General features: G+C 34.8%; 1 protein-coding gene across 4 annotated transcripts; it reads left to right on the forward strand.

Annotated features, from left to right (window-relative positions):
- Positions 1 to 20,728: 20,728 nt before the first annotated feature.
- On the forward strand, positions 20,729 to 76,463 carry LOC149541837 (uncharacterized). Of its 4 annotated transcripts, none has more exons than XR_016355376.1 (8): positions 20,729 to 21,031; positions 25,071 to 25,310; positions 42,242 to 42,424; positions 42,576 to 42,725; positions 42,894 to 42,935; positions 43,106 to 43,183; positions 75,433 to 75,498; positions 75,616 to 76,463. XR_016355376.1 is itself a non-coding variant. In XM_089796910.1 (8 exons), the coding sequence occupies exons 1-8, from the start codon at positions 20,756 to 20,758 to the stop codon at positions 75,729 to 75,731; spliced, it is 1,158 nt and encodes a 385-aa protein (XP_089653036.1). In that variant the 5' UTR covers positions 20,734 to 20,755; the 3' UTR covers positions 75,732 to 76,463. The 4 variants fall into 4 exon arrangements, 3 of the variants coding, with proteins under 3 accessions (XP_089653038.1, XP_089653036.1, XP_089653037.1); XM_089796910.1 differs by having other exon boundaries at positions 20,734 to 21,031; positions 42,894 to 42,942; XM_089796912.1 differs by lacking the exon at positions 75,433 to 75,498 and having other exon boundaries at positions 20,732 to 21,031; positions 75,616 to 75,752.
- Positions 76,464 to 144,179: the final 67,716 nt, after the last annotated feature.

Genomic DNA, 144,179 nt, shown 5'->3' on the forward strand with positions numbered 1-144,179 from the left:
TGTTCTTATGAATCTCTAGGTGACATCATACCTATTCCTACATTCTAAAACTAGTTCTGGGCAAAGAACTAAGTCCAAGAAAGTATCAGCTTGTAGCAATCCGCTATTGACTATTTTTCTCAATGATAGAACCAAGATTGAAGGATTTGAGAAATATGTAATACAAATCCACAAAGCCCTCACATACCTGCATGTAAAAACCTATCATGGAGAAGAAAAAGAGAAGAGGAGGCGGGGGTTTGCTCTTAAAATATGCAAATTGTATTCTCATAAATGAAAAAGATAATGATAATTACAAATGATCTATCTTTATAGAAGGAGATCGAAACCCGAAAAGGGTAGCCTAAAAGGTAAATGCTATTTAATAATTACTAATTAATTATTAAATAAGAATGCAAAAGGTGCAAGTGAAATCTTAAGAAGCGAGTAAAGTGAATTTAATAAATGAAATTAAATTAACACTTTACTCTGACACCCGCTCAAGATGAGAAACAATACATCTACAAACAATGCAGAAAGAGCAAGGAAACTATAATGCAATGCTAAAAGTAAACTCAGGTCCCAAAAACAAGGCCTGATGAGGTATCCAATCATAATCACATCTTTATGAAACAGAGAAAACCCAATGGGAAAAACTCTACTCCAAAAAGAGATTTTAAAAAAAATGCATGAATGAAACATCTCAAGAGAATCTCTCAAGACCATAAGTACAATGAACGCCTCCAAGATAGAAGCTTGAGACTCCATAGGCCCCTCAGAAATGCATAAGTCCTATCTTGATGAACATACCAATGTGGCTCCAATCTGAAGGAAACAAAGACAGTGGACAAGGATGATAAAATCCATGTATGTAAGCGGCAATTAGAAGTTATAGCTAATGCTCAAAGGAGAAAGCATGAGAATCCTAAAATAGAATCTCCAATGGAGGTGAAATAACAAGTATGTCAAATCTGTCTTCTAAGAGGAGACGTGTGTCCTTTGATATATCCTCAACAAGTGTAGTAGGTGGCTCGATGACTAGAGCTGCAATAGTAGGCAATGTTGAAGAGTAATCATGTGCAAGAGATGGAATCTTAATAGGAGGTGGAGGTGTAGAAGTAACTACACTGGTCTTAGGAACAACACATAAGTTCAAGTGACTTGACTTCACCTCAGTAAACTCTCATGAAAAAAGAGAGCGAGTCTTCAATAATGGAGATGGTGGACCAAAATGTGAGGAGTATAGGTGGGAAGCATGATCAATAGTCCTTGTAGCAATAATATTTCTTGTCTCGCTATCTCTGATGTGTATTAAATCTTGTGCAAACTCAATTGTCTTCCCTATCCCACCGTGTGTAATCTAATAAATAGAGAGAAGGTTAGAGGACAAAGATGGGACATAAAGTACATCATGAAATGTACCATCATCAATGTCAATAGAACCTTTCCCAAATACAATCATAACAATGTTCTTCCCCATAAAAATGTGTGGAGTAGGAGAAGCCTCAAAAGAAGAGAACAAATCCTAAGAAGATGTCATATAGTGTGAAGCACCTGAATCTAGTAACCATCTAGAAGAATGAGGAATAGTACTCGCACATAGTGCATGACCCATATCTTTACCATCTAACTGAAATGATGATGACAAAGAAGGTCTAAGAGAAGTAGAAGGAATATAAATGTTGCTCTTCTGAAGGAGAGTTGTCAAATCTAAAACCTATTTGGCATAGCCATCTAACTTCTTCTCATAGCAATGTGACTCATCATGAGTAGGCTTATTACAATAAGCACATTTCGGTCTTTTTGGCTTTGATTTACCCCCTTTAGGAGGAGGTGGCCCTGATGAATTGTGAGTGTTAGAATCAATTCAAGACTCTATAGAATGAGATTTATGAGTCTTCTCCTTCATCCTTGAAGATGTCTAAGCTACCAATGCATGAGTCTATGAGCCTATGAGAGAATCCAACTTAGAGAGCTTAGCTTGCTCTCGAGTCAAACAATCACAAAAAACCTCAAAGGATGGCATAGTAAATCTATTACCCAAAGCATATTTGGTGGAATAGAAGGTAGAGGCAAAAATCTAAAGGTTCCACAAAGCTTAGAAAGAATCAGGTAGATACACTTAGCATCAATCTTTTTCATTCTACAACCCTACAACAAGGATCTCTATTGATTGAAATTCATCAAGAAGTCCTCAATGGAAGGAAAGGAATCTAGTACAAGAGAGGTAAGCTTTGCCTCTATCTAAAGTGCCCTGAACTCATTCACAGTACCAAACGAGCCACGAAGCTTGGTCCATATTGCTAAAGAAGTATTGCATCTGTCTAGATGAAACTATAGACTATCTAATATATGCTTGCCTTGTCCATTTTGTTTCGATGTTGCATGATCTCATAAGGCCTCTGAAAAATAGGTTTCACAACATCTAAACATGATGACAAACCTTTTGACCAGAGAAGCCAAGTCATTGAGATCTTCCAAGTGTGGTAATTGTGAGGGGTTAGAAGTTCTAGACAAGAAGAGGTCTCGACCATTGTTTTAGAAGGGATTTTTGATGTTTTCTGATATGTTGATACAATAACAAAAAGTAATATAAAAGCACCCCCCACAATGTAAATAATTGAACCCCAGCTTACAAAAAGAATGCGTAAATTAGAGAAGAGCAACAAAGCTTAAGATATGAATCACAAATACCTGGTACAAAATACTAGTGAAGTGACAAAGATTTGGAAAGTTCTCAAGAAGAGCTTTCCAATGCTTTTTTTGGAATGGAAAATAGAGCTACAATGAAGAATTTATTCCCTCTAGAAGATAAAAGTCATCAATAGACTTCAAGTGCCAGAACAGGTACCAAACTACAAAAAAATCCCAAAAATACCTGAACCATCATCTCCATCTTGGAACTAGCTCTTCGATGCTTCTATCAAATCAAAAAAAGACCCCCGTGTGCTCAAGACATTGCAAGAAAATTGACAAGACCCTCATAAATGCAAAAATATAATTTAAAAAAAAAACTAAATAAATAAATAAATCCACCAAAGTCACGATGGAGCGGAGGTGGTGGGCTGAAGCGACACTTTGCTCAGTTGTGGGTGGCAGTGGTAGAAAGAGGTAGCACAGTGGTTGCACTAAGCAGCGCAAAAGTGAAGTAGGATGGTGTCTCCACTAGCAGAGGAGGCCAACTAACAGTTGGTAGTTGTCGGAGCTGCAGTAGTTTGCGGGACCGCTAATAGTTTCAGTGATCGGTAGTCAAATTTTTAAATCATAGTAGCCCAAAAATTGAATTTTTGCATTTTTAATTTTTTTTGCCTCCAAAATCAATGTTGTTCAAAATTGACAAACTTTTTATGAAAATGGGGGTTTTGACGCTTCTAATCCAACAGTGAGGTCTGTTTGGCCTCAAAGTGCTCTGAATTTCAGAGACTCCCTTATTTTCACAAGAAATACCTAAAAAACTCTTGGTCTATTCTGTCAAACCCTCGTTCTCCTTTTTCTCCAAATACCAAACAAGCTACAATAGATCTGGCTCTAATACCATGAAGGATTTGAGTAATACGTAATACAAATTCACAAAGCTCTCGAATACTTGCATGTAAAAACCTATCACAGAGAAGAAAAGGACAAGAAGAGGCAAGGGTTTTCTCTAATAAATATGCAAATTGTAATTTAAAAAATGAAAAAGATAATGATAATTACAAACAATCTATCCTTATAGAAGGAGATTGAAACCCAAAAAGGGTAACCTAAAAGGTAAATGCCATTTAATAATTACTAATTAATTATTAAATAAGAATGTAAAAGGCGCATAGAGTGAAATCTTAAGAAGGGAGTAAAGTTAATTTAATATATGAAATTAAATTAATGCTTTAGTCTAACAAGGATTGGGTTTGGAGAACCTAACCAACAATTTATTCACATCTTCATCGACAAGGAAGGTATCTTTTAGTGTGGGCAAGAAATAGGCACGGGAAGAGACAAACTTTTTCTTTGGTAGCTTTGGGCGAGAGCTAGCCATGAAAACAAAACTCAAAAATCCTTTTCAAAAATAGTTAAGAACAACTCGAAATGGAGGTGGTTAATAGAGTTACTCACTTAAGTGAAACAAATAGTGGTAACCATTGAGAAGGATAAAATAAACTCACCATGTAGGAGAAACAACAATGTACTTCCATGATCAATCCAGTTGCAAACTGCCTATGACTCCATACAAGGGTGAGTTTTTACCTAATTGCTAATTTCATAATGAAAAGGAAAACAACTTGGAAAAGCCTTTAAACAGATACTCACATCATAACTTAACAAGGAAAGTATCGATTTGACAAGAATACTAAATTCATTGATTAGAGTATTTGCCTTTTCACGTAACAAATCTTTCTACCATACTTTCACACCAATCAAAAATTGCAAGGTGTCACTTCAACCTTTTTAGAAGGATCCCGACGCACTTTCGTACTGCCACTTGCTAGTCCTCTTGAATGCTTTGGGCTTGTGAATCGAACCTTGAACTACTTAGAAGTTTAGGTTCAAGTTTAAAGCCACGAATATATAGAAATTTAGGCGTATGAAACCATCATAAACTTCATCAAAAGGGGAAAAGAGTGATAAAAAATGAAGTTTGAAAAGAATGGCAATTCGAAGTTAGGTTTCAAAACGCACCTAAAATTCAATGAACTTTATGTTAACACTGAGTTTGACTACCGCTTAGACAAGTTGGTTGAACTTTGAACTTTGAACTTAATTAGTTCAAGGTTCAAGTTCAAGGTTATGAAAAAGGTTTACATTGTAGGCCCGATGAACAAGAACTAGTGAATTTGAACATTGAACTCGAATGAGTTCAAGATTCAAAGTCCAAAGCCTAGACCGAGTAGGAAGTCATTGAAAAATAATATATGGGGCTTTTACATTGGTAACAACACCAAAGAGATATTTCTTGATTCTTTTGTTGTTGATAACCTAGATGAAAAAGGCCCCTGTTATTGATCAATTGGTAAAGATTGTTGAGAAGGTTATTGGTCCTAACATTGATACTTAAGAAAAACTGATGCAATGGTCAGAGAGGAAATTTGAGAATAAGGTAATGGAGAAAGTTTCAACATACATTGCATTAAAATAAGTTGAACTATCTAATCTTGTAAATAATTTTGAAAAGATAGTTTAAAATGTAAATACATTGTTTATGAAGCTATGTCATGTCACATCATTTACAAATGAAATAAGAGATCAAATGGACAAGATTGATGCTTATTTGTAGCTGAATGGGAACACACTGATCTTGGATGCAAGTTCAAGTTTAGTAATATTTTACGTTTAAGATTTTTGCAAGGTAAACAATCTGAGTCAATTGAGAGTGTAAAATAAGGGCAGAGATTACAACAATTGAAGCTTTGTTGACACCTCATTTGGAGGTAATACAAAGACATTTGCAAACTTCCATGGATCTAATTTAGAGTAATTTGAGTTTATCTATTGCAGATAATATGGTGGACTTAGCTGCCAGATTAGAGATTTAATGCCAAGTTCTTGAAACAGTCAAGACAATCAGGATACTACATTGTATATTGTAATGAAATGACATCACTTGTTTTTGGCTAATTTTGGTATAGTTCCCAATCCCCATCTTAATGTTACTATGAAGCAACTGTGATAAAAACAATGGGGAATATTGTACAGCGATCACAAGGGAAAAAAATTGTATACAAAGGAACATAGCAATATATATAGTTACTAAGCAAAGGTATGAAGTGCACCCACAAGGGGATTTACAGTTTTGAAGTTTTGTTACATATGCATTGTTGATAATGATAAGTGTTTTTGCCACTAATGCCAAAGGGGGAGATTGTTAACCCTGAAGATAAATTTTCTATTAGTGCAAAATACTTAGTCATTTACGAGGAAATTTTAGTTGATCTTATTGCGACCAAGCCACCATACAGGTTGAGCTATTAAGTAAAGAAGTAAATAAGTTCAATATGTGTTGAGGCAATTATAGTTATCGACTGCACATAAGCATTGCCAAACATTTTAGTGGTTGTCAAGTGATTTAGGAGGCAATATGTGTTGAGCAATTCAAAGGGTAAAGTGTTGGCGAGTCAAGTTTGTGCCAAGGTACAACATGAAAGAAGAAGCATTGTCGAGTGCCATAAGCTATATGTGTTGAGTAACACAATTTTTGTTTTTGAGTTTGGAATGACACAAAGTCATATGTAAACCATTTTTATGAGCTACAAACATGTTTCTAAGTTTGAGATGTAAATCAAGGATGCAATTATGCCTATAATTATGGATCATTAATCCCTATGTTATGTGATCAACCAATCAGAAAATGAAATGTCTAAGCAACCAAAAGGATGAATCTGGATCATTTCTTGAGATATAGAAGCTTCATTAGATGACTATAAAAGATGGATTTAAGACCTAATTTGAAGTTTTCAAAGTTGTTAGCCAAAGGATTGCAAAGTTGAAGGTGAATCAAAGGTCAAAGGCCCAAAGCATTTGAGTAGTGCAGAGATAAGATATAGCATATTTGTCATAGTGAGGTGATTACATATTGAAAATAAAATATTTATCATCAAGAACCAAGTGCAAACTGAAGGATCATGATACTGATTATATTCTAACCAGTGTATCAAGTTAATCTCTTAATAGAATGGTCCTAATAGGCATATTCTAAATCTCCTAACAGAGTGCTCACTTTATTGTGATGTAAAAATTATATAGTCAAGGTAGACTTAATAGTCTTGTAAGCTCTTAACATGACAAACCCCTCATAGGGTAAATCATCACAAGTGATCAAATTTTTAGCCCTAACATTAACACTTTATTGCTACAGTAGTGAAGATTTTATGGGTGTCATCCCCACTGCAATTTTACCTTCACCTTGGAGGGTTTTTCTGTTACCAAATATTGTGTCATGTGTTGATCAGTTTCTTAAATGTGTTATTGATGTTATTAGATGTTAGATCTGGCACTACATATTGTTACATGATGATGAATGATTAAGGTTAAGGTTGAGATGTGTGGTTCTTGATCTCTAAGCCTATGTTGTTGATTAGTGTCCAAACACTTAGTCATTTGCAAGTTATTTACTAGGCAAAGATTACAAGGTCATTACCACGATCCTCTAGTAAAGGTTGAGCACACAACTCTTATACCAAGCAAGATAGTGATTGTCGAGCATTCAGTAAAGACCAAGCAGATATGCAAGCTGAGCAAAATTATGAGCCAAGAAATATAGTGAAGGTTGCACATATTGAAATGTTATCAAGAGTTGAGCAAACAATTATATAGAAACTAAGTAACAACATGAAGGTTTATGCATGACCAAGCATTAGAGCATCCAAGTGCCCAGTAATTTAGTTTTGATATACGAGTTTTTAGTGACACAAACTCGTGTGCAAACTATTTTGGCCAATATTTTTATGACATTTAATATCTATAGAGGCAACGAAGATGTCAAATTCGTGTCATTACATAGGATAATGATTCCTAGGCATGCAATTAAACCAATCAGAAAAAGGGATGTAAATGGAAAAATATGATGGAGTTTAAGCCATTGATCAAGATCTAGAAACTTCACATGACGTCTATTTAAGGAGGATTCTAACCCTAGAATCGGTGTTAAGGATTGTAAGCATGTTGAAATGCATAAGAATGTATGTGCATGAATAGAACTAAAGGTGAAGTTCAAGAGTAGATCAAGTAAAGAGAAATCAGAGCAGTGAAGGACTGAACATAGATATTAGACTAGGAGAACTAGATTAGAGATAAAGGAAAGAGGAGACCCAAGATCAACTTGTAGAGCATACTGAGGTTCAAGTACTAAATCAATTATTTTGTAATTGAGACAAGGTAAATTTCTTAACATAGTGGTCCTAACATGCCTATTTAAATCTCCTAACAGAGTCCTTACTTTATTGTGAGTGTAAAATCTATTAACAAGGTGAGACGTAATAGTCTCTTAAGCTTTTAATAGGGTGGACCCCACGTAGGTTAGATCGTATATTATGAGCAAACATTGTAACCTTAACTTATTAACTGTATTGTTACAACAATGACAATTTATGGGTTTCATGCCCACCCTAGTTTTACCTTCATCTTGGAGTGTTTCTAGGTAACCAAATCATTGTGTTATGTGTTGAACTTTTATAGATGTGATGTATGTCATTTATGTTTTAGCATTACAATTTTATTGGTAAATTTGTGAGATGAATTAGGTATGAATTAATGGATTTGATATTGATGTCAAAAACTTAAGATCCTTATTCACCCCACCTCTCATTATCTTGTTTCTCATATACTTATTCCAACAAAAGCAAGTTTGAATGTTAAAGTGGTAAAAAAAATTAGAGATCATGATTCACTCCCCCCCCCCCCCCCCTTCCCACTGTCAGCATCTTACTTTCCCCATTCAAATTCCAATAAGAAAATCCCAATGGAGAAATGTATGAAAGTGGAACAAACATTATTTCACATATTAGAAAGAATGGTTCATGGATTGTAGACAGTGGATGCTCACATCATATGACTAGTGACCTAAGTAAGTTTTATAAATTTGAAGAAATTGATGATGGTAAAACTGTTAAGTTAGGTAATGGCATTCCATTTCCAATGAAAGGTGAATGATGACTAATGTTAAATGATAAGATCATATGTGATGATGCATACTAGGTACAAGGACTAAAGTATAATCTTTTGAGTGTTGCTCAGTTGAATAATTTAGGTCACAAGCTGGAATTTCATAACAAAAAAGTGAAGATCTATGATGATGAAGGAAATCTAATTGGAACTAGGATACAAACAAGAGGTAAATTATTCTATCTTGACCCTATTGTTAAGACATGTTTATTTGCAAAATTTGATAATGTGGCATAAAAGGTTGTGTCATGCAAACTTTGAGAACATGGTGAAGGTTAGTATGAAGAAAAGAGTTAAAGGCTTACCGAATTTGCAAAAACCTCAGAATGCTATGTGTAAACAATGTCAGCTTGGTAAGATGACAAAATCTAGTTTTTCAAGCAAAGTAAACACTTCAAATGATATCCTAGAACTAGTGCGTACTGATATATCTGAACTAATAGGTGTGGATAGTTATTATGGTGAAAAATACTTCATATTGTTTGTTGATGACTATTCTAGAACGATGATTTTTATGTTCATGAAGGTGAAATCACATGATTTTGATATGTTCAAATGGTATAAAGGTAGACTTGATAAAGAAATTAGCAAATCTTTGAAATATTTAAGATCTAATAAAGGTGGTGAGTTTATGTCTATTGAATTCACTAACTTTTGTGTCGCAAATGGTATTAAGAGACAATTATCTACATCGAGGACATCACAACAGAATGGAATTGTTGAGAGAAGAAATAGATATTTTGTGGATTGTGCAAGAATGTTGATGATTGAAAAAGAGGTTTCTCATATATTCTAGAGAGAAGCAATTATGATTTTTGTTTATACTCTCAACCAAGTTCAATTGAAGAGAGGAATAAAAAAGACACCCTATGAACTCTAGTATGGTTGTACATCGAATGTAAGCTATTTCAAAATCTTTGGACGTAGGTGTTATATTCAAAAGGATGCAAGGAATGGTAAATTTCATTTTAAAGGAGATGAAGGTATATTCCTCAGTTATTTACCAAAAGTAAAATCTTATAAATACTTGAACAAAGTTGCTAACAAGATGATTGAAAGTGCAAATATAAGGACTAATGAGTTTGCAAATAAGAACAATGTGGATGACAATAAGAAACTTGAAGATTACAACAAGTTTGTGTATGTGTATGAAGAGGTAGTAGACACACTACCCAAGTTACAACAAAGATCCATCAAGTACCATATAGTATCACCCAAGTTATAGAATGCTTTGCCCGTACACCAGACTGTACAACCTGAGCATGAAGTTGAACCTCTACAACGTAGAGAAATTATTGAAAATCAAAGAACTAAACCCTGTATTGGCCAGATATGTGAGAAAGAATCATTCCCTCAAACAAATTATTGGTGAAAAAATTGTCAAAGTACAAACAAGAAGTAAGTTAAGAGACAATGCTTATTTGATTGTTGATTTTGAACCAAACAATAGAGGTTGCATTGGAAAACAATGAATGGATAAATGCTATGAATGAAGAGATTGATCAGATAAAGAAGGAAAATACACAGACATTAGTACTGAAACCTACAAAAAAAAAGTGATTGGAACCAAATGGATTTTCAGGAACAAGTTGAATGTAAATGGAGAAGTGGTAAGAAACAAGGCAAGATTAGTTGTAAATGTTACACACAAGAAGAAGTAATAGATTTTAGGGAGACTTTTGTGTCTATGGCTAGATTGGAAGGTGTAAGAACATTGATAGCCTATGCTACCTACAAGAAGTTCAAATTTTATCAGTTGGATATCAAATATGCATTTATGAATGAAATACTTGAAGAGGAAATCTATATTGAACAAGTTAAAGGAATCATTGAACTTGATCAGAGGAGCATGCTTTGTAAGTTGAATGAGGCATTGTATGCACTAAAACAAGCATCAAGAGCATGATATGAAAGGTTACATTCTTATTTAATTAAGATTGGATTTTTTAGAATGAGTGATAATAGAAATCTATGTTTGAAATGTGAATCTAATGATATGGAGTTGATTGCTAAAATATTTGTTGATGATATTATATTTGGAGGAAATGACATGCTATGTAAGACATTTGTTGATCAAATGAGTACAAAATCTGAGATGTCAATGTTTGGTGGGATCAATTTTTTCATTGGATTACAAGTTCATTAAATAAGGAAAGTTATATATGTCAATCTAAATATGTGAAAGAAATCTTGAAGACTTTTGGGATGGATGAGTCTAAGCTAATCGGTGCACTTGTGGTGACTGGAGCGAAACTAGCAAAGGAAGAAACTAATGGAGAGGTAAATAAAACACAAAACATATACATTATTGGAAAATGATAGTATGTTGTCCATTGTCCATAGTAGATCAAATATTGCACATGTTGTTGGTATAGTTGCATGGTTTTCCTCCAATCCAAAGGAAAAACACAACTATTGTGAAAAGGATATTAAGATATCTAAAAGGAACTAAAGATTATGACCTATGGTACAAACAAGATGATGAATTTTATCTTAAATTCTATACAGATGTTGATTGGGCTAGTAATGTTCATGATAGAAAAAATACAAGTAGTGAAACTTTCTTTCTAGGAGAAAGGTCGATGACATGGGTAAGCAAGAAGCAGAGTTGTATTTCCCAATCTATGGCTAAAGCTAAGTATATTGTTGTTGTAATCAATTATTCAAATATTTTATGGATTAAGAAACAATTGGAAGGTATGCAAGAAGAGATAACCAAGCATGTTACTATTTATTGTGATAACACTAGTGCAATAAATATTTCAAAGAATTTGGTGATGCATGCAAAAAACAAAACACATATCAATAAAGTATCATTACTCGAGGGAGAAAGTACCAGAGAAACAAGTGAGACTTGAATATGCGAAGTCAAAAGAGAATTTATAGACATATTTACTAAGTCATTTCCTAATGATTCTTTTGAGTATCTAGGAGGTAAACTAGGGGGTCCTGCCCCTATCCAAAATTCATTAGGTGAAGATACATGCTGAATCAATTCATGGATGAACAAAATTATCTTTATCAATTTGATGCAAGAATTTACACTTTGGCAACATTTATGAAGTTGTGAAGAATACTACGATGAAACTGATGTATACTATACATGCAAGATATGCGAGTAACTACAAGGTTTTGTAAGTTTTTGATGCAGGAGCATCTTGGGTTGCAATGCTATCCTACATGTTTTCTTGTTCCTATTGGCACTAAGCTCTTAGTTATTGTTGGGTTCGTGGTCGATGCCGAGTTTGTGGTTGATGTCAAGTTTGTGTATGTGTCAAGCATTATTGAGTGCCAACTTTGCCTTGGTCCTTCTTTAATCAAGTTGTTTGTGTCTAGTACTAGTTTAAGCTGACTTTGCACATTTATATTTAATATTTGTTGTGAGCTGACTTGTGGCTTGGTTATGTATTTAATGTAAGGGTTTATTTAGTTGGTAATTTGTAACAGGTTGACTTGTGGCTGTATAAGTATTTAAAGGGGTCTTGGGTAGAGTCTTAGGATTATTCGACCAGGAATAGTAAGAAGCAGGTTAGAATATGAGCATCAACATTAAAGAGCAAAGATTGAATTGTATTGTTGGTTGTAATTCGAAGGGCCTCACATCCGAGACGTATGTTGACAATCCAATGATTGAATACAATGTTTTGCTCTTTTATCTCCTTTGGCTATTGTTCTTTGTGTTGTGTTTTTGTTGTGTTTACTCTTGTAGGTGGGTTTGGTAGCTGGGTGTGCCTTTGGCCCTAGTATCTATCAACCTCCCTACATCAGTTTCATATTGGAGCTTATAATGACCTTTGGAATTTCTGTCAAGGGGAAGAGAATTAGGATAATATAAGTAGTACACTACAAGAGAAGTATATCATGGGAGAAGTGAACTAAAGAAAAAGAAGTATACCTAAAGGAGGAGAGAATCAATAAAGGAAAAGTGAACAAAATGAGATATCCTAAGGGGGAGAAATATTGATGATGATTATTTTTGTTGAAGATACATACTGAGTTACAAAGAACCTGATGAAGTCAGAGAGATGCAAAGTTGTATTATTGTCAATGCATACATTTGATTATCTTATGTAATGTTTTGTGATGTAAAATCATATGTTACGTGTTGCCATTAATGCTAAAGGGGGAGATTATTAGCCCCAACTGATAATGTAATTGATGATGTTATAAATGTATATAATAGAGTCATGTCAGTTATTATGTTAGAATTGATGTTAAAGTTTTAGTTGGCCAGACATTATGCTAACTCAATAGAGTGTTATATCAAGTTGATCGATGAAGAGGATTTGAAGAAAGTATGTTATCCATTGGGCACTTGAATGAGTTGGACAGTGATAATGTAATGTTGGTTTGATTGTTTTACAATCATCAAATATTGTAATGTATTGAGCTACACAAGCTAAACTAAATGTCAAGGTTAAAGAAAGAAGTATTTGTTGAGTGACTACAATGTTCACTGAACAATTGACAAAGTAAAGCGAATGTTCAATATCGACTAAGTAAATTCAGTACCAACTAAATGTTATATTACTCAAGTGAAATGTTATGTTCACTGAGTAATAGTAAGAAGAACAAATTTGAAAATAAATAATTTGATGCTGACGTTTGATGAAATTCAAGAATGTTCGAGATGTTCAAAGGCATAAGTCAAAGTTTGTTACAATATCAACAACTAGGAAAATGCAAGGAGTATATGATGATGGAGATTATTGAATGATAAGGATGGACACAATGTTTTGTGAAAGTTCTATTTTCTAAGTGGTTACATTCAATGAATCTAAGATCGATGATTATCATTGAGTGACAATAATTGGAAGAATCTGGAGGTACATAGATGACTATTTCAGGAGTAGCTAGACAATTTTTTTGGTTGTTGATATCATTGATGTTGCTAATTGTGTTGTTGGTGAGGTTTTTGATTGAATGCTAAGGACAGAGATAAAAGTGTGAAGTTGTTGAAGTTGAAAGTAGAGCCATGTGAACCAAGTAGAGTTGATGGAAAGAGGAAGAGAGGAGTGAACCAACCAAGTAAAGAGATCAGAGGATAGGGATTAGAAAGAGACTGAGCATAAAGGAGATTTAGACAAGCAAGGTAGTGCTATACCTAACATATCATTTATACTATTACTCTATAATCATTGTAGAAGAAAAATATATTAACTGAGTGGACTTAAGAAGTCTATGAGTTCCCATATGGTAACATCGATTATTAGTGTTTATAAGTCCTTTAGAGCAAGCCACTATTTAGATAGGATCAAGGAGTGATAAAGTCTAGATGATATTTTGGTGTAAATCATTTAAAAATGTCACATTAACAAGCTTTATGTAAACCTTTAACAAGGTTGGCTCCTAATAGAGCTCACTTCAAAAGAGTGAAAATTTTGGGTTGCCGATCCCAGGGGGTTGTTCCCTTTATTGGGTTTCCATGTTTAAAATCTTGGTGTCAAATGTGTGAATGTCATTATGTCACAAGTTGATATACTTGTTATTTTTATTTTATTGTAACTTTGTAACAACTAAGTTAATGTTTAGTAATAACTAAGTTTTATTACTGTCAGTCAATTATAAATGAACAATGAATGAACAATTTGGAGTAAAGTGATCGAGTGTATTAATTGAGAAGTTGAATGAGTACATTGAGTGGATGCTTACGATGCTTATAAGTTTGTGTGGTATTGAAATTCTTTGAAGGAGCTGTAGGATAAGTAGACATAACTGATTCACACCTCTCTTATAATCTAACAAAGTCAACAAAAAATGAATCATCAAAATCTAACGTATGGTTAGGATATAGGGGTGCATAAATTTAGCTATATCAAAATTCAACCATGGAATACAAAATAAACATACCTCTTACCATTTCTTTCTAGTTATTGGAGTTAAAAACTACATGTTTCTCTTGCCTTAATTTTTAATTTATGATGATGATTTTTATTTATTTTAAATTTAGGATAGTTGAAATAACATTTTAAATGTTTAAGATTAATGTTCACTATATTTAAAAATATCTTAATCTTCCTTCACATGCAATAGTGATGTAGAGGAGTAATAGTCATATAGTTAGTCAAATTTGTTTGTGTGGCCAATTATTTCATTGTGTTTTTTCCTTGGTAACCAAATTATTCTATTCTTTAGTCATTTATAGATGTGTTGCAAAAAATGACTATAATCAGGCATTTGTTACTTGTCATGATTGAAAGTTTTATCACCTCATGGTTTATTTGGCAAATTTCTTCTAGTGTCAACAATGCGACAAAAAATACATTCCTAGCTTAATGTACTACTCATATGGTCACTTCTCTATAGAAAAGTGGTCATATTTGTTGTCCTACATTTTGTCACCATAAAATGTTGGTAACAGCACAAAACTTTTCCAAGCTAGTTTCGTGTTTTTGTAAGCTTGAATTTGATATGCAATTGCTTAATGTTGATTGATTGATCCATTTCAATTCGAATATCAAGTTGTTTTACTAAAGGCCTTCGTCAAGTCATTTTCGTTTTGCTTTCTGTCGAGCCTTTGCTTGATTTTTGAAGCCTTCACAGTCCATTCTTTGCTTTTGAGTTTGTGTTTGCTTGTTTTTTGTCCTTTGAATTTGCTCATGTTATGCCTTTCGATTTTCCCTTCGATTCGGTCTAACCTAGAGGTCAATTGAAGTTGTCAATCAAGAGATATGGTCATTTTAGTGCCTCAAAAGTGGACATTTTAGGTGCAATAGCACGAATTAAAAAAATGATGTTATATTTTCATTTTGACATTCACTTTTTGAAAAAATAACATTTTATTCACTTTTTGTTATATTTTGAAGTTACTTTTCATTTAAATTTATAATTTTAAAGTGATTATAGTGCACTTTGTGTTATAATTTTAAGTTGAGTTACTTTTTAATTTTTCACTTAAAGTGACTATAGAACTATATAGTTATTTTTTTAATTTTTGATTTTTAAATCAAATACTTATATAAATGTCACTTTAACTTAATGTTTATGACTTATATTGATTAATATAATGCATAAATGTTATTTTTGACCCATGTTGTTGACATTTTTATAAAAATAAGTGAAATGTATAACTTAAAAGTCTAAAAGTGGACATTTTATGTGCATATGCATGTAAAAAACCATAAAAAGTGGAAACTTTTCATGCTAATGCATATGAAAACTCATTTTGAGGACCTTTTTCAAGTCATTACATCAAAAGCTTGTAAAAGTGGACATTTTTGATGCAATGACATGAAAAGTTGAGTTTTCATGCTTGTGCATGAAAAATGTGAGATATGATTATAAAATATGTAAGTGACTCCAAAAAATGAGATTTTGGAGACTTGCACATTTTAAAATATGTAATGGGCTTCAAAAAGTGAGATTATATCTCAAGACATGTTTTAAAATATGCATTGGACTCAAAAAGGTCCTCTTTTGCCTTCCAACATGTTTTAAAATATGTAATGAACATAAAAATGTCCTATTATGTGAAGAAAACGTATTCTTGCTCCAAAAACTTCCTATTTTGATCATAAATTTTGATTTTCTCTATGGATTTGAATGAAATCAGTTGCATTCATCATGTTTTGAAGAGGTGATCATTTTGCCCTCATCAAAAATCAAGTTATTGCACCCAAAAACGTGTTTGAAACTCCCAAGCTAGGGCACGTTTTTTGCATAAAACTCCATAAATTTGCCAAGTTTGATCACGTTTTTGCATGAGATCAAGTCGTTTTTACCTCATTAGGTGATTACATTGGTTGAGGATCATTATTTTGGTGTCAAATCATCAAAACGTTTTACTTTGAAGATCACATTTTTTGCTTGTTTTGGCAAAAATGGCTCAAGAACATGCAATCTTTAAAATGTTGCAAGGAGGAGCTAATCTAGGGCACATTTTGGCATTTTGCTAAATAATCTACTTGTTTGCTACCCTTCATCATTCAGATTTTGGAGATTTGAAAAGTTCTCATCATTTTTTGAAGAAAAATTCAAACAAAGAGCATCTTTTCCTTCATTTTTTGCACATATTCATCATGTAAGTGGACCTCTTCTTTCTTACATTTTAATTCATGCTTATCCTTGCTAATTTTATGCATGAAATCGTTGAATGGATGCCATTTGTGAAAATCTTTTCCTTAGAATATGCATTTTTCCTTTAAATATGAATTTCTTTTTCATTTTGATGTCTTTGGTTCTTCCCCAAGTTCCAAATTCGAATTTCATCTTTGGAGTGCGTTACATCTTGGCATGTTTTGAGTTGTTTTCAAAGGTATGTTTTTCTTTTGTTTTGGTTTTGTGTGCTTGTTGCCAGTTTTTCTCCATTTTGGAGAAGTTGTAAGTTTTTTCCCAAAAACTTTTTTTTTCCTTCATTACATGCAATTTTTCCTTCATTACATGCAAAAGCGTCATCATTTTTCACATTCCATTTCCATGTCATTACACCTCACATCTCATTCGACAAATGTGATTACATGTTTTTCACCATCATTCGCCATTCACACATGCATGTAGTCCCATTTTCCACTTCCATTTTCATCCATTTCATTTTTCACTTTCATTCACGCAACATGATTACACGAAATGTCTTATGTGTAATTGCATGTAAAAGGTCCAATTTTGACTAAAAGTCACTTTTTGTAAAGTCAAAAAGATGTCATTTTCTCCTCTCCATATGCATTCACACCTCCATGAGCAAATACATGTTTTCATATCTTTCTATGCTTTCCATCTTAGCCTTCATCCGCATATGCATTTAAAGTGTATCTTTCACTCACACTTGCATCTCATTTCACTCTCCACCTTCTGTTACATGTTGCATTTACATGTAATCCATTTTTCGCATAGTGACATCTTGAAAGCCCAAGTCACTTTTTGAAAATCATCAATTTTCATTTACACGCATTCCCATGCGCCAAACACTTTACTTCAAAAAATGAAAAAGAAAAAAAAAAGGGAGTTAAAGGTGTTGATGGAAAGTTGTTTCGAGTGTACATCCGAACATTGTGAAAAAAGTTTTCAAAGTGTCAAAGGCTCCAGTTTGTGCTGATCTACAAAGGAGAATTCACAACAACTTGAGCGAGAAAAGATGGATCACATCAAGTTTTCACATGATAATGGACAATTCATCAAAGAGAGCTAGAGGTTATGAAAAGACACAACACTATGGTTATCAATGTGAATGCAACAGTACAAGGTACAGGAACTCCCAATCCTGTTATCATCTAGGATTGCATCGTCAAGTACAAGGCCTTTCAAAATTGTTCTTTTCTCTTCTGTTTTCTTTCTTCTTCTTTCATGTTTGTAGTTGGAGAAGATGCATTACATGAAAAAGTGTAATTACATGTAATGCGAGTTACATGTATGTAAAAGATGTAATGCGAGTTGCATGTGTAGTTGCATGTAACCCTTTATTTTCTGTAGTTAGATTAGGTCAAAGTTGGTTGAGTTGCTCCCACTTTTTCCTCCCCCTTTTTCTCAACTTCTTTGCCTATATAAAGGAGTGTCCCCTCATTGTAAAAATCATCTTTTGTTGTATGCAAGAAAGCTCTGCCACATTTGTGCAAGCATAACTTTGATTGTGTAGTATGAATTTGGGAGAAAAGTGAATAAAAGAAGCAATTGGATTCAAAGCTTTGACTAGAAGCAATTGTGATAGAACAAATTACAAGCTTTGAGTATAATTTGTACCTATTGTCTTGATTCATGTTATTATTGTGTGTTCAATAAAAGAGCATAGAGAGTTAAGAAACAATTGAAGCCCGAGCTTTGACTAGGAACAATTGTGAAAATCCATAGCTAGAAGCTTTGTCTGTGGCTTGTATTTTCATCTTAATTCGCAAAATAGTTAGATTGTTCTTACTTTTAGGAGTCTTTGTGCCTTAATTGTAAAACTTTTACCATATGGAAGTACAACACAACTTAGAGCCAAACTGGTACATTTTGGCTAGCCTTTGAGTTAGTTAAAATTTATCGGTATCACTGTTTCCAGCTCGTGATAGAAGTGTAATTAGAGATTCACCTTGCCCATTATTCACCTTATGAATAAGTGGATCCTTTTTTGAAAGTTAAAAAGAAAGGATAATAGTAACACCCTCTTTATAAATCTCTCAATTTCTTGCTTATCTTGAGTTGATCCAAGGAACAATAAGAAGGGGGAGCCTTCCCTTTAAGGTAGGAGAGACTCTGTCTCACATGCTGTGGCTGGTCATCCTATTTTGTGACTGAATTTTTACCCAAAACTGTCAGTTGCAAAATATCCACCCAACAATATCAATAACCCTTCCATTTTTAGTGTTGTTACAATTAATCCTCTTCTCGGTGAACTCTTTGGGAGCATGGTTGAACACATAATCAATAACCAGGCAGAAATATAAAGGTAAAAGGATAAAAAGGCAAAAGGGAAAACTGGTTCCAAACCAAAACATTTTGCCATTGATCATTTTATCACTCTTAGATACCTTATTGAAAAGATATAAGACTCCTAAGGGAAGAAGTCGTTTATTAATTTGTATACTACAAAAAAGCTTTTGACACTGTTTGTAGGCAAAAACTATGGAATATAATGAAAGATCTTACGATTCCAAATGAATATAGAGTGTTTGTCCATAAGCTTTATGAACATATTATAGGTAAAATTAAAAAAATAAAAGACGTTATATTTGAGTGCTTTTGCAGTGACATTGGTGTCACACAAGGATATCTTTTGTCTCTCACCTCATTTGGTTTGTATATTGATAAATTAGAAGAATAATTAAACAATAATAAGAGAGAGGGTATTCAATTAGTGAAATATGTAGTGAGGTTGTCTCTATATGAAAATGATCTTATTATAATTATAAATTTTATCCTAAGTTTGCAAGAACATTTGAAGGCTTTGGAGCTCTTTTTCCAAAAGGCTTGGAAGTAAGTGAACATTGCGAAAACCAAGGTCGTGATCTCATGCCTGAATAAGTAAAATAAACAAAGTAGATTTGTCTTCAAGGGACGTTCTTTGGAGATGGTGGATGAATACAAGTATCCTAGAGTTGATTTTCACATTAGGCTCAACTAGGAGACATGTAGGACAAAAAGGAATCAAAGGAAAGACAACCTTATTAACTTCTTTATAATAGGTGTATGAACATGGAGTTTTGGGATTGGAAAACCAAGCAGTCTCTATTTCGTTTGTTGGTTGTGCTAGTTGTCCTTTGTGGATGTAAAGTTTGGCGGAGTAACATATCAAACCACAAGAGGAAAAAATTAGAAGGAATTCAACAACACTTAATCTCTAGCAATCTCAAAGTCAAGTCAAGGACACCATATCAAATCCTTTTAGATGAGGTTGGTATGTTCCCCATGGAAACATCAGTAATAATTTGTGTGCTAAGTAACTTAAAAAAAGTTGAAAGTATGGATAAACATCAATGGCCTAAAATTGTTGTCGAAGAGGAAATAAATTATAAGAAGAAGACTTGGAGGAAACAAAAACAAAAGTGGATAGACAAGTGAGGAATTAAGTGACACAAATGTCCCAATAGGAAGATTGAAATAAAATAGATAGTGCTAGAAAAAGTTTAGACCTATAATACAGACAAAACTAAATGGTACGAAACAAAACACATTTTGTCAAAGAATTTACCCCAGATAGAAGTACAATAAAAAATTTATTTTAAGGTTGCAATAAAGGGAAAAGCTAAAATTTCAACAGTGCAACCAAAGAGCGAAGCATATTACCTTAGATGTGAAACAACTTGATAAACTTACTCGAAAGAAAAATAAGGGGCATAACTTGAATCTTTTGTAGAAATGACATGTTGGATTTGCGTGACACATCATCATAAGGTCTACAACATAAGAGGCCATCCATAAGTATTTTGAAGACACTTTGAAGATGGACAATATAAACAAACTCTTTCAACGTATGAAGCTTCACAAAATTGTAAATTTCTTAATCAAGATTTATAATAGAAGCAAATTGTACTTTCTTAGACCATTTGATCTTATGAATATCAATAAAACTCCTTTATTCATCCTTGAAGCCCACACATATAATATAAGTATTCAAATTTTACAAATTTTATCCTCAAGTCTTAGTAATTTAGATAATGAATAATTTTAATATTTTGAATTTGTTAGGTTTCAAAATTTTAATCGGCTTTTAACATGAAATGGTGGGAAAATGGAGGCAAAAGCACATCACAGTGCAAAAGTTTATTGCCGAAAGAAAACAAAGGGAGCCCAACTGAGCTGTTTTACAGAAGAATACACTTCTGCAGATTCATCAATGAAGAAAAAGAAGAGAGGCCCGTCTTCTTTTTCTTCTTCCTCATCAGAGGATTCCGATTATGATTTCAATGAGGAAGACTTTAACTGTACGCCTTCGCCTCCAATAAAAAAATCTCAGCCCAAGAGAGGAAATCCTGCACAAAACAGGAAAAAACTTGCGCTTCCCAAGGTATGCATATTCTTGTCACTACAACATCGCTGCGTAGCTCTTTAATCCGTACAGAGAGGAAATCAAATTTCTATTATCTCATTAGATGGCCATAGAGAGTATAAGTGGTGGGTTAAATGTTTCTATTTTAGGTCTTGTGCCACGAATTTTTACTCATTCGTTATACTGTCTAACCGAAATGTCAATGGACAGGCCGGGATTTTTGTCGTCTTAGCTACCCCATTATCCGTATAGCAAGTACCCTCAATTTTGTCCGAGCTAAACACTATTTGTACTGGCACCCAGTTATGGGTTTTACATTTAGCCCCTTCTTTTAACCCTTTTTGCCCTTTTACTGTTCAAAACAAATGTTTGCAACCACCCGATCACGTATGCAGAAGTTATCTCTCAATGTAAGCACATCTTTCACATCGTTGGATTTAAGATCTTTTACAGACATATTAAACATTCATTACACTGTGAAATGGTATCTTTACAAATCATATTATGTGTACCCGTGAAATCCTAAATCGTTAAATACTAACATTTATTTGCATTGGCATCTCATTATGTAAATAGCCATTAGCTTCACTTCTCGCCATTTTTTCGCCATTGCTGGAGTGAAAATCATGTATCGACATACTTAGAAAATTATCTGCACCCGACCATACATTCGGTAACCATCCTCAGTGTTTATATGTTTAATGATTGAGAAGAATGATCGGACATATACAAATTATCTCCAAATTAACCACTGTTTTGGGATTGTCTGATCAATTTATTTCTAGACATACTAATTATTTATCTCTACATGGACCCAATTACGTTCTCTGCCATTAGCTTCAATTTTGTTTTAATAAATCTTCTCATTGCGAGAGTTGAAAATTCTCTCTCTGATCACACTAGAAACTTATCTGTACATGCACCTAATATGTACTTGCACAACCTTAGTTTTTACCCCTAAAATAGATGCACGACCAAATAGAAATTGTCCCCAAAGTTAACCCCCCTTATTTTAGTTTGTTTGACCTAAACATTTGTTTAGACATACTAAATGTTTATGCGCAAACATCAAATTATATAAATCGTCGATAGTGTCAATTTTGTTTCCCCTGTTTTTTCTTCCCAACGTCTAAGCTTAGAATTTATAGTGCCATACTCAAAATTTGTGTGCATATAAACCCAATTATGTATTTAACAAGCACCTCCAAAATATTACCCTTTTTAATTGTCCGAACCAAAAAATTATCAACTAATTATCTTTATAACATTTGGTGCAGGAGCACAAAGTCTATGAAATAAGTCATTTGAATCATATGTAAGGCTATGTGAAGCCATTTGCACAACATTTTCAATGTTGTCTAATTAAACTCCTACTTTGTCAATAGGGTCAAATTATGAATGAATGCCTAATAAAGGCTAAAAGTGATGTAAAATGTCTATTAAAGTCCATTTAAGGGTGATTCAAGTATCCATGCAAAGATTTATTAAGTTTGGAGTTAAAATTGCAAAGTTGTGACATTGACATAAAAATGTTGTAATGCAAAAAGGTATAAAATGCATAAAATATTGTAAAAGATGCAAGTTTGTTGTAAAGGGGAGGATTATTGGTCTAAAAGGTGATTGGGAAGTTACAAACCACCACAAACACTATAAAATCATTGTATTGGTCGTTCCAAACATGAATGGAAATAGGAAGACCATTATGAATCAATTGGTGTCTTCAAAACATGCTGTTTTTGATTGGTGTTGACTATTTTAATGTTGTTTCCAGGTCTTATATGGACCTGTACGGCCTGAAAATATTGTAAAAAGTGTATTTTGTTTTAAGTAGGATGAATAAGCTTCCTTTTGGTTTTGGTTTGGAGTGATTATGTGGAGAAGTGAATAAGTTATGGAGGTTTTGGCACAAGTTGTTGTTTGCGGATCTGAGATTCCATGACTACAATTGGATTGAAGCATCTGGTACAGATACATTTGGAAGAATCAAGACCTCTAATTATGTTCATTGGAAAGATATGTGAATTAATGTTCATGTACTTTTGGTTTGAGTCACTTTCATTCAGTTTTGTGAAAGTTATGGATAGTTTAGTGAAAAGTGGTTTGTGAATACTTCCAATGGAATTGCAGAAAAGATTTATGCTTGCATAATGATTTATGCATTGGAAGAATTAATGACTTACAAATTATAAAACTAGACTCACAAATGGTTTATTTAAAATTGGTTTGGGGTCATTTGGACTTATCTTGAGAAAGATATTAGATGCCCTAGGCAGGGTTACAGGTTTTGTTTCTAGTTTATGACAGTGAAAATGGGTTTGGTGCAGAGACCATAACTTGTAAATGATTAATTGGATTTGGCTCAGCTTTGGATATGGTTTTAATATGCCTAGTTTGGAACAATTCCTCCAAAGGTTTGTGGCAAGAAAATCTCAAGAACAAAAGTTATGAATGATATAATCAGGAATAGAAGTCAGACTATGTGAATGATGAAGTATTGATAAACATGTTTTGTTTTACCTCATAAGATGCCTCTAATTAATGAATTTTTTTAATGGATGTTGAAGGGATCAGCATGGATCTTATTTATTGATTGGTTTGTATGATGCCCTGAATCAACATTACCCTCAATTTTGTCACTTTATTTCAGCTAAAATTTGTCTAAACATAGTAGATATTTTTCTGCACATGCACCCAATTATGTATTTAGCAACTATCTCAAACTTCACCCAGTTCTTATATTATCCAGATTCCAAATTGAGAATTTATCTGCACAGGCGCTGAATGATGCAAATAGCAATTTCCTCCAAATTAAAAGAATTTCAAATTTTTTTCGGTTCAAGTTATATCTACATATGTCAAATATATGTCATCATAGCCACCCCTCAAATTTGCTCCTTTTTTGTATTGTCTAAACTTAGAATTTATCTGCAGAGGCACACAGTCATGTATACAAAGATCATTCCCAAACCTTACCTCTTTTTAGATTGTCTGATGATCTGATCTAAATACTGTCTAGATATTCCAAATCCTTATCAACAGATACCCGAGCATTAAAAAATTTGGCATCCATTTATGTAAAGAGAGATTATTCAGAAATTTTACTCAATATTTTCTGTACACACTGTATTTATCTGCAGAACAACTAGATTAATGATAAAAGTTCATCTCCAGTTTCATTTTTTCTCTCTCATTGCTTAGGTCAAATCTTATTTGTATGTGCTACACTACTTCTGGACAGGTAAGCAGGCTTGTAAATAGAAAACACTTCCAAATTTTACACCTTTTTGAATTATATGAGATTAACTTTGCCTACACGTACTCGTGGATATGACAATTATTTTCAAGTTTAACCACTTTCTTTTCATTGTTTGGGTTGAGTACTTTTCACGCATGCTAGAACTCTAACTGCAGAAACAACCCTTTGTATACATATAAATCATATCCAGCCTTTATCTTTCTTTAAATTTCTATATTGTTTGAGTTAAAATATTATGTAGAGATAATAAATATTATTTGCATATGTATACAAGAATTATCCACAAATTCTTTTCAATTTCAATTTTTTTTTTTGGCTTGAAAAACTTACCTTGTGGAGTGTCTGGATTATTCCTTTGAACAAAGTCATCTAGAACTTGCATGGAGCTTCATCTGTTGGGATATGCTCAAATCAGTGTTTTGGCTTTCATATCTTATATAAATTTCAACACATTATGTAATATCATCTCCCTGAAGATTTAAACCTCGTACTCCATTATGCAAGTCTCAGCACTTTACCATTTAAGATCATCTATTTCATATCAGTTACCTATTATCTCATATTCCATAATCTAATAAAGTAGTTAGACTTTCTAAAGTTGTATCTGCAAAGGCACCCATTGTGCGTATAACAATTATCCCCCACGGTTTTATCCATTTTTCCATACTGTATAAGCTGAAGTTTTATCTATAAATACAAAAGTTAATATACACAGGCACACATGTATATATGTAGCAATCAGCTCATAGTTTTATCCATGCTATGCGGTGGACTAAAATTTATTTAAATTTATCCGTACAGGCACCTAGATCAGCTCGTAAGAGTAAAACTTCAGATACAGAGAAAATTGCTGTAAACAGATGTGAGATTGATGTCTTTGATTCAGAGGAAGACGCTTCTCCCCGCAATAGTAAAAATGGCAAAAATGACCAAGGCTTTGAAATGCTGGTTGAAGCAGCTGCATTACACAAAGATGGAGGGTATGCAAATGCATTACCCAGTTCAAAATCAGATAGAAATGTTTGCAGTGGTGCAAATAAGGTGAGCTTGTTAGTTGTTAGGATTGCATCGAAGGAATAATGATGTAAATTTAAGCTGGGAAAGTTTGTCAGAATGAGCTGTTTGATAGTTGATCTCATGCATGCAATATTGTTTTATAGCATCTATATATAGTGAGATTCCACAAACAAATTTTAAAATCCCTTCTTAATTTTATGCCGGTGAGTTTGATTGGTGAAATCTAATTCATTCCCAAGTTTGAGGTCAGATTTGAGAAGTTATCCAACAATAGATATACATGGGTCCTGATGAGCTGCAGATTACACCTAATCCAAAGAGGAGTCACCCCCATCACAATGTGCTTACTAGGCAGGTAGGTTTGAGTTGATCAGTTAGCTGTTGCTTTAAATAACTTGTTATTAGGTTATGATCCTGCAGATAGTTTTAAATGTTGAGACTCAGTAAAACTCAACAAAACCAGGCAACAAATGCTAAGAACTCTGCAAAATTCAGTGTTGGGCGGGTTTCCAGCATGAATTCTCACTTAGTATTGCTACAAGTTCCTGCCTAGAACTAATCAAAACTCATTTGAATGTAAATGAATGAGTTGCTGCCCACTCCATCACATGAGAGCTTGCAATTTCTGTGAATTTTCAGCGAGTTTTGAAACACTGGTCCTACATCCCCATCAGGATTTTTTGTCCTATCCAATCAGGCATTGGCTCAAAAAGAGACATTAATTATTATTAGGAGATGATGTTCACTTGAACTCTCGAGTCATGAATATTTTTTTAGCATCTCGTGTAAAAAATTATGGGTTCTTAAGATGGAGGAAAATATTCGATGAATATAAATTTCTCTTAAAACTTGAGCTTTCAATGTTTTAAGGCATTGAAACATAAGAACACTAAAATGTGATTAGTTGTGTAATTAGCACCCAATGCTTGGGCTGTGCCAGATCAAACTGGCATGTTTTTGACCCAGTCCAGCTTGGTGACACCCAGGTTTTTTGAAAAGAAAAATGCAAGATATTGAATTCAACAGCCCACATTTTTTTGATGTTAAAAAATGTCATATTTTATGATTAAGTATTTAGGGTTTGAGGGGTGACCCCACGTTGCAGTGGTAAGTTGCGAGCCTCTCTTTTGGGAGGTCTTAGGTTCAAATCTGCATCAAAACAATTATAATTTTTTTAAATTAGGGTTTGACTTTCTTTTTGCCATGTGAATGTTGTGTTAATGTAACTACTAACTACTAAGAATTGAACTCATTGTGTTATCGGTAGTGATTTCCCATTTCAACCCTAGAAGGAGCACGTTTAGCTCTTAGACATGTACCTATATTGCCTTGATCATGGAAGCTTATTAATTTTCCTTAATGTTTTCTATAGTTTACTTTTCAATTTGTGAAAAAACATCGAGTAAATATAAGTTTTGCTTATAAACTGATCTTTCATCATGGGGACAACATATTTTATTCACATATTGAATTCATTTCATTGAAATTTGAGACCCATGAAGGATTACTATTTTTCAGTAAAATGACCAGGTTTCTATTATGGGGTTCTCAGCCTTAAAGCTATAACAGAAGCATGCAATTTAAACATAAGCAAAATCTTGCAGAAACTGCCCTCAAAAGGGAGTTGCAGGCTTCACCAGAAAATCAAAGAGTACAAACAGAATACAAAACCAACAAAACTAAGCATAAAAACACATATTTAAGGGAGTTGAGGAATTCCCCAACCAGCAATTCTTGAACTGCTCTGATTGTAAGCATGAATGAGTACTCCATTGCCTGGTGAAAGCCTGAGCAATTACTCCATCACAAGCGACTGCCACTTTTTTTTATCATTGCCCCTATCTTTTTTGCAGATTTACGAGTCTTTCAAATTGGATTTCTTTCCTATCTGTAATCACCTATATGAGCATTCCAGATTTGCACCTTCCAGCTTCAATAGGGTGGCACTACTCATCACCTTAAGCAAACCCATATGTTGTGATGGAACAAAATGTTTAATGAGCATTTTCAAATCTTGACAGAAATCAGAAAAGTTGCCAACCTCCATAACCAAATCTTGATGCCTCATATGCCTCAGTAAGACCCCTTGGCCAGCAGGAATATCCGGAAATGACCAAACACATGCTCCACTGGTGGTACTTTCTCGTCCATGACTGCTGCTGTGCAAACTAGTAGAGCCTCTAGACTGATGCTCTATCCACCAATTGCATTGCTGTTACCAACTTAGCTTCAAACATTGCTACTATTGTTGCATGAGAATATAGGGTAGCATCATCCTTAATCCCTCCACTTCCTAAAATGCATTTGACAGCCTTCAGCGATCCTATATTCTACCTTGCCATGACAAATATATCCAGCACAAGCAAAACATCCCTCCTTCAAAACTTTCATAACAATTACCAAAGACTCACACCAAAGACGTCAAAATACTAAATAAAGAAAGACCATTCACATTGACAGATAGAATCAGAAATGGCTAGTAGTATACAAATGAAGGTTGTTAAATTTAGAACCAATATAGCAGAGCAATAAAAATCTGAAACACAAAAACATACAAGGACAGATGATACAAAAAATATCCTGGGAAAACCCTCACTCAAGGGCGAAAAAACCAGCCACCAAATATTCAATGCTTAGTTGAAAGCTGAAAAACTCTATCTCAAGCTTAATCAGAGATAATCTAATCAACAATCGTTAACACTTAACAACCAAGGAGTATCCCTTTAACATACCAAGCAACTCATGCTTTTCATTTTTTAATTGTGATACATATAATACTTTATATATATCTTGGATACTAAAGACAGAAGAAAATGATTCACCCACTGTAATGATCATGCACGGATCATATGCAAAATAGAACTGTGACAGCTGCAGAGCTTACTATATTAGATATATAATACTCTCAACTGCCACAGAAAAATGCTATATTTCCCTTTTCCAAAGTCACCCCCAATTCCACTAAAGAAGCCCACCACACTGCATTGTCCAGCATACTAAACACGGTACCAAAAATAGCAAATTTGTCAAAAGCTGAAGGGATATCACCATTACACTTGATGAGTCGATGGCAGTTACAATAAGAAGACAATTGGAATCCTCAAGCAACACCACATCCACGTGGACATGTGAAGGATGCCTATAACATTATGAATGGCATTTCCACCTGAGCCTAATGCTCGATGAAACTTGTTCATAATTTTCATTAATATAAGGCGGTAACAGTTTCAAAAGGAATATGATACATATTCAGAACATATAAAGAGACTGCCAAAAAGAAAACCAATACGGTGAAGAGCTATCATTACAATAACAGCCATCTCCAATGACATGTGCATGAAGGCAACTGTAGATTTCTGAGAATGAATACGGCAGAGAAAGAATGAATTCATCAGCACCAACAGGATAACAAAGTCGCTTCAGCATAGTAATAGGAAATACTCAGTGTCACCAAACTGAGAAAGCTTGAGAGCAAGGAATCATCAAAGATGTTTGCACAACCATTGCAGGTAAATGATTTCTCTTGATGCTACCTAAAACATTAACACTCCCTGTTAGCGAAAGGAGATATCATTTGCAAATTTCATGTCATGGAGTCTCTCAACATGACAAACACAATGGCTACACCCATATTTGTTAACAATAAAACTTTGTCACAGATTCTCTCAATGTGATAGTATAATGCATTCACTCAACATGATGTTCAAAATGGCTACCCCCATGTGTGAAATAAACACAAACTCTCATCATGAAATCGCTCAATGCGATGTTTTCGTGGAACCTCTCAACATGACATCCACCATGGCTACCCCCAGAGGGTAGAACAAGGGCTTTCACTTCAAACTTCTCTCCCACAAAGAAGAATGCATTAACAAGAGCTTGCATCTCAAACTTTAATCTCACAAAGAAGAATGCATTAACAAGGTTTGCGCCTCAAACTTCTTTTTGACATAGAAGAATGCATCAACAAGGCTTGCACCTCAAACTTCTCTCACAGAGAAGAATGCATTAATTGACATAAAATAAGAATCACTAAAGCTGAGACTATCTCTCAACAAGAGCATCATTCTCCACAACATGGTTGGACTAATCACCTCAAACTTCTCTCACAGAGAAGAATGCATTAATCAACATAAAATAAGAATCACTTGAAGTTGAGACTCTCTCTCAACAAGAGCATCATTATCCACAACATGGTTGGACTAATCATTGATTAATCGATGAGTCTCGAGTTTTTGCCAAGTAAATTGATTGGGAGTGTTTTTTTGAAAAAATTTGTCGGTGTCTTTCCTCCTATGTTTAAACACCTAAAAAACATTTTTGATGACAATTTTTTATTTGCAAAGTTTTGAAGCTGTATTTAAGTGGATTTAAGGCTAATCTCAACTACACCAAGTTGCCCTCTAAACTTGACAAACTGTTCTAGACTAAGAGACTTGGTGAGGATATCTGCAGTTTAGTCCTCTATTGGGACATACTACAACATCACTGATCCATCTTTGATAGTCTTGCTTATGAAATAACATTGGAGATCAACATACTTGGTCAGTTCATGGAAAATTGAATTTTTGACAAGTTTTAGGATCCCCTGATTATCACAAAATGAGGGAGTAGGATCTTCTTGTCGATAAGAAAAAAATAGTGAGAGGGGGATGGGGTGAACTGGTATTTTAAAATTTACTAACAGATAGAACAGATTCACACGAAATGATTTGAGACAATGACGCACATAATTTATCACATGGAAACCTTTTTGGGTAAAAACCACGGCTCACTTATCAGTCAATAATGGGCCGCAACACGGTACAATAAAGGCTTCAACCCTCAGAAATCAACATACCTAGAAGTAGACTTTTTGTCATCATCATATCATGCCTAATCTCAGTCTGTAAAATTAATGAGCCTAGGATCTGTGCTTTTGCTACAAAATGCCAAAATTAGGATTGCCCTTCATGTAGTTCAGCACATGCTTCATTGCAACTTAGTGTTTAGCTTTTGGACTGTCTTGAAGCAAGAGATCTAGTTCACAACATGGCTGATGCCAGGTCTAATGACTTTGAGATAGATGACGTTGCCTACTAGATGCCTGAATACTGATTCATACACCATCGATTATTCCCTAAGTTACCGATTTGGATGCGGATTCTGGAAGCGGATAAGGGATGCGGGGATTTTTTTTTTGGATGTGGATGTGGGAGGAAACATATATATATTATATAATATATGCAAAGAAATGCAAGAATATCAAATATACTAATATATGCAAAGAAATGCAAGAAATATACAAAAACAAATCATTTGATAGTATGACTATGAATCTATGATACTTAACCCTTTATCAAAATTCAAGATATTTCAAAATTCATATGATATATCAATATCAATATGTGCTTGTCCAACATTAGCATTTAGTCTTAGACAATAAGTTCAAATAGGTCATGTTCAAGATTTCAACAAAATAAAAACATAGTTAATGGTTGAAGATTCAATCAATCAGAGTCTGACTCTGAATCATAAGGATTCGCAAGAAAATCCACATTCTCATCATCATCTCCAACTGCTGAAAGATCATTTGAACCAAACATGGTTCCACTTATGCTAGATGCACCACGTGCCGCACTATCATCATTACCGTCTCCAACTATAATAAGATCATGAAGTGTTGCATCCAAATCTGCACACTCAGGGGCTACATCCCAAAGCTTTGTTGCCCCTTCCTTGTAATGATCATTCTTATCTGACAAATGACGCAAGTTGGTGTGGACAAAGACCAAGTCCTTAGCTTTCTTGGAGCCCAATTGGTTGCGCTTCATTGAATGGATAAAGGAGTATATACTCCAATTCCTTTCAGCAGTAGAAGAACTACCAACCTAGATAGTTGTCACAAAACATACAAATGAAAAGAAAATTAATTTTAAAGAATGTGTGAAACACTAAATTCTAGAATGCAAGTGTAAACATAAAAGTTTAAAACAAATTTACAAAACAAAATAAAAAACTTACTTGTGATAGGACCTTGATTGCAAGAGGTTGAAGATGCTTGAAAGGTTGACTATACATGTACCACCATGTGATAGCTCCCATTCTATTTTGGTCCTTTAGTGCAAATGGAGAATGCCTTAACCTCGAAGCAAACAACCCAAATTCTTCCCTCACTTTTTCATGCATTTCTTCTAATTGGAACAGTCTTGTAAGAGCTTTGTGGCACCCCTCAGCAACTCTACCCTGCATACCAACTACCTCCTCACTATAGTACCTAGGAGATAAGGCATAGGCAAGGAGGTGCAATGGTGTGTCATCTTATTCCAGCGACGGTGGATAATTGCTTGCACGTGTTTGCATAAGGCTTCGCATTGTGTGGGGTCACTCTCATGTGCTTGTATAGAATGTTTTACCTTCTCAACCATGGTGTCCATGCCATCATACACATCCCCCAAGCAAGGTGTATCTGTATCAGCAAAACAGAGCATAGTCATGATGGGCTTGGTCAAATCCAATACATATGCCACACGAGCTAACCAACTCTCATTCAAGATCAAATCCCTGATCCTTTGTGCTCTTTTTGTATTTGAGATCTTCCATACGCCCCATTGATTATCGATGATCATTTGGCTTAATGCAGCTTTTACCTTGAGGAGTCGTCTCATAACAATTATATGAGATGCAAAACGGGTCTCAGCAACCTAAGCTAGTTAACAATATGTCATTTGACAATATAATTATAAATTTTAATTTTTAACTAAATTACAAAACCATGAAACTTAGTAATTTAAAAAAATTAATTTACCTTCAGCAACTCCAATTTGGAGTATGTTTAAAAAATGGATTGTGACATGTGGTGGTTGGTCACAAACATCTATATGCCCTCCCCCTCTTTGTATATTTTCTTCACCCACTCTGCTTCAGTGCCAATCCTCTTCATGATCAAGTTAAGGGAGTGAACAATTTATGGGGTCCAAAAAATATGCTCATACCGACTCTCCACTAAAGCACCCGCACCCCTGCAATTTTTGGCATTGTCTGTGACCACCTATACCACATTCTTACTACTCACCATCTCGATGGCCTCGATGAGAATTCTATGAAATGAATTCGGAATCCTTCACTTGCCCCTCACAATCAATAGCCTTCAAAAACACTACCCCTTTGGGGGAAACTGCAATCACATTAATCAATGGCCGATTTCTTGTGTCCTTCCAACCATCTGACACAATAGTTAGACCCGAAGTTTTCCAAGATTTTTTGATTGGTTGAAGGTCTTTCTCTATATGTGTCTTCTCTTGTTGCAATAGAGTTGTACGCACCTTTTCATACCCCAGGCTTGCGTAGTCAGCTGGTGATTCTTTGATTGTTGTCACCATTTCCTTCCAATAGGGCGATCTCACCAAGTTGAAAGGAAGCCCATTCGCATGGAGGCAACGTGCAATAGCTTCATCAACGTAGTCTCTTGCCTCCAATTTAAATGCGGTGTGCAATGGGCCTCTTTTGCGGGTTGAAATTCCCATTTCTTCCTTATCTGCTCCTGGCACAGGTACTTCCAAGAATGGGTGTTGGGAGGATGTAATTGGTTCAGTGGGTGCATGCAGCTTGCTCTTTGAGGAAGGAGCTTGATAGTAGCTTTTTTTTGATCTATTGATCAATGCATCACCAACTTCTTGTTCTCTCACAAAATGAAAGTATTTTTGCACTAGTCATCCCAGTACCATTTTTGCCTTTGCACATTCCAAATCCTTTGCCAACAGGGCCCATAAAATGAAGCTTCACTCGAGAATATGAGCTATTGAAAGGTTTTCCTTTGTTACTTTGACAATAATTGCACTTCCAATAGTATGAGCCACTTCCTGAAACATGTGATATTTGTGTTGTATGTCTCCACAAAGAAGAACCTATATCAATTTTGAAATTATAAGTCCCTTCCCCTCCTTGGGCCCCCACTGAACTTTGACTAGCACTACCACCGGTATCCATTGTTGCCTAGTTTTTTGCAACCTATTCTATAAGAAAATGAATAAATTTTAATTAGGTCTTAACAACTATGAACATCATGCATACAAGTGGAAAGAAGTGAGAAAAAACTACTAAAATAGATACCCAAAGTTGCTTCTACATATCTTTCAAAAAAAAAAATTGAAAAAAAACTTTAAAAAAATCTTCAAGAACTTGAAAAAAATCATCAAAAACTCTAAAAAATCCATCAAAATACTTAAGAATGGGATTGATCACTTACCTTGGATGATTTAAACTCCTTTGGGAATGCTATCTCTCCCTCTTTGATCGATCCTCTTCGAAAATGCTGAACTTGGCTTCACAATGACAATGAAAACTAGAGACCAAATGAGAAGTGCCTATAGGTGCAAACAAAGTTCCAAAATGAGTTGTGAATGCTTCAATATTCACCTTTAGGGTCATTTTAGAGTTTCATAGCAAAAAGCAACCTAAAAAAGCAATTACAACACATGTTTAATTGTTCACTTAAGTCTTATAAAATGTTTTTAATGGTTTTTTTTAAAACTTTGCTGGCTGTTGGGCCCGCGGATGCTCTCGGATGTGTCTGGAAGCCCTGCAGATGCTGGCCGAAGCCAGCCGCAGGGCTTCCAGACATCCTTCTGCATTCAATGCAAAAGCCTTTGCTTTCTGAGATGAATTGGTATCCTAGGTTATTCCTATTTGGCTGTAAACTTCAACCCTTTCTCCATAGGTGTAGATGCAAGTTTGCAATCATGCATCTAAAACTTATCCAACAAACTTCTTGCATACTTCGACTGAGAAATAAATATGTTGCAATCTGTCTGCCAATTCTTAACACCATGACAAATAATGGATAAGTCCCAAATCTGTCCTATCAAAAGTTCTATTTGACCTTCTTCACCAAATGTGCTGCACTACCAAATTTGATCAAATCATCAACATAGATGACAAAATAAGAATCTCATCTCTAGCATGCTTGGCATATAGATTAGGATCAGGGATCCCCTAAAACTCATGATCATTTAAATACTTATGAATTTTGATGTACTATGCACACAGAGCTTGTTTGAGTCCATAGAGTGCTTTGAACGATTTGCAAACCCTGTGTTCTTTTCCAACAACTGTGAAACTTGGATCTTGTGGACTTCTTCCTACAAATCACCATTGAGAAAGGCACTATTGACATCCATTTGACAAACTTTCCATCTAATCTGAGTTGATAGAGCAAGGATAAGCCCAATGGTACTTATTTTGGTGGTGGGAGCAAATTTCTCCTCATTGTTGATGCCCTCTTTATATGAAAACCCTTTAGCTACTAACCAAGCCTTGTACTTACCAAAATTTCCATCAAACTTATACTTGGTTTTATACATCCATTTGCAGCCAATTGGCTTCTTCCCTAGTGGAAGCTCTGACAACACCCAAGTGCTATTTTTTTAAGAGACTTAGATGTTCAAATGCCATAGCTTGTGCCCACCTTGTATACCTTTTGGCTTTGGATATGTCCAAGGCTCATAAATACTGTGAATGCTTGCCACAAGAGAAAAGTTTAGTTGTACGCTGCTTGTTCTTATTCCTAGTTGATCTATCCTCAATATGCATATCATCATGAAGATCACTAATGCTCTTGGCCCACTACTAGAAGAATCAACATCTGCTATAGGAGGAACAACATCACTTGAGACCTCTAGATGTGGATCTTGAATGTCTCAAGGAGATGCGAGTGGTACAATGTCATTTAAACACCCCCACCCAAGTGAATTGAATGGAAGTCTAAGATCCAAATCTATAGCCTTTGGAGCCTGATCCCTAGGGCTCAAAAAAAGAGAAGACTAAAACAATCCTTAGTCTTTATCAAACACCACATGTTTACTAAAGTTGAAATGACCAGTTGCAACATCAACCAGCCGAGAAGCCTTATGATTATTGCTATAGTTTGTGAAAGTATTTCTATGTCTTGAAATCTTAATTGGTGCATTTGGCATTTAGAATCCAAGCATAAGCTGTAGAGCCAAAAACCTTTAGATGGCTCATTTTGAGTGTTCGTCTAGACCAAGCTTCCTCTCAGGTCACCTTCTTAACAACCTTTGTGGGAGACTGATTTAGAAGACAAATTGTAGTATAGACTGCTTCTACCCAAAACTTCTTTGGAACATCTCTTTGCTCCAACATGGATCAAGGTTGTTTGTATAGTTCCTACACTCAACATTGTTTTGTTGAGGGGTGTAAGGTGTGGTAAGTTGATTGTGATGCAAAAAAGTTGGATAAATCAGATGAACAAAATTTGCCACCATTGAGTGCCTATTTGAAAACTCAACTCTTTTTCCACTAAGGCCTTACACTTTTGAAACATGTTGAACATCTCTGATTTATGTTGATGAGAATATACCCACATTTTTCTGTTGAAATCATTAAAAAAAATGGAAAATACCTATGTCTAGTAACTGATGGAATGTTCACAATTCCATAGATATTTGCATGAACCAACCGTAAGACCTTGGATGTCCCCCTATTATCACCATCTGAAACGAAGTCGGATGTTGCTTTCCAGCTTGACAAGTTTCACAAACTCCATGATTCTATGTATGAAACTTAAGTAATCCAACAAGCAAACTTTTTCAAGCCAACTAAGAGATAGTGAATATTCAGTTACCAATGTCATTGATGCTTGTGAACTAAAGAGGACATCTAGTTGTAGAGAACGAAAAACAATTTGACTAATTGACAATAGATTAAGCTTCGTACCTAGGACAAAATATACATTGAGAAAGATCAAATCTTTTCCACCATGTGAGATTTGAATGTTGCCCTTTCCAATAACTAGTATGCTCCTCACCTCCAAAGATCACTGAATTTGTGGAAGGCGTGAATTTTGTGGACTAATCTTGATGATGTGTGAAATGCTAGGAGGCATTAGAGTCAATGTACTAGGCAAATGATTTATCATGTTCAAATGTGCATGTGACCATGAATGCATAGGAGGTAGACTCCTGATTAGAATGCGTAGCAGCTTGGGCCTTCTAATGAGACCTTTCCTATGTAGATTGTACAAATGCCAACCGTTTCTTGTAATCTATCTTCATGTGATCGAACTTATTATAATTATTGTACTGAACTCTCTTCTTCTTTGAATATGCCAGAGGTTTACTTGGTGCTTTTTGTTGGGAGGACTGAGGTTAAGCTTTCTTCTTGTTTGAGGCTTTCGCTGTGTAGGGTACTTGTTTTGTGGAGGATGAACTAGCACTACTTCCAAGATGTTGCTTCCATCTATCCCGCTGCAAAAGCTTGTTGCAAAGGTCAGGAAACTTCAGATCAGCACTAGTAGAAGTGATATTGAGTGTCTCAACTAAATGCTCATAGGATAGGGTCATGCTCTTCAGTGTGATCACTACCATATCTTCTTCCTACATCTTGCTGCAAATAGCCTCCAACTAGTCACAAATGTCCGTGATCTTTGTAAGATATGCTTGGAGAGACATCTTCTCATGCATCATGATAGAAAGCAACATATTATTCGAAAAGAAAGCTCATCTCTTGTCAGATGTCTCGTAAAGATCCTTCAAGAGTTCCTAGATCTCTTTAGTTGTTTTGCTAAAAGGCATATGAGGGAGCTGATCATTTGTGATTGAAAGTTTGATCAACATGACAACTTCTTGGTTATAGTCATCAAATTTGTCTTGTTCCACTCCAACTTGTGTAGGACATGTTTTTGTACCCTAAATAATCTTGTCAAGACATTGATACTGAAAGATTGTTATCATGCACTGTTTCCATTGTGGTTGTTGAATTTTTGATTACCCTCCAACATAATGTTGGTCAAAGACGCCATCAGGAACATTGACTTCAAACTAGTCAATCGTGTGAAGGCAAAACATAAGGCAAAAGCTGTTGTTTAGCTGACATAGATCCCCAAAAAGATGAGATTCAAAAGTAACTATATGAATTGCATGAAATGAAACCTTAGAAAGCTGATTTTAAAAAAAAAGGTCAAACCATAGATAATATTCCGAATTGTTCCAAAATCCCAAGAAATTTCCAAAGTAGTTGCAAAAATTGAAAACCCTAGTTGGGTTTAAAAACAAAAATTCTTAGTGGGTTCAGGGACAGGTGTAGTACGCAAACCCATCACATGGGTATGTGAATACTTTTTCAAGGGTTTTGGTACGTATGGGTACGTGTGTATATACTATATACACACACAAAAGAAAAGAGAAATATATAGAATTGTAAAACTAAATAATTTCATTTAATGATACTTGATCATTGATCAATGCCAAATGCCAAAGATAAATATTAAATGGCAATTCATAGTTGAAAATTACTTGAATAAGCCATATCAAGTACACGAAGTACCCAAGACGTTCCCACATATGCACTTGTATTTGATGCATAATCGAACCCAGTTTGGGGTCTGTGGGTAGGAACTTGATAACTTAGCAAACACTTGGTCAAACCCTAGCATTTTTTTGGCAAAACCATTGTAGGTCGTAGAAAATAATGTCCAAAGATGGGCATCGGATTTGCATGGTGCAAATGCGTTGTCAATAACATGGGTGACAAACAATACATAGACAGAAATACATACTTGAGAAAATGACTCCCAATGCTTCTAATCTATGTCACTTGTGGCTAGAAATAATTGAGAAAAAATGCTGTTGGTCATCAACTAATGTTTGGATGCAGCTTTGTGAGGGCCAAAGATATTAGAAATGAGCTGCCAAACCCTACTCACAACTCTTAGGTAAACCGATACTTGGGCAGATAGGGGTTGGACACGGGTTTGAAAAACGTGCGATTTGCGGAGGCACGAACAAGTGTGGTGCTGAGACGCAAATGATGGCAAAACAAGGTTGTAGGCATAGACTGGCAATGCCATAGAAAAAAACACAAGGTCACAAAAAGCCTTGGGAACAAAAATTTCTAATTACTGTTTAGAAAAAAACCCACACTTAAAAAAAATAAAATCAAAGCTTGCTTTGATACCATGAAACTCCAAAGTGCGGCTTGAATTAATGAAACCAATGGGTGCGTATAGCAATTTGTAAGAGCTTCAAACTAATGAGAAAGTCTTCTACAAATAGAAGACCAAAATAAAATAATAAATAAAATACTGAAATGACCATGGACAGAAGATTCTACAAAGCTAGCTAAAAATAGCAAAAGATACTAAAATATTCCAATAAAATTCCTGGAGTACGGTTAGATATTGATGGACTGTAATTTTTTCTCCCTCCATGAGTTTTTGAATGTATTCAAGATTGGAAATGCTTTTTGGGACAGAGGTCTGGAAATTAGGACAGGTGGGTAGAGAAATTTGTTGCTCAGTTTGGGCAAACCTGCATCTCTAGACTCTAACTGATGTGAGGGCCAATTGAAGTCCTGTTGGTACAAAGACACCTGCAGTGGTACATGTTACCCAATTTGAGAGTGATTATCAATTGGCCCATTTCCTTACTGTTTTTTGAGTTTGCCCATGTCTCCTACATTCTGTTGGAGGGTTATAATTTTCTTATGTGGAAATCTCTAATGAGTCTCCTCTCTTCCTCAAGGAGTCACAAGGAGGATTTTTTTAAAGGAGAAGGGATGAATTCTCTGGCCACCAGTATATTGCTTTACCTTTTATTAGATAAGGAAGGCTTGAGTTATATAGATAAAAAACAATAATTGCGTGTAATTGTGACACATCCCAGCCCACGTTTTTTGTCAAACACAAAATTGCTGTACAAACCAAAAATTCACTCTTGAAAAGTTCTTGAGTGAAATTTTGTGATTTCAATTGATTTAATTGCATTTTAATTATCAAAACTTGCTGCAAACCACAAAATCGTGATTTTGACCTTTCACTTTCATTTAAATTGTTTTTGGGAACCCTAACCATAGCTTTTTTGCAAATTTATCCAGCTGCACAGCTTTCTTCTTTTTGAAAACTCCCAGCATTTATATGTAGATAACTGAATCCCTCTCACATGATATTAACTGCTTTTAACATTTAACAAAAAATAACTGTAATCATATTCAATTGAAATAACTAGATCAATGATTAACTATTCATAACTGTAATTCATGATCAGCTGAAATAAATAGAATAACGACTAACTATCATAATTGTATTCATGATCAACTGATTAATAATTAACAGAAAATAACTGTAATCATATTCAATTGAAATAACTAGAGCAATGATCATGTTCAGCGGAAATAACTAGATTAACGACTAACTATCATAACTGTATTTATGATCAACTGATTAACAAGTAAAGTAAATGCTTAACAAGAAAAGAAATGAACATGCACGCATTATCGGAGGATCTTTAGTTGGTTGTGCAAGCCTCGACTTTGGTGAGAGGAGAAGCATTGACATAGGCTTAACCTCCCAACCTTGGACCATACTTATTTTCACACATTCTATTAAATTAGAATGGTCCTCCCTACTTCGGGATCAGGCTTGGGATGTTCTTTAGTCTAGCCACCTAAGCATCTTGGTGTTTTGAATGTCTGTTCAGTTATGAAACGGACATGCTTACATAACTGGCGCTACTGACATCAAGTGATCATTAGATGGCAAACATGCCTATAAATTACCTTGGCCAAGGATTTTTGATGGGTTCAACAACCCGATCACCACCGCTCGACTTGACAACATGTTACATTATAGGGATAAGCATGAGCTATTGAGCATATTTCTTTTAAGTTATTCATGTCTGCTTTTTTCTTTGTTTTCTTGCAGATTTATTCCACCTCTTCACCATTTCATGGCTACCAGCCGGTGAGTCCTAGGTGCATTAAAAATTTATGAGCAGTCTACCCTTTTTCACCTCTTCACTATTTTGTGGCTTCATTGCCAGTGATTCCCAGGTGCATTGGATGAGCATTCTGCTCTTAATATCTTTATCATAGCTTGAGACAGCATAAATCTTGCTATTGATATTAGTACTATTCATGAAGGACATTATGAGACTCCTTTTTCAAAGTTACCACTCAACTTCTTTAATGATGGTTCAGGATACAATGAAAATAAAATGGGAAACTCAATATTATTAGCAGGAAATAGTCAGCAAGTTACATATTATGATCTCAGTCATAAAGGAAAGACTCCTAAGCCTAGCCGACTGCAGTAGATCTTGCATTCAAACAAAGGAATAACATAGGAAGGTATTTCATGACCTGATTTGTATGGTTTGAAGAACTTGAATTTTGATCTGCACCCTCTCATCTCTTAAGATGTCACCTTCAGCACCTAACCTCAGTATCCTAGCCGGAATACTTGCTCGGCTCAGTTATATTCGCACAATCTGATCAAGGTTTTGAATCGGTATTTGCAGGGTGCTGGTGGATGTAGAAAATATTGGTGATGAAGTAGATCTCGGGGCTATCGAGGCAAAGAGTTTGGAAATGGTGGCAGAAAAAGAAAAGTGAGAATGTGGACAGTAGTGTTCGACTCCCTTCACGGCTTCTATTTAAAAGTCTAGCCGTGGCTTCTCGGCTTCCATCGGTTTAAAGACTTTAAACCATTCAAATTCCAAGTATTAAATCGATTATGGAAAAAGAGGGAAAGGAAAAAAATGAAATAAAATAAGAAATTGGAAAGAAGAGTTAGAAAGATTATAATTTTCAATTGTTATTATAATATATAGTTATATACGCTCATGTAAGTATATCAATGGGGTGACATCATTAAATTATGATATTATAATTTATTGGTCCCATTTCATTTTTATATTTATATGTACGTATGTAAATATTTATTATAATGATATGATGAAGATCAATTAAAAATCCCTTGAGGTATGTTTTATATTTTTAAATTAGATTATTTTATGTTTTCTTAGATTATTTTATTAATAGCTCATGCGGGTCCCAAAAATGTATCTTGTGATCAAGTCGTTGCGTCCTTTCCAAAGAAGTTTAAGGCCATACTTGCCGATCTGGATGACTGAACTAAGCGAACATCCCATTCTAATGATCCCATTTAGCAATGCTTCCCCCCTTCATCTTCTCCTGCAATCACCCATGAAAAACACCTTTGCCATAATAATAGCTCTATAATAATTTCGTTAAAACATAATAGTTGTTATTTGAATCAAGCAACTGCTAATCGTCTAATAACAGTTAAAGGTTAACGACCATCTTCATTAAGAGTTAATACAACATATATAAATAACTACTATTTCACATGATCATGAAAGAATAATTCGTTAAATCCAACGGTTATGAACAAGTTTAAAATTTAGGTCAAAATTTTGGGATGTAACACCACTTTATGTGGGGACGAGGTATATTGTTCCTCTTGAAAGTCACAGATTTTAGGATTAAATCCTTAATGCTTTATCACTTGAAAAATTGCAGAAAATTTGAACCTATTAGATTTTCAGCCCATGTGTCACAAATCAAGCTCCCCCAATTTAAGGGTTCCGGTTTCACAATCATAAGGCTTACCATTCTGGCTTGGAGATCATTGTCCGACCTTGGAGCTTGTGTGCAAGTGAGACAGCAATCATGAAGATACCTGTGATGCTTCTCTGATTGCAGGACAGCATTTATTTTTAGTTGCAGGGTAGCTGCTATCATGCGTATAATTTCCACACCTTGTGTTTCTGGTTTTGGCTATTTTGAAAAAGAATATTGACCCGAAATTGTCATGGCTTTTGGATACCTGAAATATGCCATATGTTTGAATTTTCTGAAGGCTGGCTTCATGAAGCAATTTTAAATTTTTTTTGATGACATTTTGCCTTATTTGATGCTATATCAGATGGAATGACCTTTAACCTATTTAAATTTTGTGCTGAACCAGAAGCATCATTGCAAAGTCTTTAGTGCTCTCTGCTGTTCAAATGGATTTATTTCAACCTATTCAATGTTGTTACATGTTCTGTTTGTATTTTAAGAAGCTCCATCTGTTTGTTGTATGGGGGAATGGATATCATGTTTTCAGGCTTTGAAGCTAGAAACTTATCTATATTTGTAATAATCTTATACTTGTCCAGATGGAAACAAAAATTGGAGAACATAGTGGTGAAAAAGAAACAAATGATTATTCAACCTCTGAAGATGATGAAGGTAACACAAAAGATGAAAACTACTGTGCTGAGGATTCTGAAAGCTTGGAAAAAACTAAAATTGAACAGAACGAAACAGATAAAACAAATGTGCTCACATCTCATCCTATGGTATATCTTTCAATCTTTTTCTTGTCAGCCTATTTCTCTTTGCCATATGGATTTTGTGTTCTTTATCCAATCATTTTTTTCATTTTTAATCTTGTACATAAAGGCAACACGCTTTAACACAGTGAAATCATTAGATCTATTTAATTCACAGATGGTACGGAGTGAACTTGCCACTCAACAGACAAGTTCTGTCTTTGAGACTGTAGATTCGGCGAAGTTAAGTATTAAAATTAATGAAGAGAACAATTCTACAGAACTATCTGAAACCAGACAAGCTGCTGGGGTCGGAGAACCTGAGCATGTATGCCTTCCTTTGCCTATATATGTATTCTGCAACATATAAAGAATGTTGATATATTTTAGCTTCATTATTCCTTCTTTCGTACATTAGATTTGTCAATCCTGAAACTAGTAATCATCTAACTTGTTCAACTCATAAGCATTTGGTTTTCTTTATTGTTTTTGATAGGGTAAAAATGTTGTAACCATGAGAAAAACTTGTGGCAAACTAGTAAGTGGTGAGGATTTTTATATTTTGAAATTCAACGTGTACTTTTCAACACAATGTGATACATATGCCCGTTTTGGGCAATGTTATGTGTTTGATTCCTGCTTAGTATCTTTACTTTACATGATAACATGTTTTTTCACATAAGGTACAACTTTTTTGTGTTTGTGAAGCTTCACTTTCATCAAAAATCCCCGGAAAATCAGGGACAGAAGGAGCTAGAGTAAGGATTGCGCCTCTTGGATTGACAGGTAAAGTGATGATTTATGCTTCTTTATGCTAAGTCTGAATATGTTACTTCACAATTGCAGAAACTCTGGGATTGCAAAGTAAAGTTGATCATTTATACTTTAATCTGTGTGTTTGTTTGTGAAAATGTTACTTTTCACATTTTCATTCCTCTGATTAGCAGGAATAATTGATTGTATTATTCTAATTTCTACATGTGCTAGTTTGAATGCCACTTGTGATATTCCATTAACTTTTGGATTGCGTGCTAAAATTTATTATTCATGTTTCCATTTGTTTTGTTGAAGTGTTAATGTGTTACTTTCACATTTTCATAAAGTTTAAGAGACTGCCAGGTAAAATATACTGTCCTCAGTGTATTCTTTTCTTTTGAATTTAATTTATTTTGCATATTTGTTCTGTAGGCTGTTAAGGGACTCCAATTGAAATAATCAGCGCAGGTTTACTTCTGATAATAGCTGGAAATGAAATTAATAACAGCGCTGCTGGCAATATCTTAGAATCAAATGGGAGTTTGTGTAGCTCACATGAATGACATTATATATCAGTTGAACCCTTAAACAGCAAGTCACATATCCTTATCGTGGCTTGCAATTGGATAGTATATTAAAATGTGATTTATTGGACTAACAAGAGATCCTTAAGGTGTAGAAAGGAGTTTATCGATTAACATGAACTTGTTTGCCGTCTTGTGATCAGATCTGGGCTATGCTGACCAGATTTAGGTGATTGTGATCGAAGGTTGATTGTAATGGCAATGTACAGGAGTGACTGAAAATTCTGAATCTGTTACAGGCCCATGACAAACAGCAACCTCCCTAGATGGTAAAAGTGGTTTGCAGAAGTAAGTGTTGTACAATGACTGATGTGGCAGTAAGATCCAGGTGTCCTTGTAGTTGCATTGAATGATTCCTAAAATCTTGCAACAAATGATGCTGATCAGCCTCCAGATCTCGGTGTAATCCTTGGGAATCTGCTTGATGTTGATTGACAATGACCTTCCAATAATGTTTAATTAGCTTTGAACCTTAGAAATGTCTAATTAATATCTTTGATCAGTGTAATGCAACAACTACTGGAATGGCTGAGTATGAGGATAAGGTTTCCATCTTAAGTTTTAACCTTTGAATGGCCTTGAAGGGGTTTTCTCCCAACCTTTGAATGGCTTTCAAGGGTTTCCACCCTTTCTGGCCTGTGATACTATTATACTTCAGCTCAAAATTGCAAAGTGGAAAGTATGAAATCAGATGGCCAATGAGAGTAGCAATAATTTGTAACCATGCATTTCCTTTTAGGGCCCATGGGCTCCAAATTTGGTCCCACAATTTGAATTATAATATATTGTTATTATTTTTTTCTTTTTCATTTTTATATATTATTCAATATTTACTGGTTATTATATCAAGGTTGTGTTTAAAAATGCTTTTATTCTATTTTAATAAATGCATGGGAAAGGAGGGGACACGATAATCCTTCCTTCCCGAACATGTTTGCCCTGAATCAATTTCATATTTGGTATAAAAGATCACTTGTGTGGCATATTTGAGTAGAAGAATGTTCTATTATACTAACTACTCCATAATGACCTTGTTTCTTAGCCTTCTCCCTCTCAAGTAAAAAAATAGTAGTGTAACACTTGCTGTTGGGTATGTGGGGACGTCAAGGCGAGTTTCCAAGATAGGGGGACAAATGGCCTCAATTTTGAGATGGTGGGGGGACAATGATGGAGGGGCAAGGGGGGTGATGTATAATATACATATAGAATGTGAAATTGTAGTAACCCCAATAGGTTATAACTTCTTCCAACACTAAAAATCTTTATACTTCAGTTGTTTGACATTTCGTCAAACACTTTGCAAGCAAGGGTCCTCTGACTGATATAACTTTTCAGATTGCTGCAGTGATTCTTGTTTGGATTTGCCTCAAAGAGAATGCTTACAAAAGACTCCAAATTGTCTAAACAATGACCTAACATAAATATGCAACTAATTTTGGCAATAGTGAATGCATATATGAGTTCTAATCATGAAAATGATCACCTACAGCCAACTGGTATTTTAACAAACAGTTGGTATGCAAGCTAACTGGCTGATTAAAAAATGATATATTAACGCTCAAGGACAACTATTAATGACCAGCAATTGTATCTCCTTGATTGATAATGAGTATCCAATACAATATTCATACTAAGTTAGCCAAGACTCTTGGCATTTACAAAGATATCAAAATATGATGATTGCTGGTAAAGTAATATGCACCTACAGCTGCCAATGAAAACTAATGCAACACTAAATATCTAACTTCAAAATTCCCCTGCAACAGTATGCTAATTACATGCATGATTAAATACAACTAAAGCCATGGATTGCTGATACCATTGTAAAGAATGTAAAAATGAATGATGTATCTATTAATGAATGATAGGTCTGATACGAAATGACAATTACAACAGCACTCTATAGTGAAAGGCAACTATGAAAATACACATCAGACCTGGCATATGAAGTTGCCTTAGAGAATAGATGTATTGCAATACCACTGAACAGAAAATAACCTCCTCAAATGCCCAAGTCGTGCCTCTCTAGCTGCTGCTCCTGATTGTAGATGGCTGTAATAATTTTCTTTGCTTTTTTTTTGGATTGCTTTTCCGGACCTGCTTTTTCGGTTCTGTTTTTTCAGCCTGCTTTTTTCAGCCGGCTTTTTTGGCCTGCTTTTTTCAGACTGCTTTTTCGGCCTGCTTTTTCGAACTGCTTTTTCGGCTTGCTTTTTCGAATTGTTTTTTCGGCCTGCTTTTTCAAACTGCTTTTTCAGCCTGCTTTTTCAGCCTGCTTTTTGTACTCAAATATTTTTCCTCAATGTAGCACAAATAGAAGACTGAAGTATCTTCCTCCCAGCTGCAATAATTCAAGTGATATTTCACACTCTCAAAATTGCGTACCAATTGAGAGTTTTCGTTCTCAATGGCCAGTTGTGACTATTGCAAAAATCCTAGGCTCCACAATGCACATCAACAAACATCAACATCAGCAACAACAAATCTGGATGATTAAAATGAAGCCCGGGGTGCCTATTTATTCTTTATCCTCCACTTTCTCCAGAAGCTTCTAGAACATTATTTTATTTTATCTATTAAGTGACTTTATAAAATATTTTATAATTCAAGTCACTTTATTAAATTAATTAAATATAAAGTTACCTTTTAATATTTATTTATTTGATAACTTTATAAATAATTAATTTAATACCATTTATTTATTTAATTAAAATAATTAATTAGTCATCCTCATAAAATATTTATTATTTTGGACAACCTAATTAATTAAATTAATTAAATCAAATTGCCTCCAAAATGGGTACATGACAGAAATGATAGTTATGAATGATGTTTCAGTATAACATACCAAATTGAAATACTTGAACATAGCAAAATTGCAACACGAACCAAAACCATTGAATATTTAACATAGTCGCATAGTACATAGCCAATAGTAACAATCAAAAATCAAAAATCAAATAGAAATTCAAGTACCTGTCCTGGCAGTGGCATGATTGTGGAATGGCGGAGGTGGGGGTACTCAGGTACTCCAAGTACTTGGTGTGGGGACATCCTATGGATGGGTACTTCAAGTTTTTGGGCAGGGTGCATGCCCCCAGCTTTCACTGAAAAGTAGCCTTCAGCTCCAAGATCAATTCCCTTTTATCTTCAAGTGTTGGTAGCTCTAAAGGTGTTGGTAGCTCTAAAGGTGGTCTAGTTTTCTGTCAAAGTGCTCTTAAGATGCAACATAGGAAAGCATTGCGAATTCTGTTGTTTTCTAGTAGTTTTAACTCTTATACAATTTCACTTATCTTCTTTATGATCTTATAAGGTCCATAAAATCATGTCTTAAGATTTTCTGCTGTACTCATAGGGAAGATTGCCTATAGGACTGTAACCTAAAAAATATCATATCTCCTACCTCAAAGGTTCTCTACAAATAGTGGCAATAACATACATCTTTTGCTGATTTAGGCCTGCTATCTTTAGATTTTTTTGTACCAAATCTCTAGCTCAAGGCACTCTACTATTCGAAAGAATCAAATCCACGAATGGTATTGCACCCATAGTTTAAAAACTCGGTATCGGCATCTCGATCGACCCAAAATTTTGAAAAACTTGGAATCAGCAAAAACTCGGCTAAAAATTCGGCAATAAATCGGCACTTTTATCGAACATTTGAAAATATAAAATTTCTTAAAATATGCTTTAAAACGCATACATACACGAAATTTGTAGAATATATAATAATTTGAAAATTGAGATACCCACCATATATCATTCAAAGTTAGTTAAACAGTAATTTATACTTATAGCAAGAGGAACTTAGTAGATTAATCATTAACAATTTAACATACTACTAGAATCGTATACCAAAAAACAAGTAGAACATCTGAATATAAATAAGTTCGATACATCAAGTCAAAACTCTACGAAACTACTACTTCTAAATACATATTAAGTTCAAGTCTCGGTATCAATGAAAACTGAAAGTAGCAATCACAAATTGCGTCTACGAGTAAAACTCAAAAGAGATCCTTGCTGTTGGGTGGGTGGTGTTGAAGTAGTTGCTGTGGCAACATCCTCAACAGGTGCCCTAATTTGTCCCTCACGTTGGATAGAAGCCTCTGATGGATGACCAAGCTCATGTTCCTCCTCACGTGCTGCCACATCTGCATCCCACTCATTTGCTTCTCTCTCAAACTCAGCTAGTTGCTCATTTGTCAATAAAGGTTCATCAACATCCACACCCTCACCATCAGGAGGAGCAATCCAATCGGCTGAGTATGGATCAATGTCATCCAAGTCTAGTGCTTCATATGAAGCTTGCCCTTTCACTTTCTTCTCATGCAAGAGAAGGTTGTACTTCACATAAACCAAATCATTCAGGCGCTTTTGAGTCAACCTATTACGTTTCTTTGTGTGAATGTTTTGAAAAGTACTCCAATTTCTCTCGCAGCCAGAAGCACTACAAGGCTGCAATAAAATTCGGATGGCAAGCTTTTGAAGATTAGGCGTTGTGGCACCATAATCTTCCCACCATAGATCTGCAAGGATTAAAAAATTTAAAAACCATTTATGATGTAAAACTTCCAATAAACTTCACGAGAGAAATGAACTTTATGATAAAACTAAACACATTCTTTTTTACCTCGCTGCAAGGTGTATCTCCTACGTTTGCAATCAGGAGAAGAAAACAATGGCCCCTCTTCCCTCTTGTAGCTCTGCAACTCATCAAGTATGAAGTCTCAGAGGCCTATATTAGCAACCAATCTTTGAATACACGTGTCCAAGCCAATTTGAACCTCTGCATCTGCTTTAAAAGTGTTGGAAAAATAGTACTTGGGGTCTAAGAAGTAGGCAGCTGCATGAATGTGTTGGTGGAGTTGTCAATTCCACCTACGATCAATGATGTTCCATATGGGTCTATATTTGGTCTCATTTGACCTATAAAAGTGTTGAATGGCCTCTTTTGCACTATCCATGGCTTCATATAGAAACCCCATGGGTTTTTTTATCCCCATCCACAATTCGTAGAACCTTCAGCAACGGTTCTGATACCTAGACATAATAAAACATACAAAAATTAGCCAAGGACAATATTTCAAAATTGAATATTAAATCATCAATGAATAGTTGAAAATTTACTTTGAGGATCTCTTCCATCAGCTTTTGAAAGTTACTATCAAACACAATCCTCGCAATCTTCTTTGGTTCAGGCTTCCTGGCATAAGGACTCTCTAACCATTTCTTATCAAGAAACATACTCCTCAGGTCTAGCAATGTCTTAGATATGCTTTGCAAGTTTAGAAAATTAGTAAGCAAAGCATGTGACCCCTGCCTGTACAAGATCCTTACCACCAGTGTGCTCTCCCATAAGGCTCAAGACCCATGTATGATTGTAGATGTACTTAGCAATATTCCTTTCATCTTCAACCACCTTCTCCACCCAGCTTAATTTCCCTAGATCCTCAAGAAGTAAGTCAAGACAATGGGCAGCACAAGGGCTCCAAAATAATGTGGGATGTCTCTCCATGAGAAGTCTATCGGTAGCCACATATGTAGCTACATTATCAGTCACAATCTGGATGACATTAGCAACTCTCACATCTATTACCACCTCATCCAACATGTTACACAAATTTTTTGCATTTTTTACTTGATCAGAGGCATCAACTGATTTTAGAAATACTAGCTGCCCCCCTGAAGCAACTAGAAAGTTGATGAGTGTCCTATTCCTACCATCTGTTCATCCATCAGATATAATAGTGCAACCTTTCTGTTCCCAAACTGTTCTTTGCTTTCTACAAGCTGATGAATATTTCTTACCTCGTCCTGTAACAATGGCCCACTCACCTCATAGGGAGTTGGGGACTTGAACCCCTTACTAGACAAAGAAATGGAAGTTACCACTTGATCCCAATATGGACTGGATAAAGAATTGAAGGGAATATCATTGCTGACCGAAAATCTTGTAATTGCCACCTTTGTCTTCTCATGCATCTCTTTGTTCCACGCAGTGCCTAGCAAGCTAGGTTGAGCACCAAGAGTGTTACGTGGAATCCAAAATTCTACTAGAGACCCACTTGTACTTCTCGATCCTCGTATCCGAGGCCCAATAGAAGAATCCTCTCCACCTGTTTTTGATCTTGTAGAACTAAAAGTCCCCATTGGGGCTGCCATAGCCTCAAATGTCCTCTTTTTTTCTGCCTTACTTTGTGCATATTTTTGTAGGCTTGTCAAAGCCTCTCTTGTAGCCTCTTCCGGACATTCATCACACGGTATAATATCATTGCATGGAATCTTCGCAAGATGGTATTTCAATCGGCTTATCCCCGAAGTCATTTTCTTATGGCAATGGATACATTTGACATGTCCACTGATTACCCCCGGGATCCCATGTTTCCATAAAGGATCCTTAGCTCTGCCACCACCAGTTATCTTGTAAACTTAGAGAACCTAATAAAAAATAGACGATGTATAGTTAGAAACTTAGAAAGCATACATTATAAATTTTAATAAAACAGTAAATTTAATAACAATAATTCTATTTTATTTAACAGTTAACTATATCCCTGGAAACGGGTAAAGTTAAACCTTCAAAAATCAAAATAGATTAACACAAAAAAGCAGCAACACACTGTTTTTTTTAACAAAACCTACAGACTGTGACTCTGTATTAATTAAAATCCTAAATTTAGATTTTCTATAACTAATAATAACAACGTTAGCTGTTATAAATTAAAATCATTCCCCACTAAGAAATCCATCATTTTCGTGTCTAAAGATCTCTGTTTGAAATCTCCTTCACTTGCCAATGTCTGAAGTTCTGAACACAGCCTAAAATGACAAGGTCAAGTTCTGTACAATAACATTTCTTTAAAGGCATCTGTTTGTCTACAAAAATTGCAATGTGTGAAGACATCAAGATCTACATTGCAGATTGCCTTTAAGATTTGTATGTAATCACAACATGATTTAGAATCTGCAAACATCCACTTGCCTTAACAATTTCATAAAAAGATTTGATGGTCATTGACTCATTATCTTCTATACATGTTGGCTGGTGAAAATGGATCAACATTATGACTTTTCAATGGATGGGAATAATGTTGCATCAGATCAGAATTTGGGGCATCAAGATTTAGTAGTTGGGGATAGTGTTGTGCCAGATCAGATTTCTGAGTATCAAGATTCCGTAGTAGGTAACACTGCTGCACTAGATCAGAATATTGAGGTTCAAGATTGAAGTGACAAGAACACTGTTGCATTGGGTGAGAATGCTGAGTGCCAACATTCAATGGGCGTGGACACTGTTGCACTGCGTCAAAATGCTCAGCATCAAGATTTAATGGATGGAAACTCTGTTCCATTGGGTCAAAATACTGGTGTAATTCAAGTTAGAGATTCATCTAATATAAATAGAAAGAAATGGAAAGTGAAGTTAAAGGGATGAACAAAGTGACATTTAAACTATGGAGTTATGTTAAGAATAAGCAGATTTGTACATGTCAGTTCTGTTGCTTCCATCTCTTGAAATTTTATTCAGTCACATTTGTGAATTTCTATCTAAAAAAGAAATGTTTATGGATTAAGTAAATCCATAAGATAGCCATCTACAGATTTTGATTGCTTCTTTTGAACTGAATATATTTTCTATCCATTCGTATGTTTGGAGCAAATTGGTTTCTTATTTCTCACACCAAAGTTCCAAACATCGTTGATATCATATGCTACAACTCTTACTTCTGAATGCTACTCTCTGTAACACTTGAGACATTATATCCCTTCCCTTCCCTACAATTTGGGGGTAAACCCCATCTCTTTCAACAATTATATCAATATTTTTGTATAGTCCATTAAATTTATGAGTATTATTTAGTGAGAAAAGCCATCCATCCACTATAAAGACACATCTATAAACTCCAAAAGTGAAGAATATCAGTTCCTAGATGAATGACAAAACCAGTTATTACAAATTTACAAGTTACAACGGATTACCTTGGATACAGTAATCTCTGCTAGTGGAGTTTCGTGTTCTGGACAGAAAATAATATGATAAAAGAATATGCTTGAACAAGACAAGATTCTGCTTGACCGCTATATGGCAAGACTCATACAAACACCATTGTTCGATCTGAGAGGAAAGCCATTAAAAACTTTAAAACTTCGAAGTTCAAACACTCAGAAATCTGCAGCAACAAATGAAATCGCGAATGACAGACGATCCGCAGCCCTATCCGCGGCAAGATGATCCGCAGCAACAAATGAAATCGCGAATGACCTAAGACGCGAAAATACCCGACTTTATAACCCGCAAAAACCTAAATTTGTTTGACGTTTTGCATTGACTGCAGCAGACGATTTTAACTCACGATTTATTCGGTTTATCGCGATTTTAACATGGATAAAACACCGTGATTTTCCACTAATATTGGTGCCGGTTTTTTGAGCGTTTTTTTCATTTTGCTGGGCATGTCATGATATATCGCGATTTTTATGATAAATCGCAGGTATTTTGAACTATGATTGCACCATAACAATATGGTGCTGTGAAACAAGTAATACCTACAGACATGATGAGTGGAGTTGTATCATTGCTTTCCAAGGTGGAAATCCATGTTGTTTGCTCCCCTGAAACATATTCCTTAAATACCTTTTGATCCATTTGTTCACAACTTAAGTTTGTCTATCTATTTGAGGGCGATAACTAGTGTTTGCAGTCAACTTTGTACATCTCAATTGAAAAAATTCTTGCCAAAACAAACTAACGAACTTGACGTATTTGTCATTAACAATACTTCTTGACAGTCCATGTAGTCTACTGACTCCAAACATGTCTTGAAAAACCAAATCAGCTACTTGTGGAGTCTTAAATTCTAAAATATAGCATAACGATAGACATACTTAATGAGTCTATCCACAACCACAAAAATACAATCCTTACCCTCTACACATGGATGACCTATGATAAAATCCATAAAGACACTCTTCCATTTCTGATGTCGAATGGGTAAAAGGTTGCATGAATCCAATTGGAAATATGTGTTCTGCTTGTTCTGTTTACAATCCAAACACTGCCCAACATGCTTCAAAGCATTGGCCAAAATGCTTTTGCTTGTATGTATTTTAACACTTAGGTGATACAACCTTACAATTTTCTTCTTTATCTTTGATTTTGGAATAAGGTACATTTGGTCGTTACAAAGGTTGAGCTTATCAATCACCTTGTACTAGTCATTTTGTAACTTTCCTTCTAAAATATCAATAACAAATGTGTTCTTAGCATATTCAACTAAGAAAGAAACTCTCGAATTAGTAGATATATCAGTCATGGAGCACAACTAGGGTTTCTTAGGTAATGCATCGGCGGCAACATTATTCTTCTAAACATAATATCAAAACCATAGGCCTGAAGATTTCCTACTTTTGCATCGGCAACAACATTATTCTTCTAAACATACTCAATATCAAAACCATAGGCTTGAAGATTTCGCACTTTTGCTTTCTATTATTCAAATCCTTTCTTAAGGAAGATTTTCAAGTTATTATAATATTCTGTTTTTACAACAAATCTTCCACAATCTAAACATTGTCTAAACTTGGCTAGTGCACACACATTGTCTCACATCTCCTTGGGGTAGATAGGAAAGCTCCTGTATGACTCTTTGAGCTTTTTGCTCTCAAATGCTGTAGGGTATTTTTTTTGCATAAAAATTGCTCCAATCGCATCTCTTGAAGCATTACACTCTTAAACAAAAAGTTAGTGAAAAATATGGAATAGCCAGAGTGGTACACGAACTCATTACCTCTTGAGCTTATCAGTAGTTCTCTATGCTGAATCATTCCAAGGGAAAGTTTTATTTATTGTCAATTCTTTGAATTAGGGGGGCTAGTTACAAAAATCTCTTGACAGTTTTTTTTGTAATAGGTGAAAAGATCAAAAAACCCTCTTAAGTTGATTATATTCTTATGTGGAGGCCAATTCATGACTGTTCTAATATTCTCATCATCTATGCTAACCCTTTGAGCACTAATTTCATGCCCTATACATATATCTTTAACCCAAATTTACATTTTTGATGCCTTGGCAAAATAGACTGTTTCTCAAGGATCAAAGCACACCATCTATGTGTCTCAAATGATCCTCCCATTTCCTACTATGAAGCAATATATCATCAAAGAGAATTAATATTAATACCCAATTCATGCAAGATTCAAATGTGGCTAATGCATTAGTCAACCCAAATGACATGACCACAAACTTGTGATGCCTATAATGACCCTTGAAAGTTGTCTTGTGCACATTCTCATCGATTGTATATTGATCTTAGATCAATCTTATAGAAGTGTAGTGCACTATAGCTCATCTATCAACTTATCAATCTTGGGAATGCAACAACGGTTCTTGATTGTCTTAATGTTTAAGAATCCATAATCAATAACCAGTACCATGGAGGGAGCAAGTGGACTAGAGATTCGATCATGTGTCTCATGTCCAACAACTCTTTTATCGTCTTCTTAATCTATCATGTCTCCTAAGGTGATGACAAGGTGTAGTGATGAACGATATTTATCCTTCAATCCAAGAACATGCTCAAAACCTCCATGTAGTGGGCAACCTTGAAGGAACATTGTTGAATACCTTGCTATGCTTACATAAGATGGATTGGATATTAACATGGTAAGACCTTTTGTCCTTGGATGAACTTGTGTCTATGACAAAAAATTGACTGCCCAAACCACTTGATCTTTGTGAAAAATCCTCTCCCTCCTTTAAGCCAAACCAATCCTAGGAGTTCCATTGGATAAGTCTCAAAGAACCACCTTTTTTCTGTCAAATTTGAACTTCAACACCATAATATGATAGTTTGGATAAACTTAGCAAGTGAACACAACCATTCAACACTTAAAAGCACATTTAGCTCAGCATGTAACTACATAAAATCATCTTACACTATGTCTCCTTAAGGTCATATAAAGATATCTTCATTTCAAATGGTATAGTAAACTTATTAACTATTGTAATATTGGGTCTGATGAAATCATGTTCAATAATATCCTAGTTAACATTCCTCATCAATGATGTTGTAACTAATTTGGCTATCAATCAACATTATCAATTTGTGATATTTTTAAATCTTTTCCAACTCGAAAATGATGATGCATGGGTGCTTTTAAAAGTGTGGCAAGTATGCCTTTTGGAGACCCTTCTCCTTCCTTGCCTCATGTCTAGCCTTGTCAACGACAACCTTGGGATTGAGTTCTTCTACCTTGAATCCCCATTAGAATTCATCTCTATGTAATGCATTGTCCCTTTCTCTGGCACTTGAGTCTCAACTCCCATGGCTCTCTACATGAAAAGCATATTTTTTCCTTGAGTTGTTTTTGGACTCTTCCATCTTGCTTGGACTAGGACTTAATATCTTAGGTTGAGGGAAAACCTTATGAAAATATCTATCATGTTGGGCTGATGTTGCAAACTTGGAGTAGAAATTGTTCCTAGTCATTGAATCCTTCAAATCTAATGCCCTTTTTGATGGCCTTTTCTAGATATTTTGAATTAAATTCACCAAACCCCTTAGTGGTCTTGCTAGTCCACAAATATGAGAATGAGTCAACTCTCAGTCATGTCTATAAACACAGTTTTACAAAAAATCACCATGTACCATGGTATCTTGGTTGGGCCAACGCCTTGAAATATATCTTGAGATCTTTCTTATCAAATGTATCCATTAGACTATGTAAATCAACATAGGTGACAATGTGATTGTGTAATATCCCCAACCCATTTGTATGCCAACAAACTATTGGCATCACATACTGAATGATAATCTTTGTGAGTGATCACCACCATATGGTCCGCTTGGTAAGATCATGCGACTTTGAGGATGCGATGTTGTGGAATAGCCTATCTTGCCCATATGGTCATAATTAGCTTGCCCTTCATACAATAGTTGGTCTATCAACCACCCTCCCTTACACACAACTTCCTATCATTGCCATCTGACGACGACGACTTCTATTCATCATACACACTGTACAATCATTATTCTGAATTCATTGTATTCACCATATGATAGAAATGATTCACCATACATTGTACACCAATGACATAATGGGTTCCACAGTACCCACAAACTGTTCGTATAGTTTGGTATCAGTACAATAATTATGATCTCTATATGATTTAGACTTGGCATAATTTTGGAAGTGATGTCTGCATTGGTATGATTGCCAGAAAATAATAAATGCGACAGTCGAAGGTTCGCACAAGCAAGAGATAATTAGTATTCAATAATTATTCAACTTTGGATTACAACAATCTCGAATTCAGAGCAAGCAAAATAGGGTGAGAAAGTTAGATGCCAAGTAGGGAAGATCTTTCACCTCAAAAATGGAGGAAGTTTTAACATACAAAGAAAATATCAATTTGCATACCTACAACAACTATCTTGACCTTATATATGGCTTTGAGGAAACTTCCTGAACGATTAAAAAAAGTGCCAATACGACCAACATGCTACGAATAAGAAAATAAAAATGGACCTGAGAGATCACAATATTAATTTTGGGGACATACTAACAAAATTATTAAATTAATTTGTTTAATCAAGTTGGGCATCATAGTCCTTGCCTGAGAATTGCTTGCCCTCAAGCAATTGCAGGGTTGCATGCTCTAGAATTTGCTTGCCTTCCCGGGTGGCATAATCATTGGTAGATCCTTCGACCACACAAGGAATTTCTTAACTGTGCACAATCGAAGCCTCTACTCTCTAACATTGATGTTCTTAGCTGGCTCCAAAATTATTTTTCCCTCTTCATCAATGCCGAGAAGTTCCTTTGATTCTGTGACGCATTGCACAATGACCTTGAGGCATGATACATGAAAAATGTGAATCTGACTCCCCTCAAGTAGTTCCAACTTGTAGGCAACTTTGCACACCCTTCAAACCACTCTGTAGGATCCATAGAAATGTGGCTACAACTTCTCCTTACCACATGCCTTTAGGGAAGATTATTTGTATGGTTGAAGTCGAAGGTACACTAGATCACCCACCTCAAAACTTTACTTGACTCGATGTCGGTTGACATACATCTTTTTCTGATTTGGAGCCCTCCGTAGGTTATCCTTGAGAGATCTCAAGATGTCCACATTGTCTTGTAGCCAATCTTTGGCCTATGGTGCGCTACTATCACCCAAAACACCAAATCAATGAACGGTGAAGGCTTATAACTTGAGTTATTGGGTTTGGACCTTGGACCTTCGAACTAGGTTCGGGTGCAAATTGGGTTTGGGTTCGTCGAATGGTTTGTGCTAGGTTTGAGCAGGGTCCATGCCAAACCCTGTGGGTCCTCACGGGTTTGTAAGCCCACAAATCCATGAGGACCCATCAGGCTAGGCTTGGACCCTGCCCAAACCTAACACGAACTCGGATGAACCTAGCTATGAGGACCTTGGGTGCCCAACTCAAAAAAGTTGGTCCAAAATCCTTAAAAAATCATTTGTTTATTTATTTTTTGTTGTAATCCTAAAATGACCCATTATGAAGCCTCCAAAACCACTTTTTTTAGACATTTGCTCTCTCCATCTTGCTAGTTTGAAGTGAGGCGATTGTATTCGATTGCTAAATACCTTCTACAATGGATATTTGACATTTCAAGTTAATAATATTTAATGTTTATCATTGACATTTGGCATCAATCAATGATCAAGCATCATAGACTTATACCATGAAATGATTTAGTTTTAAAATGAGGTATATTTCTCTTATTTTTCTCGTATATATAATGCATATAAATATACACACACACACACATGAACCCATACAAACCATAAATGAAAAAAACTCACAAACCCATGTATTGAGTTCTTGTATCCTAATCCATCCTCGAACTTGAACCGGTAACTTAGTTCATAACCATACAACGCTTTGAAGGTTGTCATACCTATCGACATGTGGTATGTGGTGTTGTAACAATGTTCTCCCAAATGCAACCAACAACCCCATGCCTTTTCCTGTGCTACAACATAGTTTTTGAGGTAAGCCTCCAACCATTTGTTTACAATCTCTATGTATCCATCCATTTGCAAATGGTAGCTCGTGCTTGGCGACAATTTTGTCCTGGCTAGCTGAAATAACTCCATTCAAAAGTTGTTGAGAAAATGACTATCCCTATCACTCACTATGTTCCGTGGAAGACCATGTAAGCAAAATACCTGATGGAAGAACAACTCGGCCACTTGAATTGTCTAGCATCCAGTGGAGATGACAATAAAATTAGCATTCTTGGTCAAATGGTCTACCACAACAAAGATGAAATCCTTTTTTTGTACATTGGGAAGTCCAGTAATGAAATCCATCAAGATGGCATCCTCTTCTAGTTTGGGATTGGCAATGGCTAAAGTAGTCCCGCAGGTATAGTGTATTTGGATTTGTTTTGCTAGCAAGTAGAGCATTTGTGCATGTATTGCAAAACTTTATTCTTAAGGCCCTTCCAAGAAAACACGGATTGCAAAACCTCATTCTTAAGGCCCTTTCAAGAAAACCTTTCTGGAATTGTTTGTAGATTTTTAGGCTTCCCAGGTGTTTGACCATGGGCGAGTCATGCATCATCTTAAGAATTATTTCCTTCATCTTGGATTTGGGTACCAAATATATTTTGCCCTTGTAGTAAATGACATTGTCAACCACTTTGTCTCTGTTATCTTGCACTTAACAATGCATCAATTGACACACGAATGTGTTCTTGGAGTATTCAACTAACATATGTGCCTTCCAATATGTCAAAATCTGGGATAAAAAATGTATGGCAGGCCTTATTCGTAGGGCATGAATCACCATATTGTTTTTACCCTTCACATGCTCAATATCAAAATCAAATGCTTGGATTTTGCTCACCCACTTCTGTGCAGTTTGTTCAAATCGCTTTGCTCCATGAAGTATCTCAGACTATTGTGGTCTATCAACATGAAAAACTTTGCTTCGACGAGGTGCTGCTGAAACTTCATCAATGCATGCATGATGGCGAGCATCTCCTTGTCATAGATCGAGTACAATTGTTTTGGTCCATAGAGCTTCCAACTCTGAAATGCAATGGGGTAATGGTCTTGCATTAACATCATCGTGTGCCTTCTCTCGATGCGTCACACTCCAAGATGAAGGGTCGAGTGAAGTCTAGTAGTGCCAGAATTAGACAAGAATGCATGAATTCCTTCAACTTGTCAAAGGTATGCTGCACTTGTTCATCCCAATAGAAAGACCCTTTCTTTGTCAGATCTGTCAATGGGGGCATTGAGCTATGAAAATTCCTTCACAAACCTTTTGCAATAACTGTACAATCCGAAAAATATGCACAACTCCAAGAAAGTCATAGGAGGTGGCTGATTTAGAATGGCTTGAATTTTCTCCTGGTTTACTTGAACCCCTCAGATAGTGATGATGTTCCCCAAATAAAATATCTCTATCATTCGAAAGCCGCATTTGGACCTCTTGGCAAACAATGATTGTGACTACGTGATACCCAAAATTTTGTCCAAATGCCTCAGATGTTCCTCTGGCATCTTGCTGTAGATGAGTTTTTCTTCAAAGAACACCAACATGAACTCATGTAGTTGTTTGTTGAAAATTTGATTCATGGAGGACTAGAAGGTGGTCGGAGCGTTAGTCTAACCGAATAACATTGACAAAGAACTCGTAGTGTCCATAATGGCAACGAAAAAATGTCTTTTACATGTCTTGCTCCCTCATGCGGATTTGATGGTAGCTAGAGTGAAGATCTATTTTAGAAAATTAGTTTGTGTCACATAATTTGTCCAATAATTCATCAATCCCATAGTAACACGTTACATGTCCCCCCCCTTTTGCCCTAAGTTTCAGAGACGGGGGTGCACTAGGGACTCCATTCCCCTGTCCCTAGTGGCACAATCAGATTTCACTACCTCCATTGAGGATGGGGGGATGTCCTGATGTTTACTATTTGCTGATTCAACTATTTATGTTCGATGTTTGATGTTCTTATTTAGTGCAATGTTCAAGTATCTACTCTTTTGCATTTTTGTATCTTATATTGCAATACATCTTTTCATAACTAGCATTTTAAATACCATATGTATAGTATATACAATCTCTCTCGTACCCCACCACTGTCCCCCCACCTTCCCCCTATCTTGAGGATGGGGTACCTATTTTTGATAGTTTTTTTTTTCAATGCATGGTAGTCCATGCACACCCAAAGGGATCCATATTTCTTCTTTACTAGCACTATCGATGACACAAAGGAACTCGAGTTAGGCCTGATCCATCCTTTGTTGAGGAGTTCTTGGATCATCTTCTCTATCTTATTCTTAAACATCTAAGGATGACGATAGGATGTGGTGATGGCGGGCTTGGCTCCTTCCTCCAATTCTATGGTGTGCTCAAAGCCATGATGTGGAGGTATGCCATGTGGGATGTCAATGAAGACCATGCTATGCTTATCCAACACTGCCCAAAGCTCCTAATTTTGGTAGCAACTCTGTTACCTCTGTACAGGTTTCGTTAATGTGCTGCCCATAAAACATATCATGTCTAAAGATTGCCTTCATTTGTCGTTTTGAGATTTCCTTTGGGTCGTCATTCAACATTCCCCTTAGCACTACCTTCTTGCCATCTACTTTGTAAACTCCATTCTCTTGAAGCTCTGTGTGTAGTCATCAAGAGTCTTCATCATTGGATGCCCAATATGACTTCCATTTCATCTATATCTCCAACAAAGAAGTCATTTTCCATCATGTGGCTCCCTATTGTGATGCTTAGTTGTGGAACCAAATGGGCACATGACGAGATTTCTTCCCGCCACTTTATCTTAGAACCCTTCCTATATTGCTGTACGCAAACCCCTTTGCTTTACGAGTGATGATTTGATGAAGTTGAGTATGGCCCCATTATTGAGCATGACCATGACTTGCTGACCCTTGGAGTGTACCTTGTACTTAGAACAAAGTATGCTATAGAGTACTGATAAGTGTTGCGACAACGCCTCCTCGCCGTACCAGCGTGGCAATCCTTGTGTGTAGTTTATGTTAACCCTCGAGAGACTTGTTGGTCATTTCCTCCAGTTTCAAGTTCCTCACACTCCTCCCTATTAGACATCACTTCAATGTAATGGGTTTTTTCTTTGCCTAAGCATTGGCACCCTCATTTCCATGCAGCCTTACAGTTAAAACAAAGTTTCCACCTCTTGAGCTCATGTTTGGTGGCCTCATCCAATGACTACTTCTGTAGATGGGGTTTGTTGTCTTTTTCCTTCAAAGCGAGGGGTGGCTTGAAGGTAAATAATTTTTGGAGGAAGAAGAAGAGGACGCTACCATGTCACGTACCTTCTTAGTTGCTTCGGTGAGTATGGAAGGTTTGAATCTCTTCACCTAACCTTTTCAAGGTTCCATTAGCTTGTCCTTGAACAACATAAATATTTGTCTCTTCGAGATATTTGTTACTAGTGTAGGCAGTCTCTGGAACTCGGTGATATAATTGTCGATTGATTTGGGTTGTTTTAGCTGCACCAACTCCTAAAAATTAAGTTCTAATTTTTTTTTGTCAAAGCGGTCTATCAACCTCTCTATGAATTTGGCATAGGATGTTATTTGATCGTGGCCAAGGGTGATCATTCCATGATGCCACCATTTATGAGAAATCCCTTCCAAGTGAAGCGTCTCAAATTTGATTTCCTCATCCTCCAACATTAGGTTAATCTAGAAATATGAGTTCGCCTTCTATACCCATGCCAATGTTGAGATTGATCCAAATCCAATAGAGGGTGACATATTTACCTTACCTATCTTCCGTTTGAGGTTATCATTATAGTTACCACAAGTGTTTTCACCTAAATATCTTATTTGCAAATCAACATAATGCTTAAAGGATATGTCTCCCTTGAAGTCCTCGTTCCTCCAGTGTTATCTTAGCCGCTCTTGCATTTCCTCGAATGTGAGCTCTCGCTCTCTACGAGGTGCTTAAATTCTGGATGGAAATTTGGTCATCGATGTTCGAGACCGTGAATGTTGACGGTTTGCTCTCCCTATGATAAAATAATTGTTGTGCCCATTTTGTTCTCTGTTAATTTTCCTATCCGCCAATCTCTGCAACATTTCTTCCATGAGCATTTGTCCTTCTACTCTAACCATGGTGTCGTTGAGATGCACTTGGCTCCTAGTTAGTACTCTTAGTAGTGCCATGACTTTAGTGGTAGGGTCCTAGGGTTCACCAATGCTATCGATGAAACAATATCTCCTTCTAGTGTATAATTTGAGTGCCTTATGCATCCACGACTTGATAGGTTGGTGGATTCACTAGTTTTGATACCATTGTAATGTCCCTAATCCCATGTATGACAATGAACTACTAATGTCACTTGTCGAATGATAATCTTTGTGGGCAATCAACTTCGTATGGTCCACTTGGTAAGATCACAGGACTTTGAGGATGTGATGTTGTATGACAAACTATCTTATTCGTATAGTTAGAATTGGCTTGCCCATCGTATGGTAGTTGGTTCGTTAGTGTTACATCCCAATTTTTGACCTAATTTAAAATATAGCCGTTGAAGTCACATGAAATCAGTTGACAGTGAAATTGGTTATAATCCTGTGAAATGATAAGATGGTTAGTTGTTATAATTACTTATCACGAATTCATGAAATTGAATAGGCAGTTAGCCGTTATGATTATTTATGATTAAATAACTTGTTATGGTAATATGATTTAACTGTGGAGAATTTCCTTGTAGGAAGCATGTCGAAGGGGTGGAAGCATTGCCAGAAAAGAATTAGGTAAGAGCATCACCAGCACTGGGCAGATGGATTGAGGACCTAGCGACTTGAAACAGGATACATCTGTGGGACCTGCATGAGCTATTAAATAAATAATTTAAAATATAAAATAATTAAATTGAATTATAAAACGTATCTCAAAGGATTTAACATGATCTTTCACCTTATTATTATAATACATACATACATACATACATACATACATACATACATACATACATACATATATACGTACACATAAAAATAAAAATGAAATGGCACCAATAAATTAAAGTATCATAATCTAATAATGTCACGTCATCGATATACTTATGTGAACGTATATAAGAATGTATTATAATAATAAAATGAAATTATAATCTCTTCAACTCCTCTTTTTCTTTATTTTCTTTCTCTCTTCATTTTTCTTCTTTTTCAAATTGAATCAATGTTTGGGAATTCGAATGGACTTCTTGGAATTGATAGAAGTCAAGGAGCCACAACTAGCCTTTAAGAGAAGCCAAGATGACATCTCCTTTCCATTGTCTGCTACGTTCCCATTTCAAGCCGAGCATAATCATTCTCAGCCAAAACCTTCTTTCCAGCTACTCAACCAAAATTACCTTGTTCTCCTTTACTCTGCCGGCGTTTGAAATCTGCAATCAAGTCTCAACTAGCGGGTGAACAAATAGCCAAACAGGAGTTCCGGCCAAGGATAGGAGGAGCCATGTCTAGACAAAACTTCAAGCCCAATCTTAGGTCACGAATATATACAATCATATTTCATAAATTCCTTCTTTTTCTAAGTATATGTCCAACTGCAGTCGACTACACATTGCTAGGGCTGAAATAAATACAATATAAGCATTCGTAATTCATAGTTTCTTCCTTCACTGAGTAGAATGTCCGATTGTAGTCGGCTACATATTGCTAGGACTGCAATATATGTTTTCATATTCATAACTTCTTTCTTATTTGATTAGAATATCTGATTGTAGCTGGCTATGCATTTATAGATTGAGATTAATTTACAATACCTTGTTGCTGGTCTTTGTATTACATAGAGTTTCATGGAAGAACTTCATAGTAATATCTTTGTGATTGAACATCATTTATGAAATCGAATGGTAGCTGTAGAAACTTAAATGATTATATGAACCAACAACAATAACCGTGCTATCATAATTTCCAAAACAAATACTCATAGATTCTCTAACGCCTAGGATTCATCGACAATGATGCCATGAAATGGTGAAGAGGTGTAATTAAAACAGAATGATCATAATTTTTCAGGCACCTAGGATTCATCGGCAAAGAAGCCATGAAATGGTGAAGAGGCGGAGTGAATCTGCAAGAATGCAGAAGAGAAATCAGATATGATTAAATTAATTTTGCAATGTTTAAAATACCCTTTCCAAATCACAAATCGTGATAAGCTAGAACATATATGTTGTTCATGAATTTGTTGGGAATCAACATAAAGCACTAGTTGTTTTGAGAATTTCGAACACCTGAGACTCACCTGGTTGTGTAGCCAAGGAAATGGGTGATGAGGTGAGAGAAAGGAGTCTGAAATAACATGAAATAGTATCAATTATGACATAACAATGTTTATCATTAAAAAAAAAAAATCATTTAAAAGCTCATGCATAAACATGTTTACCCTCTTGTTGTCAAGTCGAATGGTGTGTTTAGATACCAGGATGCTCAGTGGATGACAAGATGATCCCTGTCTATTTCGGTTAGGGAGGGCTTTTCTCGTTGGAGATTGTGTGGCGAATAATTTAAGGTCCGAGGTTGGGTGGTTAAGCCCCTGACAATGTTTCACCTCTTCCCAAGTTGTCAGACGTACAATAGACAAAGATAAGTTATACATTCAATTGGTTACCGAAAAAAATTATTTTACTTTTATGATGTATATGCAAGACTAAGGTAAGATTAATTGAGTTTTATCATTATTATAGTTACTTTACACTTGGTTGAGAGAGATAGATTTATCAGATGGATTGTTATCTCAGTCTTTTATTTATATGGATATTGAATATGAGCAAATCTTTTAATCTTAATTTATTGACACAGTTAATAAATTGGAAGGAAAGGAATGATACAGTGGTATCTAAAGCCCTAATTGAATCAGTGGTAACTAAAGCCCTAAATGATACAGTGGTATTTGAAACTTTAATTGAATTCCGTGGTATCCGAAGCCCTAATTGATACCGTGGTATCTGATGCCCTAAATGATCCAGTGGTAATTGAAGCCTTAAGTGATACAATGGTATGTGATGCCCTAATTTTATATAGTGGTATTTAATGGTAATCTTCATTTGATTTTGATATAGTGGAATTGGATGGTAGTTGATATTTGATATTGTTATAGTGGTATTTGTGGACTAACCTGGGTGGTTGCAGAAGTATCCTTACAATGATTTCTTTGGTTCAAATTCCATGGTATGTGGATTTTAATTTCCATAGTAAATTCATTGATGGTGATTTAAACTCTTAGTTAATAAATTTTGTTTAACTGATTTTAACCGTCAATCTCTTTCATATGAATGAAACTGATTTAACTGTCTTTCTATGACATTGAAGTAATAACTGTATTCCTTTAAGTATGTTAGTTGTTAATTTAAGACTCGGAAAAAGTGGATGTTATAGTTAGTCTCCCTCCCTCACACATGATAGCTTCCTTTTATTGTCCTCTGACAATCATTTATACTCACCATACACACGGTACAACCACTACTACCGAATTCATCGTACTCACTTTATGACAAATGATTATGCGCTCACCGTACCATTGTGGATTCTATTGTATGATCGATTGTTTGTACAATTTGTTATTGATACAATAATAATGAACTATTTATGATTCAAATTTGGCATAATTTTGGAAGTGATGTCTGCATTGGTGTAATTGCCAGAAAATGATACATACAGGAGTCAAAGATTTGCACAAGCAAGACATAAATATTATTCAATAATAATGGCATTTTGGAATACAACAATATTAAACTAAGAGCAAGCAAAATAGGGTGAGGAGTTACTCCCACTGAAGTTGCAGATGCCAAGTAGGGAGGATCTTTTACCTCTGAAATGGCAGAACACTGAACTCCGACTGGAAGTTTGCACATACAAATAAAATATCAAATTGGCATACCTACAACAACTGTCGCAGCCTTATACTATGGCTTTAGGGAATCTTCTTGAAGGATTACAAAAAGTGCCAATACAACCAATGTTTACTGTATTGGGTAAAGTAATCAACACACAAACAATAGATATGAATAGCAGAACTTCTTATTATTATTCGAATATGCCAAACAGTACATTGTGCTCGCTGATCTCTTCTGATTACAATGCTTCTTGAAGGGTGTATAAATACTTTCCGAAGAACCTTCCTGAAGGGGTCCGTTGGCTACATAACAAGAACCTTCCCGAAGGGACCTGTCCGCTACATACAAGAACCTTCCTGAAGGGGTCCGTCGGCTACATAACAAGAACTTTCCCGACGAGACCCGTCGGCTACACAATATTTACCTACGACATCATCCCCACGAAAAGAAAAAGTCGTCTCTAGACGACAATTACAAAACAAAATACATTAACTGACTAACTACAAGAAGATAAATCTGCTTCTGTCACATCACTTTCACATTCGTTTTGTGCTTGCAGCAAACTGGTCTCCAACCCATATGCATCTATAGCCTCTGCTAACACAAGACTGTCCCGTAATCAAGCTGACCTTGATAGCCACCTGTGTTGCTTTCTCTGCTTCCAACTCCTGGGTACCCTGAGTCAAGTGTCGCTGTACTGCCTTCAACTGGATGATCAACTCTTCCCGAGCTCTCCCTACATCCACTAAGGCAGCTTCACGACCAACACCTACTCCAAGTGTAACACCCCTCTCGAAATGCTTGTTTCGTAGATCTTTTCACCTTTGGCACACTATGCTTGCAACAGCTCCAGGTCTCATCAATTGGTCACACTTTCCACGATTGATATCCGCAACGACTGGGGGTCTAGGGGGCAACGCCCTCGGCCGGATCGAGGGGCAGCGCAGTGCCGCCAAGATCAAATTAGCACTTCGAAACCCACACAAAACTACATGGAACACACTATTTCTGCAATTTCTCCTAATCCCACACTCTTTCTGGCAACCGCTGGTGCTTCCCCTTCCCTATGGCATCATCTGATACTCATTCTGAGCATTCTTGATTTGTTGACGGTTTTTTTTTTTTTTTTTTTTTTTGCAAACCCATTCGTTCCATACAGCTACCAGGCTACAGGAGAGGCTGGACATATCAAGTATTTCCTGTTCTTACTTATCCTTCGAATCCGTACTAAGACTACTTATTCTTCAGCTTAATCGCTAAATCCGCACTGTGATAGCAACAATAACTTTCAAAGTCTCTACGCAATATCCTCTAACTTCAAAATCTGAATGCAATGTCATGTAGAAGCCGTACGCTAAATCCGTATGCCAAGTTTTGCCTGAGAAATCTGTATAGAAATTGCAAGTTACAGGCCTTCCCAAATTTGTATGCCGGTGTTAAAGTCTATATGCCAAGATATGCAAAAAAACCGTACGCCAAGAGATATTGTGAATCTTGTATGGTAAGAATGGCTTTCAAAATCCGTACCCCTATTGGATTCTTGAATCCCACACACCAAAGTTACTTAGAGTCCGTACGCTAGCAATCTTTAAATCCATATGGCCATGTGCCAAGTTGGTATTAGACTTTATAATATCCGCAAAATTAAAGCCTCCAAACATCGTACGGTGAGCAGGTTATAAATTCGTACGGTGACCAAGCTTGGAAAATCCGTACGGTGCCCTCTACCATACATCAACTTTGAAAATCCATTCGCCAATCTCTAGCATCCAAAAATCTGTATGGTACAAATTGCCAAAAATAATGTCTTTAAAAAATCCGTACGTTTGCCTAGCTTATTAGAATCCGTACGCTATATGATATGAAGCCATACGGTGCATAACCTTTCCTTTCCCAAGCCGTATGGTTAGGCTTTCAGAATCCGTACACTAGTTGCCTTTAAAAACCCGCACAACTGTGCTTTAAAAATCCGTACGGTGGCTTTTCCCTAAAAACCGTACAGTGGCATTCTCACATTTTTTTTCTTTTTTTATTTTTTATTTTTAATTTTTTTTAATTTTTCACTTTTTGAACAACTATGTACAATATTTACATATATACAGCACTTACAACCTCCTCTTAGTTATTTGTCCACGGAGGTGCGTTATTTCTTTCATGACAGACATTCAACTTTGACCTATTCACTACATCGAACACTTCCTTTTCGTCTAGCATCCATTGTTTTATTGCTCCGTTATCACCCACTTCCCGAATTTGATATGGTCCGACCCACTTAACTTTGAACTTGCTTGGCTTGATCTCATTCTGGCCATCATACTTTAACACCCATTTCCTCGTCTGAAACCTGTTCCGTTTCAAGTGCTTATCGTGCCATGCTCTACACCTGTTCTGTCACCTCCGTAGCCCACTCCTGCAACTGTTGCTCATCAAGTTTAGTTAAGGTACACGATCTCTCCATCCGGTTTTCCATATCGTCCGGTTTGTTTCCGAAGCTCAGTACCATGGACTCCGTCAGCTGCCTCTTCTAGCTGTCAATAACACGTCCACTCCGTATTGCTGCAACTTCTATTAAACCCTTCCGCTTTGTTCCCTGTGCGGATTGTATGATGTGTCTTCCTTGCTGCTGGCACCTTTCTGCTATATTTGTGGTTTGACGTAATACTTTCTTCTTGCGCGGTCGTACAGTGGAATCTTTCCTCCTTTTGAGTTCATACTATATGTTCTTTTCTTTAGCTTCAGTCATACCTGCGTTTCCTTCTTCGACTTCTCTGTGTTGCTTCGAACATTCATTTCCTCCTTCGGCTTCTCCAAGTTCCTTTGGACACTCATTTCCTTCTTTGGCTTCTCTGTGTTCCTTCGGACATTCATTTTCTTCTTTCTTACCTTCGTCGACTGAACATATTACAGCTCGGAAAGAGTTCGTAGTCCTCTATCTGCCAGTGGTAAAGACTGTTCACTGAATCTAGATTGTCGTCTATCAATCCTCCTTCCAACCGCAGGACTCCCTCCTGATTTGGTTCCATATTCTGCCTCCTTTCATCCTCTTCTTCGAAATCTGACGATAGAGCTTCTTTCCCGACCATTTGAGTGTGTAGATCGATGACGTACTTCCGCCCTTTGCTTTCAAGTGATAAAGTATTTTTCTTCCAATCGTGCTTCGCCTTGGCTTGTATAAGCCACCCCTGGCCCAGAATGGCATCATATCCTCTCCGCTTCAGTGGGATCATGACGAAATCCAACAAGAATGATTGTGTTCCAATTGTCACTGGTTTTGCTGTCAGGACTCCCAATGGCTTGATTCCATGTTGATCGGCCGTTAGCAGCTGGAATGTAGGTGGCCATAATGTCGGCTGTCCCAACCTTTTCCAGGTGTCTTCAGGCAACACATTGACACCGGACCCTCCGTCCACAATCGTTTCCGTCAATACAGTGTCGAGAATTCCCATTTTGACGATTGTCGGATGGCGTCCGGATGAGAGGGCTAACAACATCGGATCTTCTGCACTTGCGCCACTTTCCTTCCCCTTTTTGTCTGCTGTACTTGCTCCACTTTCTTGCTCCCTTCCATGTTCTCTTGGTAGTTTAGCAGCGGGAACGATGTTTGTGAGTGCCGATCGGAGCTGAGGCATAGTGAGCAACAGATCATTTATCCTGATGAGTATCTCAGCTTGCAATATTTGTCATACAATGTTTTGTTTTGCATAGTTCCGTACAGAAGTACTAGGCGTGTCCTTTCTACCTGCGTTGCTCTCTGGATCTCTGCTCGTGCTTCCTCCAGTTTCTTCTTTTCCTCTGTCGGATCGGGGTATAGCTTCGCTTGCTTCTGAGTGATTGCCAGAACTTCTTCCTCGTCCATCCCGATAGTAATCAAGTTTACTCCGGACTTCAGGCACTTAGCATTGTCATGATCACCAGGTCCACACCATCGGCATAGCAACTTCGGTGTGTTTGCTGTTGTGAACTCTCGGGCGAAGTGACTTCACAGATTGGATGCGCGACATTGAACTATTGGCCGACCATTCGCATCATACTGAATTCGACTCCTTCCGTCATTATTGTTGTTGCCGCTATTATTGTTGTTTTGCCCTCTGCTATTATTCCTGTACCCACCCGAAGTGGCACCATCAATGTTTGCATTTCCGTTCGTGGAAGCTGCTTGTGTAAGAAGCACTTGCGGAGATCCTCTGGTTTTCATGTTAAAGGGGATTCCTTTGTCGAATGGCCCATGATTTGACAAATGTCGCAGAATTGGTTCTTTGGACAGGATCCTTTAGTATGACTGTCGGTTTTACACTCTGTGCACCACAACTCACTGCTCTTAGTCTCCTTGTTCATGTTCTTGAACTCCATCATCCGAATCATGTCCTTCTGGAGGGTACAGACCTTCTTGTTGCTGCCCTCATCATCGCTGCTATCTTCTCTTGAAGATGCGTCATCATCTGAATCAGACGAATTGTTCTTCTTCTTCTTCTTTGTCTTCTGGTCACTCTCGAGGTTCATTGCCCGATTGTATGCTTCAGTATATGTCGATGGTGATACGATCTTCATCTTTTTCTGCAGCTTTGGGTGAAGGCCTTCAATGAACCATCTTTTCTGGAGCCCATTTGCCGGCTTATTTTCCATTTTACTGATCAAGTTCTTCAACCTCCTAGCGAAGACCCATACTGTTTCATTCTTCTTTTTCTTAGTATTGAATATCTCCGCGACAATCTCATTATTGTCGCGCAATATTTGAAATTCGATGGTAAACTCCTTAATGTTATCCCAAGTGTTTAGCTTCTGCGGATCTGTATCAGTAAACCAATCAATCGCAACACCTCGTAGGGTGGTTGGAAATTGTCGAACCCATTCGTTCGTATCTGTTATGCCATTCACCCTCTAGATCGTTTCACATGTTTTGTAATGTCGAATCGGATCGGCGGCTTCTTCACCATCAAATTTAGGCAACTTTTCTTTTGGACCTGCCATTATCACTGTATGTTGTGGGTTTTGTTGTGTACCTGCGCTGTTTTGCACTCACTCACGTTCTGAGCACTCACGTTGTTTTGAATACTCGCGCTGTTCTGCATACTCATGCTGTTTTCGACTTCCGCGCTGTTTTCAACACTCGAGCTGTTTGCAACACCTGCGTTGTTTTCGACTTCCACGTTGTTTGGTGAAGAAGAGGTTTCGTCCACCGAAGCTGTCCGTTCCGGAAGTATATCTCGGACGAAGAGGTCACTCCATGTTCGTGCTCCCTCGACACTTCGAGCCATGCGAGTCGATCTCCTTCCGTCAGGATTCTTTTCCCGTGGCATATCCAAGTTCAGAAACTCCTCCCTCTCTTCTTTCACCAAATCAAGCCGTTGTCGAGTCTCCTTCAACAATCCTTCCGCGCTCCTGTTTCCGTCGGCAATCTTCCAGAATCTCCTGTGACGCTCTATCTGTTGAGCCAGAATTAAATTTTCCTGCGCAATGCGTATGTCATCCTTTTCCTTTAGCTTATTCTTATCTTTGTTCAACTGATTCGACATTTAATTCATATTCGCTTGCCTACATACCGGGTCCATTGGGCAACGACGCCAAATGTTTACTGTACTGGGTAAAGTAATCAACACACAGACAATAGATATGAATAGCAGAACTTCTTATTATTATTCGCATATGCCAAACAGTACATTATGCTCGCTGATCTCTTCTGATTACAATGCTTCCCGAAGGGTGTATAAATACTTTCCGAAGAACCTTCCCGAAGGGGTCCGTCGGCTATATAACAAGAACCATCTCGAAGGGACCCGTCGGCTACATACAAGAACCTTCCCGAAGGGGTCCGTCGGCTACATAACAAGAACCTTCCCGATGAGACCCGTCGGCTACACAATATTTACCTATGACAACCAACATGCTACGGACAATAAAACAAAAATGGGCCTGAGATAATAACAACTTTAAGTTCTGGGCCATACATATAAAAATGATAAAATTGTTTTATTTAATAACATGTTGGACATCACAGACAATGCCCTTGTTTAATCAACATGTGGTGTTACCATTCATGAGCTATACCCTCCAAATGAAAAGTTGCAAATTTGATGACTTCCTCTTCCAATAGAGGACTAACTAAAAGATACGTGTTAAACTTTTGGACCCAAGCACATGCAATACTTTTTTCTTGATCCTTCAAAAAGAGGAAATTTTAACTTGTTTAATTTCTGCTGCAAATCTTTGTGGGCTGTTCTGAAAGTCTTATATCCACTCTTGGTCAACTCAACCTGAATTTGTAATAGTATCTCAAATTTAGTTTGAGTTCTAATCTTCGGATCACAACCCCTATCCATGCAAAAATTGATGCCATATGTTGCTGGGTTTTCCTCTTTTGCTTCAAGTGGCACCTCTTCTTGAGGTAAAGAACGTGGGTTAAAAGTTCTATCAACTGATCCAATTGAAGCTTTCTTTTTATTTGTGTGATTGGCTTACCCATCCTGATTTGAGTTACTTCCTGCACCTTTGAAATCCTGTGTGTTGGGTGGAATTTAAAATATTGTTCCGCGGAGACGTGCCCTCCCCCCTAAAAATCATGAGCTTTCCGAGACAGGGATGTTTCGGGAGCGCCTCAAAAACGTCTCTCCACTGCACGCCCACCTCTGCCATCTTTCTTCACTGACTCGGGAACGTTTCCCTCAATTTCAAGCCAATAAGAGATGTTTCTTTTGGAGGGGATGCCGGGAAGTGTCTGAGACACCCAGAAGTCCCCTCAACATCAAAGAAACTTCCAGTCATTTCCTTCTGAAAATGTCAACGAAAAGAAAAATGTAACTTAAATAAACTATAGCAATATAACCCGAAGTTGTTTTTGAAGATAATAAAATATTAAAAGAGACTTAAGAAGTTCAAAGAATTGGAGGTAATCTTACTGTATAATATTTTTTTCAGGTTTTCATTGTTCAAGTTTCAAGTTTCAACTTTTCACTGCAATGAGTCTCACTCTTACCAAATGTAGATAATGTTCTGAAAACACACTCCTTTATAAATTATTATCTCATGGTTGTTTGTCACTAGATAATGTCTCTAGAGTGATTTCTCTAGGTCTATCTTCACTGCAAAACATTCATGGTTCAGTGCACCCAAATGAACTAAAAACATTATATAGTAAAAGAAAATAACATTGCATATGCAACCTAAGTCACAAGGTTCGAATTCGAATTCGAGTTCGGCAACTATAAAATTCGAATGAAGTTCGGGAAGAGTAAAAATTCGGGAAAAAATTCGAAATAAATTCGCCTTATACAATTTTAATTATTTTCTAGATGTATTTAATATATATTATCAATTATCAAAATAGTCAAAATTGCTAAATAGATCCCACAACTCCATAAGCTTGATGAGATATTTATTAAGTACAAAACATAAGAAACATGTCAAATCACAATAACAAAGATATTATTTTGTTGCGAAGGTACAATCAAAAGTCAAGACTTCATAGCTTCAAGAAAGCTTGAAGTCATCAAGAGCACTTGGCTTAGATGGTGTACCATCATCATCAGTATATCACTGTTTTAAAACAATTTAAAAAAAAAATCAAATACTAAATTAATTATTACAAAATAGATTACAAAGAAGTTAAAAACTATAAAAAAATTTAAATTGATTACAAGTGTCAAAAAACTATATAAATTGAAATAAAAAATTTATACAAATTATATTATGTAAAAAATTTATATACAAATTATATGTAAAAATTATATAAAAAAACAAAACAAAATATAAAATTAATAACCATATGAAAAGTTAAAACTCTATTAGAAAATACAAACTATTAAAAAATAAATCAAATTGAATAACCTATTACAATTACAAACTATAACCTATTGAATAAACTATTACAAAATACAAACTATAACCTTGTAATATGTAATACAAAGTTCAAACCAGGAATAGAGATAGCATCAATGTCTTCTCCAAGAGGTTCAAAAACGATGAATAGAGATAGCATCAATGTCTTCTCCAATGGAAAAAAAAGTCGCACAAAATCAACAACAGAACAAAGTCGCACAAATGGAAAAAAAGTTGCAGGCATTGCCGCTTCAGCTTCACGCAAGCGTCACAGGGTGAGGGCAGCACGAGCCGAGAGGGAAAATGGCGCGGAAGAGAGACGAACGTTGCAGAACCTGCTGCAACAAACTTTGCTCAAAGCTATGAACGTCTCAGGAAAACTTTGAGTCACGAACGTCTCAGGAAAACTTTGCTCATTCGCAGGGTGGATTCTTTCAGCATTCGAGCAGCATTTTATAGATTTTTCTGCTCAATAAAACCCTCTAAACTCTGCAAACGGAAATTTTTAAACTTATTCGACTCTTAATAGGAAGTCCTCTTTAGCAGCCGAATCATTAGCGGATTTTAACGAATTTTTGTGGCAAGTTTTACATTCGGCAATATCCGAATATCAAGCTTGATATTCGCCGAATCTTGTGACTTAGTATGCAACTCATTTCATACTATTGTTACATTCTGTAACTATCATTAATGGAGTTATAAATCTTCAACATCTTAAATCTGGAGATCTACACTTGCAAAGCTAGCCTAGAAACTGCTGTTTCATGTCTATATTTGATATTCATATTTTCAACATGCAACTCATTTGATACTATTATTATATTCTGTAACTTATATTAATGCAGTGTTGAATCTTCAACATCTTAAATCTGGAGATCTACACTTGGAAAGCAAGCCTAGAAACTGTAGTTTCTTGTCTGTATTTGCTATTCATATTTTCAGTATGCAACTCATTTGATACTATTAAAAATTCTACAGCTTATATTTAATGCAGTTTCGAATCTTCCAAATAACTTCTAATTATACTTTTCCTTTTGTGGGTCCCAAATTTTTTGTCACAATTTGAATCATCATTTATTATTTTTGTATATTATTTAATATTTATTATTTGTTATATCAAGCTAGTGTTTAGAAACAGTTATTTTATTTTAATTAAATGTTAATAAACTAGACTGTTCATGCTTTCATATCCGATTATGTTAACTTCCATCGGACCATTTTTATATTAACTTGACCATACTAGTTATAGCATTATATAAAGAGCCATAAAACAAATTACTTTTTACTAGCACGGAGCATAAGGCATTCAATATAACCAGTATATAAAGTTTTTGCCTTAGTGAATTGCATTTATTGGACATACCCAACTTAGACACACGTGTAGTTGGCCTTGAAAGTGATTGAGCCTGCATTGCATTTTGATGCTTCAATGTTGTCTAATAAAATTTGTTCTACTGAGATTGTTCAATGTCTCAACACATTAGCTGCAGTGCTGGAGTTTCTTTGGTAGACGTTAGCATTCCACATGTTCTAAAAATTGATTTTGATATTTCTTAGGTTTTGGGTGTTGCAGCATTTCTGTACTTGATTTCTAGATTCATCTAAATGTGAGAATATGCACTGTAATATATGGAGCTTACAATCCTTATAATGAAAAATTCAAAATCTTTTTTTGCTTTTGGCACAAATGTTATATTTTTATTGTATTCTTGCGTTATTGTTATCATAAACTATACTTCACTTTTCTTTAAATTGAATTCCTATATAGTAGATGCTAGCTGAATCTCTTAGTAGCAAATTTCTTAGTCCTAGTTTTCTACTGCTTTCAACTAAGTATTCGAAGAAGTCAAATCTCAGATTATAATTGGGTTTAGGATCCTAGTATAACTGCTTAGAGGCATAGAAATAGGAGTCCAGCTCTGTATTTCAGTACACTACTTTCATTATATTTAATGAAGTTGTTTTTTGTTTCACCTCTAAAAGAACTGGACATTATTACAGGAACCCAAGTTACGGCAAATTCAAATTTAGAGTTTTCTGCTGAGAACAACTCATCCCCCAATTGGTGTAAGTGTAACCTGTTATTGTTGGAAACAAAGGCCTGCAACTAGACAACTTCATATTCTTGCTTGTCTCAGTAGTTTTATCTTTTCTCCTAACTTGTTGGTGTTCATTGTGGCTCAGGCTTGAAAATCCCACGATTCCAGGTCTCATCAGCCCCACATCAGCGTGTTATAGGTTTATCAAGGCGTGTTCGCCCCCCTCCTCTGCATCCATATCTGTCAAAAACTGACAAATAACTGTACACCTTTATATGATAAGTCAAGGACTGCTTGTGAGGTTGCAATCTTTCAATATTGTATGAGAAACAGGTCTGCTCAGAGTTGTACATCACATATGCAGTGCAATTTCAGGTATGACATCATACATTTTGAAGCATGTGTGGGATGAAGCCTTGGTAATAACTGTAAAACTTTTATACCTCAATCACATCATATCATCATCTGGTGTTGGGTAACTCTTTTATGTCCAGCAATAATTTGATCGGAAACTTCCAGTTTGGGCTTGTTAATGTAATATGGAAGCTTCCACTTTGGGTTTGTCCAGACATCTTAAAGCATTTCTTTCTGGCATTTTGGATGTTTTGATGTAAGTTGTGCCACCGGCTATCAAAGCTTGAACCACATAGTGGTAATTCATAAGTCTATCTGGAGATCGGTCATGTAATGTGAGAAAATATGATACAGCTCTGATAACCAAATTATCTATTAGTTTGTACAATTTGCTTAAGCATGGAGGATGCTATAAAACTCAACTGAATTAATTATTTAGTCAGTTAAGATGGTGAAAATCCCCTTGCTCTAAATGAGCAAATATAAGCATTTATATTTCTTTGCTGTTCAAACAAGCAAATGTAAGCTTTACATGTCTTGTTTGTTAATGGACAAGGCGCACCCCTGGTCCCCTAAGAGGCTGAGGGTGATCTATACTTTTATGAATGGAATATCCAGCATTTTCTTGAAGAAATACAAGTACATATATTATATAGTGGAAAAAGAAAATTTGATTGATGGGATAAGGGCAGAGTGGACTGAACCATAGGACATGAAAAAGCTGACACATGAAATTAATATGGTTGTAGTAAGTTGAATTATTGTCTATATAAAAACAAATAAATTTTAATCTGAAATTTCACTTGTTTTTCATAAATATTGAATGCTATTTTTCTATTTTAATAAAAAATATTACTACAAATTAAGATTATATTGTAATTCATCTTTGTTTTTATGAAGCTTAATTTTTTTTTTTGATCGGTAAGATGCCGAAGTCCTATAGATTATATTATTAAATAAATTTTACAAAGTTTCGTTCACGCAAACGCTAGTAGGAAAGAACAGAGAAGAAAACCTCCCTCTCGGGACATGAGTTCTATACCTAAATGCAAAATTAGAAGGGGCATACCCCAATTTTCAAAACTTAATGAAGGGTGTACCCTTCTTTACATCTTTTCATCATCTATTCCATTTGGTTATGCTGAGTTTTTGTGCAAGTGTCCTTGTTTCAATTGGTCTATTAGAGTGGCATTCCTTCCTTTATTGCTTTGGTTGTATAATTACAAGATCCCTTATTTTGGTTTTGCCAAAGGATCATATTTGATATGTAATCACAATTTATTAGAATCTCTCTCCAAAGGCATTCCTTAGGAAGGCTTGCTTTCCTTCATCTCCATTTTGTACATATACACATGTTCATCAATTTATAATAATTTCCTTCCCGTTTTGTCTTTAGATAGACATGAAACATTGTGTTACTCTTTTTAAAATTCCTTTATGTATACCTGCAACTTCATAATCACTTCAAGCTTATAGGTTGTGGTTAATTTGCAAAATTTAATTGAAACTTCCAATATTTGGATCTTGGGAGGGCTACCAAGAGTTCTATTTTGATCAATTTTTCTTTGGTAACTTTATGTTTTAGCACAATTTCTTTATTATTTATATGCCATTTCTATTGATGCTTTGTTGTTTATATCTCATTTTCCTTAATCTTCTTTGAATGTATCTTACTATTGATTTGTTTCTATCTAAAGTCCCAATTTACCTTTTTTCTAGTTTATCTATGATTTCTTTATTTGTATTTGGGTATGCTTTTAATTTCTCTAGATATGCTCAATTTATAATAGCTGAACTTCTCTTTGGTTTGAAGCCTCTTTTCAATTCGAATGACAATCTGTGAGTATCTTTGCTTGTTACTTTTGTAAGTATTTCATGAGTTTCTACATTCTACTTCGACCTTCAATCTCATTGTAATTGTTAGTCTTAAAATCAATAAGCAATCAATAAGATATTGAGTCTATAATCAAGGTAATTTACCTTTTTTAACCCCTTATTCTTAAGGGGTAGTTTGATTCTTTTCGTTAGTGCTTTTGATGTTAAGGTTTTTAGTTTTAATGTAGGAATATGCACTTTTTAAGTTTAATGCTTAAAAATTGTTATAATGCTTTGTGTTTGAATTTAAAAGGATTGGAAATAGGGGAGTTTTGCTTGAAATGCAGCTAAAAGCATTCTATTAAGAGGTGAAAAATGGACTCTAGGCTACATATTCATTCTTAGTATTATACTTTGTCTAGAGGTAGTTGTTGCTGATTAGATTTCAATATTGGATTGTAAAAGAGACCAATAAAAGTATCAATTGATTTAGATTTAAAATGCGAAGTTTTGAATATTTGTATCTTCCCATCTACCAAGATTTATTTGTAAATTTTATTTAGTCTTTGTTCTTTTTAGACATGTTTGGATTTGGATATTTATTGATAATTAGAGTAAACGTGTTTTTTTATATTAATCTTAAGAGAGGAAGTGTTATCAATCTCTTGAAATAGGTGTAAGGTCATGAATGTCAGATTGTGATATAGGTTCCAAAATTTGATTTTATCAGTCTATGATTGTAGATTTAAATAGCATTATTATTTAAGTGATTGAATGCTATTATTATCCATTTCCTTATTAATAAGTTTGTGTAAATACGTTTGTGGTGTTTTAAGGATTGGAAATTGTCTTGCTCTAATAGAGATCGTTCTAATGAGTAGTGTCTGGTTAATGAAAGTTGGATCGAGTGTAATGGTCACTTCTTTAATGTCAATTATTATCCTCATTATAGGCTATACATTTCCTTCTTAGTATCGATTTGTAATTAAACCATCTATGATGGTATTTTATCCTGTATTGCCTAGAATATTCTTTTTGATTAACATTTATATATGATATTTATTAATATATGGTTGATTATGAGACTCCTTTTTAATTGCTGTTGGATTACTTCCAATCATTGACCCTTACTACTCATCACTTGCTGTGAAAAACAAAACATGACATAAATAATACAAACCAGGTTTGATTTTAAAATCCTTTTTATTTATATCTATAAAGTGGAACTTTACATTGATCCTTTGAATAAGTTTCTATAGACTAGAGTTGTTATTTCTACAGAAGCCAAAATAAAGTGTATCCTTGATTATGTATTCAAAATCTTTGGAGAAGAGTATTAACCAAAATAACACTTACCTAGATCTTGATGAAGGGAGAGCCATGAAACAAAGAAATAAACAACTGATGGGATTCACTATACAAGAGCCAAATGTGCCTACTATATAGAACATATACATGCTACATAGACCATTTGCATACTACATCGGCCATTTACTTGAGAGAAATACTTATCAAAGGAAAAAATTATAGTGTTAGAGCCAAAGATAACAACAAACTTGTTGACAAATAGGCAAAAAGAAACTATAAACAATGTCTTGATCAAAATGCTCATGGATTTCAGCCTTTGAGAACACCATGATGTACTCTTTAGCCTCCTATTCGTTGATGTCAATTTGACCCTACATATGCACTAGTATGTTCTTCTTGCAACATTTTGAAGTTAGGGAGGACAAAGTCCAGGTTGTCCAGATTGTTGAAATTGATTGAAGGCGTTGGTCGATAGCCAAAAGCAGTGAGATAATAATTGATCCAGTCATTATTAGCATCTTGGATAATGCTTCTCCACCTTGGCTTGGTTTCAACGACATAAAATAGGAAGATTCCTAGGAGGGTGGACCATGTATTCCTCAAGATAGGGAATTTCCAAGTTGGCAGTGGAACTAAGGACAACTTGTTCAAGACCCTCAAGGCAAGTGTCTTCAAATAGGTTGTTGGAGATGCAAATGATGTTCGTTGGGAGGACTTGGGCATTAGCCACACACACTATGAAGGAGCCAATGACTTCACTATTGGTTCTGCATGTAAAGTCATATATGAAAAACTTATCACCTATTGCCCTAATAACAACTAGCCTAGTCATATTGTCCACTTCCCCAAGCACTTTGGTCTACCTTTCCAGTTTCACTGATCTAGTAAAGGCCATAGTTTGGTCTTTGTAAGCATGGAACAAAACAAAGGCAGTTTCCATACCAATAGAGGCTAAAAACTAAAACCAAACTAACCAGGCAAGGGTGATAGAAGCAAACAAAGACAAGACATAGGCGAGATGAAAGAAAAGTAAAGGTGCCTTTTAAAGGCATAGGAGAACACTCAGGATAGAACATCAACCTGCTCAAAAGCACTAGAAGAATCTTGAAACTGCTGGGAGGTTCACCCAGAACAATACATTTTAATAATGAAAAAAACTACAAGGTTGTCCAAAACAAAAGCTAACATAAGCACGTATAAGGCTGGTCTTGGGCTAATGTAATAAGGTATCATATTTTAAAGCCAAGACTAGGACAAACTGTAATAAGGAAGACATGAAAAGCCGAACAAGTAAGTTTAAGCCCCGATTGGTGACTACAGGGATGAGATACAAGGAGCAAAAATATAATGTAATGAGGGTCAAATACAAATCCTTAGTGTTTAGGTTTTAATGCTTATATAGATATATTGTTTTTAGAGAGAGGAGGCAATGATTGAATAGTTGAACCTAAGAGTGGAAGATAGGGGAAATGAACACCATACTAAAACATGAGACGTATGTTCTAAAGGAGAGAGCAATTACCCTTGAGATCATCCTTAGATCTAAACTTAACCTCTAAGATTTAGTGCCACCTAAGAGCTAAAATGCTACAAACTAGACTTCTAAAAGGCTATCTAAAAGAGGTTAAACCATCCTATTTACATTGGTAAATTGGCCGAAAGAAGACTTTAAGTATAAGGACCCATAAGAATTCCTATATAGAATATGTACTAAGGGTGTATTGAACTATAAGCTAATTGCTAGTAGCTCGATGTACGCAATCAATGTTATAAGGGATAAAGTATCTTTTATTTGTTAGACTATTGGATAGATATGTTAGCCGACTGGATTGTCGTCGGTGTTTCTGTAGCCGACAGATTGATTTTCGTCGGTGTTTCTGTATTATGTAGCCGACGGGTAAATAGTTTGTAGCGGACATAATGGTTGTGGCCGACGGACTCCTTCAGGAAGGTTCGGCAGATAGTATTTATATTCCGTTTGGGATCATTGTAATTCATCATGAATCTGATCTTATGAAGCATAATGTAATGTTTTGGCATATGCGAATATAATAAAAGGAGTTTGCTGTTCGTGTTCTATGGTCTGTATGCGTTCATTTATTTTACCTGTATGGTAAACATTTGGCACCGTTGCCTTATGAATATGGAAGGTGGGAGGATTGAAGATTAATGCCAAATCAGCTTAACAAGGATCGAAATAAGGCGAAGGGAAAAAATGGAATCCGTATTGCGCAAGAAAATTTAATTCTGGCACAATAGGCTGACTGCCAAAGGAGATTTCAGAAGATTGCTGACGAAAACAGGAGTGCGGAGGCATTGTTGGAGGAGACTCGACAGTGGGTGGAATTGGTGGAAGAAGCACGGGAGGAGTTTTTGAATTTGTGTTCACCGAGGGAAGAGAATCTAGACAGAAGAGCATTGACTCGCACGGCTCAAAGTGCCGATGGAGCAAGAGCGTGGAGTGAACTCTTCGTTCGGGGTACACTTCCGTGGGAGACAATTTTAGAAGATCCTTTTTCTTCACCAAGGTTCGCAGTGGTTGAGTCTGACGGTGTGGGAAAACAGTCCGCCGGTGCGAGAGTGCAGTTTGTCGGTGTGGGAGACCAGTCCGCTGGTGTGGGAGTGCAGTCCGTTGGTGTAGGAGACCAGTCCATCGGTGTGGGAGTGCAGTCCGTCGGTGTGGGAGACCAATTTTTTGGTGTGGGAGTACAGACTGCCGGTGTGGGAGTGCAGACCGCCGGTGTGGGAGTGAAGAGTGTCAGTGTTGTAGGACTGAGCAACGCCTATTTATAGAAACCAATCATGATGGCGGGACCAAAAGAGAAACTGCCGAAGTTCAATGGCTATGGTACGGCCGATCCCATTCGACATTGCAAAACATGTGAAACGATTTGGAAAGAAAATGGGATAAATGATGAAGACGACTAAATGAGGCAATTTTCGGCCACCCTACAAGGCGTAGCAATTGATTGGTTCACTGATATAGATCCACAAAAGCTAAATAGTTGGGATAACATTAAAAAGGAGTTTCTGGCAAAATTTAAACTGTTGCGAGATGATAATGAAATTGTAGAAGAAATCTTCAATATTAAGCAGGGGAAGAACGAAACCATCTGCGTTTACGCTAGGAAATTAAAAGACTTGATAAACAAAATGGAAAGTAAGTTGACGGACGAACTTCAGAAAAGATGGTTCGTGGAAGGCCTATGCTCGAAGTTGAGGAGGAAAATAAAAATTGTCGCCACTGTTGTCATACACGGAAGCTTATAACAAAGCATTGGACCTCGAAAGTGAGCAGAAAATAAAGAAGAAGAAGAACACTAGCTCCTTTGATTCGAATGACGACGAGCCTGCTAGAGGTGATAGCAGTGACGAGGAAGGCAACAGTAAGAAGGTTCGTGCCCTCCAGAAGGACACGATCTGCATGATGGAGTTTAAAAACATGCAGACAGAGCCAAAAGGCAGTGAACTGTGGTGCATAGAGTGTAAGACTGACGGTCATACTAAAGGATCATCTCCAAAGAACCAATTCTATGACATTTGTCAGATCATGGGCCATTCGACAAAAGAGTGCCCCTTTAACATGAAGACAAGAGGATCTCCGTAGGTGCTTCTTACACAGGAGGCTTCCCCATCGGGTAGTAGCGAAAATACAAATAGCACAGGTGCCACATCCGAAGGGTACAAGAATAATAACCAAGGGCAAAATAACAACAAAAATGCGAACAATAACAATAATAATGGGAGCCGAAGTCGAACCCAGTATGATGTAAACGGATGGCCGATTGTTCAATGCTGAGCATGTCATTTGTGGGGTCATTTTGCGCGGGATTGTACAGTGGCAAACACACCGAAATTATTATGCAGATGGTGCGGACCTGGCGACCATGAAGATGCCAAGTGTCCAAAGTTTGGAGTAAACTTGATCACTATTGGCACAGATGTAGAGGAGGTTTTGGCAATTACACGGAGGCAAGCAGAGGAAAAAAGAAAATTGGAGAAAATGTAGGCGAAAATTGCAAAGGCATCATCAGCGGGGACATCTTAGTTGAAGGACACCACCGACACCTTGGCAAGGAACTTTGTAGAACAAAACATTGTATGACAGATCTTACAAACGGAGATACCAGTCAAGATAAGTGACCTCCTCACAATGCCCCAGTTACAGACGACCATTCTAAATCATACACCGTTTTCGAAAGAAACAGAGGACACATGAAGGGACAGTAGGGAAGTGATGACAACAGACCTAATGCTACTGGCACTCACATCCGGACGACATCTGGCGGTTGTCAAGATGGGGATTTTGGAAAATGTTTTGATAGACACAATTGTTGACAGAGGGCCTGGCGTGAATGTGTTGCCGAAGGATACTTGGAAGAAGTTGGGAAAGCCGATGCTGTGACCACCTACATTTCAGTTGCTCACGGCAGACCAGCACAGGATCAAACCGCTAGGAACCTTCAGGGCGCAACCGGTAACCATTGGTACGCAACCATTTTTATTGGATTTCATAGTCATTCCATTGAAAAGAAAAGGATATGATGCTATTCTGGGATGGAATTGGTTGGTGCAAGCAACAGTAAAACATGATTGGAAATGAAATACCCTATCAATGGAGTGCGGAAGCAAAAGATTCATAATTGACCTGCACACACAAATGGTAGGTGAGGAGGCAACATCGTCAGACTCAGAAGGTGAAGGTGATAGTGACGACGAAAGAAATGACAATGAAGGAAAAAGGAGAATGGAACCGAATGACGAAGGAGTATTGACACTAGAAGGAGGATCAAATGATGACGACCTAGACTTGGTGAATGGCCTTTACCACTGGCAGATAGAAGACTACAAATTGTTTTCGAGTTGTAATATGCTAAGGGTCGACGAAGGTGAGAAAAGAAGAAGAAAATGAGTGTCCAAAAGAATACAGAGAAGTAGATGACGCAAAGGAGGTTACGACTGAAGAAGGGAAGGACATGCAATACAAACCCAGAAAAAAAGAAAAATTCCACCGTCCAGTACACGGTGAACGGACCGCACAAGAAGAAAAGAACGCATCGCATCATAAAATTACTTGAAGGGTACCGACAGCAAGGAAATAATCTAGATGCACGACGATCACAGGCATAGTGGGTGACGGAGGTGACACAAAACAGACGTAAGGTGTGGCATGACAAACCTCTCAGACTCAATAGGTTTCTGCTGGGGCAGTTGGTACTCAAGTACGACGGAAAGAATGAAGTCAAATCGCAAAGGTTTAAGGCCAGATGGGTTGGACTATATCAGATCCGAGAGGTTGGCGATAATGGAGTGATCAAATTGTCAACCTCGCATGACAAAGAGATACCTCACGCAGTCAACAGATCATACCGTGTTAGGAAGATGCCGTCACCGTCACCGTCATAGAATGATCAGATGATTCCCTTGTCGTCGTCGTTGCAAAATGGCGACGCCTGGAGGCAAAACTGAGGTGCTATTATTTATTTATTTTATTTTTGTCAAAAAAAAAAAAAAATCGAAAAAGAAAAGTAGTAAAAGTCCCATGGGGGGATGCAGCTATTTGCGGACTGTCCTGCGACAGATGTCCGCGGACTATCCCGCAGGTGGCTCCTACGGACTGTCCCGTGACAGATGTTCGCGGACTGTCCTGCGAGTGGCTCTCGCGGACATGTCCCGCGAGTAGCTGTCTGTGGATTGTCCCGCGGTAGATGTCTGCGGACTGTCTCGTGGGTAGCTCCCGTGGACTGTTCTGCGGGAGGTCTTCTGCAGTGTGATCTGTCTGTTATCTTCCCGCAGAGTTCTTCATCGGACGTCGGCAGAGTTGTCCGCATCTCTCAGCGGAGTCTTTTCACATTTTCCCACAGACTGCCCCGCGGCTTTGCATTTTTTCCCAGGTGCATTAGCTCTGCAGTTTCTGGAGAAGCCCAAATTTAATGCAATTTGCAACAAGAAATTTCAAAGGAATAGATTGTTTGATTGTTTTCATTGTCGGAAGAATTGTTGAGCTTCTCATTGCTGGAGGAGTTGTTTCAGCAAAAGATTGTTGGAGTTTTGTTTCTCATTTGTGGAGGAGAGATTGTTGAGTTTGTGTAGAAGATGGGTGTGCAGGGTTTTCTTAAAAAAAATTAAAAAAATGACAACAGATTCAAGTTGTTCGGAATGAGTAGCAGATGATGCCACAGGGAAGGAGAAGCATTAGTGGTTTCCAGAAAGAGTGTAGAATCGACAGAAAATGACAGAAATGGTGTGTTCTGTGTAGTTTTGTGTGGGCTTCGGAGTGCTAATTTGGTCTTGGTGGTGACCTCGACCCCGCCAGGGGCGTTGCCCCTTGGACCCCCAGTCGTTGCGGATATCAGTTGTGGGAGTCTGACTAGTTGAGAAGAGTTGAAGTTGCTGCAGGCATGGGCTTTTTGTGTACCGGAGGCACTAGGAGTAGGTGTTGGCTGAGAGGCTGTCTTGGAGGATGCATGGAGAGCTCAGGAGGAGTGGGTCATCCAAAAGGCAGTATAGCGACACTTAGCTCAGTGGACCCAGTGTTGGAAGCAGAGAAAGTAGCACAGGTGGCTATCAAGGTCAACTTCATTAAGGAGGTAGTGTTGTGTTAGCAGAGGCTACAGGCACGGGACGAAGGTGACAGTGATGTGTCAGAAGCAGATTTATCTTGTTGTAATTAGTCCGTTAATGTCTTTTTTTTGTTAATTTGTCTCAGATATTTTGGTAGTCGTTAGGAGATGACTTCTCTTTTTGGGAGGGATGGTGTCAGCCAACTGGATTGTCGTCGGTATTTCTGTAGCCGACAGAGTGATTGTCATCAATGTTTTTGTAGCCGACGGGATGATTGTCGTCGGTGTTTCTGTATTTTGTAGCCGACGGGTAAATAGTTTGTAGCGGACATAATGGTTGTGGCCGACAGACTCCTTCGGGAAGGTTCGGCGGATAGTATTTATATCCTGTCTGGGATCATTGTAATTCATCATGAATCTAATCTTATGAAGCATAATGTAATGTTCTAGCATATGCGAATATAATAAAAGGAGTTTGCTGTTCGTGTTCTATGGTCTGTATGCGTTCATTTATTTTACCTGTACGGTAAACAAGATACTCTTTTCTGAATATAGTTTGGAGAATGTATAAAAAGGGGTTGTGAAGAAGTTCTAATGCTGTTTTCTACAACCTATACCGAGGGACATTGTAAAGATTGCATTGTTCTTAAACAAATTTGGTTTAAATGTGAGGGGTCTATTTAGGGGTATAGGATTTATTCATTTTTGAGGTTTTTTGTCAGTCCTTTTTCTTATTCGATTAATTTATTGTTAATCTATCCTCCCCGTTTACTCCTAGATTGGCCAATTTATCAACTTCTTTGTTACCTTCCCCAAAAATGTGTTTTTATAGTAATTTCTTCAAATGACTTAAGTATTGTTATTGTGTATTCTAATTTGGACTGTATTTACCAATTAGGTGTGCTTTCCTTTCTAATAGCATTCAAGATAATTTGCGAGTCTCCTTCTATAATTAAATTAGTTATTCTTAATTCCTTGCAAATACTGAGTCCTTTGATTTGGGCTTCCATTTCTGCTAGGTTGTTTGATATTTCCCTTAACGATTTTTCTTGTGTTGCAATACATATGCCTTTATCCGAGTATAGGGTGCATCCTAAGCCATCTATGCCCAGGTTTCCTCTAGAGGCTCCATCAAAATTCAGTTTCATCCATCCCAGAGGTAGCGGGTCCCATTTGCATCCTACTCTTGCCAATTTATTTGTTTTTGAGTGTAATAATGGTGGATTAATCAGGTTAGTCCTATTATGATGCATCTCTGCATCCCATTCTGAATATGTTCCTTCTTCTCTGTAAGAATTCCTTAAATTAGAGTTTGCAACTTCTATAATGCCTGCTTCCACTTTATTGAGGAGGGAAGGAAACTCTAGGGATTTATTGCAGAATATTCATCTGTTCCTTTCTTTCCAAATTTCCAAAAGTAAAATTGATGGGGATATGAGCCAAAGGTTATTATAAACTATGTTTTCCATTTTAGGCTAACTTTTGAGGTGCTCCATTAATCTATTTGGAAGTGCTGATTACCAATTTAATTTTTTGCATAGCTAAGACTTAACATTCTTTTGTAAAGGGGCAATTGTGTAATAATTGTTCTTCCGATTCTGAAGCGTGTTCGCATAAGGAGCACCTGGATGGACCTTCAAAGACCATCTTTGTAAAACGGTCCGCAGTTAGTATTCTATTCTAAAGGTTTACCCATAAAAAGATACCTACTTTAGGAAGGCATGCTTTATCCCATCATAAATTAGTGGTATATTGATTTTGCTGGGCCATTGTTGGGAGTTAATAATCCTTTAATATCCTCTTTTCACATTGTATTTGCCATCTTTTGATGCCCCCCATATTAATCTATCTTTCCTTTCTTTGTGATTAGTCTGTCTATGTTTTATTATATCTCCAAAGATATATTTTTCTTGCTGAGTTAATTGAGTTTCCTTAAGAGATCTCCATTGCCAGCCCTTGTATACATTATCGTTTACTTTGATTTTATAATCACTGACTTTTGTTCTCCACTGGTTTACTAGTGTTGTTTTGATGTTATTGGGGAGATTTAGAGAATACAGGGGAGGGAGTCCATCCCACAAGTCTTCCCAAAATAAAGCATCCTCTCTTGATCCTATATCCTAGATTAGATTGTTTGTAATTAATGGTCAGGATTTTATCATGAAGTTCCAAACTTTTGATCCTCTAGGCAGATTTATAGTCCTAAAGATAGATAAAGGATCAATGAAGACTAAATATTTTGAGTATAGAATTTTTGCCCATTTGCTTTCTTGTTCTTGGTCTATTCTCCATACCAATTTAGCTCCTAGTGCTTCATTTTACCAATCTAGGTTTTTGATTGTGAGGTCTCCATATTCTTTCAGTTTACAAATATTTTCTCATTTTATAAGTGCTTGTTTCTTTTTCTCTTCTATCCCTTTCCAAAAAAAGTCTTTTAGTTTTTGTTTAGTGCTTTTCTGGTTCTAGTTGGAAGGGGAAGACATGACACTTGGTACGTAGGTATTGCTGAGAGTACAAATTCAATCATTGTAGTTCTTCTCGCCTTATTAAGCCACTTGCTTTTCCAACTTTCTATTTCAGTTATTGGTTTCAATGACTTGCCTTCCCTACTTCCTTTTTCTAATAATATACCTAGGTACTTACAAGGGAAGGAACCTTTCTTATAGCCCATTAGGTTACATATGTTATTTTCTAAATTCGGTCTTGTGATTAGGAAGAATATTTTTGATTTGTTTGTTAAATTTTTGTCCTGATGCTTCTATGTAGGTTCTTATAATTTGTTTAAATTGTTGTGCTTCCTCTATTGTACTTTCTCCAGGAAGCATTGTATCATCCGCAAATTGTTGATGGGTTGTTTTGGGAACATCTTCAGTTGTTTGTATCCCTTTGATTCCGCCATCCCTTTGTGCTTCTTCAATTTCTCTTCCAAAGGCTTCAACTATTATAATAAAAAGAAATGGCGAAACAAGCCCCCCTTGCTTTATTCCTCTTGATATACCAAATAAATCTTCTAGTATATCATTAACCAATAAAGTATTAGGAATGGAGACACAATTGAATATTGGGTTTATCTGTTGATGGGAGAAGCCAAATGCTTTAAGAGTTATACATAAAAATCGCCAATCGACTTTGTGGTATGTCTTTTGGATGTCTAACTTCATCATCATACATGGTTCTTTATTGGTCTGTATTGAATGAATAACTTCATGAATTATGATGATGCCATCTAAAATTGATTTGTTTGTAACAAAACCTATTTTCTCTTTTGAAATAAGTTTGGGAAGTAGTTTCTCGAGTCTATTGGCTAAGGCTTTTGATAAGATTTTATATATAGTATTACAGAGCGCTATAAAGTCTCCTAGCTCCTCATGGTTGGTTTTCTTTGGGATGAGAGCTAGGAAAGTATTATTGATTTTAGCTAATAGTGATCCAGAATTTCTAGTGGCCTCAATTGCTTCCCATAGTTCTTGACCCAATATATCCCAACATTTTTAGAAAGAGTGCATCTTTAATCTCTTCTTTAGAAATTTTTTAATTTAGATTTTTATTGTCTTCATTTGTTATAATTTTTGGAATATTACTTAACATCCTATTTTGAGCTATTAATTTTGAAGATGCGTAATTATTGGAAATTTCAATATAGTAGATAACCATCTCCTTCACTATTGTGTTAGGTTCTTCTACTAAATCCCCATTGATTTTCTTGATTTTTGCTATTCTATTGATGACTCTATTGTTTAGGGTGTTGTTATGAAAGTATTTTGTGTTTCTATCTCCTTCAGCTAGCCAAATTTCCCAAGATTTTTGCCTCCAAAATGCTTCTTTATTTAGTATATCTTCTTGAATTACCAACAATTCTTTTTCTTTTTGGTATTTGGCGTTGTCCATACCTTCTTGGATCACTTCGGCACCAAGAGTGTTTAATTCTTGTTCATTTTCTATCTTAGCTTTAAATAATTATTAAAGTGTTCTTTGTTCCATTTCAAAATCTTATCTTTAAGTGCCTTAAGTTTTGACTTAAATGGTATGATCCTAAACGAGGTAAAATAGATGAGTTAAAGGAAAAGTTAAAAGTAGTAAGATCTCATTTGAATATGAATCTATCCAACCTTTCAGCTATGTTACTAAAACCTTTTCTCCTATTGTTCCATGTGAATATCCCATTGTTGGTAGGAATATCAATTAAGTTATTCTCTCCAAACCAGTTATTGAAGTCTATCATTGCTTGAGGAATGATTGTTACCTTGCTTTTTCCTGCAGATTTAATAACACGTTAAAATATGCTCCAAAAAAATTTCTAGTTCTCATTAGTTTCCAAATAAGTGTTGATATCCAACCATAGTATTTTTTAATCTGAATTTGGTATTGGTCCATAAACATTGATAACACTAAAAGTTTGATTACTTTTGAAATTGCTTACTCTGCCTACCATCTAGTTGTTATGAGATTCTTGTAGTTCAAAGCTATTTTTTCTGGGATCCTATAGAATTCCTAAGCCTCTCAAGGCTCCATGTGATTCGTGCATTGCCAATTTCCACAATCCTATTGTTCTTTTGAATTTCTCTCCTTTATTTAATTTCATATTTTGTATTAAAATCTTAGTTATTGGGTATTGTTGTTTAGGCTTGGGTCTTGGTGCTGGTACAATTTTGGTATTGGTTGTTCCGGGGTTCTTCATGGGTTCTCTGTGGGTCCTTCGTAGAATGACACACAACAAACGTGGGTGCCAAGGAAGTAACCTAGTTTATGTATGTATTTCTGATTTGTTCATCAGCATGTTCTTTGCATTAGCTTTAGATAGGTCTTGCAACAACTTGCTAATATTATTCAAGTTAAAATTGGTGTATGTAATGCCCTTAGTTTATGACAATAGTGAACGGCAACCTACTTCGATTCATTTGATGGTCAGGGATTGATTTTTTTTTTGAAGATCTGAGTATATTACTGTTGATAGATTGTATAACCTAGCCAATAGTTAGGTTTGTTGATCATGTTCGGATTGATGTCAATTTGTAATGCATGCAATTTGAAACTATATTAGTAATATAATTATTTATTTATAATTTTATTGGCCAATATGGATTTATGAGCATCACTCTTCTTTTTGTATTTGTAACTTTGATGTTTGAAAATAAATACATACATATATGGACAAACCCAAATCCGCAAGGGGGGAAAAAATTGTCCTACCCACGTACCCAAACCCCGTATTCGTACCTGAACCAGAACCCAAATCGGTAACTTAGATTAAAATAATTATTGATTCAAAAACTTTAAGGTTATGCTTTAGAAAGTGTCTCTTGTTAGGGGCATTTACTCCCCTAACATTCCATGTAGTTAGCTTCATGGTTCCGTGGGAAGGAACTTCCCCTTCCTTACATTCAGTAAATCATTGATCTTTTTTTGATTTTATGCCTCACTTGTTTTGGTTCTAATTTCAGCCAATGATTTCCTTACACTTTTCTTATTTCATTTACCACATTTGGGGTGCTTAATGCTTTCTATATTTGCTGTGATGCCTAGATTTCCTATGTTGATGTTTGCATTCTGAGTGCTTTATGAGATTGTTTCATGAGCCCTCTCAACCTCTTATGTTAGTTTTTGCATTATTCTGTCACTGAGATCATCATCTATATTTTCAGTTTCCTCCTCCAAACCAGGATGTTTGATATATTCATTCTTTGTGTCTTCTTGCAATCCAAATTCCACCCAAAACTGCTGAATGACAACTTCATTTCCTTTTATTTTTCCTAGCTCTGAATGCATAGTTGAAGTGTCCTTACCATTTATACTTTATGACTTTGTAAGTCTTTCTATTTCTAGAGGTATTTGGTTACAGATTGGGCTTCCCTTTTTGCCTGTTGCCTATTCTATGATGGCTTCCTCAAGAGGAACTTTCCCACCAATTGGTGTCTACCAGAATTTAGTAAGTTTTTTCCTTTTATGTCTTGATTGATTTTCTCTTTCCTCTGATCTTTCTGCTAGCTATTCCTCTGTATCTTTTATGGGAGTTACATCTTGCTGGTTTAGAACTGTTTTGCATTCTATGAATTTGAAACTGATACTATTTGAAAGAGGCAGTGTCTGTACTTCCTTGATGTTCCCTTTTGGATCATTATCCTCTCCTATTGATTGAGTCGCCTTGCTTTTTTGTCTATATGATCTTTGTTGTTCCTTTAAGGTGTCATCTTATCTTTATCTAAAGCAATAACATGTTCTTGTAATGGGCAAAAATATTCTTCATTGTCTAAATCCATATTACTATTCTTAACTCGTTCTTCTGTGGTCTCTGAGCTTTTGTCTCCTCTACATCCTCTTTGGTTTCTTCTAGCACTTTTCCAAACTTGTGTTTATTTTCTTGTTCCAAGTTTAAAAACTTCTCATATCCATTCATGTTTTCCATTACTATTTGTTTTCTTAGGGTAATATCAAGTGTTCTTTATGGGTTTCCTCCCACAGAATAATCTGATCCCCTAAGTCGTTATGTATCAATAGAAATTCATTAATGGGCTGATAATATTTCTTCAAATTTCGTTTTATATCATCTATAAAAATATTTTTTTTTATACATTTCTCACATTGCTGCAAATTCCTGATATCTTCCTCATATTTGTGTATGCTTTCCATTATACCTTCTTCCACGTTTTGTGCCATAGTTCTTATTTGTAATTGCTCCTTACTGTTTTCTTTTTCTCCAGTTTTGATTGTTTGCTCTTCATTGTTTTTGTTACTTTTTGTCTGAAAGCTTTCTTTCTCCTCAATTATCTCTCATTCCTCTCTATTACTCCTTTGCTAATTATATTGTGCTAAATGTGTATTTGATACTCTATTAAGGCTGAATTGTCTTGTTCTTCCTTTTAATACTTATCTATATCTCTTAATTTCATGCTCGGGAGCATTTTGTTTAGGTTTGAATATCTGTGAACTGATTTGTATCTAGAATAGTTAAACCCTTTACTACTTTCCTTATCTTAAATGGAAATATTCTAAAGATAACCTTCAAATTTTGAATATTGTAATTCATAAAGTGACCTATTAGTTATAATTTTGATCTTATTTCCAGACATGATTCTAGTATTCAAATTGATTAATAGTTTGATTGATTTTTTAAATCTTTTTGTTATATATCCATTCCTAATAATTCACCTAGTGATGATCCAATCCTTTGAAAAAAATGAGAGTGAAGTATTTCTACAGGAATCAATTTTATAGCTATCGAAGTTGGGAATCTTAAATGACTAGCTATTTGCTCATTAATGTTTAGACCACATTGGAAAAAGTTTACAATATAGCCTTTATAAAAGAACAATGGAATTGATAAATTTTCATTTCAAATTGTTTTATTTTTGAAATGTAAAAGACTAAACATCTAGAAAGGGAGAGAATACTTACATGTTCCAAATTAAATGATTCCAACCATTCCCCTAATTTGAGATTTCTAGTCTTGGCATGGGCCCATTCCAGAAAGAATAGATGCCATCTTCTTGACATTCATGCTATCTTTCTTCATTGATTTTGTTGCTTATGATAATGACATTCTTGTGATCAATTTGCTTATGATCTTGAAACTTGGAGGATTTGTTTCTCCTCTATTTCAGAATAAGGTGTTCCCTTATCATTGGAATTAGATTTTTCCCTGTCTTCTCTTTTCAACAATATAAACTTATCTCCTCTTTGTTGTTTTCACTCTATTGTGTTACCTTCTTGATGTCCTCCTATTCTATTTCCTCCATTGCTTGCATTTTGGATTTTTGGATCCATTTTCCAATACAAATATTTGGATATGAATGCTTGTATTGGGGTGAAGGTTTTGTTCTTCATTAATCCAGAGGTTCCACTTATAGATTTGTGAGGCATAATATAGAGAAAACTATGAAAATTTTGGGAGGGTAAGGATCTGTTGATTTCTACATTTGAATGCGGTTGAGGATTATCCTTCATAGAAGAAAGGATATTATTAGGGTTCGGGCCAAGAGGGATCCTCTTAGTTTTCAAAATTTTCTTGGGCTTAATAGAAGGTATGCTTTGAGTGCTAGGGTTTATGCTGGGATTGTTGATTCAACATTTTTTTGTTGGTAACCATGATCCACTCCTCTTTTCCATACTCTTCTATAGATTGAACAGGCTTAGGGTTAAGAGTTTGCAAAGTTTCCTTCTTTCTACGATAAGAGATTTCAAGTTTACCTCTTTTATTTCTCTAGTTTGAATGTAATGGTTGCTTTGATTTGTCTAGTGCTGCCTGCGCTTGTAAGTGGTTCTTAGTTTTTGCAAAGAATTGATGTTGTTTTTCAATGATATCGTTCTAGAGAGGTTTATGTCTATTCTCTTTACTACTTCTGGGTTTTGTGATATCTCCTTCCCTACAGTAGAGCTTAGATGCCGGGGATTGCCGAATAACATTGAATCTATTTACAGTTGGAATGAATGTATTGACTACATATTTAGTTTTTGCAAAGTGATCGTTGTTGAGATTCACATGTGTCTTCACTGATTGGAGCAGAGCCATTTTAAAATTTAAATAGAGAATAAATTTTTTAATATTTATTACTTAGTAATAATCTCCTTTAAAATTTAAACGATTTGATACATATATTTTTTATTTATACTATTAAGATGGTTACTAATAATTTTTTTATATAAATTTTATATTATATTAGAATATAATTATATATTAATATGAAAAATTGTCTTGTTGTAAATTAAAATTTTAAGATGTCCAATTAATAAATTTTATAAATATACTGTTATATTAGAATATAATTATATATTAGTTTGAAACATTATCTTTTTGTAAATTAAAATTTTACATTATTGTTTCTATGGTCAAAGTAAGATATGGAAGTGTTAAAAATTCAGCTAAAAGAATATTAATAGTAGACCACCAAATAAACTTTGCCAACGTTATTACCAAAACTAGGAAAAAAATTCTAACTCATCCCTCTATTATCTTCCTTCTCTATTGCTTTCTTTTGATTTGTCTTATTTGCACAACAAAACTAAGACCCTTGATTCTATTTTATCAATGTTCATGACACTACATGTGTTGGAATACAAACACCACTGAGAGGCGGGGTGGGGGGAGGGGGGATGAATCAGTGGTTTAAAATACTTTGAAAAACTTGAAACAATTGCAAGTTATAAAAATTTAACTCATGAGCAAGATAGTTAATGAATAACAAAGTGACACAATATTTTAATGTGGAAAACCCTTAGGGTAAAAAAAACCACTTTGAATCTGAAACTTTATTGGCCTCTTGGACAAATCTTTTAGAGCTACAACTCTGGGAAGCACCAACATCCTGTTTTAGAAACACCAAATTCAAGGAGCACCAATCCCTTACACCTGAAGCACCAACTTCATGAATACAAAAAGCACCAACTTCCAAAATTAACAAATGAGATATAAAATCAGAGGATCATCTCTGTTAGAACACAAATCATAAATCACTAGTTTCAACTTCTTGTTGAAAACACAATGCAGGATATACTTGTATTCTCCTCAAAACATCTAATATCCAAATATATTTTATTTTTCTATTAAAAGATCTGATCAAATACTGATATGAATGAGTGAAGCAGCAATATATAACCCTTCTTCTACCTCTGAAATTTTTTCAATAAAAATCAAATCACAAATATGAGAATAGAAACATAAAGCATTACCCTCTTCTTTGCTGTTAAAAATCTGCCTGCAAACTGTTCTGTCTACACGGAATTCCACACCAATTCTGCAACTTCTATCAAAACCACCTATTGGATTTTTTAGAGGAATGTATCCTCTACTTATAAACCAATAAATTCAAAATTTTGGAGATAGTTACATACCCCAAACTTCCATTAGACCAAAACCGCTCAAAACTGTCATAAAAAATTGGTACCCATTTTTGATAAACAAACCTTTTCTCCTTCCATACATGTGTTATGCAAAAACTAATGAAGACCCATTTTAGCTATCTCCAAGATCTTTCCAAAAAGGTATGATAGTTGGGGTCTATCTGATAGAAAAAACTTGTCAACTTTCTAATAGACCAAAACTATTTTTTAATATCTATTTTCAAAAACAATGTGAACATTAAGTGTTAATTGTAGAACACTTAAGTATTTGTCTTGAATATGTTTTGAACAATATTGAAGGACATCAAATAAGATAATTACATGATGTTAGCCATACCATATGCTCATTATTGACATCAATGACAATAATCAAAGACCAAATACCAAGGGTTCAAGATACTCCCCAAGGGTTCAACATACTCCCCTTTTGGCATTGATCTCAATGCCAACTTCTACCTGTATATCCATGTGTACCTATATATCCTGTATATGTACCTGTATACCTGTATATCCAACATGTAGACATCTTCTTCATTTTTCTCCCCCTTTGACATCAATGACAATGGAGATATACCAAGGTTTCAGTGTAACAAAAAGATAAGAAAAATATGCTCCCCCTAAAACCTATCACTCATTTATAAACTTATGCAAGAGAAGAGAGGGTTAAAACCCCCAATCTTGTTCTTAACCCTTCAAATGTGGCTCTTGAGAGAGGTTTTGTAAATATGTCAGCAAGCTGATATGAAAAAGGAACAAATTCTAATTCAACGTTACCATTCAAGACATGTTCCCTTATGAAATGATAACGAACATCAATGTGCTTGGTGCATGAATGCATAACTAGATTCTTAGAAATGTTGATTGCACTCTGATTATCACAATAGATAGGAACTGGTTTAGACATTGTTACTTTCATATATGATAAATTTCGAACCATCCAAAGAACTTGTTGACAACAAGAACATGCGGCTATATATTCAGCCTTTGCAGTAGAAAGTGTAGTAGATTCTTGCTTTTTACTATGCCAAAACACTAGCTTGTTACCCAAGAAAAATGCCGCTCCTGAAGTACTTTTTCTTTCATCTAGACAACCTGCCCAATCTGAGTCAGTATAAGCAACAAATCTGAAATCATCATGTTTAGGATACCAAATCTCATAATCCAAAGTACCCTGAATATATTTGAAAATTCTTTTAACTGCCATAACATGAGATTCTTTAGGTGAAGATTGAAATCTTGCAACCAAACATACTGCATGCATGATATCAGGCCTTGAAGCTGTGAGATATAATAAACTTCCAATCATGGATCTATAAGTAGTTTGATCAACATTAGGAGAATCATCATTTTTAGTAAGTTTAGAACCTGTTATCATTGGTGTTCCCATAGGCTTACAATCTTCCATATGAAATTTCTTTAACATTTCTTTTGCATACTTAGTTTGGGATAAGAATATACCATTTTCCAACTGAGAAATTTGCAACCCAAGAAAATAGGATAGTTCCCCAAGCATGGACATTTCAAATTCAGATTGCATAAGCTTTGAAAAACCTTGACTTAAAGCATCATCATTGGATCCAAATACTATATCATAAACATAAACAAGAACAATGAGAACATCATCACCTGTACCATATATGTACAAATTGCTATCAACACCACCTCTTCTAAAGCCATTTTTGATAAGATACTGATCCAACCTAGAATACCAAGCCCTCAGAGCTTGTTTCAAACCACAAAGAACTTTTTTTAACCTATAGACATGATTAGGATAGTCTTTGTTTTCAAATCCTTCAGGTTGATCCATATAAACCTCTTCATCAAGATAACCATTAAGAAATTCCGTTTTAACATCCATTTGGTACATTTTAAAGCCCTTGAAAGCTGAATATGCAAGAAAGATTCTAATTGCTTCAATTCTAGCCACTAGTGCAAAAGTTTCATCAAAGTCCACACCTTCTATTAGTGCATAACCCATACAAACCAATCTAGCGTTGTTCCTTGATATCTTTCCATTTTCATCAAGTTTATTTCTAAAGACCCATTTAACACCTATTACATTTTTATCTTTAGGTCTAGGCACTAATTCCCAAGTTTTATCCTTTTCAACTTGACTTAGTTCCTCTTTCATAGCATCAACCCAAAACTCATCCATACTAGTTTCTTTATATGATTTAGGTTCAATTTGAGATAACAAGCATTTATTAGCACATTCACTAGATGTAGTTCTCATTCTTGTTTGAATACTTGCATGTTTATCCCCTATAATCTAATCTTGAGGATGATACTTCTTCAATCTTGTTCCTGTAGCCTTTGTACCTGTGGGTTCTAGTGTTTCTATTTGATCTTTTATCTCTTCTTCACCTTCATCAACTTTATTATCTACTTCTTTACCTACTTCTTTCAAGTCTTTATCACTATCATGTAGGAAAGTATTATCCATTCTTATTTCCTTTTTATCCTACACAACTTCATCCACTTTCACATGTACACTTTCAATAAGTTTATTCAACCTTTGTTAAAAACATTTGTAAGCTTTACTTTGAGAAGAATATCTTAAAAAGATTCCTTCATCACATCTTGAATCAAAGCTTCCTATTTTATCATTAAAATTCTTAATCAAGCATCTACTTCCAAAAATTCTAAAATGCTTAACAAATGCAGGATGTCCATACCATAACTCATAAGGAGTGTACTTAGTTTTTACCTTTAGTTGTGACCTGTTTAAAATATATACTGATGTTTGAACTGCTTCTTTCCAATACCTATTTGGTACTTTAGATTCATCTAACATAGTCCTTGCCATTTCTTTCACTGTTCGGTTCTTTCTCTCAACAACTCCATTTTGTTGAGGTGTCTTGGATGCTACATATTGTCTTTTGATGCCATGGTTTTCACAATAATCAACAAATTCATATGAAGTAAACTCACCACCTTTATCTAATCATAAGCATTTAATCTTCATGTCTGACTCATTTTCAACCATTTTCCTAAAAATCTTAAACTAGTTAAATGCCTCTGATTTATGCTTTAAGAATGTTACCCATGTCATTCTTGTATAATCATCTATAAAAAGAATGAAATAATTTTCACCATTTAACAACATTGTCCTTGTAGGACCACATAAATAAGTATGTACTAATTGCAATGGTTTAGAAGCAAAATATTCTTTTGAAGGAAAAGATGCCTTTGTTTGTTTACCATGTTGACACCCTTCATAAATAACATTCTCTGGCTTACTTATACATGGCATATCTCTTACTTTCTGATGCTTACTAACTTTTACCAAGTTGTCAAAATTCAAGTGCCCAAGCCTTTTGCGCCATAACCAACTTTCATTTACCTGTCCCATAAGACAAACATCTTCATGATTGTTAGTATTTGTTATATCTTTAAAATTGTATACATTCCCTTTAGATCTTTTACCTGATGAAACCAACTGCCTAGATTTTAATTTGATTTGGCAACCATGGTCATCAAAAACAACTTCATATCCATGATCACAAATTTGAATAACACTTAGAAGATTTTACTTTAATCCATCAACATAATACACATCATGAATGGACATTTTGTCACTAAGCATCAAAGAACCCAAACCTTTAATTTGCCTTGAAGAATCATCACCAAAACTAACATTGCCACCTTTGTAGTTAATCAATTTGTCAAACTTCATTCTATCTCCTGTCATGTGTCTAGAACAACTACTATCAATTATCCAAAAGTCATTTTCTTCAGAATGTAAAGCCATTTGAACAAGCATAGAATTATTAATCTTAGGCCTCCATATCTTAGTCATTTTAGTATCAAATTCTTTATCAACTTGTAGACTAGCATAAGATTGATCATTCTGAATTGACTTAGTTTTGCAATTACTCATAATATGACCAAAGAGATTGCATTTGTAACATCTTAGACTATTCATTTTAGGAAAGGAATAACGAAAATGAAACTTTGAATACCTCCTTGCCATGTATTTGCAATTACTTATTCTATGTCCATATTGATGACACATGAAGCAATACCCATCAAAGAAAGAAGTGAACCTGTTTGAATATCTTTTACCAATGAATGAAGTGCTTGATGTAACCTAATTTTTATCATTAGAAATCTGATTAAAATCTACGTTTTTACCTGCATTTGATGTGGTAGCATTCTGATTTGTATCCTTACTTTCAGGTTTAAATATCTCGAATAAAGATTCATCTTTCTTGTCACTAGAACATTGTCCAAGTTCAAAACCAATTCCTATTAGATCATCAGTTCTTTTTTGTTTCTTTAACATATCATCTAAAGTAGTGTTCTCATATTTTTCTAACTTTCTTCTATATGATACTACATTCATTAACCTTGTACATTCCCAATCTTTAGAACTTAACTCTTCCTTAGTGACAAAGACAATTCTCTTTTGTTCCTCAACTTGTAATTTCAATTCTATAACTTGTTGATTTAAGTCCTTTGTTTCTTTTTCAAAGTTCTCTTTTTCTTTTAAGAATTGATTTTCTTGAACACTTAAATTCCTTTTTAATTCCTTGATTTTTTAAGTGCATAAAGAAATTCACATTCTAAATAAGCCTCAACAAGTTCAATATCATCATCACTATCTGATTCTTGACAAGTAGTTTCTATAGCCATGAATGAAACTTCATTTTCATCACATTCAAAACTACTAGATTCACTATCTGATACATCAGCAATCAAACTCTTCTTCTTCTTAAAGAACTTTTATTTTAATTTTATAGAATTTCTTTTTACTTGATTTCTCTTTCTCATCATCTACTTCATTATGACTATTATAAGGACATTTAGATGCAAAGTGTCCTATTTTACCACAATTAAAGCATTTGAAAGAAAGTTTACATTTTTATTTACCTGCTCCTTTATTTAATTTCCTTGATAAATTTTCTTCAAGAACATCAAGATCTTTTGATTCTAAAGACCCTTGTTTCACTTTCTTTTCCACCTTGAATGCTGCTTCTTTGCTTGTGGATTTCTGTTTGCCAAACTTTCTCATTTCATAAGCTACAAGTGCTCCATGAATATTTTCCATTGTATACTTGTTCATATCTCTAGTTTCTTCTATAGAACATATCTTAGAAACAAATTTATCGGGAAGAGATCTCAAAACTTTCTTTACAACATCAATATCGTCAATTTTTTCATCAAGTCCTCTTATGCCATTTACAATTTCATCTATCTTAAGGAGATAGTCTTCTACTTTTTCATCATTACCCATATTAAGGTCTTCAAGTCTTGATTTCAAATGTTGTATCTTGGCTTCATTAACTCTATCATTACCATGATATGTGTTTTTCAATTTGTTCCATACTTCTTTAGAAGAACTGCAATGCATTACCTTAACAAAAACATCTTTAGATAAACTGTTAAGCATAACAAATTTAGCTTTCATATTAGTTTCATACTTCCTCTTTTCATCAGGATCTGTAGGTAAAGTATTAGGAACTTTATAACCATTAACAACTAAAGCCCAAACATCAACATTAATATATAACAAATATGTTTGCATCATTACTTCCAAAAAAGCATAATCTGATCCATAAAAAATATGAACCTTTGAAGAACTATCTTGAGCCATAAAAAGATAAGTATTCCACTCAACCAAAATCTACCCAAAGTTGTTTAACTTGATATAGGGAACCTTGCTTTGATACCACTTGTTGGAATACAAACACCACTTAGAGGGGCGGGGGGTGAATTAGTGGTTTAAAATACTTTGAAAAACTTGAAACAATTACAAGTTATAAAAATTTAACACATGAGCAAGATAGTTAATGAATAATAAAGTGACACAATATTTTAACGTGGAAAACCCCTTAGGGTAGAAAAAAACTTTGAATCTGAAACTTTATTGGCCTCTTGGGAAAATCTTTTAGAGCTACAACTTTGGGAAGCACCAACACCCTCTTTTAGAAACACCAAATTCAAAGAACACCAATCCCTTACACCTGAAGCACCGACTTCATAAATACAAGAAGCACCAACTTCCAAAATGAACAAATGAGATATAAAATCAGAGGATCATCTCTGTTAGAACAGAAATCATGAATCACTAGTTTCAACTTCTTGTTGAAAACACAATGTAGGATATACTTCTATTCTCCTCAAAAAATTCAATATCCAAATATATTTTCTTTTTCTATTAAAAGATCTGATCAAATACTAATATGAATAAATGAAGTAGCAATATATAACCCTTCTTCTACCTTGATAAACTTCTTCAATAAAAGTCAAATCATAAATATGAGAATAGAAACATAAAGCATTACCCTCTTCTTTGCTGTTAAAAATTTGCCTGCAAACTGTTCGGTCTACAAAGAATTCCACACCAATTCAACAACTTCTATCAAAAACACCTGTTGGAACTTATAAACCAAGAAATTCAAAATTTTGGAGGCAGTTACATAGCCCAAACTTCCATTAGACCAAAACCGCTCAAAACTGCCAAAATTGTCATAAAAATTTGGTACCCATTTCTGATAAACAAAATTTTTCTCCTTCCATACATGTGTTATGCAAAAACTCATAAAGACCCATTTTAGCTAACTCCGAGACCTTTCCAAAAAGGTATGATAGTTGTGGTCTATCTGATAAAATTTTTTGTTGACTTTCTAATAGACCAAAATTGTTTTTTTATATTCGTTTTCAAAAACAATGTGAGCATTAAGTGTTAATTGTATAACACTTAAGTATTTGTCTTGAATATGTTTTGAACAATATTGAAGGACATCAAATAAGATAATTACATGATGTTATCCATTCCATATGCTCATTATTGACATCAATGACAACAATCAAAGACCAAATACCAAGGGTTCAACAACATGAGCCTCCATTTGACAATTTTGATCGTGCATATAGGTTGAAAATCTTTAGATGACTTTTCTTATGAAGTGTCTTGAGACCATTGATAACAATTAGTAAATCTCATCTTGTATGAGTCTAACATATCATGCAAATATATTAAACTATTTGTAAGTAAAAATTTCATTCTTAACAATTCCATTTATTACATTTTTATTCATTTGTCATGAGTTCTTATTAGTCATTTGACCTCTTTCCTATGCATTTTCTTTCAATTTAATATTTCTACTGCTTTTTTTCCTCCCTTAAGTGCTTTCCCATTTTAATGCTTCCTTACCCATTATAATAATCTGTAGTCAATTATTTCATATTTCTCGAGTCTAATGTAAGGTAACTCTTTTTGCCGTTTAAATCACATAAGAAAAAAAATATCTTTTCATAACCACCATCTTTAGATGACTCGATTTAAATTTTGATTTTCAATGGGAAATTGAATCTCGTCACACTCATGCACAATATTTAGTAGTGGTTGATTGCTTATTGATTTGATCTTTTCTCTAATCAAGTTTGATTTTTGATAGCATCAATATTTATTGAGGTTGCTTACGACAAGCTAGTTTTCTTTTATGACTTCGCATTGAGCTTTTTACAAAACAAAATTTCTTCCTAATAGATTTTGTCATTTTTGATAAAATCCTTAGAGTTTTGGTATTGTTGTTTCATAAGAGTTTTCTTTGTTTTGCTCAAACCCTATCCTTATGAGTTATGATCCTTTGTTGATATTGTTTTTGTATTCTTTTTGAATGTTGAATGGTTTTTCCCAATTTGTTCAATTTACTTTATAGTTTAATTCCAATGAAGATTTTCATCATATGTTACTTAGCTTTCATTTACCTATGATCCTCTTTAAGCTACACGTGTGGGTAATGGTCTTAAGATGCTGTATCAAGTTCCTATCTAGCATTTAGTATGCATGTCGATACATGTTTCTAACCCACTTTATTACATGTCTCTAGAATTTTATATGCATGCCATTGCACTATCAAAGCCTCCCTATCACATGCATATATAACATTATCTACACATGTCAAAAGCACTATAAAAAATTTCCCTACCATAAGGCTGTCTCATACAACACATTTTTCTGCCTGTATCAGCTTATGATCAATGGTCTTGTGTCTAAAGGTTATCTTCATCATCTAGCACACTTTTATGCAACTTGTGTACCTAATGCATATCACTTAATTAAAGAATTCCTAATTGGAGGATACTTTACATGCAGAATCCCTATAGGTGAGTTAGGTAAATATTTCTTACTTTATTTTCACACCTATCTGTAATATGATATGCTCACTAAAGTGGGAGTAACATGCAATGTCTCAAATTTGCACCGTTCTGTAAATTTCCATTTCACATTACTCCCACCTTATCCTAAGAATCAATTTATACACAATCATTATAATCCCTTTTCCATCACCATATTAGCACCCTCTCTAGAATCCTATCCACATGACCTGATAGATGCTAGATGCATGTGCACTATGAAGACATCCATGCAACACACTAGAGTCTATGAATTTGTCAATGTTTAACTTTCCATTGAGGCATTACGAAATACCAACCTATATTTGTAACACCCAAATCCTTTTCCCATCTACATGGGATTTGAGATGCATGCATTATAACCCCCTCTTTGGCATTCATTTGGTTTTCTTGGGTTTTTTCTCAACCTTCATGGATATTATACACAACTCCACTTCACATACACGTACAAGTGTTTGAGATTATCTTCATTCCAAGCTATTTTCCATAGTCTTGAAGAAGTTTTTGCTCTCAATCCCTCACTATCATTCCCACATTAACTCCTGTATCTCGATGGGGATCCCATCTCATTGAGGGTAGTACAGTCATTTTTCTTTATTAGTTCTTATTAGCATATCAACTCTCTATAACTATCTCTTTTATTATCATTTTTCATTAGTTTATTTGTCACCAAGTCTTTGCCAACTTAACTGTTGTGGAGGTTGAATAAGAAAAGAAAGGGCTTGACTAAGGCAAGTCTCTAAATAACCCCATTTTATCATTTTTGTGATTTTTTAAAGAAGGTTCTCAACAAGATCAACCATCGAATTATGCGTTCTTCCCTCTCATTTTAATTTATATAATATAAGAACATATCTATTACTTCATTTTTAAAACTCTTTCATGTTATGCTTATTAGACTCAATTAGTCTTTTTACTTATTGTTACAATTTTATGTACCCTTCATGTACAAGATGTGTACATGTTGCATTTGCATCCCTCGCTTATGATGTCATCTATGGATTGCATTTTTATATGTAGCAATGACCTTATAGAGAATAGTGTATGTTATATGTGTTTAGTCCTTTCATTTATGATAGTCTAAATATTTTTATCAATTAATCTACTATATTTATCACTATTCACTTGCATTCAGTATTTAGTTTTCATAAGCATTTGCATCTAAATATTCAAGGGTAACCAAGAAAATCTCCTACAATAAACCAAACTTGATCTCCATAGCTCTATACACTAGTTATGTGAGGCAACACATGAGAAGGTTCATCCATTGAGAGTGTTACTAGTCTCTAGGTTAGTGCACATTTTCCTTCTCCACAATTCCTACATCCTTAAAAACCCGCAACTTGAAATCAATTAAAAATTTCTAAGACTGGAGTAGGTGTCCAAAAAAAGGATTACAATCTATCACGATATTCCAAACTACAAATGTGTTACTTATCTCACCCTAATTTTTTTTTAAAATGTTTTTTCAATCAAAACTATGATGTCAAGAAGATTAATAATATAATAGAAATTTTCTCCCCTTTTAATGTTGTAGTTATTTTTCTATGGGTCATTCGACAATATGTTGTTCTCTCTTGCATTGTAAACACACTTTGACTTGGTGGAAGGATTCTAATGATGAGCATCTTCTTATCTTAGTGGATTGTTCCTTTGATGCCTCTTCTTATGCTGACGATAAGGACCATCAAATTGTCATTCTTATTGTTGATTTGGTCTCCTTAGATGTAATGTCCCCATTTTTGCACCTTCCTTAGCGCTAATTTTTCTAGAAAGGTTGACCTATTATATGATTCCTCTAACTTAGTAGATTTCATAGGGGACCTAGTCAAGGGGTTCTGTAGACATATAAAAAGTTTGAGAACCTATTTGGCCAATTTCAAACAATATCCTATATTTTAGGAGGAATCACATTTCTTAGAAATGGACTAAGAGTTGATTGGGTTGCATTAGAAGACCTCCAGGATCGACTAGGGACTTTTGGATTGGTTCCTAGTTTTTAGGAGATCTCCTTGATTTTGGAGAAAGTCTGCTAGTTAGCTCACAATGTTTAGACAACATTGGTGGACATGTGTCATCTGACATAATTTAAATTTGGCTCTAGATGACCAAGTTTTAAATAAAATAGAAATAAATTTAATTATTTTGTAAGACATTAATAATGATAAAGTTATTATTATAAATATTTTATAATATAACAAAAAATTATAATAAATACAAACTTGCCCAATTCTTTAGGCTAATGATTACTTAAAAGGGGGCCTTATTGGAAATGATGAAAAAATCACTCATTAGGTTGAAATTTCCTAGGGAGGATATAAATTAAATGGAACTTAATTAAGTTTGAAATAAAAAAGGAAGAAACGCTAGAGAAGGGTTCAAATGAGCTTTGGAGAGAAAGAATGGTTAAAAAAGATGACTAGGATTGGAGATTCATTCATTCCAAGTTATTTTTGGGAACATATTTTTGGAGGTGGAGCTTTGATAAAGAGATTAAAACCATATACACCTTCTTAGAATGAAATCTCTTAGAAGATTGAAGACCTATAGATGTGAGAGATCACTTTAAAGGTTTTTATTTGGATAAATCAGTCATATTTGTTTTAGTAAGCATCAATATGTGTGAAGTTTCTTAGTGGTACCATGTTGGAGTTATAGAATATATAACTTTAGATTTCAAATTAGAGCATAAATTTTTCTCTTTTCATCTCTTGGAGGCACTTGTATAATCTAGGGTTGCACTTGCAAGGCTTAGTTTGGTCATGGAAAGTGGATGAGCATCGATCAGAGCATGATTCATCACTAGAAGAGAAGAATATTGCGATTACTAGGCAGAAAAGAGATAATAATAGTTTGTAGTGACAAAATATAGTAGTCTCTAGCCTTAAATTAACATTGGGAATTCTTTCCACTTTAGATATGGACATCTAGTACATGATAGACCATCATAGGGAAAATCACTAATATTTAAACTAACAAGTTAGCTTTTGGGTGGTGAAAATGAGTAGGAAGTGCTGTCACAATTATGATATCATTCATATATCTAGTAATATATGTAGCAACCTATTTATTGAAATAAACTAGTTTTAATTCCTTTTTGGGTGTTAGGAAAAATGCTCTTTTTACTTCAAATTTTAAACAAGAAAAAAAGTAGTTGGAACCTTGGGAAAAATTTAGACTTAGTAAAACATCCCTATCTCAAAGTGCTTATTATATTAGACCCAGTGGATCCTACTCCACCACTTTCTATAAATTCAATCCCCTCTAGCCACATGGATCCTAAATTGACTATTGCTCTTGTTCAACTCCAATATTTGGCTAGTGATGTGCAAGCTTTTTAGCACTCTAACCCTTCCATTGATAGTTTCACAATAAGGATTTCTCCACTTTATCTCCATCATAGTGACACTATTTCCTAGATAATTATCCATTAGTGAAGGAAAGATCATTCTTTAATGTCTCATTTTCTGCCCCATGATGTGTGTGAGTTTTCTACCTACTCTTGATTTGAGTTACTAGCTATTCCGCTAGTGCAATGTTGATGGTTTGTTGTTGACTATTTTGTAAATTGCCTCATTGGTATATATTCTTAAGGGCCAACACCCTTATTTTTTAGCTTTTTAAAATATAAAAATGAACATAACTAGAAGATGACATATGGTAAAAAGTTTCAACAAGGAGAAAAATATCTTTTTATTGCAACATGGACATATATGATATATTGGATGGGTTTAGCATATGTATCCCATAGATTGAGTAATTTCACTTGGTACTAGATTTTAAATCCTAGATAAACTTGACAAAATTCTATAGTGGTAGATTTAGGGATATGACGGAGCATGTCAATGGCAATATTATTGTACAATATGCTATCACACTATTTTCATAATAATTCATGCATTCAATAAAGAAGAACACTTTTTTACACATGAATATGTTGGAATTATTTACTATAACTGAGAGGGTGGGGTTGGGGGGGGGGGGTGGTGAATCAATTATCCAAGGTCCAAATGTACAAATAAAAATTTTCAATGCTTAAAAAATTCATATCTATAAAATCATAAATATGCATGCATCCATTAGATCATCCAAATACCTTAACTTAGTAGGTCACTATCCTAGGTCAAAATAACTTTGCAGAATATTAACATGAAATGCTACAAACTCATTCACACAATTTGACACATGAATTTTACATGGAATCCCAATTTGGGAAAAACCATCAGTAACATGCTACCCAATTTCACTCTTCTGAAGTGATGCCCTATTAAAGGCCAACCTTGTTAAAGGTTACAATACACATTGTTAAATGTGACCTAGTTAAAGGATTTCAATCACCCAACTAGAAGTGAGCCTTGTTAGAGGACTTTAGAAAATTCCATTAGAATGTCACTCGGTTAAAGGATTTACAAATGATTGTTAGGTCAACCTTAATTCAAAGGATTTATCCGCACTGATACAGTTGTTAGAAAGTAACAACAAGACTTGATATGACAATAAAATACAACTCACTTGCAAATTACAGATCTTTGGTTTAGTCCTTCATTCTGCTTGGCATTCACACTCTTGATCTTTGACAGCTTGTTCACCCTTCAAGTATTCAAACTCTTAAGCCTTCTTGCTTTGTATGCCAATTGCAATATTCTTCTATTCGGTCACCAAATGAAGCAACACCCTAGACTCCTTTTCTTCCTTAGATTATCACATATAACAACCTTTTATTCTTGCCTTCTATCTCTATAAATAGAGAATTTAGATTTTTTTCCATTTAACCACAATCATCCATTTTAGGGTTACGTAAGATTCAATGAATCTACCCACTTTTCCATTTCAGTTCCTCTAGAAACTTCTACAATCTTCCTTGAATTCGCCTCAAAATAGTTTATCTTGAATTCAGTGCCACCAACTCATCATACTTATCTTCCACACGCTTAACATAATTCAAGAAATTAAATTAGTTAGCTCAGATTCATCAAATCTTCAATTTAACAATTTTTGCTGTCACTCGATATCTACATTGTTCACTCGGCAATAAAAATCTTCTGTTACTCAGCCAACACTAGGTTGCTCAACACCAACTATATCTTCTCATCTTAGTTACTACTATTATTTCCATGATGCTCAACACTTACTAAATTTTACTGATGCTCGACATATACTAACTTTCCACTCAACCTGAACTAGAATTTGCTCGGCTTACACTGTTTGCTCAGCTAGGCTTGGCAAACACTTTCTATGAAAACAATTCTTCTTGGCTTAGCTAAAGTAACCATTTACTTTAGCCTTAAGTAGATCAAAAATACATAATATCATCAATGTCTTACGTGGTCTTAGTGCTCCTTTTATAGACTAAATAACTCAACCTTTCTCTAGGTTCTCTTGTTATCCTCTCTTTTCAAATACTCTTCATCAATCAACCAAATGATAGAATTCAAAACAATTAGCAATTGTATCACCAACAAGTAGTAGGATTGATATCATTGACAAAATAATGATTGTTTCATGATAGATTCTACACTTCAAATAATCTCTTTTCAACAATCTCCCTTTTTGACATTGATGGCAAACCAATACCAATACCAATACCACAAAGGAAATTAAATCTTTGAACTTTCTTTCTCTATCAGTATATGTCCTTCCTCTATATAGAGTAATGCAAGCTTTATCAATCTGCTTCAATGTATTTTCTCACTCTAACTTATATCTTCACTTGTTAGGAATTTCTCCCTCTTTCTTATATCTACTATATTTCCCTCTCTATATCTCACTCTTTGACAACAATGCCAAAGACTTGTCATCTTTTCATGTAGATATAATCAATTTAGGTTCTCCCTTTGTTACCTTGCATGTGACTATAAATCTTCTGATTCAACTCCTTCATTAGTTTAGGTAGCTCCTAAAGTAAGATCCATTGCACCAAAATTTCAAAATATGACATTCAACTTAGTTGATGCAAGGCACTACTCTTTCTTCTTAAGTAGCTTTGGATAGGGGTATCACCCCTAGTTTGCCTCTAAGATATTCATGGGCATCCTTAGGTAAAGCTTTTGTGAATATATCAACTATCTGTTCTTTTGTATTCACATATTCGATTTTCACTTCTTTGTCTTGAACCAACTCTCTCAAGTAATGATACTTGATTACAACGTGCTTTGTCTTTGTGTGCATTACAAGGTTCTTTGATATGTTTATAGCACTTGTACTATCACAATTAAGTACCACAGGTTTAGTAATTTCTTCCTTTATTCCTTTGAGTAGTTGTTTGATCCATACCACATTTGTACAATTTACTGTAACAACCACATATTCAACTTAGCAGTAGATTGAGATATGCAATTTTGCTTCTTATTGGTCCATGTGGGCAATCTCTTTCTTAAGAAAATGATCCACCACTTGTACTCTTTCTGTCATAAGTGTTTCTAGGGCAATCAACATTTGTATAGGCTCTTAATTCAAATTTATCATTCTTCTTGTAGTATAGACCATAGTCTTATGTTCCTTTCAAGTATTTCATGATCCTTTTAGCAACCGTCAAATGATTCTCCTTAGGATTTGTAGCAAACCTTGCAGCAATCCCAACAAATAATGCAATGTCAGGTATGCTATATACTACATATTGTAATTTGCCAATCATAGACCTGTACAATGTTTGATTTACTTCAATAGAATCATTAGTTTTGGATAGTTTGTGTCCTAACGCCATAAGAGCACTATCAGGTTTTGAATCCTCCATACCAAAAGTTTTCAATATTTCCTTTACATACTTAGACTGAGTGATGTAAATACCATATTTCATATGATATACTTGCAAAACAACAAAGAACTTTATCTCTCTAAACATAGACATCTCAAATTCTTTCTTCATTTCATTTGCAAATGTTTTACACAATGCATTTTGTCCTCCAAATATGATATCATCAACAAATATTTTAGCTAGTAAAATCCATTTACCTCCTTCTATCTTCAAGTATAGATTGATGTTATCATCAGTCTTGTCAAAATCAATCTTCACAAGATAATTGTGAAGCCTTTCATACCATGATCTTGGGGCTTTCTTTAAACCATATAAATCTTTGTGTAATCTACACACAATGTTCTTGTTGTTTGGATCAAGAAATCCTTCTGGTTGTTCAATGTAAACCTCCTCTTCTAGTATACCATTCAGAAATGATGAATTCACATCCATTTGATAAACTTTGAAACCTTTGTATGTAGAGTAAGCAAGCAGAGTTCTTACTCCTTCAAATCTTGCAACTGGGGCAAATGTCTCTCCATAGTCAATTCCTTCTTCTTGTGCATACCCTTGCAAAATAATCTTGCTTTATTCCTTGTGAATTCACCATTCTCATCCAATTTGTTTCTATACACCCACTTGGTTCCAATCACATTCTTGTTCTCTAGTCTGGTTACTAGAGTCCATGTTTTGCTTTTTCTCAATCTGATCAATCTCTTCTTTCATGGCTTTACTCTAGTCTTCATTCTCTAATGCATCCTTCACTGACTTAGGCTTATGCATGCTAAACAAACATGTATCACTTCTCAACCTATTTTTTGTCATTGGTCTAGCTTATTTATCTTGAATAGTATAATAGGCTGACCAATATGAGCATATATACATGCAATTGTTCTTGATTTCTAGCTTGGAGTTTTCTCTTGGGATCTTGCTATGGTTGCAAAGGGCATACATCTTTGAATAAGAGACATAGTTGGGATGTTTCCATATTTTTTTGAATAAAATCCTTTGATATATATATATTTTTTATAGTTCATAATAATATTTATTTACACATTTCTTTCTTTCTAAAAACTAGTCCTTATGAGTTTTGATCCTTTGTATACATAGCTACTATATTCTTCTATTGTAATATTGATTAAGATTTTGATTTGTAAACTTGTGTTTATAGCTTAATTAATATGAAATTGGAGAGCTTGAATATATTTCCTCTTTGTTACAAATATATAGATCTATAGATCCTTAGAAAGGTTCACGTGTGGAGAGATGTTTCTCTTACAATATACATGCCTATAAATGTTAAATATCATATAGTTTGATATAATACAACTTATATTTTAACATTCTTACAAACAAATACTTCTATCACACAACTAAACTAGATGATGAAAGCCTATAAGAAATAGGATTATTAGCAACATATGTACAAATGAAGAAAATTTAGTGTTTTTCCCTTAAAAATCTATTTAGGCTTACAGTTATTTTGAACCCCATTAATTATTTATGTCTACTATTATCCATAACATATTTCTAATTTTTATATTCATAGGGAATATGACATAGGGCTAGTAGAGGAAGGAAAAAAAATCCTATCTCCTAACAACTTGCCAAGAGTACACACATAAGAAAACGCATATTTAGCAACAAGAATTAACTTATACATGAATCAAATAATGATTGATTAGATAACTCACATGATAAGATATACTATCAAAATCCAACATGTCTGACTTTAAGGCCTTCCGAGCTACAACTGGTACAAAGTATTACAACATTAGAGCTTTTAAAGCTCATAATATTGAAACCTTCTTCTACCTTCTCTACCTTAAATTCCTATCTGATACCTTGATGATGTATTATTAAGTCTAATCCAAGTACATATGTAGCCAACGAGACTACAAGTCAACATGTCAAACATTTGGTTACAAAAGGGTCCTCCCTTGGTGGGGTACAAAAGAAAAAGAAAAAGACCAAAATAGAATCCATGCTCTTAAAGATAGGTCCAGACATGATCCAAGAGATGTCCTTTAACCACACAAGATGCTATGTCATCATAGGAAACCACACAGAAAGAACTTTCATGGTTCCCTGGATGACACAAGCAAGCAAATAAAGAGTCACACAACTCCAAGCATAAGGAACATTACATTCCACGCACTTAGGGTAAGGATCACCAATGGGTCCACAATAAGGTGCCAAATACACACAACTTAAAACCATGAGAAGCAACAATTACTCCTTGAACAATAAACTAGTACTTTAACTCAACTTGTGTTATCCATGATTTATCTTCAACTGATTTATCTTTCCACTAAATAATGTACTCTTTGTATTCTTTTCCTATGGTTCTCTTACTCTGTTGTCCAAAATCTTCTCAACAATGTCAATCTTCCTCTTAGAATAATCTAGGTTATCTTTTAATTCCTCACCTGATTCAAAATACTGAAAGATATATGCAATATTGAATATTGGTGAAATATCCATATATTTTGGTAACTCAACTTCAAAAGAATTTCCATTGTCAAATTTATTCAAGATCTTACGAGGACCAAACTTCTTCATCTTCAACTAACTATAGGTACCAATTGGAAGTCTATTCTTCTTCAAGTGAACTATAAACTTATCTCCAACTTCAAAAGATTTATGTCTCCTTCCTTTATCCACCCTCTAATTTTACTCTTGATTACTAGTCTCTAGATTCTTCTTTCCTTCTTCATGCAAATTCTTTGTGAAATCCACAAATACCTCTGCTTTAACACTCCTCTTCATTCCAGTACTCAAATCCCTCAACTCAACAGTTCATTAAGGATGCACCCCTGTACTATCTCAAAAGGTGTTTTCTTAGTACTTCTATTCACATAATTACTATATGAAAAATCTACTTGTGCCAAAACCAAGTCCCAATTAGCATGCTTATCTCCAACTAAACATCTCATCAAGTTACCCAAATTCTTGTTTACAACTTCAGTTTGTCCATCAGTTTGTAGATAAAAAGTATAACTAAACTTAAGCTCGGTATCCAACATTTTCCAAAATGTCTTCCAAAAGTAACTAGCAAACTTAGTATCCTTATCTGAAATAATAGTCTTAGAAAACCCATACAATCTTACCACTTCCTTACAAAATAATACAACCACATGTATTGCATTAGATGTCTTCTTACAAGGTATGAAATGAGTCATCTTAGAAAATTTGTCAACCACTACTAGAATAGAATCATTACCTATCTGAGTTCTAGGTAAGCCAAGAAGAAACTCTATACTGATATCTTCCCAAGGTTTATTTAGTATAGAAATGGTGAATACAAACCCAAATTATGATTAGTGCCTTTTTCTATTTGACAAATTTGGAAACTGTTAACCATCTTCTGAATATCTTTGTATATCTGAGGCCAGTAATATCTGTTAGAGATCATCTTCACTATTTTTAAAGTTCCAAACTACACAACTAGTCCACCTCTACGTTTCTCCTTCATAATGTTATCCCTCATAGATCCTCCAAGTATACACAATTGAATTCCTTTAAACAACATATCTTCCTAAATGAAACAATTTATCTACTTATCTTGTTCACTCATCATGTAATTATAAAAAGCCTTCCAAGTTTTTGCAAAATTAGGAGCAATATTATATAAATGTTTCAAATCATCAAAGCCAAGTACCTCAATTCTCATCTCTGCCAGCAAAATCTTTCTTTTGCTCAAAGCATCAAAGACTTTGTTAGATGGCCCACTCTTATGTTTCAATACAAAAGAAAAGTTTTGCAAATACTCTACCCACTTCATGTGTCTCTGATTTAACTTATTTTGACTTCCCAAATACTGCAAATCTTTATGGTCAATATACAACAAAAATATTTATACATCAAATAATGTCTCCCTTTCTTCAAAGATTGAATGGTAGCATAGAATTTATGATCATAAACATAACTTATTTTCTTAGCATCATTCAACTTCTCACTATAGAAAGTTACAAGTTTTCCTTCTTGACTCAAAAAAACTTCAATGGAACTTCCACTAGTATCACAATCAACTTGAAAAACCTTTGCGAAATCAAGCAAAGTAAATGTAAGTAATTTTGCCACCTTTTGTTTTAGTGTCTCAGGGCTCTTATGTGCTTTGTATGTCCATTTGAATCCTTTTTATCTCCTCTCATAGTTCTGTCATAACATTACAAATAGAATTGAAATTTCTGATGAACTTCCTATAGAAACTTGCCAATCCATGAAATAATATAACTTCTCCAACATTCTTAGGTGTAGGAAAATCAAGGATAACATTTACATTTTCAGGATCCATCTTTAAACTACCAAAAAAAATTACAAAATCAAGGTACATAATTTTCTTCTTCATGAATGTATATTTCCTCATATTAATCATCAACTTCTCTTCCTTCAATCTCTATAACACTTGTCTAATGTGCTCAACGTGTTCTTCTTTAGTCTTATTGAATATCATGATGTCATCAAGATATACAATCACAAACTTACCCAAGAATTTCTTCAAAACCTCATATATCAATTTCATGAAAGTACTAGGTGCATTAGTTAAACCAAAAGGCATAACTGACCATTAATACAAACTTTCATTTGTCTTGAAAGTAGTTTTCCATTCATTTTCTTCTCTGATTCTGATATGATGATACTCGCTTTTCAATTCAATCTCGATGAAATATCTCGCTCCACTCAAATAATCCATTATGTCATCTATCCTAGGCAATGAAAATCTATACTTCAATGTTATCTTGTTTATAGCTCTATAATTATTACACATTATCCATTCTTCATTCTTTTTAAGTGCCAACACAATAGGTACATCATAGGGACTCAAAATTTCTTTGATCAAACCCTTATCAAGAAATTCTTGCACTTTTCTATTTAATTCTTTAATTTCAATAGGTGTTAGCTTGTGTGGTTCTTTATTAGGAAAACCAACTCCAAGTATCGAATCAATACAATGACTAATACTTCTTAAAGGAGGAAAACCATTAGGTACATTATGAGAAATAATTCAAGCAATAAAGATTCAATTTCAGGTGCGTGCTCAATTTCATCTTCTTTCTCATTCTACCTAGGAATCAAGGCAAAAAAAACATTCTTCTCCTTCACAACCTTAACAAACTTATTTCCTTCAATTAAAAATACTCTTACTATGGTAAAATAATTCTCATTAGGCTTCTCTACCATAGGAAACAATACTTTTTTCTTCTCATCAACTCGAACGGTATAGTGATTCAGTCTACCATCAAGCAAATCTTGTCTATCATACTGCTAGGGTCTACCCAACAAAATATGACAACAATCCATAGGCATAATATCACACAAATCTTCATCATAATAATTTCCAATTTTGAATTTAACAAGGCATTGTTCACTTTCTAGTAACTTATGCTCCCTCTAGATCCAAGCAACATGATATGACTTAGGACGTCTTAGTCTCTACAATTGCAATTTTTTAGCTAGTTCCTATGATGCCAAATTATCTAAACTACTACTATCAATGATTACTTTGCAATATTTTCCAGCAACCTTACATCTATTCTTGAATAAAATTTTCCTCAAAATACATTCTTCAGTAGTTTCCTCAATCTACAGGGTTCTTCTTAACATCATGTTCTCACCATTTTTAGGTTCATTAGGTGATTCAACATCTTCTCCACATGCCAAAGTATTTCTGTTGTAACTTCCAATCTTTAATTTGCAAGAATTAGTTTATTCGAAGGCTCTATGTCCTTCTTCTCCACACTTGAAACAAGTGTCTTTAAACCAAGATCTCCCTTCTCTCTTACCATCATTATTATTATTCCTAGAGTAACCAATATAGCTACTTCTAGTTTAACTATCTCCATTGCTAGTATCTTCCTCTTTCCATTCTATTTTTTCCTTATCTTGCATTGTACTGTTAGATCTGTTACTTTCTTAATAGGTTTTTCCTTTGCTTCTTTCTACCACCTCTTTGTCTTTGTCTTTGATCATGTTTCTTTTCCAAATTTCCCTAAACCTTTAGGCTATATTGATATGCTTCTTCCACACTATCCATTTATATATAACTAATCTCATCTTGAATCAATGTACTAAAACCATTCAAGTATCTAGCCACCTTCTCAACTTCATCATACACATGTCCAAATCTGATATCCAATTTGTAAAATTCCTTAGTACACTCCTTTATTATCATCTCCTTTTCTTAAGTTTTCATTCTTCTCAACATATTAATCTCATAATCTATGGGAAGAAACTTCTTCTTCATCTTTCCAATCATCTTTGTCCATGTCTTGACCTTCTCTTTTCCTCTTTTCTGCCTTTTAGTTTGGAAATGATCTCGCCAAAATGAAGCATGACCCTTCACCTTGGTGATTGCTATATTTTCCTTCTTATTATCAAGGATACTTTTATACTCAAAGAACTTATCCATTTTAGAGATCTAATCCAACATTGCATTAGTTTCAAGTCTTCCATCTTTACAAGGAACTTTAAAATCAAGTCTAGAGTTTTCCTTAGACAAAAATCTCATAAGCCTCTCCTCATCTTGTTCCACTTAAGGTTTATGATTAATATTAGGGGCCACTTCTTCATCACCGCTAACATATTCAAGATGCACTCTTCTTCTTTGGGTTGTCTCTACAACTTTAAGTCTTGCTACAATATGCCTCAACATATCCATAATGACATTTATTGTCATATCCTTTGGTCTGAAGTTTTTCATTCTTCTCAATAGATTAACCTGGTAATATGCATGAAGGAGCTTCATCTTCATCTTTCCAATCATATTTCTCCATGTCTTGATCTTATAGTTTCCTCTTTTCTACCTTTTAGTTTTTAAATGATCCCACCAAAGTGAAGCACGACCCTTCATCTTGGTGACTGCTATCTTTACCTTCTTATTATCATGGGTACTTTCATACTAAAAGAACTTGTCCATTTTAGAGATCCAATCCAACACTGCATTAGTCTCAAGTCTTCCATCATAACAAGAAACTTCAATAACAAGTTTGGAGTTTTCCCTAGACAAAAATATCATATGCATCTCCTCATCTTGTTCCACATTAGGTTCAAGATTTGAATTAGAGGCTACTTCTTCATCATCACTAACATTTTAAAGATGTACTCCTCTTCTTTGGGCTGAATCAATAGCTTCAAGTCTTTCTACAATCTGTCTTAACATATCCATAATAAAATAATTTGCATTTCCTCTACCTCAAACCATCTTGATAGTAGTTCCTACAAGATTGTAACCTTCTGCAAATTATAGGTCATAACACATCTTCCACCCTACAACCAATCCAATTAAGGTTCCCCATGATCCCAAAATCATAAGGAAAGAAAACCTTTCTCTAATACCACTTGACGAAGGGTTGGCAAGGTAAGGAAAGAAAATCCTATCTCTTAACAACCTGCTGATAGTACACACGAAAGAAAAAACATATTCAAAAGAAGAACTTTTAACTTATGCATGAATTAAATATTGATTGACTAGACAACTTCCATGATAAAATATAATCTCAACATCCAACATGCTCGACTGTAAGGCCTTTTGGGTTGCGGCCAATACAAAGGATTACAACATCAGAGCTTAAATCTCACAATATTGAGACCTTATTCTATCTTAGAACTTCCTATATGATACCTTGATAATGTCTTCCTAAATCTAATCCAAGTTCATATATAGCCAACAAGACCACAAGTTGGCTTGTCAAGCATTTAATTACAAAATAGGTCCTGCCTTGGGGGTGTGAGGAGGGGGGGGGGGGGTGAAAGAAAATAAAAATGACCAAAATATAATTTGCGCTCTTAAAGCTAGGTCCCCACATGATCCAAGAGATGTTCTTCAACTGTGCAAGATGTCACATAATCATAGGAAACTACATAGAAAGAAATTCCATGTATGTTGGATGAAACAAGCGAGTGAATCAAGAGGCATGAAACTTCAAGCATAAGGAACATTAGATTTTGTGCACTTAGGGTAAGAACCACCAACAAGTCCACAAAAAGATGCCAACTGCACAAAACTTGAAACCATGAGAAATAACAACTACTCAAACAAGAAATTGGTACATAAAACAAAGCAATATGTTTGGTTGATGCAAGATTGCTCATGGACCCAAGGTGCTCCTACATCAAAATGTGAAGCATTTCCAAAGATATTTGCAATAAAAACCTTCATATATATATATATTAAAGTGAAGCATTTGTCATTGTGATAAAAAGCTTCACATATAGTATTACATAAGGAAACATTTCCAAAAATCTTTATAATCAAAACCTTCACATATATCAATAAAAAATTGAAGCATTTGTAAATAAAATTTCCATGAAAACCTTTACATATATCACTAAAGAAGGTGGAGCATTTACAAATATATCTGTGACAATTTTTTTAATGAATTTACCAATAGTATCTACAATTGATTTCAATAGTGACCTTTGGGATAAAATCTTTCGCATCTTCAATAATAATCTCTACAATCAACACTATAACTTTAAAGATCTTTGCAACAAACCTTATATCATTTCAAAAATGACCATTTTGATTAATATTACAAATATTCATCAATGATCATTGTGGGCAACACTACAACTACTTAGGTTCAATAATGATATTTGCAATCAATGCTACAACAATTCAATAATGACAATGAGAACATTTTGTATGTTGTATTCTTGAGTTTATTTGTTTAAACTTGATATATATATATAGAGTTTTTGCTTTTCTTTTTGACCTCATTCTTGATTCGTTTGGCTTTATACTCTCTTTCACAAGTTTTCCTAAACCTTTTAGTCCATATCTTATTTTTCTTGTTATCTTAAACCTATCATTCATTGAAAATACTTTCTAATAATTATCCTTATAACTAGCATCACTACTAGAAGGATCCGTAGATTCAAAAATGTTTTTATCTTCAATTGTACAATTATATATCAAAATGATCGCTTACAATATCACATAGTTCATCACTAGATAAAACAAACTATTTGTATCACACATGACCTTGAAAATTCTCTTCTCTTACTTTTGACATTTTTTCCTTTTGTAATAAACTTTCTATTTTAAAGTCTTTTCTTCATTTCCATTTTTTAATTTGATTTTTCAAAATAACTTTCACATATATTGATTCCCATTTCTTTTCTCTCTTTTACCATTGTTTCCCACTAAAATTAATGATTGAAACACACCTTGTTATACTTGATGATGATTCTCATACAATGATTTATATCACTTTCCTTTGATAACTTTACATGCCTTCACTCTTCCCCAATCTCCCTTTTTATGACTAAACTCATATAACTAACTATGTGAGATCTCCTTTTAAAAAGATGGCTCCACATAATTAATTTCCCTTTTAAATATTTTGACTTAAATTAAAACTTATAGGAAAATCACCTTCAAATTGTAATTTATGCCAAGCTTATTGAATTTTTGGATAACTTTTATTTGCAATGTTTCTCTATAAAAAATCATTTCAAATAAAAGAGTAAGATTTGTGGGCTTTTTCAGTAATTCCCGTCTAAGAAAACTTTGGAACACAAGATCAAAAATGAACGTAACATTTTTTTTGAAGGATAAGGATATAACATCAATTACTAGTAAAAATCTAACCTTAAGCCTTAAAAAGGCAATAAATAATGTTTCCCATTTAACAATCATGCATAAGAGAAAAATTAAGAAAATCTATAAAGGTTCCAAGACAACCACATGACAAGCAAGAACAATTGATTCATGTTCAACCCATCACGTGAGAGTTAAGACTTCATCCACAAACCTCATAGATCATGACCAAACCATCATCAATAATTTTGAATCTAGGTTTCATGTTCATCCTTGGTGAATTTCACATACACAATTCATTTTATACCTAAAATAAGAAAAGTGATTAAATTATGACATACCGAATTAGAGAACTGACTATGAATAGGAAATTCATTTTGAGGAAAAAAGTATTTGAATAAAAAATTGTTTTCTAACTAGCTCTCTAGAAGTGCTCATTGTCTCGAAAGTGCTAAAATGAATGTACTATAGCTGAGATCAAATATGCTACTTTATATCTCACACATACTAAACTTGTTAACATATGCACTAATATACACCTCATATATGAGGTGGATATAATATACTACCCTTGGAATGCACAATATGAATTTCAAACTAGTTTAATAAGGGTTTTCTCAGTTCAACCATTGGGTAGGGTTGTTAACACCAATGCACGACTAAATTTTCAAGGCCTTCATATTGGGTAGTACTAGATACAAAAATTAAGGCAACTCAATAACAACAATAATTACAACTTCATAAATAAATCTATTCTAATAAACATAAGCATTGATCACTTATGTATATATATAAATGAAAAGATATGAAGGATAACATTGAGCACTCAATGCTCAAATTTTTTTGTCTTTGGAGGAAGGCTGTCACCTATACACTGGTCCCTAGTAGTTTGTTGGCTCCTGATTTAATAGTTTTGAAAATAACCAAGAAACTAGACCAATACATCCAAGGTTAGCAAATTCCTATAATGGATGCACTTGACTTCAGTCTTGGGCCAACTATAAGGATAAATCCTCCTTCGTCTTTAGGCTCTATAAGACCTAGGTGGGTGGATCTTAGAGTCTTTATATGGTACTAGTGTGAAGGCACATAACTGAATCTCAATAATAGATAAAATTCCTTAATCTTCTATGTTTATGCAAGCATTCATGGGTGAAATAGCTAATAACAGAGCATATGAACTTGATAAACCAAGTGAGGGAAAACCTTTGAGCTCCTTAAACATAAAGGGAAATATATTCAATTGATAATTTGGATCTCAACATAACCCGGGTATGCAACAATAGAGAACATGTAACCTCCAAGATGACCAGTCCCTTATCCATTGGGCATTAACTAAACCTTCACATACAGATGGATATCTGAAGTATATTGATATATTCAAACATCAATCTTCATAAAAACTCTCATACTTATTGTAATATCCTCCTGGTGTAACCTACAATCCTGCCAATGTAAACAAACATTTACATTGATCTTTGCTCCACTAGCAAGTTTATTCAGACATACAACCCTATAGGACTACAAATGAGTTCAAGCTCTTCATTCTTAAACACAAAAGAAATCAAATAATAGAGGAAGGAGATAAGAATCAGAATGAAACTAAAAGAAATGAAGCTCTTGCATTAATTTCCTTGAAACCAATACATCATCTGTATGCCCAAATTCAGAAAATAACACCAAGAAATGACTGTATATATAAAAATGCCTCAAAAGAAATACAATACTGTTGTTCATAACAGAGGAACACTAGGAAAAATGGTATCACAATAATGGGAAAAGATTTCAACCAAACTGGAACCACAAAGTAGTTACACTATAATGAAAAAATCCAAAAACTGGAACCCTTACAAAGAGCAGAGAGGAAGAATATATAGAAGAGAAGATATTTCTGAAATTGTAATATGAAATTGACATCTGTCCCCCTAGAAATGTCTTCAATCTAAAGTTGTTGAAACTGAATTTCTTCATCTGATTGTAACCAAAAACCATAAATGATACACAAAAATATTTGATATATCTCCCTAAAGCAATTAGCAAACTATCTCATGGAGAAAATATTAGGTACAAATCAAATCTACACAAGAGGCTCAAAATTTGATTTAGATGGTCGCATCTACTTTTGCTGTGAAGTTCATCTATTCTACTGGCAAAAAACACAATTACTTCCAATTGCATTTAAAACCATCAGATCACCCTTAAAGTTGTTGATAAAGTCATAGATGATGAAAATTAGACTATATCTGATTGCAATTTCATCTGTAACAATAAATCTGCACTTTTCACTGAGAAGTCCTCGAAAACACAAATCTGCCTACAACTACTCATGGTTAACACCTGTGCAAAAACTAATAGAAAAAATGGAAAATTTGTGTTTTTCCAGTTCCGTCGATATGCTACACTGTACATTTTGGACAAAAATGGTGCCTCTGAGACCAATTCAAAAATCTGGCTCCCAGAGTGTGAACAAAGCATTTAAAAATTGAAAAAGTTACATAGTTAAAACTATATAACATTTTAAAATCAATTAAAACTTTGAATATTTGGACTTATGGGTTGATATGCATCTCTGTATTTTGATTATTATACTCATTTTCTCTTACTCCCCTTGCCACTTGTCCATTTTTTATTTGCTGAAATGCCGAGGCGGGCCCCACATCATCTTCATCATTTAAAATATTTGAACTTTACGATATTAGGATCAAGTCAAATTCGTATTATCATAGCCATAGGATTTTCTTTCTCCGATGACACGATTGGCATCATTAATATATATTTTATATTTTAATATATTAATCCAAATTTCGTAGCATCTTACATTTTCAGTTTTGGCTCTCCGACCATATGATTCCCTTTGATCTCCTGACAACTTCAACTTCTCGAAGCATCGTATTGAATTTTTTTTAATTCCCACGACCTTATGAATTTCGTAAGATCGTGGGCCTCTAGATTTGAACCCCCGACCTTACAAAATTCGTAAGGTCATGGCCCCTTTTCTCCCATCCTCCGATCTCATGGGAATGTCGTGACACTGTAGCATTAACACATTGATTTTCTGATCATGCGAATGGGTTTCAAGTTGATGCCACATGGCAGCTTTTCCTCCTTGCGTCTCCCTTCAAAATTTGTTGACTTTTATGCCAACTGGCCACACACGAGCTGGGGATCAAAAGCTGGATATGCCTTAAGACACGTTAATGTCAATATCCCATGTATGGATGCATATGGGATAAAAATAGCAGACTAATCTCCTTTCTCCCTACCATGGACGTAGATTGTCTGCCTGCAGATGTCGTGGATATCCTTGCTTGTGATTTCCTCTGTTGCATGTCGTCCTTTCCTCTTGTGCGTGGGTTGTGGTATTGGGATGGGAAACTTCTTTCCTCAACGTGGACTTCCCCCGCTGCTCAGATTTCCTCCTCCTTGCACTTGCAGCCATGGATTACCTGTTCATGAACCAGCCTCCTGATTTAGGCATATGTCACCTCCTCATTTTTCTATTCTCCCCAAGTCGTGTGTTAATTTTCCTCTGCTGTGTTGGGTGTGGACTGTCCTACATATGTTCTGAATGCCTTTGTTCTTGCTCTATTTCGTGTCTCCTCCTTACTTTGGACATGGTGGTGGTGCTCTCTTTTTAGCGTGGACCTTCCCCTGCCTCCTGCATTAAATGGTTCCTTTTCTCTACTTGCTGCCATGGAGATCTGCTCCCTTTAACATTGTGGAGCTCCCCTGCAAATTGTAGGCTTCCTTGATGTGGGAGGGAGTCACAAGCCACAATCTGCTGGTGAGCTTTGTTCCATCGATTTTCAATAAAACATTTACAACGTTGGAGCTCTCATTTTTTGCAGCATATTCAAGAAAAAGATAGAGTCCACACTGATCACAAAAGTATCCAAACAATCAAAGTATATTGGATATTGGAGATGACTTTGAATTTTAATCTCCCTATGCAACTGATGCTCTACCTATGACTGTTGAAGTTGGTTCTTGTATAAAACTTTTAAAAACTCCAACAAATTTGCTCTTTTTCTCTCTTGCACGACACATACTCCCAAATTTTCCCTTTCCAGCGGCTTACCAGTGTCGAAGTCATTCAATGCTTACCATTTATCATTCTTCTTACTAGCATTGACTTCCTTATGGCAATATCTTTCTCTTAAATATGCACAATCAATTGTGAAAAACAATTTTAAAAAAAAGAAATTGGGCTTTTAGTACATTTAAGTCTCAATTGGCTACAATTAGGATATCCCCAACTTTAATCAATTCTTCTTCACTCATTCGATAATGAATTTAAAACTTGAAATGCCCCAGTCTGAAAATCATATATCCTACCCATTTCATCTTGTTAGCATAATATTCACATAATACTATCTCAGTAATTTGATGATAATCAGCTGGGCCCCAAAATGGGTGCGGCTAATTTTTTTTTTTTTCGTTTTCAGACAACTGACATTGCACAATGATCGAATGATCACCTTGAATTGTCTAAAATCAAATTTGGGCAGTGAATCATCATTAAAATTTATTTTAAATCGTTTTTGCACCATTTTGAAATTTGTGTTAGGAGGCCTATTGCCTAGCTTTAAAAATTGATATAAACACCTGGTCGGGCTCTGAAACTTTGGGTATCCTGTCTCTTTAACATATTCAACAGGTTTGCCAAATCTCGTTATATGATGACATCAGGGTCAAAAGATATTGACCTCTACACATGCCTACTTCAAATTATCTTATAAATCAAACATGTTAGAAACAAATAAAACAGTTCGTTTTTAGCTTTGAAAACTGGGCTAACGATCACTTGAAGGGACAAAAATTGGGAAAATAGTTCACTGTCATGAGGAGAATCTAATTTTGTGATTTGGGCTCATGAAAAATCATGGGGCGCATTTGGCTAGAATGAAAAGTGGGCTACCTGGATTTGCAGGATAGTGAACACCAGTAGAAAAATATTTTTTACAAATGGAATGACCCTGGTAAAGTGTGCAAACGGATTCACCAAGACTTGAAAACTGGTAGACTTGTAGTATTTTCAGAGTAGAATGTAGGGGAACAAATCATTTGATCCAAGTAATCACAGATTTAAAGTTATAATATGTCAAACAGGGCTCCCGACCAATCTGCATCTCTGATTACCAGTGAAACTCTATAAATTGCAAACAAAATCACATTTGAAAACTGATCAAATAGATTCGTCATAAGCTCCAATCAGGAATGTAGTAAGTCTCTGACCCCTAGAATATTATGCAAAAGGAATTTTCTTATTTGGGTCAACTGGTCAAAATTTATAGTCTGTCAAACAAGGCTACCCAGAATTATGAACAATATGCAGATTTACAATAAAGGAAACTGACCAACTTTGAGACATTCAAAACCTGGTCAAAACATGTCGAAATGACTTGAAACTTGTAAAATATGTTCTTTGATATGCATATAAACATCCTCAAAGTGGCGAGTTATGAATCTTAACCAGGTAAAAGATATTCAAAGGCAAACTGGGTCTTCTGTCACTGTTTGAAACTTGGGCAGAAAATGCAGAACTGAAGACTACTCAAAATGGAACTCCACCAAATGACTCAGAGTGTCAGTTGATCATTACAAAAAACATGGACATGTTGAATGAAGGTGTTAGAAACATAAAACACCTCTTAAGCATTAATACAACAGCTGGGTACTCAAGCAAGAAAATGCATTTATAGGGCTCAAAACTTGGAATGGACACTCAAAACAGGAATGCAATTTTGAGCACTAACATAGTGTATAGTGTAACCTCTCACTAACACATGGAACCCTCAGGCCCACCCCACTATGCTTGTAGAGATAGTAACTAGGCCACAAACATAAGGTACACACACACACACACACACACACACACACCAATAATTACTATTACCTATGCCAATCAAGTGCATAATCGTAGAGGATAGTACAAAGGTCCCATTAAAAAAAAGAATAAATAATGCAATATGGCATGGATACAAATAGACCACTATTCAGAATCTACAAGGCTATAACACATGACTCAAGGTGAAGTTCCACTACTTGGCTCATGGTAGCCCAAGTAGCTCGAGTCTTCAATCCTCTTTTGTAGATGAACACACTTGGTATTCATCTTCAATCAACACCCTTAGGTGGAAATATATAATTTATTCAATAAATGTCCTTAGATGAACAAACACTAAATTACCTTCTATCAACATACTCAGATGACTATGTAGTTAGTCAATCTCATCAATACATTTGCATCCTAATATAGTTTATCATGTTATCACTTATTAACAAATTCTTCACTTGGTCTATACCAACCACTTGTAGGTTAAGATCCATGTAAGAAGTCACTCCACTCCTCTTCCTAAATTGTAGATTATCTCATTCTACAATGAGGCACAATGCAAAATGCAAACAAACATAATGCAAGAAAAGACTCTCAATGCCATAAAACCAAAAGAAGCATGGTAAGGTCAATTGTTTAAAACCAAGAGCACAAGTTTCTCGGGATATTGAAATGAAACACTCAATTTTCTTGTGATGTGATCTCAAACGCTGACACCACATACTCAAAGTGAGATCATTATTCAAGCATTGCTCAAAATCTACAAATGAAGAAATGTAATTGCAGGTGCACACAACACACTCAATATGACACTTTGCTAGGAGTACAAATTTAAACACAAATTTAAATATCAAAAAGTGAAACCATAAAATGGTCAAAAAATTGAGTACAATCCATTCCTATGATCTATTTATTCTCAACATGCTAATCCACAATTATGGGAAGCAGACATATCAAGGCAACCCAAAAATCCCCAAAAATCAAACTTTACTTGAAGCCACAAAATAAAAACACATTTTCTCTTAGGAGCCAAACAACTCATCTATGCAATTAAATTTATATCCCAAGAATTCAAGGAAAAACATACACAACAACATTAAAAAAATTCATAATTTCCAAATCTACATACTAGAAAAGCATGTAAAAACCCTATGAGGTAAAGGAAATCAATGAAAGTGTGAGGAAATGTTAATTATGAGTCCATGATCCTATTGAAATTTATCAAAATTGGAAATAAAAAGAAAAACAAAAATGGTGGCATGCCATACCTCACACCAAATTGAAAATATGGGAACAAAGAGGAGAAAAGAACCTGCCACAAAAATGCAAACAACTCTACAAGAAGTTGAAGAATCATGATATGGGTCCAATAAGACCATACCCACAAGAATCAAACACTTAGATAAAAATCCCTTTGGCAGATAAAAGGTCACTTTTCCAAAATAAGACTTTATAAAATCACTTGCCAAAAATTAATATAAAACAAAAGAATTCTTAGAAATCCCTGACGAATAAATAAATCAATTCCAATTAATGGAATTTGACTACAACAAACTAGCCTCAAATAAAAATAAATGATTAATAATAAATCAATATTTAACTCTAGCCTGTTTGTGACAACTACAAAACTCTAAATGCACAAACATATTCACTAGTCTAAAACAAAATGCATATCAAATAAAAATTTACTAATACATATTAGAAGGATGATATAATAATAATGGGTACATAGTCCATACAAGAGGTATATTGACTCAATAATGAATGATTAATGAAACTATCTCTTGTGCTACTATCAAGGATAAATACACACTCAAATCTTGAAGCTTAGGTAGAATGGTGTATGGTAATTTTTCATTGATATAAGAAAAAATCAAGTGCATCTAATCAAAATATAAATAGTCAAATCTCATGTAATAATAACAAAATACCTAATGGAACACTAAGGGTCTAGTGATGTAATCACATATATAGAATATGATGACACTGGTTGTCCCATTTTCTACTACTCAATTCACATATTATTTATATAAACATACCAGTTAATTTAAGAATTTTATTTAAATATAAAACATTAAAATAATCATTTATGACAATATGAGCATATATCTGTGAAAGTCAACAACTAGAATACCCAAAAACATATAAGGTACATTAGAAAAAGGAATCTAACAAAAGAGCCCTGATAACATAATCCATATTCTCAAATACAAAATACACTAGATATATTTACAAAGCATCATGTCACATCAAACAAAATCATCATGTAATTATTATCAAAATGGTAAACACTAACATTATCTAATCATCTAAAACAACCAAGATGCTAGGAAAAAATGAATTGTCATCAAATGCATCTCAACATGCATATAATTAGAGAATAAAATAAGGGTCTATCTCAGATCAATATATCATTGAACATTCAATATATCACTAAACATAATGCAATTACAAGAGGCACTACATCCTCCTTCTAGGAACATACTTAGTGCAAGAATCCTACAAAAAAGATAGGAACATATATATATATATATATATATATATATATATATATATATATATATATATATATATATATATATATATATATATATATATATATATATATATATATATATATATATATATATATATATATATAAATTGTAAGGCATCCTACTAAGCAACAAAAGTCTCATCACTCAGGTACTATTTGATCCTTACCTTTTCGATGCCTCAACTACAAATGATTAACCTCTAATGTTTAAGAATGTAAATAGGATGTAAAGAAATATATTCATCCTCTATGTACAAGGCATCCCAATCAAGAACATGGGTTACATTAGGAATATATTGTCTCAACACAAAAACATGTCAAATATCATGGTTGTGTGACAAGCTATGTGGCAATGCCAAGTGATAAGAAATAATAACAATCCTCTTAATAGTCTCAAAAGGTCCAAAAAAATTTGGCAATAACTTAGAGCCTTTCCCATATCAGATGGGGTTCTTCTATGACCAAAAGCATAAAAACACACGGTGACCCACTGAGAAGTAATGATCAAGCTTGTGGGCATCAACATACTTCTTTTGTCTATCTTGATCAATAAACAAACACTCTGTAGTATGAACCAATTGATGCCCTGTATCCTAAAGAATCTCAAGATCCAAAACTACATAGTCCTCCAAATTCTCCCTACTCAAAGGAGCATGAAATAGTCGACCACACAAGTTCTAGAGATGAGAAATGCCAAGAGAGCTATGGTACCCACAATCATAAGAAAGTGCAACCAAGTATAAATAGTCCTCAAACCTCATCTGTTGATCCATAGTGTACATGCCAAGAGAGTCCTAAATAACCTAATTCATCCACTTTATCTAACCATCAACTTTGGGTGATATACTAAACTAAATTGAGCTACATGTCTAAAGCATGTTAGAGAGTTGTCTACAGTGTAGATGTAAACACTCACTCTATTCAAAATGATATTCTGAGGCATCCCATTGTAACCAAACTATATTCTCCATGAATACATGAACTAAGCAACAATATAAGAAGTTCTCATGGGTAAAATGTCAGTCACATCGGAGAACTTTTCCATAGTAACCATAATAGCATCATTATGACATAAAGATATAGGTAGATTAGTAATGAAATAAAAAATATAGTATCCCACTTCCACTCAAGAATGGAATGTTTCTACAAAATAACTATTGGTCACTGATGCTTTTCATTCACTCTTTGACACTCAAGACATCTATCCATAAAATTAGCAATATCACACCTCATTCTTTCCCAAATTATAACTATCTAAGGTTAACATGCATCTTCTTGATGCCAAGATGTGTTAAATACAATGCATGATATGCTTCAGAAAAAACCAATGAATGAAGATCACCTAAAACCAACACATAAATGCACACATGGTTCCATAAAAGTCCATATAACTCCAAAGAATAACCTAGAAATTATCTCCAAAGGGAACATCCATATTCAATCTCTACTCTAACTTCCTAATATCAAGTATCAATAGATAAAACCTCAAGAATACAAAATTGATCTTTGCTATATTTTCCTAATAAAAAAGATCTCATGCATTCTCCTACAAAATTCATCAACAAAAATGTTCTCCTTCCCCTTAATGCAATGAACGTGAAAAATATATTCATAGAGGAACTCCATATAATAACTCTATCATATATTCAAGTTTAGCTAAGAGAAAATATACTACAAGTTATAATGATCAAAATGAAAATCAAATTGATGACACTAAACAACATTTCTTCAGTGCACTAGAACATGCACAATTACAATTGACTTAAAATCATGGGTAGAGTAGTTTAAATAAGTATCCTTGAGCTTCTAAGACTCAGATGCAATGACTCGTCCCTCTTATATAAGAAATACAACTACACCTTCCAATGATGCATCAATTCACATCATAAACTCAACTAAAAGGTCAGATACTTCCAAGATATGTATCCTAGTCAAATGCTCCTTAAGTCCTATAAAGCTAACTCATATTGTGTAGATGAGACAAACTTCTAGCCTTTCATCTAAAGAGAAGTGATAGGATGATCCAACTGATAAAAGTTCTTCATGAATCAACGATAGTAACCCACAAAACCCATGAAACTATGAACCTCTAAAACACTAGTTGGCACTAACCAATCCATAATAGCCTAGATCATTAAAGGATCCACATATATACCCTTTCTAGAGATGATATGGATTAAATAATATAACTCAGTTTGAAAGAACTAATATTTGACCAGGTTTCCAAATAACTAATGGTTGCAAAGAGACTACAAATCCTAATGCAAATGAACCTCATGATCCTCCATAGTACTCAAATATACTAATATGTCATCCAAAAATACAAGGAAAAAATGATCAATATAGGTGTGAAATACAACATCTATAAAAAATCATGAACAATAATGGTGTATTGGTAGAGCCAAATGGTACATGCGTAATCTCATAAAGTCCACATTGAGTGAAAAAGGATGTAGAATGAATATCAACTCATGGATACAAAGATGATGATATCAGGAATTAAAATCTATCTTATAGAACACTATCACTCCCTTCATCTAATAAAAAAAACGTCAATGCTCAATAAGGAATATCAAATTTTCAGCGTTATCTTACTCAATTGTCAATAATCTATACAAAAATAAAAGGATTTATCTTTCCTCTTCACGAAGAGACTGGTATAATCCAAGGGGATACACTTGGAGGAATATGTCCATTGGCCAAAAAATCCTCTAGCTACAAAAGAATTTTACTCAACTCTTGAGTAGTGATACCAATAAGGTTACCAAGAAATAGGCTCATCTCTGGGATGAGATCAATATGAAAATCCATGTCACCCTAGGGATGCATGCCTAAAATCTCACTCAAGAAAAAATGTGCATACTCATGAAGAAGTGGGTGATCATCAAGATACACCTCTCAACTTCTAATCCTATTGAGGTCACAAACACAAATAATGAGAAACTAGAAATGTCACAAACTCCACTTCAGTTGTATCGTTAAGATCATACAAAATGAAATATCCATTTAAATCCCTACAAGATCAACACACCCACCTGTTCCATGCACATACTATAGTGAATTGTGTTGGAAATCTATACTCACCTAGTAGGAAGCTAACCAATCTATACCCAAAATATTCCATAAGAACCCAAGGGCGGGATACAAAAATCTATAGTTGTGGTGATGGTGTCAATATCCAACCCACAACCACAAAAAGGATCCCAAAACTACTCTATAACCTTTTGCTAACTCAACCTTCCAACTATTAATCTACAATGTTGCTATTAGCCCACACCACTCAACAAGGAAGGGAGAAATACAATAATCTAAAGCACCGAGATCAAATAAAATAGAGATAGATGTACCATGTAATACAATTTTAGTCTCAAAAATGGTGCCAATGTGTTTATCTTGATGGTTATGAATGATCATCATAAATACTCTATGAGATAAATATATGCTTCCCAATGACCATGTTGGAAACACATAAAATATGCCACATAACTTAATCATACCCCATAGAGTATGTGCTGGATTGGTGAAAACTATACCTACTAGTACTCTACTACACACTCTAAGATGGTTGACTAGGATGAGACAACCAATCACAATACCCGTTATGACCTCTCAGTGCTAGGGTACAGGTATACTATGACTGACCTTCTAACCCAAAGGATGTCACTATACTACTAGCGATGCATCCTAGGTGGTGTTGAATATTTATTGGAAGAACCTATGGGTTTTACTTGTGTACTCTAAGTACTTGGTCCAAAAGGTTATGCACTATAAACCTATGCATTACTCTCAACCAATCCCACCTTCGCTACAACAAGAGAGAGAGAGAGTCCTAGGTTGATATATAAGAACATCTCCAAACATACAATCATTACGAAACTAAATGAAATGTTTTACTTACATATGATCATTGTGGTGATAATTGGAAAACTACCTCATCTCAAATAAGTTATGTTCACATTTATCTAATACCATAGTTGATATGATTTTAAGAAGTGGGTGAAACACAATATCAGGTGAAAATCAAGTACCTATGATATCAATGTCCAATTTTTGGAAAAACTTACAAAAACTCAGAAGAGTTGTATGCAAACCAAAAGCCGTCATATTGTTTGAAAATGTAAGAATATATACAATGATGGAGTATGAAAAGTCATCATAGCCATGAATTTGAAATGTATATGTGGCTATAATAAAAACAACAATATTTAACTAAAACTATTCAAAACTAGGTTTTTAATTATTCCAACTTGTCGGGGTCATAACTTTTGACCTAGAGATCAGAATTCAAAACTACTTACATTGTTGAAAAGAAGAACTAAAAATCTATTTTTGGTCCCTAAAATAGGGAGCCTTTAGCTACATAATTTTAGGGACTGATGAAAGTTTTGAATTGAGATTTTAAGCAGAAGACCTCCAAAAAGGCCAATTAAAAAGACCTAGAAAAACTAAAAAAGAAGAACAAAATAGTTTCTAACATATGATCTTCTATATAATCTGGACCAATAGTCCCCTATTATAGATCATGAAACTCATCATCATGTACCTCTGAATACTAGTAAGAAAGGAAGCATTCATAGTAGCACTCCTCAAAAGTCTTTGAAGAAATAATCGTGAAATCCAACTAGAGCTTCCCCTTTATGTGTCAACAAGTAGATGAAAAAATCCTAGGGTGCATATGTGAGGCCTTGCCCCGACCCATCGTAGCATAGTGATACATTACTATTATTTTGATACTCACGACTCGAGATGTCGAGACATTATCTGATGCTTAGAACATATTATATTATTTCATGTTGTGTGATGTTATTTTTCAGATATTTGATGTTCGTCATTTAATGTTTTATGTATATGTATGTGATGAATTAAGTAAAAGGTAGGATTAACATTTTTGGTTTAAGAGATTTTAAATGGTTAAGAATTGAGTAGGATGAAAGAAACCCTAATTGATGTATGTTTCAATTTATGTGAATTTCTGATATGTAAATACATATGTGCATGTGATTTTATGGGACTACTAATGTGTGTAATGAGTGTGCAGATATTTTAGTCGAGAAACTCGACGAAGGAACAAAACTAATCCCTATGTGCTCATTGTGGAAACCTTGTTGTTCGTAATTCAAGTATTTTATTGTGAGATGTATGTATGTATTTTCCTGTGATCAGTAAATGTTAATGTTCGTAACTATGTTCTTTTAGTGTCCCTTGACACTTGTGAATTGTTTATGTTCTTCAACATGCTTATTAGGGTTAGCTGTGTAACCTTTGGACCTAAGTTGGGTTAAGTTAGTGTCTCTTTGCTAATTTGGTTCTTAATCGAGTTTAGTCACCCTTAATCCGGATTAGTGCTTAATTTGCATTTTTTAGAGTTGTTAGATGGTCCTAAATTATTTCCTAGCTTTTGTTTGGTTCCAAACCTATTCCTAAGGCTTTTAAACATGAAATAATTATACCCAAGTGGTATGGGTATGGGTTGGGGGTCTTTTCCAACCCCTAAGCCCCTTTCATTGACTTTTGAGATCACTCAAAAAGTCTCTTTTTGCCTTTGTGCGAAAATTGACTATGGCTACCATGAGTTGCCTCACCTCAACTCCACTTAGTGGTTAACCATAGTATGGGTTGAGTTAGGAACTTCTAGATTTGTAGGTGGGTGGGAGAAGTTATTGCTCTTTTTGGTGGTTGAGTTTGAGGCTTATTTGGAGGCCCTTCTTAGAGTAGTGGAGGTTGTTACCCAATCTCTACTTTTAGAGAGGAGACTTAGAAGATTGAAGGAAGGAGGGGAAAAGCTCTACTCAAACTTGTTCATTTGCCATTACCTCTTTGTGAAGGTAGAAATTTTCATCTCCCTTGTTTAGATGTTCATGCTTGTTTCTTGCTTATGCTACTTTGTTGTTGTTGGACGCTTGTATGTATGTGGGTATGTTGAGAAGGATTGAAAACCATTTTTTTGAATGATTTCCTTTCATGTTTATGTTTGCATTTTGAATCTTTCTTGTATGGGTGTTTTGGTATTACTCACCCTTGGATAGGGCAGAAGTGACCAATTTTTGGAAAGGTCTTTTTAGTTGGACTCCAACCAGTGTAGAGTCTCTTCTCAGGATGAGAAGAGGGAGAGAGGGTAGGGTATTATGGGCCCCTACCTGTCAGCACAAACCTTGTATGCGTTTAGTATATTTAGATGGAAGAACGAAAGTTCTTGGTTTATAGCTTCGATTGGGCATCTATTTTGGTGTTGTGCTTGACTTCTCATGTTGGAAGAATCCACCTTTCCCTAGTTTTGATTCATTGTGAATCCTATTGTGAAAACCCTGTATGAATATGTATGTATGATTGTCTCTTGGTCATGCTTGTTGCCACCTGATTAGATTCTGTTCTCTCCACGGTTCTTAGAAATGTGTTGTAGAAACTATTATGGAACCCTTGATGAGGGTCATGAAGGAAATTCAATTAAATTGTTGTAATTCGGGATTGAAATCCTATGTAATTTGTATTTCAAACTTTGTTGTAATGGCAATGACGCCGAGTTTTCTTCTTGGTTCTTTCCCGGCTGAGCCTTTGAATTAAGTTTGCCAATAAAAATGGTGATTGAGTATAATTGCTTATTGTGTGATTTAATCATAATTTTTCAATTAGATGGATGCACATCAGAAATAAGATGATATGATGATGGTTTAATTAAGGAAAAATTTCAAGTTTTCCTTATATGTTAAATATGAAAACTATGTTGAGGAAAGAAAAATGGTTATGGTTGATAGTTCAATTCAAGTTGTTTAAGATATCAATTAATCTATGTTTTTAATCCATCAAAAAAATTACACCTTTAAAAAAAAATACATTGCTATGTAAATCTATACTTAGAAAAATTTTGTCAAAAAAAAAAGTGTCTCAAGAGAGTAAAAACTCTCTGTTTTTTGTATGGATTTGAAGATTTAAATGTCTCCTTGCAACAGAGAATATTCTTATATTTAAAATTTGAAGTAAAAAAAAATAGAAAGAAAACATTAATATATATGTTTAAAATAACTAAAGAAATTTCAAAAAAAAAAACTATCTTACTCTCCTAAATACCTACCTCACCTAATAAACTTTTTGGCTTCAATCCCTACTTGGACGTCGGCCTTGGGTTTCCTTTTTTAAATAAGTCAAAAAATAATCATGAGGGGGGGGGGGGGGGGGGGTGACGTCACCCTGCCCCTATGTCCCATCCCTATCTATTTTTGAGTGCTCACCCTTTTTATTTATTTATGGTGGACTTAAACAAAGTGGGCATGTTTGTTTTTTTTTTTTTTTTTAAATGGGGGCTTGCGTTTTCTACTTGGGCGGCCACTTGGCCCTCACCCTTGACAAGACAGGTTGGGGGGGGGGGGAAACAATGCTGACGTAGGGTCAGCATGGAGGGACAACATGCAAGCCTAGGAAGAGCTAGGGATAGAGTAGGGTGTAAGGGTAGTGTTAGGTGTTAGGTTAGTAATAGGTTTTAGTGATGTGTTAGTATAAATTTTGTATTATATAAAATAAGTTTAGAATATGTTTTAATAGGTAGTTGCTTTTGTTAATTTTTTTTTATACTTTTAATTAGTTAAGTTTTAAATGTAATTTTAAATTGTTAGTATATTTGCATAGTTTAAATAAGTTTAGATTGTGTAGGTTAGTTTATATTAGTAGTTAGTTAACTTATTAAAGTTTAAGTTAGTTATTAATTTTGTTAATTGTTTTAAAATTTAAGATATATTTAATAGTATTAGTTTATTAACATGTTGTAGTTAGTTAGTTTTATTTTGTTAATTAAGTTTTAAAGATATGTTAGTTTGGAAAAGTTTTAGTATACGTTTTGTTAATTGTTAATAATTTTAGTTAGTCATTATTTTAATATAGTTTGTTTAATTTTATAAATATAAATTTAATAGTTATAATGATAAAGGTTAATTGGCTATTTAAAATGAGTTTAAATATAGATTTTATTTGATTAGATATTTTCAATTAATCTAAGCCCGAAACTCATTTAGATTGCTATTTAAATAATCTTCATATCTTATTGAGAAGTTAATGAAAGAACATGACTAATGATTGATATAAATCTAATAACGAAAGTTTCAAAATCTTAACGATGTATTCCTCCACTAGAGTTTTAAACTTAAGATGTATTGTAAAGAACCTTTTTCTTAAACTGAGACCTCAACCATATCGAACTTAGAGCATTTAATTATTAATTAAAAAAAAGAAAAAAGAAAAAAGATTTGTGTATTTTTTCCTCGTAGTTTGGGCATGACAACATACTGGCACACTAAGTTCTAATGTTTCTTGCATAAGGGTATGTAGTGAAGCAAAGTCCAAGATCTAATAGATGCATCTTGACCTTAGGATCAAGACAAGTCCCATAAAATATCGGTAGATGAGACCTCAAAAGATCTCTCATATGTCTAGCATGGATTGAACGCTTATCTGTCATCATCGTGTCACTCCTATACTCTACTCTTAAATTGAGTAGAGAATGAGAAAAAAATGCTCTGTCCTTCCCTCATGTTCTCTATGATTGGATAACTAAGACTTCCTATACCTCCTATCAAAGTCCCAACCTAGTGATAAGCTCTTGTAATAACTAAACCAATTGGGGATTCCCATCATTACCAACAAGATCTTCTCTTCAGTCCTTATGGTGATCCTATTTCTATTTTTCCTCATGATTCTCTTCCATGTGATTCCTATCTTCATGGTCATCTTAATAGTCATTCCATTGATCATGTCCATGCCTAAAAGTCATCCTTTAGAGAAAAAAAAGATATGGATCAAAATCTCATATGACATGTAAAACAAGCCATACTAAGGTAGTTAAGAACTAATGATAACTAACACAAAGTATAATAACCACACATCACTCACACTAAAAACAATGAGAGCATAAATGTAGAGATCCCTATGTATGAACATGGAATCTAATACTAGATATGGTTCCCTTCTAAGAAACCCTTAGTATACAAGGTGAAAAATGCACTTCAATTTTTCTTTCAAGCATAATGATATAACACCAATTACTAGTCCAATACTAACCATAAGCACAAGGGAAAGGTAATAGAAAATTATCCTCAAATAATTGTGCACAAGTAAAAGACTTGAGAAAATATCCAAAGGTTTTGAGAAATGAAAAGCCAAGAAGGAGAGGCTAAGTCACATTCAAGCCACCACATGAGAATCCAAACATCATGTATAAACCTCATGGGTCATTAGCAAACCATCATAAATGGTCATCAATTGAGGAGACATGTTCATCTATATATATATATATATGTGTAAATAAGATATATAGAATATATAACTTTAGTTTAGTCTCATGAGTTTATCCAACTGAAGCTACCAAGAATTAACACTCCCTCTTAGCTAGGGATATACAATGTATATAAATTTTCTTTAACCTCACAAGTTTATCCAACTAAAGCTACCAAATATTAACACTTCCTCTTAGCCAGGGAGGATAAACACATGACCATGTTTTATCTCAATGTATTATAAGAATATCTTTGATAAGAAGATATTCAACATTTTTATATCACATCTAATATCATGAGTATTGGCATCCACAATATCAACATATGATATTCACCAAATACTCTGAGTAATGTGCTGTAGAATATCACCACATTATACTCACCATGTAGTCAATAAGGTTTGATATCACATATGATATCTCGAGTATCAGTCTCCCATAATATCAACACATGATGTTCTCCAAGTACAAAAAATGTTTCGATACACATCTAATATCATGAGTATTAGTCTTCCAATGGTGTAGGTTGATTACAAGGTTCATTTTCTAATACCCAAAACAAGAAAAGGAATCACAATTATGACATGCCAAATTGAAAAAATAATTGTAAATATTAGGAAGGCATCCTAGGAAAAAATAAACATTTAAATATAAAATTACTTTTCTAAGTAACTCTTAGGAAGTGGTTTTATCCTAAATGTACTAAAATTGATGTGTTGTAATAGAGATAAATACACTACTTTGTATCTATACACTAAACTAGCTAACACATGTTTTAATATAAACCTCATATGCACTAAAATATTGGGAAGATGAACTAAAACAACTAATGTACATACTATTTTGTATCATATGCACTATTCTTGGAGGTAGATGTGTTGCACTATCATCGAATTAGCACAAAATAAATATGAAATTAGTTTAAAAGAGCTTTTCTTAATTAAATCATTAAGTAGGATTTCTATCATCAATGTATGATTAATTTCAAAGTATTATCCACATTCGGGAGCACCAAATACACAAATCAAGGCAATACTCACTCAATAAAAACAACAATCACAACATCACAAGGAAATCTACTCTAACAAACATAAGAATAACTTACAAATGCATACAAATATTATTGAAAAGAGATGAAAGAATAACATTGATAACTAAATTCTCACAATATCTATCTCTGGAGGAAGATCATGACCTATGCACTAGTTCCCAACATTGGTATAGTGTAACATCGCCTTGCTACATAGAACCCTAAAACCCATCCCATCATGTCAATGATATAGTACCCAACCATAAACACAAGATACAAACACCAAGTAGGGATATCACACACACTAATCAAGTGCACAATCTTAAAGGAAAATAAAGAGGTCCCAATACAAACAAAAATGTAGAATATAATATGACACATAAAAAGAGTCTACTACTCAAAATCTACAAGGCTATAGTGTAGAGATTCAAGGTGGAGTGTCATTACTTGGCTCAATGTAGCCCAAGTAGCATCAAGTCTTTGATCAACATACATAAACTGCCAAACTTGGTGTATATCATCCTTAGATAGACATATACAATGCCTTCTATCTATGTCCTCTAATGACTAACACTGATTTACCTTTTATCAACATCCTCGAGTTTTCGGGTAGTCAATCAATCTCATCAATGTGTTTTTACACCAATTTAGTTTATTATATTATCACTTATTTAGAACTTCTTTACATAGCCTATACCAGCCACTTGCGGTCCAAGATCCATGTAAGAAGGCATTCCACTCTTCTACCCAAATAATAAACCACCTCATTCTACACTAAGATACAATATAAATTGCAAACACACACAATGCAAGAAAAGCCTCTCAAAGTCATGAAACCATACAAAATATATGATAAATTTAATTGGTCTCAAACAATTAGCATGGGTCCCTCAAAAATGTTTTCATGATGCAATCTTGAACACTGATATCACATACTCAAAATATGCTCATAGATCAAGTATTGATAAAAATCCATTAAGGAAGAAATGCCATTACATGTGCATGTGACACACTTAACTAGGTGCTTTGACAAGAGTATGAATTTAAAAAAAAATCCAAAAATAAAAAGTGAAACCATATAATGGTAAAAAAATATGGAGTATAATCCATTCTCATGACCAATTTATGTCAAAAATGCCAATCGACATGTTGATGTGAGATTATTTTGAAGTGAAGAATCTGTAATGGAACAATCATTGTTTTGTCATTGATGCCAAACCTACTACTTGCTAGTAAGACAATTGCTTAGTTGATTTGAGTACTATCATTTGTTTGATTTATGAAGAGGATATGATTAAATGAGATAACAAAAGCACCTAGAGGGAAGGTTGAGTTATGGTATGAAAAAGGACTACAAAGATAAGTTAAGACAATTATCTACTTAAGGCTGCAAAGGTTGTATACACTAATTAAGTATAGAAGAACAAGTAAGAAGAATTATGTGTGCTAAGCTTGACCGAGTGCATAGTAGGTGCTAAGAAAAGTTAGTGCAAGATGAGTAGAAAATCAGTTGGAGCCAAGAAAAGTGAAGATTCAGTGCATGCTGAGTGAACTTAGTATAAGCTGAGTAAAGTTTAGTTGATGCTGAGCATTAGTAAACTTTGGTGTTTGCCAAGTTAACTAGTTGAAGATGAGTGGAAGAACAATATGGAAGATGAGTGAAAATATATTGATACCGAGTACCAGTATTCATGTTGAATTGTAGATTTTATGAATCTGAGTTGACTATTTTTTTTTCTTGAATTATGTGAAGTGTGTGGAAGATAACTATGATGAGATGGTGGCACAGAATTTAAGGTAAACCATTTTGTGCAAATTTCAAGGAAGATTGAAGAAGAAGTTTCTATAGGAACTAAATGGAAAAGTGGGTAGATTCTTTGTATCCTACCTAATCCTACCTAACCCTAAAATAGATGATTATGGTAAAATGACAAAAGATCTTAAATCTATATTTATAGAGAGAGCTGGTCAGAAGTAAAGGTTGTCATATGTGAGAACCTAAGGAAGACAAGGAGTCTAGGTTATTGCTTCATTCAGTGACCAGACAAAAGAGACTGCAAATGGCATGCAAAGCAAGAATGCTTAAGAGTATGAAAGCTTGAAGGGTGAATAAGCTCTCATAGATAAAGTGTGTGAAAGCCAAGAAAAATGGAGGACTCAAATATAGATTTGTAATATGCAAAGTGAGTTGTAATTTTTTATCATATCATGCCTTACTGTTACATTCTAATCATTGTATTAGTCTAGGGTAAATCCTTTGGATTAAGGTTGACCTAAAAATCATTTGTAAATCCTTTAATTGGGTAACATTCCAAGTGAATGATTTGAAGTCCTCTAACAAAGCTCACTCCTAACAAGGTGATTGAAATCCTCTAACTAGGTCACAATTTAACAGTGTGTATTGTAAGCCTTTCATAGGGCATCACTTCAGAAGAGTGAGAATTAGTAGCATGTTACTGGTGACTTTTCCCAAATTGGGTATCAACATAAAATCCTTGGGTCAAATGTGTTATTGAATATGTTATTGTTTCATGTTTACATTTTTGCAAAGTTGTTTTGACCTAGGATAGTAACCTATAAAGTTTCAGTATTGTATGATCTAATGGATGCATGCATAATAAGGTTTTATGGATATGGGTCTACTAAGCATTGAAATATTTTATTTCTATATCTAGACCTTGGATAATTGATTCACCCCCCTCTCAGTTGTTCTAAATAATTCCAACAATTGGTATTAGATCCACCTATTTAAGAGGACTAGTTTGAAGGTACTAGAAGAAAAAGATCAAGATGTCAAAAAGAGAGTTACCCAAGCTTAACAAGGACAACTTCCCTACATGAAAAAATTTGATGAAGCTACATATAGGAGGTCTTGGAGATCATGCATAATCTACCATCATCACTGAGCATGTCAATCCTGTTGGAGCCCTAATTGTTGATGATCTGAAAAAGAAAAAAGAACATAATCAAGCAATGTTGGAGATTTCCTTTTCCCTAAGTTATTCTAAGTTCGATTACATCAAGGGTTGTGATTCTACAAAAAATACGTGGGATGCTCTTCACACTATTTATAGAGGAGACACAAATGTTCTGAGAGCCAAATCTAAAAGTCTTACAGATAAGTTGGATGATATGAGAATGGAAGAAGGTGAGAATGTTGCTCAATATTGCTCTAGAATAAAAGATTTTGTTAATGCTACAAGAGGAGCTACTAGTAAAATAGGTGATGATACTGTATTAAGAAAAGTACTGAGAACACTGCTACCCATCTATGCTATTAGAGTTTCTACCATACAAGAATTAAGATGTATACTAGGTTCTAATCTGACTCTTGAAGGTTTGGTAGGTAGGCTCATTTCCTTTGAGCTCTCTAATTTTGATAATTTCAAATATGACAATGTTGAATCTACTTTCAAAGCTAAGCTATCATTAAAGGAACCTAAAGAGAAGAAGAAAAAGGTCAAATATGTTTCTAGTGACAATGATATAGATGAGGAAGATGTAGAACAACTTGAAGCACTGTTAGCAAGGAGATTTCATAGAGGCAAAGGAAAATTCAAAGGTAAGTTACCTATCATGTGTTTTAATTGAAATGAGGTTGGTCATATTGTTGCTAGATATCTAGAAAAGAAGAACAATAGAAGTGGTGACAAACACAAAAGTAGAAGAGATGAGTACAACAAAGATTATAAAGACAAAGGTAAGAAGTCTTAATACATTGCAGAAGAGGAAACCAAAGATGGATCTGATGATCATGATGATGAAGTGGTGTATGTTGCAATGATGGATGAATTTTATGAGGATGAGGCAACTACATTGGTGTCTTCTGTGAACAAGAGTGACAGATGGATCATTGATAGTGGGTGTTCACATCACATGACTAGAGATAAAAGTAAGTTCATTACCTTGAATTATTATGATGGAAATAGTGTAAGGTTTGGTAATGATGCACCCTATCTGATAGAAGGAAAAAGATCTATCAAACTCATATAAAATATTTTGTGTGCCAATGCTTATTATTGATAAGTAGGAGGTAATTTCCGCAGCATGTCAAATTGTGATATTGCTATCAGGATTTAACTGTGTGATTTTGAGTCAAACTCATTGACCCATGTTTCATGAGTAGTGATTCAAAATGAATCCATCTCTCATGAGAATAAATGGAACACTTAGCACTCATTGGATCTAGGTGATGCTCATAGGGGTGAAGCACCAGGACTTCTCAGGAGGTCACCCATCCTAGTACTACTCCAACCTAAGTGCGCTTAACTGCGAAGTTTCCTCCATGGTTAAACCCAAAGATTGCAACCCCATTTGTAAAACCTTTACCAAGTGTTTTCCCTTATGAACCATTAATTAGAAAGCCCCTTAAGCTCATCAATTGATAAGTAGGAGGTAATTTCCACAACATGTCAAATTGTGATATTGCTATCAGGATTTAACTGTGTGATTTTGAGTCAAACTCATTGACCCATGTTTCATGAGTAGTGATTCAACATGAATCCATATCTCATGAGAATAAATGGAACACTTAGCTATAATTTGTTGAGTGTGTAATAAATGAATAGTTCAGGTTGCAAGGTTGAGTTTGAGAACAAGATAGCTAAGATATATGACATTGATGAGAAACTAATTAGGAAAGGTGATCAAATTAGAGATAATCTATTTGATCTTGATATGAATGATGCTACTTGTCTTATTGTAAAATTTGATGATGTGTGGTTATGGCACAAGAGGTTATGTCCTATTAACTTTGATAACTTAGTGCATATCAGTAACATGAAAAGAGTAAAAGGTTTGCCTAAATTGCAGAAACCTATCAATATAATTTGAAAACAATGGAAATTAGGCAAGATGACAAAATCTAGTTTTAAAAGAAAGTCTCACACCTCTAAAGAGATTCTTGAGATTGTGCATACTGACTTGTGTAGACCAATCAATGTGCAAAGCTACAGGGGTGATAAGTACATTATCGTATTTGTTGATGATTATTTTAGGATTATGATAGTTATGTTTTTGAAATAGAAATTTGATGCTTTCCAAATGTTTAAGTGGTACTTAAAAAAAGTTGAGAAGGAAACAATTTTTTTTTTGAAATGTCTAAGATTTGATAGAGGCAAAGAATTTATGTCAAATGATTTTGAGATGTTATGTAATGACAAAGGAATCAAAAGATAAACACCTGCACCTAGGACCCCTCCACAGAATGGATTTGCTGAAAGGAGGAACAAATTTGTAATGGACTATTCTAGAACACTCATGATGGAGAAGAATATTTCTTTGCAATACTAGCGAGAGGCTGTAAGTACAACTGTCTATACCTTGAATCGTGTGCAATTCAAGAAAGGTATTCATTCTACACCTTTTGAATTATGGTATGGATACTCATGCAATGTAAAATATTTTATGGTATTTCGAAGCAAGTGCTACATTCTTAAAGATTTTAGGAATGGTAAATTAGATGCTAAAAGTGAAGAAGGTATATTCCTTGGCTATTCCACAAGAAGTAAAGCTTATAAGTGTTTAAATACTAACACTAAAAAAGTTGCGAAAAGTGCAAATGTGAAGTTTGATGAATATACAGAGGTACATGAGGCTGAACCTATGAGGAACCTAAGGAATACAAATCTTTTATATACTTTTATGTAGGTATGCCTACTGATGAAGATGTTCTAAATCAAGTTGCAAATCAACAACAAGTTTCAGTAATTTTCGAGTCACATATAATGAATGCCGAGTTGCATTCAAAACT

This window comes from Cupressus sempervirens, chromosome 8 (assembly GCF_028749045.1).
Source record: "Cupressus sempervirens isolate cs-2001-9-10 chromosome 8, ASM2874904v1, whole genome shotgun sequence".
NCBI classification, from domain to species: Eukaryota; Viridiplantae; Streptophyta; class Pinopsida; order Cupressales; family Cupressaceae; genus Cupressus; species Cupressus sempervirens.

Coding starts and splice junctions, on each gene's coding strand:
- LOC149541837 (XM_089796910.1), top strand. CDS start 20,756: ATGGAGGCAAAAGCACATCACAGTGCAAAAGTTTATTGCCGAAAGAAA. Junction 42,943..43,105: donor TTGTGGCAAACTAGTAAGTG/GTGAGGATTTTT, acceptor GTGTTTGTGAAG/CTTCACTTTCATCAAAAATC. Junction 75,499..75,615: donor CAACTCATCCCCCAATTGGT/GTAAGTGTAACC, acceptor ATTGTGGCTCAG/GCTTGAAAATCCCACGATTC.